The sequence below is a fragment of the Tursiops truncatus genome, chromosome 2 (genome assembly GCF_011762595.2).
Source record: "Tursiops truncatus isolate mTurTru1 chromosome 2, mTurTru1.mat.Y, whole genome shotgun sequence".
In the NCBI taxonomy this organism is placed as follows: Eukaryota; Metazoa; Chordata; class Mammalia; order Artiodactyla; family Delphinidae; genus Tursiops; species Tursiops truncatus.
In genome coordinates, this window is record NC_047035.1 from 93606416 (window position 1) to 93750594 (window position 144179).

The following is a 144179-nucleotide window of genomic DNA, read 5'->3' on the forward strand; positions in this document are numbered from 1 at the left end:
TTCCCTTGTGTGTTATTTGTTGTTTTTTCCCTTGCTGCTTTTAATATGTTTTCTTTGTATTTAATTTTTAACAGTTTGATTAATATGTGTCTTGGCGTATTTCTCGTTGGATTTATCCTGTATGGAACTCTCTGTGCTTCCTGGACTTTATTAACTATTTCCTTTCCCATATTAGGGAAGTTTTCAACTATAATCTCTTCAAATATTTTCTCAGTCCCCTTCTTTATCTCTTCTTCTTCTGGAACCCCTATAATTTGAATGTTGGTGCGTTTAATGTTGTCCCAGAGGTCTCTGAGACTGTCCTTAATTCTTTTCATTCTTTTTTCTTTATTCTGCTCTGCAGTAGTTATTTCCACTACTTTATCTTCCAGGTCACTTATCCATTCTTCTGCCTCAGTTATTCTGCTATTGATCCCATCTAGAGTACTTCTAATTTCATTTGTTGTGTTGTTCATCGTTGCTTGTTTCATCTTTAGTTCTTCTAGGTCCTTGTTAAATGTTTCTTGCATTTTGTCTATTTTATTTCCAAGATTTTGGATCATCTTTACTATCGTTATTCTGAATTCTTTTTCAGGTAGACTGCCTATTTCCTCTTCATTTGTTAGGTCTGGTGGGTTTTTATCTTGCTCCTTCATCTGCTGTGTGTTTTTCTGTCTCCTCATTTTGCTTATCTTACTGTGTTTGGGGTCTCCTTTTTGTAGGCTGCAGGTTCATAGTTCCCGTTGTTTTTGGTGTCTGTCCCCAGTGGCTAAAGTTGGCTCAGTGGGTTGTGTAGGCTTCCTGGTGGAGGGGACTAGTACCTGTGTTCTGGTGGATGAGGCTGGATCTTGTCTTTCTGGTGGGCAGGTCCACATCTGGTGGTGTGTTTTGGGGTGTCTGTGGACTTATTATGATTTTAGGCAGCCTCTCTGCTAATGGGTGGGGTTGTGTTCCTGTCTTGCTAGTTGTTTGCCATAGGGTGTCCAGCACTGTGGCTTGCTGGTTGTTGAGTGAAGCTGGGTGCTGATGTTGAGATGGAGATCTCTGGGAGATTTTCGCCATTTGATATTATGTGGAGGTGGGAGGTCTCTTGTGGACCAGTGTCCTGAAGTTGGCTCTCCCACCTCAGAGGCACAGCACTGACTCCTGGCTGTAGCACCAAGAACCTTTCATCCACATGGCTCAGAATAAAAGGGAGAAAAAGTAGAAAGAAAGAAAGAAAGAAAGAGAGAGAGAGGGAGGGAGGGCAGGAGGAAGCCAGGCAGGTGGGAAGGAAGGAAAGAAAGAAAGAACTAAAGAAGATAAAATAAAATAAAGTAAGATAAAATAAAATAAAGTTATTAAAATAAAAAATAATTATTAAGAAAAAAACATTTTTTTTAAAAAGAAAAAAAGGACGGATAGAACCCTAGGACAAATGGTGGAAGCAAAGCTATACAGACAAAATCTCACACAGAAGCATACACATACACACAAAAAGAGGATAAGGGGAAAAAATAATAAATCTTGCTCTCAAAGTCCACCTCCTCAATTTGGGATGATTCGTTGTCTATTCATATATTCCACAGATGCAGGGTACATCAAGTTGATTGTGGAGCTTTAATCCACTGCTTCTGAGGCTGCTGGGAGAGATTTCCCTTTCTCTTCTTTGTTCTCACAGCTCCCAGGGCTCAGCTTTGGATTTGGCCCGGCCTCTGCGTGTAGGTTGCCGGAGGGCGTCTGTTCTTCGCTCAGGCAGGACGGGGTTAAAGGAGCCACTGATTCAGGGCCTCCAGCTCACTCAGGCTGGGGGCAGGGAGGGGTACGGAGTGCGGGCGTGACATTGCACCAGCCTGAGGCGCACCGTGCATTCTCCCGGGGAAGTTGTCCTTGGATCCCGGGACCCTGGCAGTGGCGAGGTGCACAGGCTTCCTGGAAGGGGGGTGTGAATAGTGACCTGTGCTCGCACACGGGCTTCTTGGTGGCGGCAGCAGCAGCCTTAGCGTCTCATGCCCGTCTCTGGGGTCAGTGCTTTTAGCCGCGGTTCGCGCCCGTCTCTGGAGCTCCTTTAAGCAGCGCTCTTAATCTCCTCTCCTCGTGCACCAGGAAACAAAGCGGGAAGAAAAAGTCTCTTGCCTCTTCGGCAGGTCCAGACTTTTCCCCGGACTCCCTCCCGGCTAGCCGTGGTGCACTAACCCCCTGCAGGCTGTGTTCACGCCGCCAACCCCAGTCCTCTCCCTGCACTCCGACCGAAGCCGAGCCTCAGCTCCCAGCCCCACCCGCCCCGGCGGGTGAGCAGACAAGCCTCTCGGGCTGGTGAGTGCTGGTCGGCACCGATCCTCTGTGTGGGAATCTCCCCAATTTGACCTCTGCACCCCTGTTGCTGCGCTCTCCTGCGCGGCTCCGAAGCTTTCCCCCGCCACCACCCGCAGTCTCCACCCGCGAAGGGGCTTCCTAGTGTGTGGAAACCTTTCATCCTTCACAGCTCCCTCCCACTGGTGCAGGGCCCGTCCCTATTCTTTGTCTCTGTTTATTCTTTTTTCTTTTGCCCTACCCAGGTACGTGGGGACTTTCTTGCCTTTTGGGAGGTCTGAGGTCTTCTGCCAGTGTTCAGTAGGTGTTCTGTAGGAGTTGTTCCACGTGTAGATGTATTTCTGGTGTATCTGTGGGGAGGAAAGTGGTCGCCGCGTCTTACTCTTCCGCCATCTTCCTCTCGTCCTCTCAGTATTTTTATACATTATGAAATGGTCACCACTATGAGTCTAGTTACCGTCTATCACCGTACAAGTTATCACAATATTATTGGCTATGTTCCCTGTGCTGTACAGAACATCCCCATGACTTATTTTGTAACTGTAAGTTTGTACCTCTTAATCCTCTTTACCTATTTTGCCCATCCTCCCACTCCCCTCTCCTCTGGCAACCACTAGTTTGTTCTCTGTATCTGATCTGTTTCTGTTTTGTTATGTTTGTTCTTTTATTTTATTTTTTTTAGATTCCATGTATAAGTGATATTGTATGGTATTTGTCTTTCTCTGTCTGAATTATTTCACTTAGCATAATTTTGAAGAATGAATTTAAGTTGGGCAAATAGAGAAGGGAAGAAGGACAAAACAGGCTAGAGATGAGCGGTGCTATGGCAGGGAGCAGGGAAGGAGAAGGTACCTCCCGGAAGCTGGAAGAAGGAATATAAGGTACAGTGTGGAATGGTGAGAGACAGGCCAGAGGGAATAGGCAGGGGTCAGATCATGGGGGGCCCTGTATGAACCATGCCAGCAAGTTTGTTTTTCACTTTGAAGGCAATAGGAAGCAACCGAAATATTTTAAGCAAGGGAGTGACATGATCAGATTTGTATGATAAACATATCACTGGGACTGAAGAGTCAAATATAGGTGCATTAACTAGCAGACTGGGAACAGGAAGAGCATTAGGGAAAGTGCTGCAGTAGTCTGGTTGAGGCATGATGGGGACCCAAATTAAGGCACAGGGCAGAGAGGAAGGAAGGGGTATAAGGAATATCAAGTGGGGAAAGGATTCGTATACACACACACACACACACACACACACACACACACACATGCAATTGATTGATAAAATATTTTTTAAAACCTTGCCATCACTAATAAAGCAATAAAAAGTAAAATGGTATGCTGTTTCCTTCCATCAGCTTGATAAGGGTTTTTGTTTTGTTTGAGGGAATAAAGGAGCAGGAGACTTGGGGAATGTTTGGATGTGTTGAGTTTGAGGTCACTGTGGGCCTCCAGGTGGAGACCATTGGTAGTTGGCTCTGTGGGTCTAGAGCTCAAAAGAGAAGCCTAGGCTACAGACAGAGTTTGGGAGTCCTCCATGGTAGGTGGTGGTCAGAAGCTTTGGAAGTAGGTGAAGTCACCAAGAGAGAGTCTACAGAGAGTCTGTAAGGCAAAACCCAGGAGAATACTGGCCATCAAGGTGAACAGAGGTTGAAGAGCAGTTGAAGGAGGCTGAGAAGGAATGGTCAGAGAAATAAGAGGAAAACTAGAAGAAAGTAATGTCATGGAAGCCAAGGGAGGAAGGAGTGACAAGAAGGAGGGATTGATGAAGAGTGCCAAATGTTGCAGAGAGGTCAAACAAGACTGACCTTTAGGCTGAAAAGTATGTATTGTATTTAGCAAACAAGTCATCAGTGACTTCTTTTATTTCACTTAATGTTCATTATTTATTTCATCCCTCTCCCCCATTTCCTTTGTATTAATTAACTCAAGTTGCTGTTCAATTCTTTTATTTTCCTTGTTAGTTTGGGAGCTGTACTCTTCCATTCTACCAGCTGCCTCCTTTGTGTCACTCAGTCAGACCCATTATATGAAGATGTGTCCAACTATTTCCTCCAGATTCTCTATTCTCCTGCTGTTCTTCCTCCTCTGCAGGATGAAATCTTTAGAATGCATTCACTTCCCACTCTCACACAGCAACATGAGACCTGTGGAAAACTTTTACTTCCCCTCTTTCTTCTTCAGTACTTTTAGTTCCAGGTTTTTTCCCTTGAAATATGTCTCTTCTATTTTGAGCACTTCTCTTACACATTTCTAAATGGTCTTTTATTATCCATCCAAATATAACTAATTATATATTGTACAGATTCTTGCTCAACATTGTTTTCTTTTCCATCCTCCCTCTATCCTGAAGCCTTTAAGCTGATTCATTTATTGTTTGGTTAGATCGTTTCTTAACATCTTTTTCTCTGATAAAAGATGTGGGTGACATGTCCTTTGAATCCTTGCATATCCTCAAATATATTCCTATCCCTCTGACAGGGGGGTAAGACCTTGCTACAGTATTCTCAGTATACAGGTTTTTTTTTTCTGGTAATCTTTGCATGATTCACTCCAGTCTTCTCTGCCTCAAGTGTTATAGATAAGAAAGTTGATGCCCCCATGATACTTCTTCCTCTGTAAGTAACTTGTACTTTCTTTCTGGAAGAGTATAGGTTTTCTTTTTATTCTCAGACCAGTAATTTACCAAGCTATGACTCATTTGTCTTGCCCACAACTTACTGAAACCTTCCAACCAGCAGACTCAGTCCTTTAATTTAGCTTGGAAATTTTACTTCCTATTACTTAAGTACTACCTCTTTTCCATCTACTTAACTTGTCTGCAGATCTTATCTTCTGGTTTCAGAAAGTCTTTTTATGCTCTACTGCAATATTTACATCCTGATCTTATTTTTAAAGTTATCATTGTTCTCTACTATTGGTTTGGTTTCATGCAAGCCTCTTCTAAGTATTGCTCGTCCCTCTTATGGTAGTCTTTTCTTATGTCTGCTTTCTGGGCTCCGTTCCAGCCGCTAGGGTACCTTAAGAAGGAGCAGACCCACAAATGGTGGGTATTAGTCCCCTTATCAAGGCCACAGGAGGAAGACTCTCATTTCCCAGTTTTCTCACATCTCCTACTCTCAGGAACAAAGATAAACTCAGTGCACCTGTATGATTCCTCTCCCTCTCATCTAGCCAGGTCCCTTTGCCAGGATACCTACTGATGCCAGATACTGGTGCCTTCTTATGAACACAGAAGAAGGGGCAATTTAGAGATCAGGTGCTTACATGCCCAGCTTTAAGAAAGCAGGATGATTCCATTCAAGAAGTCATCTCAGAGTAATATCTGAGATGGATCCAGAGTAGGAAGACCTGGGCCCTCCTTCCCCCCACAAACACACCAATTCAGCAGCAATTCATGGACAGATTCTCTCAGTGAGAAATCCAGAAACCAACTGAAAGTCTCATGCACCCCAGGCAAACAGTAAGCCAGACTTGCTGAAGCTACTAGGGACACCCTTTTGCCAGAATTGCTACCCCCAGCACAGCTCTATATGATCAAGAAGAAAAACCTTAGCTCCCAGTTTCTCCTAGGAAGGAAAAGAGTTGTTTCACATGTCCAGTGCCCCAACTTTTCTGAGGGGGCTTCCCATATAACTGGCTTCCATCTTGCCAGTCTTGGAGCTCTGATGTATCCAGCACAGTCTAACCACACAGAGGAGAACAGAGACAGCTATGTGGACTGGTAGATACCATGGCTTCTCCCCTCTACTCAGCACAGAGTGAACAAACAAAAGCCATAGCTGCCTGATTCTCCTTGGCAAGGGAAAGATTTCTTCAGGCTTCTAATACCACAACTTTCTGGGGGTTTCCTACAGGACTGGCATCTGACTTGCTTGTCTTGGAATGTTGATGTGACCTGGCAAAATCTAGCCACCTGGGGGCTAGTGAGAACAGAGAGAGATTTGGGCTGGCAGTCACCATAGTATCCTTTCATGTTTCAGCATAGAGCAAGCAGGTTCTTTTAAAAAACCCAGTTCCCAGATTCTCCCTGTGGAGGGAAGAAGTTGGACAGAGTGTCCAATGACCCTAGACACCTGGAGACTGCAAAGAACAAAAGAAATGGACTAGGTTAGCATGAAAGACTGAGAGGCCCTCAGAATTGCTGGCCAGGCTGACTGGTGGGAGTCTCCTCCTGTACAAGGCCAGTCTGCTTTGTCTAGTGCACAGACACTAACACAGAAAGCCAAGGAAAAGGTGTGCCAAACAATGTAACAACATAAATCTCCAGAGAACTACCCTAATGAAATGGAATTATATGATCTATCTGACAGAGAATTAAAAATAACTGTCATAAAGGTACTCACTGGGGTCAAGAGAACAATGCATGAACAAAATTATAATTTTAACTAAGAGATAGAAAATGTTAAGAAAAGGACCAAACAGGAATCATGGAGCTGAAGAACACAATAACTGAACTGAGAAATTTACTAGAGGAGCTCAGCAACTCACTAGATTAAATAGAAAAAAGGATCAGTGAACTCAAAGACAAGTCATTGAAAATAATTCAGTCAGAAGAGCAAAAAGAAAAAGAGAATGAAAAAGAGTGTAGAAAGCTTTAGGGACTTATGGGACATTATTAAATAGACCAATAGATGCATTGTGAGAATCCCAGAAGGATCAAAGAGAGAATGGACTAGAAAGCTTATTCAAAGAAATAATGGCTGAATACTTCCCAAATATGGGGAAGGAAATAGACATCCAGATCCAAGAAACCCAAAACACATCAAATAAGGTGAACCAAAAAAAAAAAAAACCCACAAAACCCCACATTAGGCACATTATAATCAAATTGTCAAAAGTCAAAGACAAAGAATTTTAAAAGCAGCAAGAGGAAAGCAACTTGTCACATACAAGTGAGCCACCATAAAACAATCAGTGATTTCTCAGCAGAAACTTTGCAGGCCAAAAGGGAATGGTATGATATATTCATAGTGCTCAAAGGAAAAAACTGCCACCAAAAATACTACACCTGGCAAAAACTGCCCTTCAGAAATGAAGATAAGGGACTTCCCTGGCCGTTCAGTGGTTAAGACTCCACGCTTCTGCTGCAGGGGGGTGTGGGTTCGATCCCTGGTCGGGGAACTAAGATCCTGCGTGCTGTATAGTGCAGCAAATAAAGAAAGAAAGAAAGAATTTCCGGACAAACAAAAGCTGAGGGAGTTCATCACCACTAGACCTCCTAATAATAAATGCTAAAGGGAAGTTCTTCAAATTGAAATAAAAGGGTACTAAAAACAACACAATAGTATAAGAAAGCATGAAAATCTTGGTAAAGGTAAATATATACACAAATGCAGAGTTCTGTATTACTGTAATGGTGGTGGATAAATCATTTTTAATTCTCGTATATATGTTAAAAAACAAAAGTACTAAAAATAACTATAACTAAAAAATATGTTAAAAGAGATACAACATGAATACATGTAAATTGTGACAACAGTAACATAAGGAGGGTCAGGAGAAGTTAAAGGGTGGAGTCTTTGTATGTGATTGAATTTAAGTTATCAGCTTAAAATAGATTGTTATAACTATGAGATATTTTATGTAAGCCTCAAAGTAACCATAGACACAAAAATACCTAAAGTTACACAAAAGAAAAAGGAATCAAGGCCTATCAATACAAAAATAAAAATCAACAAAATACAAAGTAAGACAGCAAGAGAGGAAAAAGACAGGCAAAAGAATTACAAGATTAACAGAAAACAATTAACATAATGGTCATAGGAAATCCTTCCCTATAAATAATTACTTTAAATGTAAATGGATTAAACTCTTCAATCAAAAGACAAAGAGTGACTAGATGGATAAGAAAACAAGACCCAACTACATGCTGTCTGCAAGAAACTCAGTTTAGATTAAGGGCATACGTAGCTGAAAATGAAGAGATTGAAAAAGATATTCCATACAAATGGTAACCAAAAGAGAGTAAAAGTGGCTAAGCTTCTATCAGACAAAATAAACTTTAAGGCAAAAATTGTTACAAGAGACAAATAAGTATATAAGATAAAAGTGTCAATCTACCAGGAAGATATAACAATATATATACATATATACACACCCAACATCAGAGCACTTCAACATATAAGTAAACATCAACAGAACTGAAGGGGAAAATAGAAAGCAATAGAAAAATGGTAGAATATTTCAGTACCTCACTTTCAATAATGGATAGAACATTCAGACAGAAGATTGATAAGAAAACATGGGACTTGAACAACACTATAGACCAAATGACCCTAACAGATATACACAGAACATTCTGCCCAACAGCAGAACACACAATCTTCTCAAGTACACATTGAACTTTCTCCAGGGTAGATCACATGTTAGGTCACAAAACAAGTCTTAACAAATTTAAGATTATTATCTTTTCTGACCACAATGGAATTAAACTAGAAATCAATACCAGAAGGAAAACTGGAAAATTCACAAATGTCTGGAAATTAAACAACACACTCTTAAACAACAATTAACTCAAAGAAGAGATCAAAAAGAAAATTAGAAAACTACCTCAAGACAAACAGAAACAAAATACAATATACTGAAACATACGGGATGTAGCAAAAAAAATACTAAGAGGAAATTTTATTGAGATAAATGCCTACACTATAAATGAAGGAAGATACCAAATAAAAACCTAACTTTACACCTCAAGAAAAACAATGAACAAACTAAGGCCAGAGTTAGTCAAAGAATGGAAATAAAGATTAGAGCAGAAATAAATAGAGTATAGAAAATCAACAGGAAAAAACAACAAAACTAAGAACTGGTTCTTTGAAATGATAAACCCTAAGCTAGACTAAGAACAAAAGAGAGAAGACTCAAATAAATAAAATCAGCAATGAAAGAGGAGACATTACCACCCATGCCACAGAAATAAAAGGATCAAAAGAGACTACTATGAATAATCATACACCAACAAATTGGATGACCTAGAAGAAATTGGTAAGTTTCTAGAAACATACACTCATGTATGTTTCATGAGACTGAATCATGAAGACAAGAATCAAGACTGAATCATGAAGACATAGAAAATATGAATAGACCTGTAACTTGTAGAGCGATTGAATGAGTAATCAAAAACCTCCCAAAAAAGTAAAGCCTAGGACCAGATGGCTTCACTGGTGAATTCTACCAAACATTTAAAGTAGTATTAATGCCAATCCTTCTCAAAGTCTTCCAAAAGATTTAAAAGGAGGGAGCATTTCCACACTCATTTTATGAGGCCAACATTATCCTGATAACAAAGGCAGATGAAGACACCGCAAAAAAAAAAAAAAAAAACCTGCAGGTTAACCTCCATGATAAATATAGATGTAAAAATCCTCAACAAAATACTAGCAAATTGAATCCAACAGCACATTAAAAGAATCATAGACCATAACCAAATGGAATTTATCTCTGGGTTGCTAAAATCTTTCAGCAGATGGAAATTAATTAATGTGTGCCACCACATAACAGAATAAAGGAAAAAAATCTCATGATTGTTGCAATAGATACAGAATAATATTTGACAGATTCAACATTCTTTCATGATAACAACCCCTCAACAAACTAAGAACAGCATAAAAGTACCTCCATATAATAAAGGTCATATACGAGAAGCCCACAGCTAACATCATACTCAATAGTGAAGAACTAAAGCTTTTCCTCTAAGATCAGAAACAAGGTAAGTATGCCTACATTCACCACTTTTAGTCAACATAGTACTGGAAGTCCTACCAGAGCAAATAGGTAAGAAAAGAAACAAAAGACATCCAAACTGGAAGGAAAGAAATAAAGTTGACCTTGTTTGCAGAAAACACAATTTTATAAATAGAAAACCCTAAAGACTCCATTAGAAACCGTTGGAATAAACAAATTCAGTAAAGATACAAAAATCAGTTGTGTTTCTATACACGAAGAGCAAACTATCTGAAAAGGAAATTAAGAGAACAGTCCCTTTACAATAGCACAAGATAATAAAATACTTAGGAATAAATTTAACTAAGGAAGTAAAAGACTTACATACTGAAAACTATAAAACTGGTGAAAGAAATCAAAGAAAATATACACAAATGGAAAGACAGTTTGTGATCACGGATTAGAAGACTTAATGTTGTTAAAATGTCCATAGTACCCAAAGTTATCTACAGAGTCAATCCCTATCAAAATCCCAATGGCAGTTTTTTACAGAAATAGGATAAACAATTCTAAAATTCATATGGACCCACAAAAGACCATGAATAGCCAAATCAATCTTGAGAAAGAAGCACAAAGCTGGAGGCATCACACTTCCTGATTTCAACATATATTACAAAACTATAGTAGTCAAAACAGTATGGTACTGGCATGAAGACAGAAGTATAGACAATGAACCAGAATAGAGATCCCTGAAATAAATTCATGCATATACAATCAATTGATCTTTGAAAAGTGTGCTGAGAAATACACAAAGGGAAAATTATAGTCTCTTCAACAAATGGTGTTGTGAAAACTGGATATATATATATATAAAAGAATGAAATTGGACCCTTATATCATACACAAAAAGCAACTCAAAATTTATTAAAGACTTAAATGTAAGACCTGAAACTCTGTAACTTCTAGAAGAAAACATAGTGGAAATTCTTCATGATATTGGTCTTGGTAATGATTTCATGGATCTAACACAAAAAGCACAGGCAGCAGAAGCAAAATAGACAAGTGAGACTACATCCAACTAAAAAGCTTCTGCACAGCAAAAGAAACAATCAACAGAGTAAAAAGGCAACATATGGAATGGGAAAAAATATTTGCAAACCATATGTCTGATAAGGGGTTAATCTCCAAACTATATAAGGAACTCCTACAACTCCATAGCACAAAAACTAATAACCCGATTAAAGAAATGGGCTAACTACTTAAATAGACATTTCTCCAAATAATACAAACAGATGGCCAACAGGTACATGAAAAACTGCTCAGCATCACTAATCATCATGAAAATGCAAATCTAAACCATAATGAGATATCATTTCACACTGGCTATCATCAAAAAACCAAAAGTCAACAGTGTTGGTGAGAATGTAGAGAAACTGAAACCTTTGTACACTGTTGGTAGGATTGTAAAATGGTACAGCTGCTATGGTACAGTATGAAGTTTCCTCAAAAAGTTAAAAATAGGACTATCACATGATCCAGCAATCCCACTCTTGAGTATTCACCCAAAAGAATTGAAATCAGGATCTCAAGGAGATTTCTGCACTTCTGTGTTCATTGTAGCATTATTCACAATAGCCAAGATGTGGAAACAACCTAAATGTCCATCAACAGATGAATGGATAAAGAAAATGTGGTATATACATACAATGGAACATTATACAGCCTTTAAAAAAGAAAGAAATTCTGCAATATGAGACAACATGGATGAGCCTTGAGGACATTATGCTAAAAAGGCATTATGAAAAAAGTCATCATGAAAGACAAATACTACATGATTTCATTTATGTGAGGTATCTAAAATAGTCAAGTTCATAGAAACAAAGAGTGGAATGGTGGTTGCCAGAGACTGGGGATGAGCCAGGGAAGATGAAATAGAGAGTTACTAATCAAAGGATGTAATATTTTAGTTAAGCAAGATGAATACATCCTAGAGATCTGCTGTATAACATTGTACCTATAGTCAGCAATACTGTATCATATACTTAAAACTTTGTAAAGCAGGTAGAGCTCATGTTAAGTGTTTTTACCACGATAACATGTTTTGAAAGAAGGTAAAATGACACACAAGAATAATTCATTCCTAGTTGTTTTGTAAGATCGTGAAAAAAGAATGAGAGAGAGAGAGAAGGATGGGAGAGATAAAGCCCAGTATCACAGCTGTGCACATCTCTTAGAAAAAAAGAAAAAGAAGTCATCGCAGTCAGGCTCTGTAGTCTGATCTGCACTCCCCCTGGCTGGGGACAGTCCTCCAATGCCTGGCTTCAGTCCCCTGGCTCTGTAGATGTAGTGCCATCTTCTCCAGTCTTGATATTGGCAGGAATCCCTTTTGGTCCCTCCCACTTAGCGTCTGGAGAGATGAGGCATATATAATCTTGCTTGTCACTCTGGCTTCTGATCCCAGGAAGAAAAGGTCCTGGGCTCTCAGACTCCTACTTAACCTTTCTTTCAGGTTCACTTTTCATCTCTGAGATGCAGAGATGATGGTTCCACTACCTAGTCTCCAGGAAATCATATTCTGACATCATTGCTCTCTGTGAACCCTCCATAAAATGTTAGACTGGGGACTGGTTTCCTCTCCGTTGTGAAGCTCACACATTCTAGCATTCAGTGCTTACGCCGCCTTTGTTTTTAAGCCTTGGAGCCAAGTGCCACTCTAAGCCCTTTTCCATTTCATCAAATTGAATCCTTTCCCTGCCCTATTTTCCCCTACTTTCTGCCCATGATCTTGAGCATTCCTAACTGGCCAAAATTTGGGCCAAGAAGGTTCCCACTTTCAATGAAGAGGGCATGGATAAATGCTGGTGAGGTTACAACAGGATGATCTTGAGCAAGGCACTTAACCCCACCTGAGCCTTGCTTTTCCATCTGTGAAATGGTTGTAAGACTTACCCTGCTCACTTCACAGGCTTATTATGGGGTTCAAATGACATGAGAAAGTACTTTGGAAACTGAACTGCTCTACACATATAAAGCTTTGTTTTGTCCTTGCAAAAACAGCGGTTCAAGTTTCTTAAGTGGGGCTTTGCAGTATTATCTTACTTCCACGGATACAGCCATTTCAAAGCCAGTCTTGGAGCTCCTCTTCATATTTTTCCTTCAGCCTCTGAAAACAATCACTTTTTTTATTTACTGAAAGGCCATAACTCCAGATGAAAAAGAAGACTTTTCTCAACAGTCTGACAAGGTTACAATTAAGAGTCTACTAATGTTGGAATTTGGGGACCTGTCTGTCACTAATCAGGTGGAAATGTGGACATGGAGATGTGCCCATGTCCCCCTTCAAGGAAGGACTTGCTGCAGGGAGTGAGGTCAAGGTGTGCCTCAGCTTCAAGAGCCGCCTGGCCCAAGGCCACACCCTCCCCAGGGCAGCCCACATCTGCCCTGTGACCCAGAGAGAAGAGGGAGGAAGCCCAGTCATTCTGGCCTGACACAGGACACTGATGGGCAATGCTCAATCCAGAGCTTCCCAGTGGGCTGGCCAAGGCTTGGCAGAACTGCACTGAGTTGGACTTCTCCTTCTGCCCAATCCTACTTCCTCTTTCTTTCCTTCATAGGTGCTGATCCCTAATATATATCTTGCACCCCAAATTGTATCTCAGTATCTGCTTCAGGGAACCCAGTCTGTGACAATTGGCTACCGTGTGCTAAAAGGGCAGGATGGGATGGGGGGGTATGTTTACTGTAAACAAAGGAAACAAAGCACAGAAAGGGTAGAGGGGAAATTTGAGATAGCACTGCTGTACAACCTTGGATAGCTCCATGTCCAACAATAATTGGGCTGCTCAAAGGCCTAAGAAACTCTAACTATGATAGGTGGAAATCTGTTACCTGATCAACTTAGACCAAAATCTCATAAGGGAAGCAATATCATCTAGCCTTATTCCTAACCCTAGGCATAACCTGATTTGGTGGTCTCAGCCTGAAGCACCAAAGGCTGACTTCTCAGAAAATGCAAATATCTGCTGGGTATTATATAAAAACCCCAGCTAGTATCAAGATTAGCCAAATCATCTCAATGTTAGTTGCAGTTATATTTTTCAACTACCTTTAAATGTACAGTGAAAGAGAAAGTGGCACTTTCTAGAACTCAATGTTTTCTTATTTCATTTGGAAAAGTGGGTTTAAAGGCTGAGATTTAGCCTGGTGCGGGTCAGAGATCATACATAGTTTCTGTAGTGACAGGAGCCACTGCAAACCCTGCAAGAAAAGGTAATCTTTGAAAACGAAACACTGCCATCTGTCATCCACCAAACCAACCCCCCCCACACACACACATACACTTAAAACCCCTCACTGGCTTCCCACTCCTCTAACAGTAAAGACCCCAGCCCTACAAAGTCCCACCCACAGAGACTGGCCCCTAACTCTGTCTCCAGCCTCATTTCACTCCCTCCCCTCCTTGCTTCCAGTGCTCTCCTGGAGCCACATTGGCCTTCTTAATGGTTCCTCAAATAAGCCATGGTACCTCCTGTTATAGGGCCTCACACATGCTCTCCCCTCTGCCTGCAACTCTCCCACCCAAACTGTTACCTAGTTAATGACGACTCACCTTTAGTTTCCAACTCAAGCACCATCAGTTCCTCTGGGAAGCCTTCCCTGGCACCACACTCCACGTCTAGGACAGGTACCTCAGTGATATAATCTCACAGAATCACACTCCTTTATTTCAGGGCATCCATCTCATCATCTCATTTAGAATTATACCCTCTCATCTGTGAGTACTTGGTTTATCTGTCTCCCCTCTTAGACTGTAGGCTTCAGGAAGGCAGGAATGGTGTCTGGGTTTGCTCTCTATCTTATTCCTAGTTCCTGGCACAGTTCCTGGCAGATAGTAAGCACTCGATTTGTTGAATAAGTGGATAAATGAATCGTTAAATGAATGAACAAACAAGGAAAATGAGAGAATTTCTAACTTTGGTTGGGTGGCTTGAAGTTTCTTGGGGTTAAAATGTAGAAATGGGGAGTTAAAACCAGAGGTGGTTGGGCGGAAGATAGACGTACATGCTAGCAATTATTAGAGAGACTTTCTCCGTAACCGGTGGCAAAGAGGAAGGGTGGGGCTGGGGAGGCAGCAAAGCACCATCAGAAGTCACAACATAGCTGCCAACCTTTGGACCAAAATACCCAAGTGCCAGGCCTTAAAGTAAATGAAAATTATTCACTTCACAATCAGGAGAAAATGCCATGGAATTGAAGTTGGAGCATATTCTTGAATTGGATTTTATTCTCCAGGGCCCTAAAGTTAACCAGCTGGAATCATTTTCTAAGGACCATTCTATTTAACCTTTGGAAACGAAGCATCTGCCTTTTAATGGAAAAACTACTTCTCACCGTAAAGATAGCACATGATGTTCTTGGCTTCTTTGGTCTCCAGAAAAGGAAACTCAGATATCTCCCCATGTCCTTGCTGTATCTTGAACCCCCTATATCAACAAAACAGGCCAGATTAATAGCCAACTTTATTTTTTAATAATAGGTAGAATGTACCAGCTCATCCAGAGAATACTAGACAGGGCAGCCTACACAGACATATCAGCCTCTCAAAAAGTCTCAGGAGGCTTAGGAAGCCACAGATTGAAGCGCCCCACATAACCAATCTCAAAGTCACTGTATTCAGACAAAAGGCCAAGTTTACCACCCACTCAAAGTTCTGTTCCTTAAAAAGCATTGACAATCAATTAATCAAATATTACTACTTTGCACAAGTCCATGCTGTGATGGACACAGTGAAGAGAGGTCCCTTCCTTAAGCATACTATAACCCAACTAAAGAACTAAGATCTGGAAGAACTAAGAAGTTGGTCAACAGCACAGGCACAGTATATGGATATCAGCAAGTTCAGACAGCCCATAGCCAACCACACTAAAGTCCATTGAACATCTTCTACTGCCTGTGGGCTCTGAACCAGAAAGGGTGGGGATGTGTGTGTCAGGCTACTTTCACTCTCCTGACCATTAGACAGGCAGCCTTCCAAGGAAGGTGGGGCCTGTTCTGTGGCATAAGCAGGGTTTCATTCTTAAGCCCTACCACCACTACACACACATCATTTAACATAGCCTTGCCCTCACCATACAGCCTTTCATTCGTTTGTTAATTTGCTCATTTAACAGGTAATTATTGAATGGCCATTTTAAGCGAGGGACTGTGCTGGTTGTTGGGGGGAGACAGGGTTAAACAGGATGTGACCCCTAACCTCAGGAGCTGTGTACTCTGTTGTTAATGGTGGGCATTGGTGACAGATGGTCTGGCAATAGAAACTGTATGAATGTTAGGCTAAAGAGAAGCTCAGGAGGCTCCATGGGACTCCAACTGCTTACACTGAAAAAGCTGCTTGTCTTGTTCATTTCTGTACCTCCAACACCCATTACTGTGCCCAGCACACGGTAGGAGCTCAGTAAGTTTTTAGTGACATAATGAAAATCTTACTGGGGCCGACCAACCTCCAACTCTGTCTCTCCATGGCTTCTCCCCATTGGTCCTAAGCCTGACAGTTGGCATCCTATGCCTAGATGAAAAGAGATGAGGGCACATGGCAGTTCTTCCAATAGGTCATAATATGTTGGAGTTGGGAGGAACTGGACAACATTTTCTGTATCACCCCCATCCCCTCCCATACATCATGTCCCCATAGTTGAGGTCCTTCATGAACCACTTGGGCCTTCATGCTTTCCTGATTCCTCATCCTGGATGTTCTTTTAAGAATATGCAAGTTGGTCAATGTCCCAATTAAAACTCAGGAATCCAGACCTTGACACAGAACCTTGAAGCTCCAGCTGGCTCAGTGGCAGGGAGCCACCTCCTTCTCTGAGATAATGGGCTGTGGAAACCGCAATTTTGTCTTCTAGTTGTGGCTTCCCACACGACCAGGGCCTCCTGCAGGCCCTGGAGCCCCAGGGAGGCAGAGCCATTCTAGAGAAAGCTGAGAAAAATAGGGATGAAGAGGTCCTTGGAGGAGACTGAGAAGTGACCTCAGTCACTTGGGGGAGGGGGGGACAGTGGCCCTTGAGGCACAGCAAGCAAATGAGCTAACAGGAAATGGTGGGGGCTGTGAAGGGGTAGCCAGGAGGTATGAGGCAACTGCCCCCTCAAGTAAGACAGGCTAAGTAAGGTAAGGTCCAGCAGGGACCCAGAGTCCCAACCCTTCAGCCAGAAAGCACTTCAGAATCAGTCCAGAGTGGTCTTGGGACATGTCAAAGCCCCCCAGCTGGCTAGCAGCATGATAGGGTTTGAACCAGTTCTCCTGATTTCCACTCTGGAGTTTTTTTTCTCATCACCTTGCTACCTCCCAGATATGGGTCTCATGGGAGAGTTCTTGGCCTGTCACATCCTGAATAATCTCCCTTCACAGATGATTCCTGCTTGTCATGCAGGGCTGGGCTTTTCTGGATGGGTGGCTTTTTTAACCCTCCAATGCCAGCTGTTGCCCTGTCTCTAGCCATTCCCTTCCTAGGAAAGATCGAGTGGGGTCTTCAGTGGCCACATGAGGCCTTATGACCCTGGGGAGGAATGATAGGCAGCATGGGACCCAGCCCAGCAGCAGACCTCCCAGGGACAGTGGGCACATGCCTTGGCATCTGGGCATGCTGATCCTTTTCTCCAGAGAGGGCAGTGTGGGGGGAGGAGGGGGTGGAATCCAGCGACTTCTCAGGCCATAAGAATTCCTGCTCTCCCCCTCAGTCTGACCCTCGTTCTGCCCGTCTGGGCCACGGCAATGCCCACGCGCAGGGCAGCGGGGGAAAAGGAAGGAGAGACGGGTTTGCTGGTTTGCTTGGCCGGGCACCAGGAGCGTGAGCCCTGCCCCCCTCCGCGGACTGTCTCCACTCGCTCCTCTCCCCCTCTCCGCCTGCCTGTCCCTCCGGGCTGCTCGGGCGCCACCACTACTGTCCCCAACCCGCCCCGCCAGCCAGGCCAAAGGGCGGCGTGACTCACGGCGCTGCCACCAGCCCACAGCTTGCCCACAGCGTATAAAGGCTGCGGGGTTGAAAGGTGGCAGAGCCTTGCCCGACCTGGCCCGAGGCGCACAGAGTATGGCCGGAGGCGCGGAGCGAGGCCGCGGGGACGCGGGCTGGGGGCTGCGCGGCGCCCTGGCCGCCGTGGCCCTGCTCTCGGCGCTCAATGCTGTGGGCACGGTGTTCGCGCTGTGCCAGTGGCGCGGGCTGAGCGCGGCGCTGCGAGCGCTGGAGGCGCAGTGTGGCCGGGAGCAGCGCGAGGACAGCGCCCTGCGCGCCTTCCTAGCGGAGCTGAGTCACGCACCTCGCCGGGCGCCCGCGCCACCGCCAGATCCTGTGAGCGCCGCGCGCAACAAGCGCAGCCACGGCGGGGAGCCGGCGCAGCACATCCGCGCCGAGAGCCACGACATGCTGTTGATGATGACCTACTCCATGGTGCCGGTAGGCGGGGTCTCAGCTCCCCTTGACGCCCCCGCCGGGGTGAACGGCGTACAGTGTGGGGAGAGAGCCCTAGACGCCCTCTCCTCCCCCGGCCAGACGGCAAGGTGCCGTGGGGAGAGGTCCTGGGTGTGAGCCCTCTGGGGAAGTCACCTTGGCAAGCACCTTAACCCTCTGGGGTCAGTTTCTTCATTGTTAAATGGGGGAGGGAGTGAAGGGGTAAGTCTTCCACCTCTGACGTCGTTCAGTCTGCAGATAAATGAGCGGAGTAGGCAGTGTTTTTAAGAGCCTGCTTCCTAACTTTGGACATAAGTTTTCACCTTCTGGTGTGCCAGGAGCCACAGCAGCCCCGGGCTGTGCCTGTGCAATTCGTAGGGGCCCCCTGAGAGCACGGAGGTAGCATTTCTGAGAGAGCGCAGGCTTCTTCAATAAAGGGATTCTTTCCCTGGCATGATCTAGTGGTCTGGCGTTTCACCTGGCCTCGGCTCATCAGCACAAGACTGCCGACCTAATAGTCTCTGTTTAAGTGAAACAATCAGCCCTAGTTTTACCAACCCCGGGACCTTTCTACGGAGAAACTTAATCTTGTGTCTAAAGTGCTTAAAAATAGTGGAAATCAACATAGCGCAATTTTCTTAAAACGCAATGTCAAAGCTGAGGTTCATCATATGGGCTCTAAAAAGTCTATGGAACTTCAGAAAATGTCAGCGTGTGCTCTCGCAGGCGCGTGCATCTAGGGAGAGTCCATAGCTTTTCGTTAGATTTTCAAAGGGGCTCCATTGCACTACCCCCAGAAGGTTTAAGAAACACTGCTGTTAAAAAAAGTATTTAAAGCAAAGCCTCAGAAATCTGTTTTCTAGTGTTAACTTTCTTTGCTTTTGCTGATTTTAACTCAGTAATTATACATTTAGATCACATTGCAGTTCCCCATTTCATTTCATTATCCGTTACAACCACTATGGTCTTATTTCACTTTAAAATTACAAAGATTTCAGTTCTGTCACCTCAAGTCAAGTGTGAGCCATATTTTGGAATCCTAGGTATTTGAAGATAAATCCACTTAAACCTGTTATAGAAGTTTAAAAATATCTTACATGAGCTGAAGTGCTTTTAAAACTACATGGAGGACTTCCCTGGTGGCCCAGTGGTTGGGAGTCCGCCTGCCAATGCGAGGGGGGAGGGGGGGAGGGGAGGAGGAGGGTGGGGGAAGAGTTCGTGTCCTGATCCGGCAGGATCCCACATGCGGCATAGCGGCTGGGCCCCTGCACCACGGCTGCTGAGCCTGCGCTCTGGAGCCCCTGCGTAAGCCACAACTAGTGAGCCTGGGAGCCACAACTGCTGAGGCCCGCGCGCCTGGAGCCCATGCTCTGAGGCAGGAGGGGACCCTGCAATGAGGGGCCCGAGCACCGCGGCTGAGAGTGGCCCCGGCTCGCCGCGGCTGGAGAGGGCCCGTGGGCAGCGGCAGGGACCCAACGCACCCAAAAATCAATCAATCAATCAAGGAGTATTTTATATAAAAAAGATAAAGTAAAACTACATGGAAGTACTACACACTTCAAACACATCTTTTGAGAAAGATCACATTTTCCATTCCTGGATTCAGTTTTTACCCACGTTATCATTTAGAAATCTGGGCCCAAGCAAAAATTTCGAAAAAAAGAACTCTGTAAAACAAAGAGATCTCCTTAAGAGAATTCACTCTTTCTTGGCTCTCCACCACGCATTTTGAGGGGTTTTTGAAATCATCTGAGAAGGATGCATCTGAACATCAACATTTTATATTTTTAATCCTGCTTTTAAGGTAGAGGCTTATGTATCCAAATTGCATCCTGTTCGGTCGCTAACCCAAGAGAACGCAGAGACTCATTTCTGTGTCAGTATGAAAGCTGATTTAACTACCACCACCTGCTCTGTTGCAAGTCAGCAGAAACATTACATTTGTCAGGCTGAGAAGCACTTGTAGATTATCCCCAACTCATCTTCCACTTGCAATGGGTGTGCTTTGACCTTTTGGAGTCACTGAGGGACTTTCTATGCAGGCCAGGAGAAAGCCACTATCATATTCCTCTTGGGAGTAGTTCTCAAACAGTAGGCTTAGGGATCACTTGGGAACATATTAAAAATGCAGATTTCAGGGCCCCACCCTCAGATTTGTAGAATTATAATCTCCAGAATTGGCTTCCTTCCTGATCCCCATTTCCCCCACTTTCCCAACCCCTTGATGAGTTTCATACAGGTGGTCTAGGTGCCACACTTTGAGAAAAGCTCCTCTAGCCCATGGCTTCTTTAATGCGCATGTGAATATTTTGGGGATCTTGTTAAAATACAGATTCTGATTCAGAAGGTCTAAATTGGGGCCTGAGCTTCTGCGTTTGTAGCAAGTTCCCGCTGACATCAGTGCTGCTGGTCTAAGAAAAACACTTTGAATAACACCGTTCCAGAGCAGTGGTTGCACATTGAAATCATATGGGGAGTTTAAACATGACTGATACCTAGGCCCCACCTCCCAGAGATTCTGAATTAATTGATAGGGGTGGTGCCCACTCACCAACACAAAGGACCTTGGCATGCCTTCCTGATGACGGTCAGCTGTGTTAAGCATCGCACGCTCATCAGTTCTCCCTTGAGGCCTCTACTTTGGGCAGAGGAACCAACTTAATTGGTGAAAAGCCCTTTACATACTTTATTTTAGCAACACTCTCACCATTCACCTTTGCAGATTTTTTTCATTTTTACTCTCTGTTTTTCTCAGAACAGAGCATTATTCACATGAGGAAACAATTTTTAAGAACTTTCTCAGGGCACCTTGAGTAGAAAAGCTGCTAAGAGAACTATTTAGTGTACAGCATGGAGTTCAATGTGCTCACTTTTGAAGGTTGAAGTCTACACTTTCCCTTGCCCTTTTATATAGCACCAGTAGGTCTTGAATGAGGGTGAAATCAGAAGCCCCATGTCCTTAGAGATCTAGGAACAAAGAAGTAAGCTGTATGCAGACTAATTTCAGCATTTCAAAAAGTCTTCCAAAAAAGTCTTCTTAAGCCAACTGACACTTCTAAGTTCTGTGCTTTTGGCTGAAAGTACATCAACTCAGCGTGGTCATTCTGGTTAGCACAGTCTGACCGGAAACTGATTGGCAGCTGTAAATGACTTTGTTGAAAGGGCAACATAACTAATTATTACTTAAGCACAGTTAGTTTGGTACGGCCAAACACATTAAATCTTTAAAAGTAAGTGGCTACTTTGGAGAAAAGTAATAAAAGGGGCCCTGGGTACCAGTGAGTAATGGAACCCATCTGCCAGGAACTCCTGCAGGAGATGCTGCTTCTGTTTAGTCTCCACTCCCTCACCACCCCTCTTCTCCTTCTTCCTCTCATCAGTTGCTCTTTCTCACCCATTCTTCAGATCTCACTCTTATTGATGTTCTGGTAGCTTTATCATCCTCCCTGAAATCTTAGGTCGAGCACCCAAGAAAGTTTCACTTCTCACAATGTGCACCTTAACAAGCTTTAAATAGATCAAAGATTTACATTTAAAAAATGAAACTCTAAAATTGCTAGAAGAAAATATGAGTAAATTCATTTTTAATTTTGGAATGGGGAATACCTTTCTTTCAAACTATAACTCAAAAGCCTGAAGCAAACAATGAAATAAGTAAATTTAACCACATTTAAAAGGCACACACAACAACAAAACTGCATCACAAACAATAAAAACAGATGCATACACCATAAACAGAGGCAAAAGATAAATGACAAACTGGAAAGAAATATTTGCAGCTCATATCATAGGTACAGGGCTACTCTTCTGAATATATATAGCAGTTCTAGAAGTTGATTTAAAAAGATAAGAATTTAATAGGGAAATCTGCAACAGAAATAGGAATTCAGTAGGAGTATGGAACAGATAGTTCTCAGGAAAAGAAATACAAATTTCTCTTAAAAACACAGGAAAAGAACTCTTGATTCAAAAATGCAAATTACAACTGCTCTGAAATATAATTTTTACCTGTCAGAATGGCAACTGCAAAGGTTTGTCGACATATTCTGTTGGGGAAACTGAAGGGAAACAGACATGCTCTTGCATTGCTGTTTGGAGTGCAAAATGCTACAACCCATATGGAAGCCAATTTGGCAATACCTTTGGATTACAAACCCACTTACCCTCTGACCCAGTAATCTTGCTTGTGGGAATTTATCCTGCACAACAGACTTTATCACCTCTGAAATGACGTATGCACATGGTTATTCATTGCAGAATATTTGTAAAAAGAGAAGACTATTAACCTGTGTCCACTACAGGACTAGTTAAATAAACTGACCTATACATCCACTGGGATACGAGGTAGCTGTAAAACAAGAATAAGTAAATTCTCTGTGTTCTGCTATGGGAACCATCCCCAGGATATATTTTAAGTGACAAAAGTGTAAGGAAGAAGGGGGAAAAAATAAATGAAATTAACAAAAGTATTTACTTAGGGAGGGTGGGGATGAGGTGGGAATGAGCCTTTCACTGCATAGCTTTGTGCATCATTTTGACTTTTGAACCATGTGATTGTGTTACTCTTATCGTGAGTGAAAAGGCCATAAGCACAAGGTTGCATGGCAGCTGCCCCTGGGCTGGGGGCCATAGGGCATGGTAGGGACTGCTCCAGCCCACGGTTCATGTGCTGTGTCTATAGCGGAGGCTTTTGCTGTGGCTGCTGTATGAGAACGAGAGCCCAGTGTGCCTGATCTTTTAATTTTGTCAAGAAAAGTAAAAAATCTGACATTTTATGTGAAATCTCTTGGCTTTGAAGTATTGACAAAAATTCCCTCAAAATGTTTTTGAATTGACTGGCAGTGTGTTGGGCAAACAACACTCACATTGTTAGGGGCCATGTTAGGACTTCCAAGCTTAGTTTGCAGCAGGCTCACCTCATAATAATGAGTAGTTTTGAACAAAAATGGCTTTATTTAGTTCCAGCACAACCTCCACCCCCACCACTGATTTCCCAGCCTGGTTCTGAAAGGATAGTGGTATCTAGACCATTGTTATCATTATTGGTGGTTAAATGGAGATGGTTTTTTGCATTCAGTTTGGTTTGGTTTGTTTCATTTTGTTTTGTTTCTGGCTGTCTCTAAACATTAACTCCACCTTCAGAGGATGGAGATTTCCTGTCACTATGGCTTTTCACAAACATGTGTTCTGAAGGTCATTCTCAAGGAGGAGATTCCAGCTATGTTAAGCAGTAATGCATTATAGCAAACAGAACTTTTCATGATGATTGCTATGAGGTACACTTATATGGATCTATGCATTATCTTGTTTACAGGGGACAAAAATTACATTACCTGTAGTTACAACTTCTGCTTGTATGGATGCTATATTTCCTTGAAGGAAAGGAAGGTAACCCCTGCCTTTCCCACTCGAACTGGGTCACTTCCAGGGTGTAAAAGCTGAGGATTTAGACCAGGGGTTAACAAACTATGGCCTAAGGTCAAATCAAGGCTGCTACTTGTTTTTGTGCAGCCCATGACTTAAGAATGATTTTTAAATTTATAAATGGATAGGAAAAAAAAATAAAAAGAGGAATAATATTTCACGACACCTGAACATTATATGAAATTCAGGTTTCAGTAACCATAAATACAGTTTTACTGGAATACATCCATGCCCACTTGTTTATGTACTGTCTGGCTGCTTGACACATGACAACCGGAGAACTGAGTAGTTGTGCCAGAGACCATACGGCCCACGAAGCCTAATATATTTTCTGTCTTGTCCTTTGCAGAAAACTTTGCCAACCTCTCATTTAGACAGTGGTCCATGGGAACGGAGGGGTGCTAGGGATGGTTCCTTTGGAGAGCTAATTTAGTAAAATCAGGGTTCTTCCAGCATAGGGTTAACCCTGGAGTTTAAGACCTCCCACAAGGAAACAGAGCCCAGGACAGAGCTGCCCTGAGACTGTGGTTTCACTCTAGAGGGATGCTGTGGGGCTGAACCAGCCCTTAAGCCTTTGCTCCCCATAAGCTGACTTCCCAAGTCAAGAGCAGTCAGTGTTAGGACAGCTTTTAGCCACCCATTTAACCCCATATCTAGGCCTTGTTTCACACCCCATCTATTCTCTTCAGTTGAAGGGGAGAAACATATACCCCATTAGGTCCAGTCACATGAAGTGGACCCTAATGAGAGCTCAGAGGCCTGATAGAGCAGAACAAAAAAAGACTGGGCAGCCAAAGTAATAACCCACACGGAGAGACTGGGAGGTGGGTTTCTGTGGCCTTCCTCATAGCAACATGTGCACGTGGGCACTTGGGATGTCACACCTGACACTGTGGGGTTAATTTGCATGTTAGAAGCCATTTCCAGGTATCAAGGGTAAGAGAGAATTTGAAGCTACATCTCTGCTAAGACTGTGTCTGGTATTGGTACTGTGAACACACCCATAAACTTCACTCACGTATCAGGTCATGATGGTATGTGAGGAAGACAGGAGAGAGTTGGCCCCTTAGCTACATCCTTCAGACACTTTCTTCATTGACACATATTTTGCACACATGAAAATAAAGCATTCAGTGTAGATGTACAGTTGTCATGATTCTCTAAGGATTTATGTGAGAAACAAATGGGTCAAGACTGAGCATCTGGACCCGTAGGGACAGGGAAGTTGTGTTGACCACATGTAAGGCATTAAACCATTTGGACCTGCTCTCAGGTCCTGTGGCTATTCAAAAGTTCTTAGCTTCTTTCTAGCCAAAGCAGCAGAGGTGAGGGCAACAGGAACAAGCCTGCTGAGCCTTTACAGCCTGAGCAGGATGGACCTGCTTGGGCCTGGTGAATTGTCCACTCTCATCTTTTTCTGCTGTTTCCCTGCCTTTCCTTCAACCTTCACTGCCACTGTGCCAAGGATAAAATGAACTCAAAGTCATGGTCCCCCCCTGGAAAAGTGCCACTCCACTCTGGGGAGACAGCAGAATCCCTCAGACCTGCCTGTCATTTTGTACCACTGCCCACTAGATGACAGGCGAGATCCTTGGGCGGAGAGCCCTGTCTGGGTGAGTTGCAAAACAACTGCTCAGATCACGGGTCTTCCAATGCCAAGGGGCTGTTCATCCTCTGTAAAGCCCATGTCTCAGGATCCATCTTTGGCTGTTCCAAGCTCACCTCCACATGGTGCTACTGCCACCTTCAGCCATTGTGTTCCTGCCCTTAACTTGAGAGGCCTGGGATTCCTTCTTCACAGTCAGGTTTGCAGCCCAATTCTCTCTCCCTGATGCTTCCCTGAGGTATGTTGTGGCAGTCGTCTGACGCACGAGTCAGACGGATTCTCATCCCGGGCCCACAGCTTGGTAGCTGTGTGACCTTGGGCAAGTCTTTTAATTTCCCCAACCCTCAGTTTCCTCCTCTGTAAGATTAAGATAATAGTATGCACCTCATAGGGCTGTTAGGAGGTTTAAGGGAAATAATGTAGGTAAAGGACAGTGCCTGGTATAGTCAGATTTCCAGTAAGTGTTCATTGTTGCTGTTACTGAGATTAACCACTATGACTTTATCATGCAGCCCTCCTTGTCCAAAGCCCTCAGTATCTTGTTTCTGGGTTTACTCTTCATCTCCACTTTCTTCAGAATGCCAAGTTGTCTGATCATATGTGCTTTTATCAGCTGCTGTTTCGGGATCATATTTGGCCTTTTGAAGCCTAGGGTGGCATCACACCAACCTAAATCATCTTGTCATTGAAAACAAAACAGAATTAGCCTTGATATGGGAACAAGCCTTCTTCAACAGTTCAGGCTTTCCTGGGGCCTCACCCCTTCTTCATGGCCACTGATGACGAGGTTTGACACCCACTAGAAGAGAGTCACATTCACCCCATTTCTGACTGGCGTAGCTGTTGTTAACTCCTGCTGATTCCTGTTGGTGGCAGTCCTGAAAAAAGTTTTGGGTGCTTTCATTTGGAAAATTGACAAAATGTGAGTGGAAGGTAGAGCAAAAAACTTCTAAGAAAGGAGAACAATTTACTTCTTAGGGGTCTCATGTTCTCTAGGATATAGGTACCTATGTGAGAACTATCAAAATAGTCTTTATATCTGATAAAACATACTTATCTGGAAAAAAAGACATTTAAAAAAAAATCTACATTATTCAAACTCTCCTTCCCTCCCTCCCCCCGCACCAGAAAAAATCCTTCGCCAAATCTAGTTGACATTCAAGCTTCATTTACATGCATTTTATCTACAGACTAAAGGTCATGTTGTGTAAAACAAGAAGATGATTTTAGGTTGTAATTCTTCTACAAAGGGAGCATTTTTCAGCCCATCAGTTGCTTTTTTTTTTATGTAGCTCTTTGGGTTTTAATAGCTCTATATTTTAAGTAGATATAATTTACTTCTAGTCTGACTAAAGTTGAGACACAATTTTCTTTACTGAAAGGTAGAGTTAAAACAACAAGGCCAACTAAAGATCACTTAAAATGCAATTTGTTCTGAACACAATAGGTAGAAAAACCCCTTCATCTTGCCACTCAGAAAGTTTCTTGTGCTTATCAAAGTGCTGGGAACTTTGGAGATCCTGCATTGGCTGTATGTAAAAACTGAGAAGGACTTGGAAATGCATTTTGGATAACTGTACCCAAGCTAAAATGATGGGCTGGCAGCTGCAAAATAATTCCCCAGTTTTTCAGTAACTTAGTGTGATTGGGGTCTGGAATCCTTTCTCTCAAAGGTAGAAAAGGCCTTCTCCCTTTAGGCAGCATTTGAGGACCTTGGAATCAATCCCTGTGAACAGGAAGACCTTTAGAGAAAAATCCTTTACAGTAAGCATCAGGGCAGTGACAAAGAGAGAAAATCAATCCTCACTAAAGTGATGAAGGCAGGTTTCATGGAGGAGACAGAACTTGTAATGGGCAATGAAGCGTTGGTGAGATTTGAGCAGGCAAGGAGGGAAAATCATTCCAAGTTCAGGTAATAACTTGAGCCAAGGTCTAGGGACAGGAATGAATGTAGTACAAGGCTTGGAAGAGCAAGAAGCTTTCCTGCACTGGGGAGTTTGGGCTGTGGGAGAGGAATTAAGATGGCTACATGAGAGAGAGCCTTGAATTTCTACATTTGAAAAGTTGAGAATGAATCTGATGGGCAATTGGGAGCATTTTTCAAGGGGCAATCATGAAGAATGTGGTTTTATAGGACAGGTCTGGCTGTACAATGCAGGAAGGACTGCACAGGGGAGACAAGAGACAGGAAGAAAGTTAGGAAATTATTGTATTAGTCCAGGCAGGAAATGGTTCTGTCTGGCTAAGGTGATGGCATCAGAAATGGAGAAGATATAGATCCTAGAAATACCAAGAAATAAGGATGCATTGAAGTTGGGAACTAATTGGATATAAGAAAGAGAAAGGAGCCACCTGGTCCAGATCCATCCAAAGATGGTAGCATCATGGACAGAATTGAGGAACCTAAAGTGGGTTAGTTTAGAAGTGAGGATGCTAAATTTGTTTTGAGACTGAATATGAGAGGAAAAAGAGGGAAGGAAAACTGAAGGGTAAAAGAATATTCAAGGAAAGGAGAACCCATTTCTTCCAAGAAGAATTCTGTCTTCTCTATGAGAGAGGTCTTTACAAGTCTAAAAATTAAAAGACAGACCCGAAAGCCTTTATGTGTGTTTACTCCTAGCTCCCCTCTTAGCTATGTGACCTTTAACAGATCACTCAACCTCTCTGAATCTCAGTTTCCTCATTCTTAAGAAGGCAATGACAGTAGTATCTACCTTAGATGTTATCATAAGGATTCAATTCAATAATCTATGTGAAGTCCTTAGCATGGTGCCTAGAACTCAATATATGTTAGCTTGTTGTTACTGATATTTAGTATTTCTCAAATCCTTCCTTTTTGTGCTTCAGGGACTTTTGAAGCCTTGTAATTAAAACAATGGAGATTGAATCAATAGAACTTGCCAGAGAAAGGGCAGGTTCTAGAATAACTCCAAGGTCTGGCATCTCGGGTGCCATAAGGGAAACACACAGACTTCTAGAAAGAATGTTATTTCCCAGATAGTCATTTTTATGGTTCATGGGTTCAATATATATGCTTGGTATTGAATTTAGGGACGTTAATTATACTAAGGATAATTTGCAAATATTTTATTCATGTTCAAGGTGAACTCATGCATTTATCCTTTCATAGACCAAATCTTTTTGAACCCCATAGGAACAGCATGTTTGTCAAACCGACAGTTCCATCCAGCCAGTGTTCTGATGCTAACATCATCAACAATTATTTTGTGGGTGAGCATCTCAACCCAAGGACCTCCTCTAAATATTTTCTGGGCTAACCACTTGTAGCTATTCTCTGAGCGGAGGGAGGAGGAGACTGAGCAGGGAGTAGGTTGACAAAACATCTTCACAAATGTTTTTGCTATGTACAAAGAATGCCAAAGGGCAGAGTTTGGGATAATGGATTAATTCTTTGTCCATTCCCCCAACATTGGACAAGTTACTTAACTATGGTTTATGTATACTTTTCTGACTATAAGGTGAAGATAAGAATGCTTAGATAAAAATCAAAAATTAACTGAAGATGCTTGTTGAAGGAAACAATGTGAGCACAAAATATTGTTATTAACAGTTAGTGAGAGATTATTCCAGCAGTACTCCTGCTTCAGAAAACTCCATTAGAGACCTGGGGGAGACAAGTGATTCTTAGCTCACTTCAAAACACTCATCTCTTCCACCCCTAACCTCTTCTGCACTTATTGTCTGTATCACACAACTAAAACTTTGTTTGTGTACAGTTTTGGTCTCTAATTTGTCATCTTTGGTCACCTTGTCTCTTTAAATATATCTCCACTCTTCGCTAGACCTCTAGTGAGGTATTTGATGAATACCTCTTCACTCATAAAATGCATCCACAACTCAGCAAGGGCAAATATAGACTAAGGTATCTGACAGTCTCTGAACCTAGTTCCTTTTCATACTAAGAGTTTTGGAGGTGTGTGTTAGTTTCGGCATGTAGTTACTGAGCACCTACTATATCACAGGCACAACTGTGGGTGCACAAGAAACAGTATGAACAAACCATGCAAATCCCTGTCCTGTTGGGGCTTATGTTCAGTGGGGGAAGGGGGGAGGAGCCGACAAGAACCAAAGTAAGTAAATTATCTACAATATTAGAAAGTGATGAGTGCTGTGAAGAGCAATAAAGCAGCGTTGAGGACTAGGGAGCAGGAAGGGGAAGATGCAACTGGAAGTCTTCTGGGTGGGGAAGGCCTCACTAAGAAGGTGACATTTGAGCAAAAACTTGAAGGAGGTGAGGGAGTGGGCCATGTGGAAATCTAGGGGCGGGCTGTTTAGGCAGAGGGAACAGCAAGTGCAAAGACCCTGAGATAGGAGAGTGTCCCCAGAGCACAAGGAACAGCAAGAAGACTGGGAGCGGATAACTGGGGGAAGGAAAGACAAGAGGACCAGTTCAAGTAGGGCCTTGCAGGCTGTTGTAAAGCCTTTATGGGGAGTCTTTGGAGGATTTTAGGCAGAGGAGTGATATGATCTGACCTGCCTTTTCAAAGGATCACTATGATGGGACTAGACTCTCTGTGTGGGGAGGGTGGGCAGTGGTAGCAGGGAGGCCATTTATTTAGCTACTGTAGTAAAAAAAGACAGTGGCTGAGGCCAGGGTGGTAGCAGTAGAATGATAAATGGACAGTGTCTAGATATGTCTGATGTCCAGCTGATGGAATTTGCTGACAGCTTGAATATGAGGGGGGGAAAAAAGGAGTTCAGTGACTTCAGGGTTAGTGGCCAAGCAGTGGAAAGATAGAATTGCCATTAATGAGATAGAAGAATTGCAGATGGAATAATTTTGAGGGGAATATCAGGAGTTCAGTTTGGGGTATGTTGACATTGAGATTTCTGTTAGATGTTCAAGTGAAGATATTGAAGAGGCAGCTGAATACCAGAGTCTGGGAGGGAAGGAATTCCAGTTGGAGGTATACCCAGGAAATAGTGGAGATGCTGAGCATGATAATACTCATGACCTGGACACAGGGAGTTTCTAACCAAGAGTCTATCTACTTCTTATTAAACCCAGATTATTTTACTTAAAACTCTTGTATAAACAACAAATTATATTAATTAACTATATTGCAAGCTTTTTGTACCCAGAGATTGTCTTACCTTTATAAACATAGGGCCCAACTTATCAAGTATTTGTTAATGAATAAATAGGTACTTCTAAGTCGTCAGAAATACCTTGGAAAGAAGTTTAAAAGAAATCTTTCAGGGATTAGGTAATATGTAAGTCAGTATAACAGATGCTAAGTGCCTGTTCCAGGCAGTGTGGGTGCACACTGTGGTGATAGGAAAAACAAGAAAGGAGCCCTCAGGGAACTCATCAGCTAGTGGGAGGGGAAAATCCTCAAGCACATATGACAGAACAAAGGATAGTAAGACCCGAAGAGAAGTAAGAATAAAATCCAGTGGGCAATCAAAAAAGGTTTCAAGAAGAAGGTGGCATTTGAGCTGAAACTTGGGAGATGGGCATGGCTTCAGAAAGGGAAAAAGGCCCTTGAACGGCAGGTGGTTCGTTTTAGGTGGAGCATGATAGAGGGAGATGTAAGAAATGTCTGAAGTCCTGGCCTTCATTCTTGAAAATTATTTTGAGTATAGAATTGAGAATGTTTCCCTTTTAGTACTTGAAAGACATCACCCCACTATCTTCTCACTTGCCTGTTTGCAATGAGAAGCCTGCTGTTCTTGTCTTTGTTCCTCTCTGTGGGTTGTGTCTTTTCTTCCTCTGGCTGCTCCTAAGATTTACCTTTTACTGAATGTTTTAAGCAGTTTTATTATTATATGCCTTAGTGTCATTTTCTTCATGTTTCTTTTGCTTGTGTTTTGCTGAGCTTATTGGAAATGTAGGTTTATAGTTCTCATTAAAATTGGGAAATTTTCTGCCATTATTTCTTCAGATATTTTTCTGCCCACCCTGCCAGCCAGGGACTCTAATTACACATGTATTGGGCTACTTTAAGTTTTTCCACAGCTCACTGATGACCTGTTTGCTTTTTAAGTCTTTTTTCTCCATGTGTTCCATTTTGTCTAGTTTCTATTGTTATGTCTTCAAATTCATTAATCTTTCTTCTGCTCTTAGTCCCACTCAGTGTACTTTTCACTTCAGACATTCTAACTTTCATTTCTATAAATTGGAATTGGGTGTTTTTAAATATTTTTTAATTTGCTATTTAACATGTTCAGTCTTCCCTCTAGCTTCTTTTTTTGTGTGTGTGGTACGCAGTCCTCTCACTGTTGTGGCCTCTCCAGTTGCAGAGCACAGGCTCCGGATGCGCAGGCTCAGTGGCCATGGCTCACGGGCCCAGCCGCTCCGCGGCATGTGGGATCTTCCCGGACCGGGGCACGAACCCATGTCCCCTGCACTGGCAGGCGGACTCTCAACCACTGCGCCACCAGGGAAGCCCGCCTCTAGCTTCTTGAATGTTCTCTTTCCTGCTGAGGAATGAAGAATTCATTCATTCACAGCTTACTGTGTGGAAAGCTATTGGCTATGTGTTGAGGTTATAAAAATAAACAAGATATATACTTCCCCTCCCCGAAGTGCTTACAGTTAGTGGGGAACAAACAAGTAACCAGGCGATGACAAGAGTGCCCTGATGGGAGAAGTGAGGGATGCTGTGGGGGAGATAAGAACATCTCCAACCTGAGATGGGGAAGAAAGACTTTTGGGAAAGCGACATCAGAGCTACCGCTAGAATGATACACGAAGTGTGAGAATGACTAGGAGTTTTGCAACTTTTTTCTGATTGTTAATGTTTCCATATTATAGTAACTTGGAAAATACAGAAAGATATAAAAACTCTAATTTTAAAAGTGGTTTGCACATCAATAAGTTAACAAAGCATGGTGACTTATGGAGAAATTACCCTGTGATCCTTTCTGGTTTTTTTTTTTTTAATTGCTGAAGAATCATCAGGAGAAGAACAAAAAGAGCCCCACCTCGTTAGTCAGGACTCTGTTCTCAAGGTCTGAGTTCTTAGGGAGTTTTCTGGGAGAGGAAAACAGAGAGAGAGAGAGAGACTGCAGGAACTGAAAGACGCTGGAACAAGCCCTTGTTTTTGATGGTACAGGGTAGAACTTCTCAAAGTGTGGGTGGGGGTCATCTTCATCAAAGAGACCTGGGAGCATCTGTGTAAAAATGCTGATGTCTGGGCTACATTCTGGATCTGCTGAGTCAGAATCAGTGGAGGTTGAGTCTGGAAATCTGTATGTAGATTACACTCTAGGTGATTCTAATACATCCTAAATTGGAGAATCATTGGCCAGATCAGGTGGGAGAAGATATTAGAGGCTTGGTAGTTTGATGTTTAAAAGAGGAGGGCCCAGGAGAGGGTTCAAGGTGGCAGCATAGGAAGATCCTGAACTCACCTCCACCCACAGACACAATAAATCTACAACTACATATGGAATAATTCGCTCTAAAAAGGACATGAAAACTGGATGAACAGAGTCTCCAGAACAAAAGGTAAAAGGACAACATCAAGGCGAACAAGAGAAACAGAAATATGGTCATGCCAAGGAAAAAAACCACACCCTAGCCATGGAAATCCACAATCGGGAAGGATCACAAAGGCAGAGTTTTTTCTGAGGAGCAAGGGATTTGAGCTCCACATGAGGCACCCCAGCCCTTAGATCATGCACAGGAGAGATGAGCACCCAAAACACCTGGCTTTGAAAACCAACAGGAAATATGTCCAGGAAAATTATGGAACTCCAGAGAACAGAAAACCACAGCTTAAAGAGCTCATGCACAGACTCACTCAACCTGAAAATCAGTGCAAAAACACCAGATTGAAAGTGCCTGGACCATAGGTGAGGGGGACCCACTTACTAATCTTGAAGTATCTGCCAAAGAGGCAGGAACCAGTTGGGACACTACCCTGGGACTGAGACACTGACGAGAGCCATTTTTGTGATCTCAGGCTGCCTTGCTAATACTGGCACTGGAGGGCACCATTTTGGAAATCTCTATATAACCTGTTAGCATCAATGGGCATGCCCCACCAAGAGCCCTGCCTACCCCTGTGCCTTGGCCAGGCCTTACAGCCAGCTGTGCAATAACTCATCCACCAGTGCATGGAAGCCACCGTGGCAGCCACACAGCCATTTCAAGGACTAGCCCCACCCACGAGCATACAACAGCCACCACAACCAGGCTGCACAACCATTCATGGGGCCAGCTCCACCCACCAATGTACCGCAGGAGTAGCTACAACCTGGACACAACAGGAGGGCACATGCAGCCCACATAGGGGACACCCCTGATTACTGGCACTGGTGGCCAGGTGGGATTGCACTTCTGAGCCTCACAGGACATCTCCCACATAAGGCCACTTCTTCAAGACTGGGAAAGGTAGCTGATACATAGAAACAAACACAGAAAATTAGGCAAAATGAGGAGACAGAAGAATATGTTCCAATTAAAAGAACAAGGCAAAACCTCAAAATAGGAACTAAGTGAAATGGAGATAAGCAATATACCTGATTAAGTGTTCATAATAATGATCATAAAGATGCTCACTGAACTCAGGAGAAGAATGGACAAATGCAGTGAGAATTTCACAAAAAGATAGAATATATAAGAAAATACCAAACAGAAGTTGTAAATGAATTGAAAAAAATCCACTAGAGGGGTTCAACAGCAGATTGGATGAGGTAGAAGAAGAAATCAGTGAACTGGAAGACAAAGCAATGGAACTCACCCAAACAGAGCAGCAAAATGAAAAAAATAATTTAAAAAAATGAAGAATACCCTAAGAGAACTTTGGGACAACATCAAGTGGAATAACATTTGCATTATAGGGGTTCCAAAAGGAGAAGAGAGAGAGAAAAGGCCAGAATAATTATTTGAAGAAATTGTGGCTGAAAACTTTCCTAATCTGCAGAAGGAAACAGACATTCAAGACCAGGGAGCCTAGAGAGTTCCAAATAAGATGAACCCAAACAGACACACACTAAGATACATTATGATTAAAATGGTAAAAGTTAAGGATAAAGAGAGAATCTTAAAATCAGCAAGGGAAAAACAACTTGTTAAATACAAGAAGAACCCCATATGACTATCAGCAGATTTTTCAGCAGAAACCTTATGGGCCAGAAGGGAGTGGCATAACATATTCAGAGTGTTGAAAGGAAAAAGCTTCCAATCAAGAATTCTCTACCAAGCAAGGCAATCATTCAGAATTGAAGGAAAAATTGAGTTTTCCAGTTAAGCAAAAGCTAAAGACATTCACCACCACTAAACTGGCTCTATAAGAAATATTAAAGGGACTTCTTTAAGCTGAAAAAATGGCACTAATTAATTATATGAAAACGTATGAAAGTAAAAGATTTCACTGGAAAAAGTAAATATTATATGAAGCTGGTGGATAATCACCTATAAAGCAACCAGGAATGTTAAAAATACAAAAGTAGTAAAATTAACTACAATTAAAATAATTAGTTAAGGGATACATAAAATTAAAAGATTTAAAATGTCTCATCACAAGTATAAATGTGGAGGGGTGTAAAAATATAAAGTTTTGGAATGTGTTCACATTTAAGTTGCTACCAACTTGGAACAGACTGCTAACTTACATAGGATGTTGTATGTGAACCTCATGGTAACCACAGGGGAAAAACTTATAGTAAATACCCAAAAGAAAATGAGAAATGAATTGAAATATACCGCTAAAGAAAACCACCAAAACACAAGGATAGAAAGAGAAGAAGAAAGGAACAAATAGGAACCACAAAAACAGCCAGAAAACAATTAACAAAATGGCAATAAGTAAATACCTATCAATAATTACTTTAAATGTAGATGGAATAAATTTTCCAATCAAAAGACAAAGTAGCTGAATGGATTGAAAAAAACAAACAAACAAGACTCATCTATAAACTGCCTACAAGAGACTCACTTCAGAAGCAAGTACACACACACACTACTATATTTAAAAAGGATAATCAACAGGGACCTACTGTATAGCACAGGGAACTCTGCTTAATGTTATGTGGCAGCCTGGATGGGAGGGGAGTCTGGGGGAGAATGGATATGTGTATGTGTATGTCTGAGTTGCTTTGCTGTGCATCTGAAACTATCACAACATTATTAATTGGCTACACTCCAGCATAAAATAAAAAGTTAAAAAAAAGTGCAACAAAAAAATAAGAAGAAGAGGTAAGATTTTTGAAAAAAAAAAAAAAACAGAAGAAGAAGTAAGTATGCACACAGACCAAAGTTGAAGGATGGAAAAAATATTCTATGTAAATGGAAAAGAAAAGAAAGCTGGAGTAGATATATCAGACAAAATAGGCATTAAACAAAGACTGTAATAAAAGACAAAGAAGGGCATTAGATAATGATAAAGGGGTCAATCCAGTAAGAAGATGTAACATTTATAAATGTATATGCACCCAACAGAGGAGCGCCAAGATATATAAAGCAAATAGTAATGGACTTAAAGGGAGAAATTAAAAGCAATATAATAATAGTAGGGATACAAAATCAATATATAAAAATCTGTAGTGGGAATTCCCTGGCAGTCCAGTGGTTAGGATTCTGCACTTCCACTGCAGGAGGCCCAGGTTCGATCCCTGGTCAGGAAACTAAGATCCCTCAGAGCTGCTTGGTGTGGGCAAAAAAAAAAAAAAAAAAATCTGTGACATATCTATACACTAAGAACAAACTATCCGAAAGAGAAATTAAGAAAACAAACCCATTAGCAATGCAAACCCAAATCAAAAAGAATAAAATACCTAGGAATAAAATTAACCAAGGAGGGGCTTCCCTGGTGGTGCAGTGGTTTAGAATCTGCCTGCCAATGCAGGGGACACGGGTTGGAGCCCTGGTCCAGGAAGATCCCACATGCCATGGAGCAACTAAGCCCATGTACCACAACTACTGAGCCTGCACTCTAGAGCCCATGAGCCACAACTACTGAAGTCCGTGCACTTAGAGCCCGTGCTCCTCTGCAAGAGAAGCCACCACAATAAGAAGCCTGTGCACCACAACGAAGAGTAGCCCCCACTTGCCACAACTAGAGAAAGCCTGGGTGCAGCAACAAAGACCCAACACAACCAAAAATAAATATAAATAAAATAAATAAATTTATATTAAAAAATTAACCAAGGAGGTAAAAGACCTATATGTTGAAAACTACAAGACATTAATGAAAGAAATTGAAGGAGTCATAAATAAGTGGAAAGATATTCTGTGCTCATGGATTGCAATAATTAATATTGTTAAAGTGTCCAAACTACCCAAAGCAATCTACAGATTCAACGCAATCACTATCAAAATGTCAATGGCAAATTTCACAGAACTTAAACAAATAATTCTAAAATTTGTACAGAACTACAAAAGACCCTGAATAGCCAAAATAATCTTGATAAAGAAGAACAAAGCTGGGGAAGTATCACATTCCCTGATTTCAAACTATACTATACTATACTATACTATACTATACTATACTATACTATACTGATACTGGCACAAAAACTGACACATAGATCAGTGGAACAGAATTAAGAACTAAGAAATTAACCTACACATATATGGACAATTAATATATGACAAAGGAGCAGTAGAGAACATACAATGGAGAAAGACAGTCTCTTCAGTAAATATTGTTGTGAAAACTGGACAGCCATATGCCAAAAAAAAAAAAGGAAGAAAGAAATTAGACCACTATCTTACACCATACACAAAAATTAACTCAAAATAGATTAAAGACTTGAAAGAAAGACCTGAAACCATAACCATTACTAGAAGAAAACATAGGCAGTAACCTGATTGACGTCAGTCTTAGCTATGTTTTTGTGGATCTTACTCCAAAGGCAAGGGCAACAAAAGCAAAAATAAACAAATGGGACCAAATCAAACTAAAAAGCTTCTGCACAGCAAAGGGAACCATCAACAAAACGAAGAACAATCTACTGAATGGTAGAAGTTATTTGCAAATCATATATCCGATAAGGGGTTATTTTCCAAAATATATTTAAAAACTCCTACATCAACAACAACAAAAACCTGATTCAAGAAATGGACAGAGGATCTGAATAGACATTTTTCCAAAGAAGATATAGAGAAAGCCAACAGGCACATGAAAAAAATGTTCAACATCACTAGTTATCAGGGAAATACAAATCAAAACCACAATGAGATATCACCTCACACCTGTTAGAATGGCTATTATTGAAAATACAGGTAATAATAAATATTGGGGAGGATGTGGAGAAAAGGGAACCCTTATGCACTATTGGTGGGACTGTAAATTGGTGCAGCCACTATGGAAATTAGTATGGAGATTCATCAAAAAATTAAAAATATAACTACCATATGACCCAGCTATTCCGCTTCTGGGTATTTACCCGAAGAACACAAAAGCACTAATTTGAAAAGATATATGCACCCTTTTGTTCATTGCAGCATTATTTACAATAGCCAAGATATGGAAACAACCTAAGTGCCCATCGATGAATGAATGGATAAAGAAGATGGAATGGAATACTATTCAGCCATAAAACATAATGTAGTCATGCCATTTGTGATAACATAGATGGACCTTGAGAGTATTATACTAAGTGAAATTAGATGGAGAAAGACAGATACCATATGATTTCACTCAAGTGTGAAATCTTAAACAAAAAACCCAAGAAACAAAATAAAACAAACTCATAGATACAGAGAAGAGATTAGTGATTACCAGAGGCAAAGGAGGTTGGAGGGTTGGGTGAAAGTAGTCAACTGTGTGTTGATGGATGGTAACTAGACTTATGGTAGTCTACTCTACTGTATACAGATGTTGAACTATAATACTGTACACCTGAAACACAAGTTTTTGAAAGGAAGAATTAGTTGAATTGTAGGACACTAAGTAAATAAATAAATAAATAAGCGGGACCCAACCCTGGGACAGGTTGCATCCCTAACATCAGGGAGGGGGCTGCAGGTGTTTGATTACAGCGAGGATGAATTTTTTTTTCATATGTTTATTGGTGATTTGAAATCATTGTGGGAGATTTTTCATGTTTTAACTCATTTTTTAATTTGTTTTTAAAAATTTTTTCTTACTAACAAATACCTTTTATATAGAAAAGCTATTTGCTTTTAGTGTATTACACATGTTGCAATATTTTTCCCTTAGTAATGATTATAACATTTATTGAGAACCTAAAACTTGCCAGGCACTATGCTAAGAGCTTTACATATGTGTGTCAAAAAAGTCCTTATCCTAGTAACAACCTTATGAGGTAGTTGCTATTATTATCATTATTATGATTATTCCCATTTTACAGACAGGTCGCTGAGGCTTAGAGAGCATCCTGCTCAAGGACACAGAGCCAGTGAGTGAAGGAATTGGCACTCAGATCAGACTTAGCTGTATCTGACTCCCAAAACTCATGTTCTTTACACCACACCGTTCAGCCCTGGGTGTCATTTTTTAATTTTGTTTGCTGGGGGTTTTTTTGGTGGGGAGTATTTAAAATTTTCCATTTTCATGTAGTCAAATCTATAAAGTCCTTCATTTATGGGTTCTTCTTTTGCTTTTATGCTTAAAATGTTCTTTCCTACCTCAAGTCTCAAGATCAAATAGTTACCAATATTTTCTCATAGTTACATATAATTTCACTTGAAAGCTGTTCCATTACATTTGCATGTGTTTAAAATACACAGAGATAGAAAGAGCTTTTCCCCTCTAAGAAACAACTCGCCAGAATAAATTGTACAATTGCTGGGCTTGAAAATAGGCAATTCAATACAAAACAACTTCTTAAAGTTGGATTTGAACTTAGTAACTTGATTTTTAGCTGCTACTTTTTCTTATGACTGGGGGAGAACTGTGTCAGGATGAGATGCAGTATAAGTACATAAAACATCATGTTGTCTCCATGTTTGGGTCTATCTCCGACCTGGAGGAAGAAAGGTGTGAGCACAGGAGGTAGTGGGAGAAGGCGTTCTGAGCCTCCTCTGAGAGTGGCCCATCACTCCTGGTTCTGGAGCCGGGTCAGCATGTTAGCGTGAGGAGTCCAGGCTGTCAGCAGCTCCCAACTAAGCAGGCGACAGAAGGAAATGCAAAAGGACAGGCCATTCCTGAGAGGCAGCTGCTTGAACTGCAGACAGGACAAGGCTGAGAACTGGGGCTTGCTGGCACCTGAGGGGCTCCTGGTGGGAGAAGGGAATGGTTTAGGAAGAGAGTTATAATACCAATCGAGGCTTATATTTAATGGGTTAGGGCAATTATCAATTTATATCTGGCTATTTCTATAAATCCTACTCTGTTTTACATTTCGAAGCTAGTAATCAGGCTTTGATTAAAATAGTATGAATTGACGATTTTTTAAAAAGCAGAATCAGCTGATTTACATTCAAATCATGAGAAATCATGTTTATGTAACACTAGTACGAACACCAAAAAGCTGTTTTTATAAGGACTCCTTCATTTACTCCTCACAGCCACTCCTTGGGGTAAGTATTGCCATGAGTCCTGTTTTGTCAAGGGGCTGGGGAGCTAGTAGGGGATTCTGCTCAGCCAACAAGAAGCAAGTCACTCATCTCCCCCATCAGGTCAGACCTAAAGAAGGCCTCCAAGCACAGCCGGGGAAGGAATTACTCCTTCAGGGACTTCTGTCATGCATTTTTAGGTGTCCCCAGGGTTAATAAATGTCACAGGGCTGTTCCCCCAGGCCCTGATCTGAGCTGAAAGTAATCTTGCCGGAGACACTGGGTGAGGGCATTTGCTGGAACTGCCCCTTCCAACTGGGATTGCTGAGGAGGCCTGGGCCCAGCCTGAGCTGCTTCAACTTCTGTGACTCCCCAGCCTTTGTGTGCAAGAGGGCTGGCCAAGGCTGTGGGTGGACTCTAAAGCAATACATGTTAACTGTTTGTTCAGCATTTTATTAGAGAATCCAGGCAATTACTGAGGCAGGGTGAGAAAGAGGGCAATGGGAGGCCGCACCGTCACTAGCAATTCAGTTCAGCCCTTGTAAGCTACTCAGGAAAATAAATGCCTTAGGGACAAGTAGTCTGAGACCCCTGCTCCTTGGAGGGCAGGCTGGTCTTCAACTCCATTCTGATCTACTTAGCAAAGCAGGAAGAGCTGGGGAATACCATGTTTTCCCTATGGCATTGCATTTTCATTGATGTTTGAGACTCCTTTTCATTCAGCACCCCAGTCTCTACCTGGCCAACTCAGCCCTAACCAGGTATTTCTACTCAAGACAGCATGAAGTGTTTCTGTTATTTTCTGTTAGCCATGTATCAGGGACCCTATAGGATAACCCTAGCATCTCCAAGCTCCTATTTTCTAAGGATTAGTGGAGTGTTTGCCAAAAAGTTTATCTTAAGCAAACGGGCACAAAGAGAAACAGGTAACCACATGCTAGATGTTCGGTTCCCATATACTGCTGGTGAAAAAAGGAATAATATCTTTGGTTGAAGAGCACATTCCCCTCCCAATTGATTGAGTAGTCAATAATGAAGTATTTATTGAATATCTACTATGTGCTCAATGCCATTCTAATGCTGGCAAAGGGACCAGATGAGTGAATGCGGTGTACAGGAAGAGTACGTCTCTACCAATAGGAGCCTATCTGGTTGAGGAGCCCGAAAAACATGACAGAGCGTGCCAACAAGCAGCCATGTGGTGATGCTGCTGGGCTGTAAAGGGGGCAGTTAGTGGGAATGGGTGTCTTTGGGGAAGACTCGTTAGGATTTAGCTGGGCTCCGAGGATACCAGTTTCAACTGACAAGAGCACTCGGCCCCAGGCCATTAGTGTGGGATGGCCAGGGTTTGTTCACTTGCGACAAATGCCTAGACCTTTGGCTGATCTTCCTGTGAAGCTGCAGGAAGAAGGTCGTGACTCAGTATTTCACCCCGTACATAGCAAACCCCACCTTCCTGTTGGGGTTTGCAGATTGTCATCACCACGTCTTGGTCCCAGTGTGAATTCCTGCCTTTCAGAGGGATGAGTCCAGGGTAGCTCACCGCAGCTTCAGACCCCATGAGGACTTCCGCCAATACCTGTGGTCTAAACCTGCAGCAGCTGGGCCACCACATTCATAGCTCAATGTTTTCTAAAGGATCATTTGTGTACACAAAATAACAGCAATTTGCATAATTAAGGAGCACCATAAAGGGTATTCAGTTGTCTAAGAAAATGGAATTTAAGTTACAAAATAGGTCAGATCTGAAAGGTGACTTGGAATTTAAACATTGTTCCCCCCAGCAAACCAGAACCTGTACTTGGGGAACTTCAGAGGAGCCATGACAGGACACATTATTTTAGCAATACATAAACTGGTGATGACAGGCAGGTTTGCTCCCTTACTTTTTCGTGAATCAGTCCTGAGAGTAAAAGGTGAGAGGAAGGGAGTTCAAGAGGGAGGCCAGCCAACCACCTGAGGTTTTGTGTTCTGATGATCAGTGGCAGCACACGGCATTTAGCTCTATTCATCCTGATGAGAAACACTTTTGATTAAACCTTTCTCTTTTGCACAGAAGAGATTTCTTGAAGTTGATGCATAATCAACTGGTAAAAATCTAATATCTTATTCACATTCAAAGTAAACTAAAGCAAAAATTTGCATTTCCTGTTGAATTTCAGACAATTCCTTTTGCAAAGGCTAAATGGTATGAAAAAGTAGATGCGGAGGACTGTTCCAGGATGTTCCAGGACTCTATTCTGGAACCAGCTAGGGGAGGCTGGGCCAGCTACTTCACTTGCTTTCTTTGGACCTCAGCTTTCTTATCCCTCCTCCCCTGACTCTAGGTCTCCAGGTGTCCCTCCCCACTTCCTCCCCTGATTCCTCCTGGGAGCAGAGTTTGAAATCATCTATCTAGTCCAACCCTCTCATTTTACAGATAAGTTAACCCAGACTAGCTTCATTCTATTTGTTTTTTTATTTGGAGGGTTGGCAATTTATGTGGGAAAAAGAAAAATCTTATGACTAATGAACAATTTGAAACTCACTAGACAGCTGTTCTAGTTCATTCTATGTCCATTTGTCTAGAAGCAACAGAGATCTGTCCAGGTTATTCCAAGTGATGGGGGTTATTGTGAAGGCATGATATTTGGATTCCCGGGAAAGCTGGATCATTAGACCCATCTTTTGGCTTCATATAATGCTTGCATGCTCTCTTCTCTCTCTCTGAATTATTAAAAGCATAGCAAAGTAAAATTCACCCATAATCCCAACATATCTTTTAAAACAATACAAACTAAGAAATGAAAATCCCCCTTTTATCTCCTGGTCTCAGTCTCCAGGAGAAAAAAAATCTGTTAATGGTTTGGTTCATGAGCCTTCCAACTTTTCTCTGTGCTTATCCAGACATATCTAAATATTCTTTTTCAACCAAAAAGTTGTATTGTGTTATATGGCTTGGGCTGCACCTTGCTTTTATCACTTAACAGTATGCCAAGGCCATCTTTCCAGATTAGTACATATAGATCTACTTCATTCTTTCTCATCTGTTTAACAAGTGCCTTACTGGTGAACATTTAGATTTTTTGCATGCCTTTGCCATCACAATGTTGCAATAAGCATTCTTGCCCAGATATCCTTGTATAAGCTTCCTGCAAGTGAGATTCCCAGTTCATAGCATTTTCTTTCTCATAGAGGCTGCCAAATTAGTCCCATCTATTTTTAGTTTGAATTAGATCCAGCTCAAGCCATCTGATGCCAGATTAGCAAGAAGTCCATTACTTTTCTTCAGGGGCCCCTTCCTTGCCCATGAATTTCCTAAGATCCCATGAGTCCTACTGATCCAGTGAGACCAGTTCTGTATCCAGAGAGAAAACTGGAAGGTCTGGTCAGGCCACTAATGGGACCCATTTTGGCTGTCTTTTCTCCCATTGCTGCCATATGTTGTCAAAGCTGAAAACAAGTCCCCATGCCTTATAAGGCATGGCAAAGACCAGTGATGATGGCCAGTGTGATTGGAGCAGAGCAATGGGGGAGAGCAGGGGGAGATGGCCTCGACAAGGGGCAGGGCCACCTCCTGGATGGGTCCTGCCTGACACCCCCAGGACAATGAGCTCTAAGACCTCTTCCAGCTTCACCGTTCTCAAATCCTAAATCAAGATCTAGGAAGCCTTGTATACCAAATATGACTCCTTAATTTGACAAGCTAGATTTTGTGACTTTCAATTTTGACTTTTCTTATTTTCTTCCAAACTCTTAATCATTATTATCAGGAAAAAAAAAAAGTTTCTGATTTTCTTATGGCCATACCTTTTCATACCATGTTTTACCTTGGTACAATCTTATATAGACCATGTTTGTTAAAAGAATATTCCCGAGTGAAGATTAACACAATTTATCTAAATTAACTTTTAGCATATAAATGAAGCCAAAAGATCAGGGAATGAAAACTCCTTCTTCATCATTTTTTATAGAAGCTGTGCCAACTGCAGACCAGTGATGAGCATAAAAGAGAGAAAGGTTAATTTTCCCTATTGATGCTTCTGTTGTTTCTAACTACTCCTTCTGCTGTGATCCCCCAGGCAACAGATGAAGCATTGTGAAGCCTCTAATGGTCCTCTCAATGGACAATTATACATTTTTTAAGATGATAAATTTTGTAGTGCAGCTGATTGCATTAATTTATGAGTGTGACTAAACACAGTGAATCGAAATTTCTTCTGGTTACATTAAGATACTCATCAGAGCCATAATAGAAAGTGCAGTAAACCTGGAATCAGGAAACCTGGAGCTGAGCCTGTCTTTTCCAAGAGCAAGCTGTGTGACCGAATAAATGACCTCACCTCGCTAAGCCTCTCTGTTGCTATCTGTACAAAAGGGAGAGTTTCATGGCCCAATATACTTCAGCTCAGGGAGTGGTTGTGTCTGGGAGGGAAGGGTGTGTTTTCTGAGGGGCACCTGGGATGCTCTAAAGCCTTGCTTAGCTGAAGGTGGTGTATACATGTTTGTTTTATTATTCATCTTTAAACTGTTGGCACACCTTTCATATTTTTGTGACATGTATGATATATTTCACAATAAATTTCTAAAGCAGTTAGTAAGCACCTGCTGACACACTTCACAAAAAGTAAATACCGTACAAGTTTCCCTCTGGATCTCCTAGCAAACAAAATAAACCTAGGTAGAAGACAAAACAAATTTTCCCTTCAAACCAAAACATGTTCTTTTTACAAAGAGTTTAATTGAGAGAGAAATCAGCGAAAATTTTGAATAAAACAGAAGGGCCAATCATGCTTAGTATAGCTCCCTCTGACCCTGGCTCTCTACTGCTCCTTACTTGAGGAGGAGTTTTTAGGTTTCAGTTCTCCTTCTTAGGTTTCTCTCCAGAAATATTCTAGAAAGTCAAAGACAAAGAGAGAATCTGGAAAGCAGCAAGAGAGAAGCATAAAGTAGCATTTTCGTATGTACTACTTTTTTTATATAAATGAAAGGACACTATACATACTGTTCTGTACCTTGTATTTTTTCGTTTATCTTGGAGATCTTTCAATATCAGCTTTATGGATTTAAATTTACTCTTTTTCACAGTATTTCCTTATGTGAATATGCTACAATTTCTCTAACCAGACCTCACTGATAATTATTTAGGTTGTTTCTAGTTTTTGCTTTTGCCCACATTTTTGCAACAACCGTCTTTGTACTTACATCTTCTCATGCATATATGAGTGTATCTGTAGAATAAATCTCAAAGTGTAATTGATGAGTCAAAATGTAGATCCATTTAAATTTTAGTAGATATTGTCAAAATGCCATCCAAAGAGGCAGTATCCCTTTACATTTCCATCAACACAATATGAGAGTGCTACTTTCCTGACACCCTTGTGAGAAGTGCTCTGTTATTCTTATTAGCAAACCTAAGAAGTAAAAATAGTATTTCATTATTTGATGTTTTTCTTCAACTGTAAGTGAAGATAAGGCACTATTTTTTTTCTTTGAACTTTCTGCCTGGTTCCAATGCCCATTTTCCTTTGTTTTTGTTTTTTTCCCTTTACTTATTGCTTTGTAACAGCTCTTTATATACAAGCCCTTTGCAATTATTTTTCTAAGTTTGTGTTTCTCCTTTGTTATTGTTTGTAATATTTTACCTCTTGCAGAAATTTTTAATTATTAGACAGTTGAATTTATCACATTTTTCCTATATATAGCATGAGGGTTGTTTCTTTCTTAGAAAAGTCTTTCCTACTCTAATACCATTATAAATATTTTTCCCAAGGTTGCCTTCAGTATTTTCACTAGTTTGTTTTTAACTTTGAATTTTTTGATTAATGGGGCTCACTTAACTTGTTTAGTGTAAGGAGTGAAATAGGGATCCATCTTTTTAATTTTTCCCCACATTTCTATCCAGCTGTCTCAACTCCATTTCCCAACTAATAATGTTTCTTCCCACAGTTTTGAAATGCCACATTATTTGGGTCTAAAAATTGCTCTATGTATAAATTTTAAATTCTTGGATGGTAAATTGATAAATTAACTAAGTCATTCCAGGCATATCCAAGGAACCATCAAAAGAGTAGCATAAATAGAGTTTGCTTATCATATGCCGGGCCCTGTTGTAAGAGTATTGCATGTATTCACTCATTTATCCACATAACCATGCTTTAAGTAAGGTAGGTACTGTTAACTCCATTTACAGACAAGGACACTGCAGCACAGAGAGGTTAAGTAATTTTCCCAAGGTCACACTGCTTGTGAATGGCAAAGCCATGATTAGAACACAAACAGTTTGACTTCAGGATTCATGCCTCTATCTGCACTCTCTGCTGCCTCCACAAAACAGAAAACACTTTTGTGTGTGCTTCCTACATGCCAGGCACTGTTCTAAGAGCTTCACATATAACTTTACTAAAGCTTCACAACAATCCTAAGATGTAAGTACTACAAATATCCCATTTTACAGATGAGCAAACTGAGGCAGAGTGGAACTATAGAACAGAAAGGGAGGGGGGAATGGTGTGAGCTGAGGCCGGAGAAGGAGGAATTTTGCTGTATCTTCAGAGCAGCAAGGAGTCACAAAAGTGTTTGAAGCAGGACTGACCTGATCAGATTTGGGTTTTGTGAAGCTCATTAGCAGCAGCGTGGAAAATCCATGGGGGGAGGAGTGTAAAGTGGTGTGTGGGAACCAGGTGTCAGGATGGTACCACAATGCAGTGACCATGTATTCCAGGTGGCCATCCAGTGGCAAGTAGGCATTGTCCACATGGCATGAGAATCACTCCTCTAAGGGCAGTTTCCACATGCCAGACATGGAGCTGCCTAACCCTCAAGACAGCTACTCATATAATCTACAATTTCAGAGGAAACCAAAGTGTCAAGGAGTTAAGTACCTCACCCGTACTCACTCAGATAGTTAAGTGTTTGCTTCTGACTGCTAAGCTCACCAGCCCTCTTTATTCAGACCCACAGATTGAGCCCTTCAGACACTGTGGGGGCCAGCCTGGCTGTAGATTTGGCGATTCCTTCCCCATCCTCGGCCTTCTCAGAGTTTGGTAGAAATCAAGGAGATTCTGTTGACAATGTTGATAGATGAGCTGCAGATATAAAAAAAATCTTTAGATCTTTTAAGGGTTTCTTTTCAGTTTTAGGTTAACTTTTCCTCAGACTTCTACATATTCTCCTGAAGTTATTTTGTTAATTTTTATCATTGCTTTCTGCTTGTCTGAATAAAGGGCAAGTTCAGGGTCCACTGCCTACCATACCGCTATTAATGGTTCTCTCTTCCTGCAGATCCGAGTGATGGTGGACCTGTGCAACAGCACCAGGGGTATCTGCCTGACAGGTAGGCTGGCCGAGCACTGACCAAGAGCAGCTTATGCGGGAAACACATATGCTGGCCAAAGGGCTGGGGCAGAATGAACGCCTAGGAACTCCTTAGGTTATAAAAATATATGTTGATTTACTTGTATACCAGATGTTTTCAATGGGCTGAAAATCAATAGTAATATAATTTTGAAAAATAATAATATTTTTGGTATTGCCACAGAAATACAGCCATGGAAAATAACTAGGTCTTGGGTAATTAGAAATATGTGGTACCCTGAACTGAGGTCATTGATGTTTTCCTTATTTCCATTAGTTTTTTAAACGGGAAAAGAAAGGAAAAAGACCTCGCTAAATAGTAGAGAGCTCTTACCAGAAGTAATTATTTCCCTATATCATACATACAGCTTGAATGGGAAGCTCTAGATGCAAACCGCTAATTAGTTAAGAAAATACTTTTTATGAAGAGTGCTTTGTGTGGTGCCTACTATGTGCTGGGTGGGACTGGAGGTTGGTCATACTCTGTCCCCCTCCACGCAGTGAATCAAGGACAAGTAGAAAGGAGGGAGGGAATTAACCTCAAGGCACATCAAGCCTTAGGACCTGGAATGGCTGGTGGATGGGGCAGGGGAAGAGCACAGTGGTCTTTTTTCGTGTTTTCTTTTGGCTGCTCAAGGTCTTAGTTCCCTGACCAGAGATTGAACCCACACCCCCTGCAGTGGAAGCACAGTCTTAACCACTGGACCGCCAGGGAAGTCCCAGGGGAATGGTCTTGATGTGATTATTCCAGAGTCTGAGAGAGACCAGCCTCTTGTCTCAGGGCAGGGACGCCTGCCTCCTGCCCTTCAGAAGCTCATGTGGGGAGCACCTTTGCTGGCCAATGGGCCAGGGACAGAATGAATACCTAGGAACTCTTTAGGTTATGAAAATACATGTTGGTTTGCTTTTACCATATGTTTTTACTGGGCTAAAAACCAATTATAATGTAATTATGAAAAATAATAATATTTTCAATATGGCCATGGAAAATAACTTGATCTTGGGTAATTAGAAATGTGTGGTACCTTGTGCTGAGGCCAGTCACCCAATTCATCACCCTCTGCCCCAGCCAGGCACTAACCAGGCCCAAGGATGGGCCTACGGTGCCTAATTTCAGACACTGCATTTCCTGCCTCTGAGAAGGGGGTGTAGCATTCTGAGGAAACAGAGGGAAATTATTTTTGCATTAAATGTGTATTAGGGAGAGGTCCACATCCAGAGGGCAGAGTGGGAAGACCCTGAGCTCACTCCCTCCCAAAGACACACCGAAACTACAATTACTTATAGAACAACTATCTCTGAGAACCACCTGAAGACTAGCAGAACAGATTTTCTAAACTAAGAATAGAAAGCAAAGGACGCAGTGAGACAGGCAGGAGTGACAGAGACACAGTCTAGTCCAACCCACACCCCCAGTGCAGCAACCCACACACAGGAGGGATGTCACAGCCACAGAGATTCCCCCTGAGGAGCAAGGGCTACAAGCCCCACATCAGGCTCCCCAGCCTGGGAGATCTGTACTGGGAAGACAAGCCCCCATAATGCCTGGCTTTGCAAACCAGTAAGGTTTACGTTTAGGCGAGTGGAAGGGCTGTGGGAGACTGAGACTCTCCTGAGGGGCTTTCACACACATTCATTCACTCTGACTCCCAGCACAGAGGCAGCAGCTTGAAAGTGCTTGGGTCACATGAGAAGGAGACTCACTGATGAATTTTAAGGCGTGTGCTGGAGGGGCAGGGTTCTGGGGATGGAAGCACTGGCAGGCACCATTTCTGTCACTGTCCATCAACCTGACTAACACTGTGTGCCCCACCCTGACTTTCCCCTGAGGACCCACTCCAGCTGGTCCCTCCAAAACACTTTCTGCCCTGCCCCAACCGCTGGGCAGCCCTGGCTGGCACCAGCATCCCTCCAAAGTGGCTCCCACTCCAGGGGGCCAGCCCCGTACCACAGAGCACCCACAATAGTCCCAGACTGGCCTCGAAGTCAGTTGCACTGAGGCCAGTCCCGTGCATCAGCATGCCCACAGCAGTGCTCTGGTGACCAGGGGGGATTGCACCACTGAGCCCCACAGGACACCTTTCACATAAGGCCACTCTTGCAAGACTAGGAGATTTAGCCAACATCCCTAATACATAGAAACAAACACAGAGAGTTAGGCAAAATAAAGAGACAAAGGAATACCTTCCAAATGAAAAAACAAGACAAAACATCAGAAAAGGAACTAAATTAAACAGAGATAAGCAATTTATAAGATAAAGAGCTCAGAGTAATAGTCATAAAGATACCCACTGACTCCAGAGAACAATGGATGAACTCAGTGAGAATTTCAACAAAGAGAAAGAAAATATAAAAAAGAACCAATCAGAACTGAAGGATACAATAATTGAAATGAAAAATACACTAGAATGAATCAATAACAGATTAGAGGATGCAGAACAGATCAGCAATCTGGAAGACAGAATAGTGAAAATCACCTAATCAAAACAGTGAAAAGAAAAAGAATTTTAAACAATGAGATAATTTAAGGGACCTCTGGGTCAAGCAAACATTTGAATTACAGGGGTCCCATAGGAAGAAGAGAGAGAGAGAGAAAGGGACAGAAAGCCTACTTGAAGAAATAATATCTGAAAACTTCCCTAACTTGGCAAAGGAAATAGACATCCAAGTCCAGGAGGCACAGGGAATCCCCAGAAAGATGAACCCAAAGAGGCCCACACCAAGACACATTATAATTAAAATGTCAAAAGTTAAAGAATCTTATAAGCAGCAATAAAAAACTAGTTATGTACAGGGAACCCCCCATAAGACTATCAGCTGATTTTTCAGCAGAAACTTCATAGCCAGAAGGAACCCCTATGTTCATTGCAGCATTATTTACAATATCCAAAATATGAAAGCAACCTAAGTGCCCATTGATAGATGAATGGCTAAAGAAGATGTGATATATATATACAATGGAATACTACTCAGCCACTAAAAAAGAATGAGGGCTTCCCTGGTGGCTCAGTGGTTGAGAGTCCGCCTGCCGATGCAGGAGACACGGGTTCATGCCCCGGTCCGGGAAGATCCCACATGCCGCGGAGCGGCTGGGCCCGTGAGCCATGGCCGATGAGCCTGCGCGTCCTGAGCCTGTGCTCCGCAACAGGAGAGGCCACAACAGTGAGAGGCCAGCGTACCACAAAAAAAAAAAAAAAAAAAAGAATGAGATTTTTCCCATTTGCGGCAAAATGGATGGACCTAGAGGGTAATATGCTAAGTGAAATAAGTCTGACAGAGAAAGACAAATATTGTATGATTTCACTTATATGTGGAAACTAGAAAACAAAACAAATGAACAAACATAAAACAGAAACAGACTCACAGATATAGAGAACAAACAGGGAGGAAAGGGGGGTTAGGGGGTAAGTGAGGGAGATTAAGGGGTACAAACTTCCAGTTATAAAATAAATGAGTCATGGGGATGTAGTGTCCAGCATAGGGAATATAGTCAATATTATTGCAGTAACTTTGTACTGTGACAAATTACTAGACTTATGGTGATCAATTTATAATGTATATAAATGTTGAATCACTATGTAGTGTGTCTGAAACTAATATAATATTGTAGGTCAACTCTACTTCAATTTAAAAAAGAAAGAAAAAATCCTTTTATGGAGTAAATGCACAGCTCTCATGGACTTTAAAGATAACCACAAGACTTTGAAGCCATCTGAAGCTTGTGTTGGATCTCCTCAGTCTATGGCCCCAGGCTCTGGGGAGGTCCTGGTCACTTCACAGTGCACAGTGTGTGTGCAGTTATAAGAAACCTCTTCTGCAATATTCTCCCCAGTACCTCTCGTTACCTGCTGTGTGTTCGGAGCTCAACTCTGGTTGAGTCTGTTGAATGACTAAACCTGTGATTTATGTAAGTGATTAATAGGAGTGGTGGGCTGGTAAGAAAGATGCTTCTCTGAGGAACTCTGTGTCCAGGTCTGACTCTTGTTCGCTTAGTTTAGCCTCAGAGAGAAAAGCCATAATCCTGTGGCTTCTTAGAAAATGCTAATTGAGTTACTCAAGTCACATTTCAGCCCTCACAGAAAATTAAATATCTTCAGAACAGCTTGATCCTTTATTCTGAAACCCTTGTGGCTTAAGCACCTTTCTTCCATCTCCGGGAGTCCCTTTTCAGCGTCCCCGTGTGTGACAGTAATGAGCGCTAGAGAAATGCTCAAATGGATGGAATTACAGGCACAAAAGCCCTGTTGAGAGGCACAGGAAAAGCCTCTTTCTTTCTGAATTTTATAGTGATAGAATGAGAGCCAAGCTGTTCAGTGAATGTGGGCTGGAGCTATTGAGACCACTTAGGAGAGACTGGCGGGATCGCATCTATGCTGGAAATGGGTTGAGGAGGTTATTCTTTGGCACCTAAAAATGCTTTTCAAATGCCAGCCCCTTCATTTTTCATGATAGCTTGAAATTGGGCCTCCTTTTACACAGAAAGCCCTTCAATTAAAACTTAGGTGTGAAAAGTGCAAGTTGAAAGGCAAAGAGGTACCTAGGGATAGGCCAAGCTGCCTGGATTGGGGGCGGGGAGATGACAGGACCCAGGACTGAATTGGGGAACTTCGGGGAGAGGGGCAGAGAGCCTTGGTCCAGAACTCCCAGAAAATGCCTTCAGGAAGGATTGCCAGGGCAGACCCTGGGCTTGGGGCCTGAGAACAAGATGTAGCTCCACACTGGATTCATCTTTAAAAAAGCAGGTGCATGTGACTTGAGGCTAGTCCAGCTGTGACCATGAAACCCCATTCCTGTCCCTTTCCCAGGACTCAGGTGTGGTTGCTCTGGGGACAAAGACAGATGCCGTGTAGTTTTGTGCAGCTGGTGACATCTCAGGTGAATAGTGAGGGCACTTCACTAGCTAGAGTAGTCTGGGGTTTTTGCTAGTGCAGAGTTTGTCAAATGACATGTGGTTTTCTGGATGCATCTTACCCCTGAGCCCAGGTTTCCTTGGGACCCCAGAAGCATATCTTCTGGAAGAGCAGATATCTTGAAGAAGGCAAGTCTTGGGTAATTCTTCACCTCCAGTGGCCTCCACATAGGGGCTTGTTGGAAAATCTCTAAACCATAATATTGCTGAACTGCTTGTTGCAACAGAGTTGCTTGAAATCCACAGTGCCCATTCTCCTTGCAGCCACGAGACTCCAACCCAGTGCTAACACTTCTTATCCTATTTCCAGGCAGACATCAATAGTGGATCACAGTTGCTGCCAAGCATGGCCTTGGGTCTCAGGTCATTCTTTTCTGGTGTTGCAGAAAGTTGTACTAATTGATTAGAATTGGCACTTGAAATAAAAGCTATTTGCTGGAACTTCCCTCGTGGTCCAGTGGTAAAGAATCCGCCTTCCAATGCAGGGGACACGGGTTCGATTCCTGGTCAGGGAACTAAGATGCCACGGGGCAACTAAGTCCACGCACCACAACTACTGAGCTCACACGCCTCAACTAGAGAGCCCGCGTGCTGCAAACTACAGAGCCCACGCACTCTGGAACCCACCCGCCACGACTACAGAGCCCACACGCCCTGGAGCCTGCACGCCACAGCTAAAGAAGAGAAAACCCGCACGCCACAACTAGAGAGAAGCCCATGCACCGCAACAAAGAGCTCGCGTGCCGCAACTAAGACCCAACGTGGCAAAAAAAAATGAAATTAAAAACAAAAAAACGTATTTGCCATCCCTACTGTACTCATTTTTAAGGTTGCCATGGTCATAATCCAAAGTTGAAATGCACCAAATAAATGAGATTGGACCAAAGCTTCAGTTTAATGGGGGCATGTGAGGAAAGATACATACTTTCCCATGTCAGGTGCCCTGGGACTGGCAGAATAGCTGGCAGCAGGGGTGGTTGCAGAGGATGGACCAGCAACACAGAGGGTGGGAACTGAGGCCTCAAATCTGTAGACAGTTCAACCCTTGGTAAACAAATGGATAGGCCATTCTCAGAACAGCTAGTGTAGCTGATGATGTTCTCACTCAACTGGCCTCACTGAGCAAACTAGCAAGTTGTTTTAGTGTTGGTGGATTCGGGCTCCAAATGTGGATTCGGGCTTGGACCCTGTCAGGCCATCCCGTAAGGAAAGCCAAGCATGCCTGCCTCCCAAGGGAAAGAGGGGATCACCCCCACTCTGGCCAGAGCTCCTCTCTGGCACTGAAGCTGTGGCTCGCATGAATCCTGAGCCCCAGGGAGTCCTTGCTGGGAGCAGGAGTAGGAAAGAGTCAAGACTACAGACCTCGGAGGTGTTCCAGGCCTGGAAATATCAGGTTTATGAAGTTGCATCTTTCACTAGCTCTTCCTTTGGCAGCAGAACCAGGCCTTACTTTCTTTTCTTTTTTTTTTAACATCATTATTGGAGTATAATTGCTTTACAATGTTATGTTAGTTTCTGCTGTATAACAAAGTGCATCAGCTATACGTATACATATATCCCCATATATTCTCCCTGTTGCGTCTCCCTCCCACCCTCCCTATCCCACCCCTCTAGGTGGTCACAAAGCACCGAATTGATCTCCCTGTGCTTTGCAGCTGCTTCCAACTAGCTATCTATTTTACACTTGGTTGTGTATATATGTCAGTGCTACTCGGTCACTTCGTCCCAGCTTGGCCTTCCCCCTGTCCATGTCCTCAAGTCCATTCTCTACGTCTACAACTTTATTTCTGTCCTGCCCCTAGGTTCGTCAGAACCATTTTTTTTTACATTCCATATATATGTGTTAGCATACGGTTATTTGTTTTTCTTTCTGACTTAACTTCACTCTATATGGCAGACTCTAGGCACATCCACCTCACTACAAATAACTCAATTTCACTTCTTTTTGTGGCTGAGTAATATTCCATTGTATATATATGCCACATCTTCTTTACCCATTCATCTGTCAATGAACTCTTAGGTTGCTTCCATGTCCTGGTTATTGTAAATAGAGCTGCAATGAACACTGTGGTACATGTCTCCTTTTTCTTTTTTAATAATTTAACTTTTTTTAACATCTTTATTGGAGTATAATTGCTTTACAATGTTGTGTTAGTTTCTGCTGTATAACAAATCAGTTATATGTATACATATATCCCCATATCTCCTCCCTCTTGCGTTTCCCTCCCACCCTCCCTATCTCACCCTCCTAGGTGGTCACAAAGCACTGAGCTGATCTCCCTGTGCTATGCAGCTGCTTCCCACTAGCTAGCTATTTTACATTTGGTAGTGTATATATGTCCATGCCACTCTCTCACTTCATCCCAGCTTACCCTTCCCCCTCCCCTTGTCCTCAAGTCCATTCTCTACGTCTGCATCTTTATTCCTGTCCTGCCCCTAGGTTCTTCAGAACCTTTTTTTTTTTTTTTTTAGATTCCATATATGTGTGTTAGCATACAATATTTGTTTTTCTCTTTCTGACTTACTTCACTCTGTATGACAGACTGTAGGTCCTTCCACCTCACTACAAATAACTCAATTTCGTTTCTTTTTATGGCTGAGTAATATTCCATTGTATATATATGCCACATCTTTTTTATCCATTCATCTGTCAATTGGACACTTAGGTTGCTTCCATGTCCTGACTACTGTAAATAGTGCTGCAGTGAACATTGTGGTACATGACTCTTTTTGAATTTTGGTTTTCTCAGGGTATTGCTGGGTCTTATGGTAGTTCTATTTTTAGTTTTTTAAGGAACCTCCATACTGTTATCCATAGTGGCTGTATCAATTTACATTCCCACCAACAGTGTAAGAGGGTTCCCTTTTCTCCACACCCTCTCCAGCATTTATTGTTTGTAGATTTTTGGTGATGGCCATTCTGACTGGTGTGAGGTGACACCTCATTGTGGTTGTGATTTGCATTTCTTTAATGATTAATGATGTTGAGCATCTTTTCACATGTTTGTTGACAGACTGTATATCTTCTTTGGAGAAATGTCTGTTTAGGTCTTCCACCCATTTTTGGATTGGGTTGTTTGTTTTCTTGACATTGAGTTGCATGAGTTGCTTGTATATTTTGGAGATTAATCCTTTGTCAGTTGCTTCATCTGCAAATATTTTCTCCCATTCTAGGGTTGTCTTTTCATCTTGTTTATGTTTTCCTTCACTGTGAAAAAGCTTTTAAGTTTCATTAGGTCTCATTTGTTTTTGTTTTTATTTCCATTTCTCTAGGAGGTGAGTCAAAAAGGACCTTGCTATGATTTATGTCATAGCATGTTCTGCCTAAGTTTTCCTCTAAGAGTTTGATAGTGTCTGGCCTTACATTTAGGTCTCTAATCCATTTTGAGTTTATTTTTGTGTATGGTGTTAGGAAGTGTTCTAATTTAATTCTTTTACATGTAGCTGTCTAGTTTACCCAGCACTACTTATTGAAGAGGCTGTATTTTCTCCATTGTTTATTATTGCCTCCTTTATCAAAGATAAGGTGACCATATGTGCCTGGGTTTATCTCTGGGCTTTCTATCCTGTTCCATTGATCTATCTTTCTGTTTTTGTGCCAGTACCATATTGTCTTGATTACTGTAGCTTTGTAGTATAGTCTGAAGTCAGGGAGCCTGATTCCTCCAGCTCCGTTTTTCGTTCTCAAGATTGCTTTGGCTATTCAGAGTCTTTTGTGTTTCCATACAAACTGTGAAATTTCTTGTTCTAGTTCTGTGAAAAATGCCATTGGTAGTCTGATAGGGTTTGCATTGAATCTGTAGATTGCTTTGGGTAGTATAGTCATTTTCACAATGTTGATTCTTCAATCCAAGAACATGGTATATCTCTCCATCTGTTTGTATCATCTTTAATTTCTTTCATCAGTGTCTTATAGTTTCATGCATATAGGTCTTTTGTGCCCCTAGGTAGGTTTATGCCTATGTGTTTTATTCTTTTTGTTGCAATGATAAATCTATTTAGATTTTTTGGCTTCTTATTTTCCTCTACCAGCAAGGCTTTGGGAAATGTGTAGCCACTTCCTCTGTGGTCATTGATGTGCTAAGCAGGTCACTTGGGTCAGGCAACATCAGTTCTGACACCAATCCAGGGTGAAAAGGGAGGCTACTAAATGGAAATTAGAGATAAACATCTTCTCCTATGACTTGGAATGGCTGTGGTGGGAGGATCCAAGGAGTCAGGTTTTTCAGAAGCCTGTAGCGTTAGCCACTGGTCAGCTCCTGTCCTTGAAGACAGGAAGTGAGACTTACACTTCTTTATTGTTCACTTCCCATAACTCTGGTGCCTATATATCCTGTCTCGATTAAGATTCTACTGTTTGCTTGTAGCAGGGACCCATTAGAGCTTATCTGAGGAAAAGTGGGTGAGAGATTATAAATTATTAAAAAGATAGAGGGATGTATTTGTCAAGCTAGGTTTGGTCATGCTCTGGTAAAAATTAAACCTTAAAATCTCAGTGGCTTAACATAGCAAAGGCTTATTTCCCACTGCACAAAGTCCAGCGAAATTTGGGTGACTCTCCTAGGCAGTTCTGGGGACTCAGAGATCCAAGTGCTGCTGTCTTGTAGCTCCATCATCTGAGCACCAGGCACCAAGGTCACTCCCAAGGGAAGAGAGGAGAACAAAGGATGGCACCCATTGGGTGCTTTAAAAGGTCAGGCCTGGAGGTATTTCACTTCCCCACCCCCACCATGGAAGGAAGGCAGGGAAACGCAGTCTGTCTGTGGGTCCAGGAAGATGACAATGAAACCCAGTCTGGTGAAAACAAAGCTTGCCTCATGAGACAGAAGGGTATCTCACAGACAGACCAGGAGGGCAGTGGGAGCAGCCTGACCCAGGGAGCTGGAGCCAGGAACTGGAAAGCCACTGGGAACCCACACAGCTCCTCTCTCAGCCTTTCTGACTCTCTAGCAGACACCCAGTCCCTCATCTCTGCTTCTCTCTCCTTCATTTTCTTCTCTCTGCAGACTGACAGTTTTCACTGTGCGTGGCCGTCCACAGACCTCTACTTTACATAAGTAAGGACATTGTGGGTCAACTTTAGACTGCAAGGAGAAAAAAATCTAAGTGGTTCAGCTCCTACCATGCATCTACCCAATTCTAATCAACTCCAGCTAGGAGTGTTGGGTGGGGTAATCACCCAACCATTTGCAGGGCCCAGTGCAAAATGAAAATGCAGGGTCCCTTGTTCATGAAGCAGGAAAAAGGCTTTTTCCTGTCGTCCACAACCTCTCTTGACCTGCCATGGTGGGGCTTTTTATTTGCTACTTAATGTTGTACTCCTTGAGGCATGGGCTACTCACTGCATGAGTACAGACCCTCACAGGCATAGGGGCTCCCTGGGACAAAAGCATGCAGGGCACACACCCAACGCTAGCCTCCCCTGCACTCGAGCCTGGGCCCCCACTGGGGTGGCAGGTGGCAGCAGACACTGATGGGGCAGGGAGTGGGGAGGACACGTCAAGGGGCACAGGAGCAGGCAGTGGAAAATCTGTCCTAGGGAGGCAGGGAGGAGATAGGAGGCAGGGCCACATACCAACCAAGACTCAAAGCCCCTGGGCCGTGCTCCACTGTCCCATCAGACTTCACTTACAAAGCACAAATTCAAAGAAAAAATGGTTAAGAATGTCCAAACGGCAACTGCAGAGCATTTAAACCCAAGCAGGGAGCTCCCTTCTTAGCGTGGAGTCCTGTGTAGCTGCACTGCTGGCAGGCCCAGGAAACAGCCCTGCGTACAGTGTTAACATGAATGTGGCTGCCCACACGTGTTCCTAGAGGGTCTGTTATTCCAGAAGAGGAGAAGGGTCAGGAGCTAAAAAAAATTCTGAAAGATGGTTTGCTAAATAGCTAGTAGGCACACATTTGACATTTGACATTATTATAATGACTTATATTTGGGGCTTCTTCTGGGTGTAAGGGGCCGTGAGCAGCTCAGTTGGCGTCCCAGGATATTGGGACAGTCATCATCACTGTAGCACTCTGCTCCTGAGCTCTTTGGAACCGTTTGTCATCCTTTCTCTTCTGAAATTCTCTAGCTTCAAGGCATGAGACCTGCTGGCTTCCCTCCTCCATCTTCAGATCACTCTCTCTTTCCTGGTGCTTCTTCTATCACCTGCCTCCCTCCAGATGGGGTATGTCCCCCTCTCTACATCCCCAAATTTGGCTCAGACATTTCACTCTTACCTGAAGGCTAGTAGCTCCCAATATTTCTAAGGTCAGGAACCCCTTTAAGGAGAGTGACTGACTCTTTTCCCAGAAATTTTTCACATCAGGTCGAGGGGACCCAGGACCAACTGCATCCCATACACCTGTGGTGCTTGGTAAAAATGCCAGTTCCTGGGCCTTACTCTAAATCCAAACCAAATCAGAACCTCCAGATGGGGCCTAGGTATCTGCATTTTTACAAGCATTCTAGTTGATTTTGTGGCCTCAAATGTGTAAAAACTGTAGCCATAGGGTATCAAGGATCTCAGGTCAGTCAGTGTCAAGAAACCCTAATCTAAACACTTCATCATAGTGATACCCTTGGCCATAACTAATGTGTCCTAAGTATACAGCTCCAGCCAGGCCCTCTCTCCAATACTCCACTGCATGGAAATGGTTATTGGACTGTCCTCTTTTTTTTAAATTAATTTTTATTGGCGTATAGTTGATTTACAATGTTGTGTTAGTTTCTGCTGTACAGCAAAGTAAATCAGTTATGCATATACATATATCCACTCGTTTTTAGATTCTATTCCCATATAGATCATTACAGAGTATTGAGTAGAGTTCCCTGTGCTCTACAGCAGTTTCTTATTAGTTATCTATTTTATATATAGTAGTGTGTATATTGTCAGTCCCAATCTCCCAATTTATCCCTCCCTGAGAACTCTTGAAACCTACTATATACAGTTGATTCTTGCTTGTTTACCTTTTTCTACCAATCTGCACATCTGAATTTGGCTCCATCTGCAGTCGGGACTGACGATTGATTGATTTCTTCTGACAGCTCTCAAAGGGCCATATCACCTCCTTACCAGGGCATGTGTGTGCCATCTGGCGGTAAACTGACCACACTGACTACAGGCTACACTGACCCTAGAAAATGCTGTGCCGTTTTCAGCAAATCATTTTTGCCCAACATAGGACTGTATGTATTGAAAGCATACCTTCAAACACTTATTCTTCCAAAAGTTTTCATGTCTGTCAAATAGGCTCATCAGTATCCAGGCTCAGTCGTCTGAGAGGCCTCCTCAGCTGTCTCCTACCCAATCAGACATGGACATGTCCTGCCCATTCTTCTGCTGAAATACCTCTCGAATGTCTAGCTCCCTCTAGAACTCTACAGTCACCAACCGCATTTATCTACAACCTTGTCCCAAACTTTAACTACAAAGATCCTCTGGATATTTTCTCCCTGCCCCACCCCCTTCCTTCCCTTCTCATTCCCTAGTTCTATTCCACATCCATCTACGGAGAGGATATCAAACACACGCAGATATCAGTGTCATCCCCCGCTGCTTAAGAATCTACTGTAGCTCCGCACTGCCTTGCACATACCGTCTACACGCCTCCACTTGGTCTTTAAGTGCTGCTGCCCCACATCCCTCTGCCAAGTATACACTTCAGCCTCATCTCTACACACTCCAGCTGAGCCATTCTTCCTCCTTTCTCTCACCCTGAATCACGCAAGCTCCCACCCCTGTACCTTTTCTCCAGCTGGTCTCCTGCATGGGATGCCCAGCCCTCACCTCTGCAGCCATCTCAGGCCACTGTGTCTTCAGAGCCACAGCTCAAGGCTCACTCTCTCTGAGGGCCTTCTCTGACTGCCATGTGCCCAGACTTCCCCGGTACCTCTGTAGGGGTTTGCTTCTCTGTAGCTCCCTCATCTCATTGTGGTTTCAAAGTATTCACCTTCCTCAGATAGGTTGCAAACACAGCAGACACAAGGATCAAGATTTCTACTTATGGGAAGATTTTGGTGCACACAGAAGTGCTTAGTAAATGGTGGTTTTCTTTTATATATATATATATATATATATATATATATATTTATATATATATATTTATATATATATATATACACACATAGATATATATGTGTGTATATATATATATATTCTTATTGGAGTATAACTGCTATTCAATGTTGTGTGTGTTAGTTTCTGCTGTACAACAAAGTGAATCAGCTGTATGTATACATATACCCCCATATCTCCTCCCTCTTGCGTCTCCCTCCCTCCCACCCTCCCTATCCCACCCCTCTAGGTGGTCACAAAGTACCGAGCTGATCTTCCTGTGCTATGCAGCTGCTTCCCTCTAGCTATCTATTTTACATTTAGTAGTGTATATATGTCAGTGCTACTCTCTCACTTCGTCCCAGCTTACCCTTCCCCCATAGTGTCCTCAAGTCCATTCTCTACATCTGCATTTTTATTCCTGCCCTGCCACTAGGTTCATCAGTATAAATGGTGGTTTTCTGAAGAGTCACAGGCTTGGATCTTTAGAAAGACCTACCCACTCCAATATTGGTGATTGTTATATGTGTTCCGGAGAAACAAAAGACCCTCAACTGTTCATGTTGCGACCTCACTGGCTTGTCCGAGTGCTTAAATGGAATAATTGACACTAAGACTATTTGTGGAAGCAAAATTATTGTGTTAGATTATGTGTAAATTATTCACGTGAACCCCTTAGATCCTTGGGTAATTACACACTAAGAAAGGTATCTGTTACCTGATCTGGGCCCTCGAGTTTTCTCAGGCTATTTTATGCAACAAAATAGAGACCAAGCAAACCAGCTTCTGCTCTCAATTCCCCTTGGTGGCCTAGAAGAGACAGGCTGGCTGGATGAGCGTGTTTGGGGCTGCTCCTGGGACACCTGGATCTCAGCCATGCAAAAGCAGCACTTCCTGACACCTACCTGTGCCAGGGCTTCACTAGTGCCCACCCACATTGTCACCAAACCTCATTTAATTACATTGATTGCTTGAGAGATGACTGATTTATGAGTCTATAGTGAAGCCACTTAGAAATTATTCTTAGTCCATTGGAACTTCAGCAAAAGTGGTTTTGATTGGCAAACGGGTCTTTGTTGAATTGTTTTTAAGAATCTTTGGGCAAATATACTGGGTTCTAAATAAAAGGCATGAGGTGGTTCCTTAGGGCCCATAGATGATTAGTACGTTTTAAGAGGGGGAAGGTGCTCTTTGTTTTTTGGGTTGTGGTGTTGGCTTCACTTTCTTCCATCTGTGGTTTATCATCTAAATTTCTTTTTCTGTTGTAGGACCACCTGGCCCAGCAGGTAAGAGCCCATGGATTTTCCAAGTTCATGGGAAGGATATGGGTGGCTGGCCCCCCAGGATCACTCATAAGGGACTGAGGCAGGGAAGGAAGAAGAGTCTGAAGGCAGCCTTGACTATCACTGTGTCCCCCTCCTCTCTGCCCCAATCACCAGCTCTCCTGTTCCCTCCCACTTGAGAACTTGCTGTCACCATTCCCCACCTGTCACTGCTTCAGGCAGGGGCAGGGAAGGTAGAGAAGGAAAAGAAGAAGCAGGAGAAGATCTGGAAGAGGCGTCAATGCCTGGCCAGTTTCACTGTCTAAAGGAAGTCATGTTAACTTCTGTTAAGATTTTTTTAAATGTTCCCATTTCCTGTGTTTTGATGCAGGACCTCCAGGAATTGGTGGGTTACCAGGACACAACGGATCAGATGGACGGCCTGGTCCCCAGGGCCCAAAAGGCGAAAAAGGAGCAAATGGAAAAAGAGGAAAAATGGGTATTTTGTCACTCTTCTAATTCATTTCCTTGTTTTTTGTCTCCATTATTGCATGTTGGATGAACCAAAGTTGGCACAGTGGGGGAAAAGTGCTGCATCTCTGAATGCAAGGCTGGCTAATGCTTGCCTGGAAGCTGCTGTGTTCTGGGGCAGCAAGGGCCTTCTCTTTGGTCCAACCCTGATAAGATTTATATCCAGTCTGCCCGAGAGAAGCAGTATACCTGAGAGCTGATGTCCACTCCTCTGCTTGCTCTGATGCAGACAGACAGATGGAAGGGGCAAGAGTGAGCAGTCCTGGGGAGGGGCACTACACGGGCTGTGAAGGCTATCTGTGCTGGTACCCCAAGTTCTCTCAAGGGTCGTTCCCGCCCGACCCTCTCACTGCCTGCTCCTGCCCAGCAGATTTTTGTGTTTGACTGAAAATCAGTTGACTGATACTGACCTCTAGGTTTTCCTGGCTGGAGGAATCACCAGAATGATTTGAGTAGAAAGGCAGCATCCAGGCTGACACTCAGGTTGTGTGGTCCCAGCTGTCAGGGTCTCCTGTCCAGGGGTCACAGGACTATTAAGAAGATGTGGCTGGCATCTCTGAGAGACCTCCTGTGCCCTGCTGTGAGTGGTGGCATTGCCACCACTCAAGCAAAGACCTGGAAACACCAAGGTGTCAGATGTGTCAGGGAGCAGTGACCAGCAGGGGCTCAGGTAAGGCCTGGCAGGGTCTGGGGGCTGGGGCAGGGTGAGTTCTGAGGGGCTCTGAGCACCAGTCCTGGGAAGTCCATGGGGAAGGCCGGGGCAGAGTCACCTGAAGAGAGCTGGCACATGGCACAGTGGAGGCTTGAGGGCAGGGGTTAGAGACTCCTCAGGACGCTTCAAGGAAGGCGTGGTTCTTAGTCACAGCTGAGGGTGGAGGCTCCACTAACCCTCTTATCTATTTTCAATCTCTTGGTTACACTGCCCTAACTCACCTGGACAGGCCCCAGGCTAGAAGAACCACTAGAACAACTCTTCCAGACAACACAGGAACCCCTTCCAGCGTTTCTGCTCTTAAACAATTTGAGTGAGAGCCAGTGGAAAGGGAGAAAATTGTTGAGGGGCTCTGCCACTTGCCAAAAGCCTGCATACCTGTGCTCCCAGGGGCAGCCTCTGTGAAAATGGGCCCACGCAGCCCATGTCAACTCCGTCCCCAGAAGTCCAGCAGTTACAGCCAGAACTGCAGAGCAGAATGGACCCTTACATGTCAGATAATAACTATAATTATAAATGAATATCAGCATCAGTTAATGATGACCGTCAGTGTTCAGGTACTTGGTTTATCCCAGAAAGACCCCAGAAATGTGATCCAGTCCTGAGGATTCAGTAATGAGTATTATGAGAGCCAACAGTGAGGGAGAGGGACCACCATGCAGCACTGGATGTGGGTCAGGTGAGAAAGGGGTAGCTACAAAAAGGTCTGAGACAGATCTCTAGCTTTGAAGAGATATGCTTAGCATGCAGCCCACAACCCAGTGAGGGCAGAAAAGAAAAAGTCTATTTATTTCTGTAAGACATATTTATGTGGCAGGTATTATTCTAGATGCTGGAGATCCAGAAATGAAAAAGCTGACAACATCTCTGCCTTCATGAGGCTGACATCCTAGTCTGGGCAGACGGACAATCAACAAGAGAAATAAGTAGAATATATTGTCTGTTACGCGGTGCTAAGTGCTAAACAGAAAAATAGAGCAAGGGGAAGGGATAGGAAGTGTGTAGGGTGGGGCGTGACTGTAGGCTGGGAGGCCAGGTGAGCCCCCTGAGAAGGGACCTTTGAGCAGACACCTGGAGGAGAGGAGAGCGCAGGTGGCGGACTGTCTGGGGGAGAGGGTTCCAGTGGAGCCTGTAAGTCCAGTGTACCTGCAGACGCTGAGGAGTGGCAGTGAAGCCAGCGTAGCCGGACAGAAAGGATGAGAGGTGAGCATGGTCAAGTTGAAACCAGAGAGGTAACAAGACCAAATCAGGTTAGCCCTGAGCATTTTAAGAACTGGGGTTTGTACTCAGACACCTGCCCTGCACACCTCCCTGGCAGCCACACAAAGGAGCCTGCAGGAGGGAAAGGAGGAGGTTTTGAAAAGGCTACCTCTATGAATAGGTTGTTGGAAGCATTACTCAGCCCTCGGCCAGCTCAGACTCTAGCCTGGACCATCCGACGCCAGAGCAAGGGCTGTGCTGTCCCCGTCACCCTGCCAAAGCCACATAGCTATGCTTTCCCTCCCCTGATCCCTTCCTGAGCCCAGGATGGATTCCCATCCCACCCAGCAATCAACAGAATTGCAGGAAGTGGGAGGCAGGACGAGAGCTGGCAGGCCCACGGAGGGGAATTGGCTTTATTCCAGGAGCCATGAGAAGCCACGAAGGGGTTTCAGGTAGGAGAGTGACATGATCACATCTGCCTTTCTGTAATACCCCCGCCGCTGCTGGTGGGGGACACACTGGAGTGAGCGCACAGGCGCTGCTGTTAGGGAAACAGGGCAGAAGCTACTCAGCGTGAGGGCGGAAGGGATGCAGGTGGGGTGTGCAAAGGCCGATGAGCTGAGTGACATTTGGGGGTGAAATCAACAGGACTTGGGGGAAGGTAGATATGAGAAGGAAGGGGAAGGGGTCACCAAGACTGACTGTGAGATTTTCATCCTGCCTGACTGCTCTTCCCTGAGGTGAGGGGCCCCAGACCGGCTCAGGTCCAGGGAGACAGTCATGGCTCAGCATGGGATGTGCTGAGTTTGAAATGCCTTGAAACACCCAGGAGGAGGGGGGCCTTGAAGATGCAGGTCTGCAGTTGGAGAAGTCCCTGGGGCTAGAGGTATACATTAGGGTGTCACCCAAGGCAATGGGCTTGTGGGCCAGGGTGCAGTCCCTTAGGGAGGGAGCTACCAGCAGAGGAGAGCCTGGGTCAAGCCCTGAGAAGTAACAGCGTCTAGTGACCAAGTAGAAGGGGAGGAGCCAGCAAAGGAGGCCAAGGACAGACTGAGCAGCAGGAAGAACAGCAGGAGAGGATGGGAACATTCATCAGCAAATACTTATTGAGAGGGTTCCAAGTACTAGTGGGGAAACAAAATAGACGTAGCCCCTATTGTGGAACTTTCCATCTTTGGTGGGGAGGCAGACATAAATAGTCAACGCAAATACATCTGTAATCACAATGTGAGGTGCACATTTGAAGGAAAGATCAGGGTGTTATAAGCTACAGTGCAGAGAGGGCGGGTCGGGAGGTAACGTCTGAGGTCAGACCTGAAGGATGAGGGCGAGGCAGAGGGTTGCCCAGGTGGAGGGCACACACCTGCCAAAGCCCTGCTGGGGCAGCTGGGGGAGGGGGCGTGCAGCAAGGTGAGATGGGAGGCGGGGGCCAGGCCCTTCCAGAGCCTTCAGGTTAGTGGTCTGGGGTCTCTCTGTCAGCCACAGGGACTCATGCAGGATGTGACCTGCTGGGCCAGGATCATGGCTGTGGAGAACAAAGGACCGTCATTTCAGCTGAGAGTTCCAGGATCGTTAGTGGTTTGCCAGGCAAGGGGTGGGAGAGGGGAGGAGTGGGCGTGCGTTCCAGAAAGAGGGAACAACAAGTGCTATTACCAAAATCAGGAGAAAGAGACTGTGTTCCACAGAGATAGGACTGGGTTAGGCTGGACCATGCCCTCTAGCAGTGATCCTCTGGACAATAGTAAATAGCTGACATTTACTGTCAGGCACACTACCTAGTCCTCTCTACACTCACTTCATTTAGTCTTCACAACAACCCCAAGGAGATGGGTATTTTTACCAGCCATATTTTTCCCAGATGAAGAAACCTTATCTTTCTGTTTTCCAAACAGGTCAGGCCCACCCTTGTCCCAGGGCCTTTGCACTGCTGTGGCCCGGCCCTTCCTGAGGCCCGTCCTTCCCACAGAGCAGATCTCAGCTTATAAGTCACCTCCTCTTCAAGATCGTCCCTGACCTCTGTGTCTGGCCCCTGCCTCACCAACTCAGTCACATTCCCTGCTCTTTTCCAATAACATATCCCTCCCTGAAATTCTCTCCCAGTGTTGCCTGTTGATATGCTGATGGTCTGACTCCCTAGGGAGAACGTGAGGTCCGTGAGAACCAGGCCATGTCACTCTCGCTTAGACTCAACCTCCAGAGCCTGGAACAGCCAGCGAAAGAGGGCAATCAAGTCATGGTTGAACTGATGGACGTAATTTGTCCAATGTCCAAAAGCTAATAAGTGGAGGAGGTGGGATTTGAACCCAGGCCTCTCTGACTCCTGGACCCCTGCTCTTAAACACGACTGCACTAAACGTCTAGGCTTGAGGAGGTCGGGCCCAAGCTGTGAGAGCGGCGTTAGCCCGAGCCGAGGGAAGGAAGGCTGGGCCTTGGGAGCTAGTGCTGTTAATTGTCGAAGGATGATGCTGAGTCTGACCCTGAGTCTTCCCGGGAGGCTGGGAGAGCGCCAGCCCTTCAGAGAGGCCCGCAGGACGTGTGCAGGAACGCACAGTTCAATGAGTACTAACCTGTCAGGCAGAAAGAATGGTCCCTGCTCTCCTGGCAGAGGGGAGCCAGGAAAGGAGTTCCGGGAGCACCTGCCTCGAACCCCGACTGGCTCTGAGGCCTTGGGTAGGTCAGTCCCTCATCGGGCCTTGGTCTCCTCTGTACGCTAAGGAGGTTGTCTTCCAACAACTCTAGCATGGCTTCCGGTTTTTAAACAGCCTGCTCTAGTGTTTGCCTATGAAGGAGAGACTATTACTTGGCATAGCTCTCAGCCAACCCCAGCTGAGGCTCAGTAAATAATTAATGAGTGAAAAATGAAGGAATGCATGAATGAGAAGAATAGAACATAATTTCTGTCCATAAGAGCTTACAGTCCTGTTGAAAGAGAAGATATAGTGTATATACAGGATGAATTCAATAACTGGTTATTCTGATATGAAGATGCTTTATACTACACACCAGAGAATACTGCTGGAAGAAAAATCTGAACTTTGCTGTGCAGATAATGAACAAATAGGATCCAGTGTAGAGGACGGATTGTACAGTAGAGACAAGTGTAAAGGACAAGAGATAAGTGTGATCAACATCTTGGACACAAACAGAGGGGAGATGGGGAGGGAACTGCAGGGGGGAGAACAGAAAGGCCACGCTCGGAGGAACTTCTAAGGAGGCTGCCCCTGCGTATAAGAGGGGACCCAGGTGAGCCTGGGGTGGGGTCAGGGCCTTTAGCTCCATGTCTGCTGGAGGCCGCCGGGAGCCACTGCGGGCTCTTGAGAAGAAGACTAACCTGACGAAACCAGAGTTTAGAGCTTTAGACCAACAGTTGTTTCCAGGATATTGAAATATGAAGATAACCCTCAATGTCTGACCTTAGGGATGCTAAGAACAAGGGTGCAGTAGGCCAGAGCCAGAGCTTGAAGTCTTGGTTTGGGTCCCGGATCTTCCGCTTACTAGCTGTGTGCACTTGGGCAAGTTACTTAATCACTCTGTTTCCTTATCTGTAAAATGAGAACAGTCATAGTATCAGCCTCATAGTGTTGTAAGGAAGATTACATTAATTAATATATATATAAAGTGCTTAGAATAGGGCCTGACACATAGCAAGTGCTATGTTAGTGTTAGATATTACTGTTGTTGTTGTTTCCAAGGGTGAGGAAGGAAATCTGAGTGGAAATGCCTGTATTTATTTGAAAACACCGACTTAGATTTAGAGAGAAGAATTGGACTTACATGTTGTCAATTATGCAACTAGCGTCTTTTTCGAAGTTTGACGTGCTATGCCTCAAAACCAAGCATTTTCTTTCCCTCCATCTGCCTCTCACTTTCTCACTCAAGACTTAATGCCTCAGTGTCTTCTCTAAGAATCGAATCTCCACCAAAACAGAAATAAACGCCCTCCTCCTTATTCATCCCAGTCTTGGGTCTGGGTTTTTCCCAACACCCTTGGCTCCGTTTCCTTTGCCTCAGTCGGTCACAGATGGTCCTGCCAAAAATAAGATGTCCTCCCTCACCCCTTGCAGTGAAGATGATGGCGTTGACCCCAGCTGGTCACACAACCCCAAACTCTAAAGCTGGGAAAACAGCTTGTTTTGAGTGGGCGCCACCGGGGAAGGAAAAGAGCAGAAAGCCACACCCAGCGCCCGAGCAAAGCAAGAGGAATCTGGCCTTTCTTTCCTGGCAGAATGTGCTGACTCAAAGCCTGCCAGGAATCACGGGACAACAATGCCGAGGTCCAGGCCACACAATGTTTAACAGTGTCCCTGTGCACAGCTGAGTCAGGGGAAGGTAGAAAGTGCCACATTCAAGTCCTCTGATGAGGTGGCGGTATACTTCTGACACACCATGGCCAGTGCGTGGCCAAGACAAGGGAAAACTTTGTGGAGGCAGCAAAGACGGTACGTAGTCAAAACATCCCCTACCCTTTCTTAATGAAAGCTTAAAAATTATCATGCAGACATAGCTGAGAGTCAGAATACATCCATAAGCAAAGGTCCTTAATATCCTGAGCTTTAAACACCTGCCCCTGTGCAGGCTGCATTATAGCAGCTGCATTACAGTATGAACGTTTTTCTATTTCACGCCTTGCCTTTTTGAGAAAGGGGTAAAAATGCATAAGAGGAAGGAATAAAAGAAAAGAAGGGGAAATCAAACGATGATGCAGAGAGGCTCTTTGTGACTAGAATAAATGCCTGAAAAAGAAACCCCTTAAGTAACTAGAAGATACAATTTCCCTGAGCATTGCTGAATGTAGGTCATGTGACACCTTTAGAAGGTATCAGTTATACTTGGTGCATTGTGCTGGCTGGACACTATGGCAACGTTCTCTTTTGTGTCCTTCAGATAATGTGCTAAATTGCCTATTTAAAATACTGACAAAAGAACATGTGCTCATGCAGAGGTCCCTGATTAAGAGAGGTCCCTGCTCTTCTTCACATCCTCTTCCACTGTGTCCCCAGCAACTCCATCAGTGCAAGATGACACCCAAGATCACCCCTGGCAGAGGCAGGGAACCAGGGGCTTCTGACCCCCATCTACAGCTGAATTGCATGGTTTCCACTGAGTTGTTTTTTTTAGTAGTTGGCTGAAATCTAGTGAATGTTTCTTTGTTCACCACATTTTTTAACAGTGATCAACACTTTAAGTTTCTTTCATATACTGCTGACTTCCTTGGGATGGTCTGTGTAGGGTGCCTTGAGTCTGGAAGTCCTTATCATTCCCTCGGCATAAGGGAAAGCTGCTAAGAGCTCCAGATGTATGTTTTAGGGAATAATGGCCTCCAATGGCAGTGCAGAGTATTCCAGCGCGATCTGTGGTGTGATGTGATACAATAACCTCCCCATTGCTGCAAGGGCTTGAAAGGAGCCAGTCGGGTGGTGGAGAGGGGCTTTCAGGGTTGGATGGGAGATTAATCTAAGTGACCCCTAAGGTGCCTTCCGATCTGGAATTCTATGATTCTCTTTGGACAGCTGTATAAGAATCCTATGGGGCTGGTAGGAAGTTGGGGGTAGGGTTCAGAATTGGTCTTAAATCTAGGGGGAAGACAATTGCAATGGCACAGAATGACAATTGGAGAATGGGGATTGGCCGAGTTGATGGGGCACAGGAGAGGGGTGAATGGGCAGTCACTCAGCCAGAACCTATAAGAAGGGGCTTGGGACTGGCAAGGTAATTAGAAAAAACAATGAATGCTAAGCCCTCTTGGTTAAAGAGGTTGAGAGAAACTGAAGTTTTGCACTAAAACTTGCCTCTGGCTCTTCCCTATTGCCTGAAATCTCTGCCCCTTTGAAAAATATCTCTATTGAGCAGTATCTCCAGGAGGCTCTTGTCAAAATGAGCAAATGATCCCTGCAATAGGGTATCGTATTAACTGATCCATATCTGGCAATACCTTTGCACAATAGTAAGTAATCACTTTCCCTCTCAGTGTGCCTAGGTGCTCATGAGTTCTAGCAACCTTTTTGTAGATTTTCTACATAAATAATCATGTCGTCTGCATATAAAGACAATTTTAATTCATCCTTTCTAATCTGTTTGCCTTTATTTCTTTTTCTTTGCTTTATTGCACTGGCTAGAACCTCCAGTAGAGTGTGAAATAAAAGTGATGAGAATGGATACCATTGTCTTTTTCCTGATCTTAGGGGGAAATCATTTAGTCTTTCATCATGATGATGTTAGCTGTAGGTTTGTTCATAGATGCCCTTTTTCAGATTGAGGAAGTTTCCTTCTATTCCTCTTTTTTTTTCATAAATTTTTATTTATTCATTTGTTTTTGGCTGCTTGGCTGCTTTGGGTCTTCATTGCTGCGCACGGGCTTTCTCTAGTTGTGGCGAGTGGGGGCTACTGTTCGTTGTGGTGTGCAGGCTTCTCATTGCAGCGGCTTCTCTTGTTGCGGAGCACAGGCTCTAAGCACACGGGATTCAGTAGTTGCAGCACGTGGGCTCAGTTGTTGTGGCACGTGGGCTCGGTAGTTGTGGCTTGCAGGCTCTAGAGAGCAGGCTCAGTAGTTGTGGCGCACAGGCTTAGTTGCTCCGCGGCATGTGGGATCTTCCTGGACCAGGGCTCGAACCTGTGTCTCCTGCATTGGCAGGTGGATTCTTAACCACTGCACCACCAGGGGAGTCCCCTTCTATTCCTCATTTGATGAGAATTTTTATTAAGAATGGGTGTTGTATTTTATCAAATGTCTTTTCTGCCTCCACCAAGATGGTCATATAATTTTTTTCTTGCTTAAATTATTAATATGCTACATTACATTGACTAAATGATTAAACTACTTTCAGTAGTTTAAACTACAGTTTAGAGACATCTGGCTGGGTAGTTAAACTACTTTCTGCTCAGTTTAATCCTTTTGAAGCTTGTTTTTAAGCTTTGTTATGATAGATCCACGGCAGCCTTGACTCTTGGGCTAATTTAGCCTCACTACTAAGAGAAGACTTTCCAAGGACTCGACCTAACAGCGCACCATTCTCTTGAGATCTCTCTGCTTTGACTGGTGGGAATGAGAACCTTTCCCTGTGCAAGCTCTGAGAGTTGTGTAGTGAGTGGCTTTCTTTTCATTCTTTTCCCTACCTTGTAGATTTTCACCCTGCACAGACTATTACTCTGACACAGACTTGAGGAAACACCTCTGAAGTTCTCCAGAGCTCTTTCTACATGATTACCCACTCTCTCATATTCTGTCTCATGAATCCTAGCCACCTTTATCTCCCCAAACTCTACTTTTTGTCTCCTCACCTCAGTGAAATTGGTGGGCCTTGTTTAGGTTCCCCGTCCCTGAGCTGCTGTGTGGAAACTACTATGAGCCGAGGCAATCATATTATGCATGTTGTTTGCTTCCTTTCTCCCAGGCATCAGAATACTAACTATGCTGCTGTCGTACAATGCTGAGATGAGTCACTGCATAGATCTTGACTATTCCTAGCTGTGGGTGGTAGGACTGTAGTTCCTATAGTGATGCCTCCCTGTGAGCAGAGACAGAGATTTCCTCCATTATATTTTGTTCACACTATCACCATCCCTTGTAATGCTTGTCCTAAAGCAGCTTTACCTGTTTTGCTACTTTGATTAAAAGCATTTTGCATTGGAATGTCACAGAAAAGGGCATTGGAGTTGGAATCAAGATTTTTGCTTCTCACTTAGCATCAATTGTAACCCCTGAGGCCTTAGTTCCGACTTCTGTAAAATGAGAGTAAGGATAACTGACCAGCCTACCACTCCCATGTTGTGAGGAATATACCAGATAATGCAGAGGACAACATCCACCCTTATGGTGCCAAACAAACCCCTCTGAGTTCTCAGTCCTTCCTGCTGGGGTGAGGAGGGCGTGGGGTGGGGGAGGGCAGACTTCCAATTAGGCTTTACCTTCTTTCTGCTCTTGCTGTGACTGTCCTTCTAGGGGTTCACTCCTCTCCAACCTGTTGGCCCAGCCAAATGTCTCTGAAAAGAATTCAACAGAACCACCTGGAGATACTATTCGTTCATGAATTGAGAACATGCTGCTGTCCTAAAATGGTTATGAAGTGTTATGTATTTGGTTTCTGAAGCTACTTCACCTTAAAAATACAAAGTACGATATTACAAAGTAGTTAGTGTGCCAGAATTCCCTGCACAACAGGCTAATTAATCATTTTTTTCTCAGGGCCACCTGGAGCCACAGGAACTCCAGGGGAAAAGGGAGACCCTGGTGAGCTGGGCTTGACTGGAAACGAGGGCCCAGCAGGGCAGAAGGGTGACAAGGGAGACAAAGGGGACGTGTCTAATGATGTACTTCCTTCAGGTAAGGGGCTGGCGCTCAGGCTCTCTCCCAGGGTGAATGGGCCCAGAACTTGGCCTGGCTTCTAGCACCAAGGCTGCTCCGGGTCTTCTCTCCTTAGCTGCCTATGTGCCCATCTGTTTCTCAGCATGTTTTAGAGTTCTGTGCTTTCAACAAGGAGAGAACCATGCATGTAAGCCCAATGTTTGTTGGTGAGACCAAATCTGATATCTAAGCATGAGCAGTTGAGATAATGCAGGTCTAAGTGTCATGGCTGGATGGGTTTCAGATGAAGGAAGCTTCCTTTTTCCAAATAGCTATTAAATCCAGCACAATCCAGAACAAGACAAGTAAGCGAGCAATTTCAGATACCTCAGAGGACAACAGACAGAAAGCACAGCTTCAGAGTTGAGCTAGAGCCATCCTCAGGCCCTTATCCTAAGACTTTTGACATAGAATTGGGGGAGACAGCGTTGCTGATCTTCTTTTTCTGGTTTCCAGCCCAGGTTAAAAACAGATAATTGCTGTCTATGGGGGAGGAGGTGGAGGCACAGCAAGCCTCAGAAAGACAATTACATGGTGGAAAGAGTAGGCGACAGCTGATGGTCATGGCACAGAAAGAGGCAGAAGAATTTTAAAAGCACACTACTTTGGAGACCATTTATACCATAAAAACATAACTATCCTATTAATGTGGTCAATAAGCATTTTTTAATATCAGAGAACACCATTTATGAATTAGGGATTTTGCTAGTAGCTGGAAATAGGAATATGAAAATGAGTTAAGACATAATATCTGTCCTCAAGAAGCTAGGATGATAGATGTTCAGAACAATGACCCTGAATCAGTTGCGCATCCAGCCATTCAAAATTTATTGAGCATCTGCTATTTGCCAGGTACTGTGCTAAGACCAAAGCACCAAGGAAAGATCAAATTAGGTTTAGCATGCTTTGTTTAACAAACAGGGGAGTTGCCATGCAAAATACGTAAAATGTAATAAGTGTTTTGACAGGATCATATATATGTGAATATACTTTGAAAATATAAGGTCATGTTATACACACTTATACGGGAAATCTACACATCCAGAATACCACACTCCCCTATACTACCAGACAAGTGAGGGTGACCACAAACCATTCAGGAAAGCAACATCTCTGAGTGTACCCCAGTTCTAGAGAACAGGCCAGAGCTGAGTGTGTCCTCTTGGCCAGAGAGCAGAGAAGGAATAGGAGGGTTGGACTGTGTTTGCCCTGCCTGCAGATCTCTGCCCCTTCCACAGTGGGCTTAGACCCACTGTTAGCCTCTGTGACCCCTGCTTGCCCACTCCAAAGCAACTGAAAGTGCTTATTTGGTGGGGCTGGGAGGAGGCAGCTAAAGAGATCTTAGATCACCAGTCAGCCCAGGAAAGGAGGGTAGAACAAAAGGACTGAATATCCCAGCCTAGCGGCATCTTTATGAAAGTTCCATAACCAATGGCCCCTGCAAAGGGCTGTACCCACACTGGCCACCTGAAGCTGGAAGTGTGTAGGGATTCCACCTGCTGATGTGTAGAGAATCCAACTGTCCGAGCACTCACCCCGATGACTTCAGTGGATTCTCACAAGTCAGGACAGGGAGTATGAGACAATCTGGAAATGAAGAACCAGTCTCGGAGGGTTAAGCTGCCTGCCCAAGGTCACAGAGCAGGACAGGAGCCCCTGATTTCTTCTACCACATAGAGGCATGTTTCTCATACCTGACATCTTAGGAAGAAAACATCTTAGGCAGTTTTTAAAAATACAGATGACCAGCTTCCCCACCATTTTGATCTAATTGATCCGGGAGGGGGCCCAGGCATTAGAATTGTGTTTGAGCCCCTTGGGTGATTCTAATAAGTAGTCAGGGTTGAGCCTTCCCAACATCAGCCAATGAAAAAAGGTTGAGCTTAGGAGCAAGACACCCCTAAGGGTGAGTCCCAGCACTATTCCAGTTGTGACCTGGGGCAAAGCACTGAACTTCCCTGAGACTCGGGTCACTGCGGAACCGCTGATACTATCTCACAGAGTGGCTGAGAAGGACAAAGGGGAGGAGATTTATAAAATTCCTAGCACAATTTCTGGCACATAGTTGGAACTCAGCCCCTGCTATGGGTGCTCCCTCGACTCTGTGTGAACAAGTGCTGGAGGACATCTGTGTCTGGGAAGGGGGACTCAGCAAGCCTTCCTGGAGATGCTGGGTCCCCTTCTCCCTTGTTTGAAGCCCATCTCTGCCAATGGCTCTTTAATCAACCCCCATCCCTGCTTCTCTCTCTCTTTCTCCAGGTGCCAAAGGTGACCAAGGCCCACCCGGCCCACCTGGGCCCCCGGGCCCTCCGGGTCCCCCAGGGCCCCCCGGAAGCAGAAGATCCAAAGGCCCTCGTCAGCCAAACATGTTCAACGGCCAGTGCCCAGGTCACCCAGCCCTGCCCCAGGGAACCACCTCTTCAGTTAATGATCCCAAACTCTCAGGCTTCACCCAGGCTTTGTGACCAGATTTGTTTTAAACAGAGGGAAATTTTGCCCAAAGCGAGTGTCCCCACCTTGCGACATGTTCCTGGGAGGCCTGAGCAGTCTGCCTGGGGTGAGGACTGGCGGCAGGTTTAGAATTGGGCCTCCCACCCCCTGGCCTCATCCCTCTCCCTTCACTTATCACCAGACTCTTTGCTCCTCCCTGCCAGATCCGCCATCCCTGGAGCATGAAGGGCTTGACTGATGCTGGGGAGATGGAGATGATGGGGAGATTCAGATCGGCTAACTTCCCACAACACCCCAGTACTACCATGACCACCACTAATGTTGATGTTCCAGGCACAGGGCTAAGCGCTCAGTTCATTTAATTCTACAACAGTCCTATGATATAGGAGTCGTATTCTTACCAGTTTACAGAGACAAAGCTGAAACCCCAGGGAACTACATAGCCTGTCCACGGTCACTCAGTTAGTAAGTGACAGAGCTAGGATTCAAACCCAGATGTGCCTGCGTGTAAAGCCCCTGCTCAGAGCATCTTCCTTTCAGAGACGGAAGTCCACACTTTGAGAATAAGGCAGTCAAGGCCAAGGGACACCTGGTCTCTGGCAGGCCTGGACGGTTTGTTCTTCGGCCAGTTGTTACAGGGGTGGCCATGGGGTTGAAAGCTAAGGAGAAATCAAGGGCCCTATTAACGGGAAATCCTTCTAGGGTAGAGCTAGAACTTCTCCCCACAGTGGTGACCGGGGACTAATTCACCTAACTTAGGCCGTGAGAAAGCACAACTTGATGCCTTGCTTCCTGGCAGAGAGGAGGGTCCTGACTGGAGTTTCTTTGTCACTTGCTGTGGATTTCATTGCCACTTTCTTAAACCGTCTTTCATTCTGTCTGGTGCACTGTTCTTTCTGGAAGACATTTGGGGAGCACACACAGTCAGAGTGGGTGAATCTGAGCTTTCAAAGATGTTACCACCCCCAGTAAATGGAGCCTAATTACATCCTGCCCAGCAGTTATCTGCCTGTTAAATCACCACAGAGCTGCTTCCGCCCCGGGTCAGTGCCACCCCCTCCATTAGCATCACCCTTTGTTCAGCCTCCCTTGGACTGTGAGCTCAGTGGGAACCTTCCCCCGAGTGGAGGCGAGGTCTGACCTTGCTCTTTGGGAATTCTGATTTGCCAGAGGCTCTGTCAGCAGCGAGAGGGGTGCTGGAGAGGTGCTCTCCTCCACCCCGCCTGTCCACCAAGAGGCTGGTCTGCAGGGGATGGGCTCCAGGGTTGTGAAAACTGCTTTAAAAGAGAGCCCATTATCTTCCACTCTTCCTCCTGGAAATGAGTCCTCCTTGCACCCAGCATCTGAACTTGACCCTCTCTCCTGCTCCAACTCCCTTGCTTTAACCCCCATCCCACTCCCACAGCCTTAGAAGCTGGTGGGCGCTACATGACTTAATGAGGGCCTTTTCTTCAGACTAAGAATGGGAGGGTCTCTCTGTCCCCCTCTTGTGCAAAGCCCAAGCCCCTAAGAGGAAACTCCAGACGAAACCCAGGACAGCAGCATTGCGTGGTGGTGGGGGAGTCTAACAGATCCCGAGACTGCTCTCTTTGGGTGACAAAGGGCTTCAGAGAGACACAGGCTCATCCAGCTAAAGGAAGATTAGAGACCACAGAGGGTCCTGCCTCCTTATTTTGCCGATAAAGAAACCTCTCTAGTTTATTCTGGGAGTTTCCCTAGTGACAGTTGAGGTGCTCCTTTCTATCAAGCAACCACAGGGTGATTGGAAATCCTCAGAATTTGTCTAGGGAAGTGGGCCTGGCCTTTCTCAGAAAGCCTGATTTGCCCCAACCTGCCCCCAGGTAGGGGGTCCTTACCCCCAGGCAGTCCACTCCCTCTCATCTTCACAATGACCATATTCCTCCCTGCCTCCTGTCCTGCTTCTGCCACCCCGAGCCACCTCTCCACCAAAGGTCTGAATTAAGCCTGTTTGCTAAGGGGAACAATGACAAGCCAAGGAGGATGATTTTGAGCTCAGTTGTAGCCTCAAACCAACTATGGATCAGGTGCCCCTCAAGGACCTGGGTCCTACAGGCCTTCAAGCAGAAACAGGTGGGAAATGGGGTGGGAAGGGGCTCAAATCTCTCTGTGCTGGGCTGCCTCTAGGCTCCTTCTTCCTCTGTGATTCTACTCCCTGGCAGTTCAGGAAGACAGGGTAAAGTGGGTCATCCCATCATGAGACTGCTCCCTCATCCCCATCAGCTTCCCTGAAAGTGAAAATCCCTCCAGAAGAATGCAGACTGTGATAGATTCCCACTGGCCCAGAGGGACCAGGAACATATCAGTAAGCCTGTCTTTCTCCCAGGTTGCTCAGGGCTTGGATGGCTGACTCAGGTGACATTTTCCTGATTGTAGTATCTTAGCAACTATTGTCATGGAACGCTTGTTGGAAACTCCCCGGGGAGGGGAAAAAATTTGGAAGTGTATGACTTGGGGCTTAAAAGCAAGCAAGCAAAAACCTCGGTGAGCCTATTGTAAAGGATGCTTATGGAACTAGAGTCTGGATTGAGGTTATGTAACCAGTTATAAAGCTATATATATCTCACTGTGCCAACTAGTTTGCTCTGATTATCATTGTTGTTGTTTTAGGTGAGACGTGTGCTGTACCAAATGATGATACCTTGGTTGGAAAAGCTGATGAGAAAGTCAGTGAACACCATTCCCTGCAAGCAGGTACAGAAACAAAGCATCCTGTTTTAAAATTCAGAAATCAGATGGCTAAAAGTCATAATTGGTAGGTGGGTAACTTTCCTTTCTCTTCTTTTGGTAGAATCCATGATCACGTCCATTGGAAACCCAACACAAGTTTTGAAAGTTAAAGAGACGTTTGGGACTTGGATAAGAGAGTCTGCTAACAAGAGTGATGAACGGATCTGGGTTACTGAACATTTTTCAGGTGCTTTCACTTGGCGGATGATCCATATCTGTGTTGTAATTGTACCTTTCATCAGTTGCCCCCTTTCAGGCTTATCCTATTTCTGTGTCTGAAGTCCCTGCTAATTGGTGTAACAGACTTGCTCTTTATTTTAGAAAGCCCAAATGAGTAGGCAGAATACTTTTCTCAGTTGAGCACACTGGTGACAAGACTTGCAGTTCAGGTCACAGGGGCATGACCAGGGAACCCTCAGTGTAGCTTATTCCAATTTTCAGCAAAGTGTCCAGAAGGAAACAAATAGCATTATGACTTATGGGTTTATAAACCCCAAAAACCGTAATGTGGAAGAAATGTCGGAGACAAATTCTTCTGCATGGTCTATCTTTCTTTAAGGAGAGTACTTTTGGCCACTTTTCTAAGATATCCGTGGGCAGAGAGCCCAGGGGAGAGGGTGAAGTGTCATCTTGCAGGTCTGCTGCATCTGAGCATGACCCTGGTCACACTGCCTCAAAGGAATGTGGTCTGGAATTGCCAGTGGTAGTAGCAGTGGCCCCATGACAGAAGAGGCCTGGCCATACCTACTAGTCAGAGCAATAGCTGAGATACGCTGCTTCATTTCATCAAGGCTCACACGTCAGCTGGCAGTGACTGCCTGGATGACCAGCTGAGAAGGATTCTGTGGCTCAAAAGGAAAGAACAAGGTCATGAGTCAGCATGGCCACTGTGGAGTGCAAGAGGCAGACGGTGACTGCACGGTGCTCTTCCCGATACAGGCCTATGTCAGCCTGATAGAAAATGTTATAAAATCGTAGGGGAGAGGGTGATGCCATTTTCCTGGGAGGATCAAAGCCAACTCTGTGGTTACTATGTTGAAAAGATGGTTCAGAAAAAGAAACAAAACTGAGTTATTTGTAGTGAGGTGGCAGGAGCTAGAGTCTGTCATACAGAGTGAAGTAAGTCAGAAAGAGAAAAACGAATACCGTACGCTAACGCATATATATGGAATCTAAAAAAAAAATGGTTCTGAAGAACCTAGGGGCAGGACAGGAATAAAGACGCAGACGTAGAGAATGGACTTGAGGACACGGAGAGGGGGAAGGATAAGCTGGGATGAAGTGAGAGTGGCATTGACATATATACACTACCAAATGTAAAATAGCTAGCTAGTGGGAAGCAGCCGCATAGCACAGGGAGATCAGCTCGGTGCTTTGTGACCACCTAGAGGGGTGGGATAGGGAGGGTGGGAGGGAGACACAAGAGGAGGGGGATATGGGGATATACGTATGCATATAGCTGATTCACTTCGTTATACAGCAGAAACCAACACACCACTGTAAAGCAATTATACTCCAGTAAAGACGTTAAAAAAAAAAAACTAAAAAAAAACGATGGTTTGGGAATCCATAGAAGAGAATTGGCCTTTGAGTTTGAGAGCCTGAGACTCTTGAAAGTGGACAAGCACCCTTACAGGACATCTCACTCTCACCTTCCATCCTTTTAACTTCCTCCCCCGACTCACTGCCAAGCTGTGATTGCCTTTCGCTGGCTTCTCTCCTGCAGGCCTCAGGGTGAAGGAATTCCAGGACCAGCCCTCACTGCTGAACGGCAGTTACACGCTCATCCACCTCCCGCACTATTTCCATGGCTGTGGGCACACCGTTCACAACAACTCTCTCTACTACCACAAAGGAGGCTCCAACACCATAGTGAGGTGAGTCCCCTGGGACCCCTGGCACCCTCCTCTCTGCCCCACAGCCCATCCTTCAACGACTTAGGGGAAGGGACTGTGGTTCCATCATCTTTATGTCCCCAGGGGTGACACACAGCCAGAGATCAGTGAGGGTTTGCTGACCAAATGAACCACAGGACACGATGAGTGAGCCCCATATCTGCATTTATTGCTGGTCTGGACACCAAGAGTAAGGTCAGGGCCAGAGAGAAGGAGGCCTGGAGTGATAACAGCAGGAGCTTTCTCATCCTTTGGGAAAGGAAGCAGTGGAACCCTGAGCTCCCTCTAGCAGGAAGGTATCATACCCTGAAATCAGTTTTGCTCTGAAAAATGTTGGGTATGAAGAATTTCATGTCACGGCTGAGATCACCGAGGACTAGAGACTGCAAGGCAAAGTCAGGGTTCCCGCCTTCAGATCGCTCTGTCATCCTGACGGAGCCCTCGCCAGGCCACCTCCCCTGCTCCCTCCGCTTTCCCACGGGGAGGGGAGGTGGCCACACGGGTAGTCGGTGCCCAGGGCAGCAGCCCAAGCTTCCTGGCTTCACACAAGAATTGCTGAAAGTTGTCTGCATGGCTCCGGAAGAAATTGAGTTCTGGGCTTTAGAGGCAGAAGCGGGTCATCTTGGGCAAATCAAGAGAGCAGTGAACTCAAGTTCCAACTCTCCTGCCTACTTACTCGTGGCCTCAGGGGAGAGACTCCGCCTCCTATGATCTCCATGTCCTCATTAAAAATGCAAAGGCGGACCAGAGCCTCTGCAGCCCTCCACTCTGAAATGACAATTCCAGTGTTACGAAAGCCATGGTCCTCGTCATTCCAAACAAGAGACAAGGATCTTGAGGGAGGACTGGGTCCCTTCTCTCTCTCCCTCTGTGAGATCCAGCTTCAGCAACCTTGTTGGTGCTGCAGAGCTAGGCTAGGATCGGGGTAGGTCTCCTAGTACATCGTGCAGTTAAACCAGCCACATTAGACACACGTGTCAGCCGTGGCTGCAAGCATCCCCTCCTGTGCCTCTTACCCCCCTCTACTGGGCTTCTGCACTACCTCGTCATCTGGACAGCATCTTGCGCTAACAGAACAAGATAACTGACCCTCCTCCCGTTGAGAGGCCCTCTCTCCCCAGACACACTCCTTTCTGTGACATTTGTTTTCATTCAATCCTGTGGCTCCCGGGGACCGCTGTTACATGGGGTGGTAGGAGGGGAGCTCTGGGGTAAATGAGCCCAAAGGAGGACTGGCCACCCAAAGAAAGAGTCTTCTAATGACACTAAGTTTGCGTGAGGCACTGGTTAGGAGACCTATGCTGGGGCCCTGCTCCAGTGCCAGGCCACAGACTGGGAGGAGAAGGAGAGGCAGACTGGAATTAGACGCTTTTTTTGCTGGGAGAGGCAAGCCTCATCAAGGAATGCAGTTGTAGGTGCCAGTACTAGTCAGGAACCCAATGGCAGTCCTGAATCCCGGGCATTCAGAGGAAGGAGAACCCCGAGAGCTGAGATGGGCAAGCAGGGCCTTCTCAAGCCCTCACTCTTGTTTCTTTTCAAGCTTACTTCAGGGTTTCTTGATTGGTTTCAAGGTCCCTATGTTCCAGTGCATACCCGCAGCTTCACACCCTTCACAGTTCTTCTGCTGCTCAATGGCTCCCTCTAGTGTTTTTTCTTTTCCTTTATAAAGCCTAAAGTTCCTGAATTTTCATTCCTGCAGTTGAATCATAATCCACTTTTGATATGATCTAGATGTGGAGTCTGCCAAATCAGACGGTCTCTGGGAGCTGAGGGGCATGGGCTTTCATGCCGTCACTTCATTGATCCAGTCACTTACCAGACAAGAAAAATGACGTCACAGCCATGACTTTGCTGCTTTGCTTCTCAGTTGGTGACTTCCTTCGTTGAGCCTCCTGTGAAACTTTTGTCTTAAAACTCCAGCATGGAGTAGACGAAGAACCCCCAAACTTGGAGTCAAAAGCCTGAGTTTAAACTCTGGCTCTGATACTTACCTGTGTTCCTGGACCAGTCACTTCTCCTTTTCTCATTAGTAAAATGAAACGACTGGACTAGATTATCTTTTAAGGCCCCTTGCAACTTTGAGAGGGCATTTCAGGAGGTCAGCAAACACCTGAGGATTCAGGAGGTTAAGGAATTTTATCGGGGTCACATGGCTAGTAGGTGGACACTGAGATGTAGTCACCATCCTCTACATCCTTGCTGCTCACAGCACTGCAGATGGAACAGTAGAATGAGCACAACCTGGGAACTTACTAGAAATGCAGTATCTCAGGCCCCACCCCAGTTTAATGGAGGAGCCTAAAAAACCACTCTTGTCCACAAAAATGGTGGCTCATATCTACTTTTTTATACATTTCAGATTTGAATTTGGCAAAGAGACATCCCAAACTCTGAAGCTTGAAAATGCCTTGTATTTTGATCGAAAATACCTCTTTGCAAATTCCAAGACGTACTTCAATTTAGCTGTAGATGAAAAGGGCCTTTGGATTATCTATGCTTCCAGTGTGGATGGCTCGAGCATCCTTGTCGCACAGCTGGACGAGAGGACCTTCTCTGTGGTGCAGCACATCAACACCACGTACCCCAAATCCAAGGCTGGCAACGCCTTCATTGCCCGAGGGATCCTCTATGTCACGGACACCAAAGATATGAGGATAACATTTGCCTTTGATTTGTTAGGAGGGAAACAGATCAATGCAAACTTCGATTTAAGAACTTCCCCATCTGTTCTTGCCATGTTATCATACAATATGAGAGACCAGAATTTATATTCTTGGGAAGATGGCCATTTAATGCTTTATCCTGTACAGTTTTTGTCAGCTACATTAAACCAGTGATGGTATGCATTCTATTCCCCTCAGTAAATTTCAGCTGTTCTCTGGTACCATGCATATCCCAATAGAAAACTTGTCTTTAAGGGTGGTCAGGTACTTAGCTGTCATAATCACATGACATGGGTATTTATATGGTTGGTGACCCACTTTTAATTCAGATTCTGTAGGAGAAAATAACAGATTGGAACTCAAAAATGGCTGATATTTGGTGATTCCTTTACAAACTAGCTGGGCAAGTTACCTCTCCCTCTTTAGGTTTTGTTTTCCCCACTGGTAATTTGAAAGGGCTGGCTAAGATGATAGGTAAGATTTCCTCAAGTTGTAGGGAATTCTGTGATTCTTAGTTGTTTCCGCTCTCACAACTTTTACATATTTGGTTTTGTTTTTTTGGTTTTTAGCTACATGCTGAGCAATTTTACCTCTGAGTTGATCAGCCTGATTGCTTGAGCAACAAATTCCTTAGTGATGACTTGGTGCCTTGGAAGCTGCACTGACCCCTTAAGGCTGCTGAGGTACCTTATTACCCCTAATGTATTACCTTTCTCTGCATCTGCACCTGCTGCCAGAGCACCAGAGTGGCCATTATCCTCAGCTCCTGATTACCACTCCAAGATTAGCAAAAGCCAGGAACAGCTACCTGCTCATGTTTCCTAATGAAACAGAAACAGGCCCTTCCAGGTTCCTATCAATTTTTGATCATGCTGATACGCAGGTTGGGTCATAAACATTGAATCCTCAGGTCTTGCAGGGTTCTTCTGCCACAGATATGGATCTGCTATCAGAGTAAATTCTGTGCTAGTGGGCATTACTCTGGCGAGAACCTTGGGAAGCACTTTGCAGTTTTCAGAAGAGAGGCACCATTCGTGGTTATTATCTAGAAGAGGGATGAGCAAACTATGACCCTCAGGCCAAAGCCAGCCCATCGTCTGTTTTTGTAAACAAAGTTTTATTCCACACGGTCACAGGCATTTGGTTATGTATTATAGTATATGACTACTTTTCCTCGACACTGGCAGAGCTGAATCACTGCAAGAAAGTTGAGTAACAGCCCAAAAAACCTAAAACATTTACTCTCTGGCCCTTTACAGCAGAAGTTTGCCAACCCCTGATCTAGAATATAAAGTGAGCCTGATTCTTGAAAGGGCTTATTCACCTGAGCCTGTTTGTTATATTTTGTTTTGTTCCAGATGAAAAAGTGGTCATTTATATGGCTTGAGTTTTTGGTAAAGAAGAAGGGTGAGAACAGCATAAAATTAAGTGGCCCTCCCAAAAAGTAGTTAATGAACTGTTCTTAACCTAATATAATTTTAAAGAATGTGATCTGGTTCCTTCGGATGCAAGGAGAAAATATAATTTAACCTGCTCCTAAATGCCCTTAGATACGCATATTTTCTGCCAATTCAGTTCTTCGAACATCCTTCAGCCCAGCACTGAGGCCCAGGCAGCGCCACTGAGAGTCGAAAGGAATCTGGAAAGTTTCTGCGGTCCTGCAGCCAGGAAAGAGACCTAGGGAAATACTTATGTAAAGATTTTTCAGCAACTTGCCCTCACTGAGTACATGAATGTATTGGGGGGAGAGCTTCTGAAACTTTTTCACTGGAGCCAAATCGATTCTCAGTGGCCCTGAGTCCTGGTTTTATACCTTATTAATAGAAGCATTTTAAAACTTAGGGAATGTACAGATTTAAATATTTAAATCTCCCCACACCCTGCATAAACCTAGGCAGCTATTAGGGAATTTATTATTGTTGTGTTCTCAAAATAATGGGTATTTGAAACTTTTTTCCTCACTTTTTAATTAGATTGGTTGTGCCATGTCATCACAGCTTTTAAAAAATACTCTCTTCAGATTCATGTTTTATAACAAAGTAAAATAGAGTTTCATGTTCAGGATCAATGTGTTTAATATATACTAGTCTTCTTTTAAACTATTTAAAAATATGCATTGCTGTTTCTGGACATAGGGGACCTGAATATGTATATAATTTCATAGTGATAGTTGTAATAGTAATATATACAATACTAATTGTATATACAGTAGCAGCCAAAAGAGGTTACTTATTGAGTTAGCACATATTTCTTTTAGAAAAAAAGTTTTAGAAACCCTAGTCTTTATATTTGAACTATCTTAGCACCCTTAATTTTTGGTAAGGAATCATATACTCACTCACTCACATATACTCACATATAGCGAAGTTTATACTGGGATTTCTCTCTCTCTCTCTCTCTCTCTTTTTTTTTGCTACGGCAGAGTAATATAAGGACAACTGAGTTTGACCAACAAACAAAAATGAGTAATTTCATAATAAGGGTGACAAGTTTGTCTTTACAGAGTGAAAAGAATTCAGATTTTACTAATTCTTTCCTGCAAACAGTGTTTGATTTAAAAAAAATAAAAGAGAGAAAGGTTTGAGCTCACTGCTAAAATAGAATGTACCACCTAATGTTTTTAAGTCAAGATATCATTTTAGCAGTTTACATTGTCACTTATAACCAAAGTTACTTTTAAAGCACTTTCCAAATGTTTGCACTTCTGATGTCAGAATCAAACCAGATAATTCTCTAATTCTTCTTTAATCTAAAGCAGATAGCTTCCCACCAGGAAGTAAATAAAACCACCCCTCCCAACCTCAAATGTGGGTGAACCTTATTTCAAAGCGTTTTCTTGCAAACTGATAATGTGTCCTATTGAAGCCATGTGGTGGTTATGGGCTCAACGTATCACTAAGCACAGGTGTTACGACAAAGAGTCCTGGGGGAAAAGTTTTAAAATGAGGAATTCTGATCTTAGGTACCTTCACAGTCTCTTACCTTCCAAGTTTGCAAGATAAAAAAGTCAAACGAGACACCAAAATGCTTGAAGAACCAGGTGTCATTTTATAGCTGCGCAGACTACACTTTGGCTGTGACTGGCTGTTCACAAACCAGATGAAGGAGAAGTTCGTGATCAGGCTTTTCAGTCTTTATGAAGCTGCTGTGACCTGGTGTACCACACTGCATTCAAAGCCATAATATCCAGTCTGTAACGACAGATTCTGAACTATTCTGAACAACAAATGAATCATGGTGAATGTCTCGTTTTTGGTTGGAATTTATTTAACTTTAATCTAATTAGTCAATAAAAATAATCATTGCTGAACACAATCACGTGTTGAAACAAGTGTAGTGTTATCTTTACCTCTTATTAATTTACATGTAACATTTAAAAGAAATAACAACCAAAAACCAATATTGTGGTAGAGTTATATTTGTTGCTCCTCTGTTCAAACTCTCACAGTTTGCTAGCTCTTTTGAATATTGAAAAAAATCATTGATATGGACTATGTTTTCTCTATAGGAAAACATGAAAAAGGTACAACTAGTTACTAAAACTAGATACTTACAGACATAAATGCAATGAGTATTTGCTAACTTATTGGCTTAGGTGAGGCAACTACAAAGGACATGACTTTTTAGGCTAAAAATAAAGAAGAAGAAATTTTTTAAATTGGATTTGTGTGAATTTGGGCAAGTCTCTCAATCCCTCAGAGCCTCTGTTTCATATGTAAAATGTGGATAATAGTACTATGTACCTCCTTTGATTTTTCTATGTGAAATGAGAAACGCTCTAAAAATTATATGATTCTTAATAAATTATAAATGCAACTTTTATAGTTCATCCCTACAGGGAACCAGGGTGACCCTGTTATTCTTACAGCCTTATTCAAGGGCTGCAGAGATGAGTGAGGGGCACAGCATCAACAGTTTCTATCTATTGGTCTGTTTGGTGAGGTAGTTAACACTTCATGTCACCAAAAAATGGTCCCTTAGTCACACACAAATTTACAATAAAACTGCCCTCAAATAATGAAAAAACAATTCAAGGACCTGCTGCCTTGATCTACACAGCTTCTTTATAACCTTCCCTAGAAGTGTCTCTGTTACTGGGAGGCCCAGGCATGCGCTAATGATGACTTTTGTCTTTAAAATAATACAAAGCAAAAAAGAAATAAAAGTCCATGAAGAACATAGCCTTGCCCCTTTAATTGAACCATTCAGACCTTGCATGGGATGTTAACATATCCAATCTTATAGCTGTTCACTCTGAGATTTAAAATAAGAAAGAAATTAACTTGTCTTCCTACCTTTCCCTCCAAGCAATTTGCCATGATCAGTCTCAAAAACTGAGCTACTTGAAAAGTGGTGGTTAAACTACTTTCTAAAATCTAAAAAATTAATTTTAAAATTGTTGAAGTCTTGTGTCTAGCAATCTGGCATGGTCAGTGTCCCAAACTCATTTGCCAAGAGGCCACATACACAATCACAGGATTACAAATGGTCAACACTAGATAGAACCTTCACAGAATACCCACTCCAACCCCCTCTCATTTAAAAGCCTAGAAAAGTGAGGCCAGAGAAGATTCACCCAACATCACAGCTTAAGTGCCAAGGTAAACATGAGACACTGTTTGCTGACTTTATGATCAAGTTTTCCACCTAACTCTGCCACTTTCAAAGGAAAGATCTGGTCTCTGTAACAGGAAAGAGAAAATAATTAACTTTGAAGATTGTTTCAAAAGGCATTCCTTTTTGAAAAGCTCTATCTAGAGGAAAATGCCAAATCAAGCCTAGTCAGGCAGAGAACACTCCCCACCAAAGAATTTCTCAACAGTCATCACCTTCTGACTGTTGGTAGATAAGCATGCTGAAGCAGCACCACCTGTTACTCTAAAAACTGCACCACCACTGGACAATCCTTCCCGCCCAAAGTTTTAGAGACATCAATACAACTACTGCCTGTTGTTTACCAGCTATGGGCCATGGTCTCTTCTAGGCAATCTGAACACATTATTTCACTTAATCATAGATGCTCAAGTGGAAAAGTCCTTACATATCATCTGTTCTCTCTGCTCAATGTTTTAATCCTCTCTCCAAGCGTAGTAGACACTGTGATGCACTCACCGCATGGATTCCACTTCAGGAAAGACTTTCTGCCCCTGGTGCTGGGAGTGCTGTTGGCATTATAGCCTTCAGCCGTCAGTCCCTTCAGGAATTGCCTCGTCTGCAGAGATCCCCTCCATCCAGAAAGCACTCCCTCATCCAATGACGGATCAGTGTGAGTATAAGGGCCTGGACAGCTCAGCCCAACTTGGAACTACTCTAAAGGGCCATTCTAGTGCCAGAGATCCCCAGGGCTCAGCCAAATCTGTCACTGGACCTGCATCACAGACTGACATTTCCTTCTGCCCTCTTGCTTCCTTCTCCTCCAATCCTTCCAAAGGTACTGATAAAAAGGGCACTCTTTAATGACATCCTACTAGCTAAACTCCATCTCAGAGTTTGCTTCCTGAGGAACGCAACCTGTTGTAGAGTTACTAGGTGAAATACAGGATGCCCAGCTAAATTTTAATTTCAGGTAAAGAACAACAATTTTTTTAGTATATAAATATGTCCCGGATAAGGCATGGGATATACGTACACTAAAAATTTTTGTTTTTCCGAAATTCTTACTTAACTGAGAGTCCTGTATTTACATTTACCAAGTCTGGGAACCCTAACCATATGTGGTCCCAGAATGAAGCCACTGATGGGGCTTTGGAGCTGAGTGCTTCACCACCCTGTTTGCAATAAGGACCTCATGGCTGAGAGTAGATTGAGCACAGATAGCCACTGGAACAATGTGGTGGTCCAGTCATTAGAACTTTCATTGGTGGGAAGCTGGACTTGGTATAGCAGTGGAAAGAAATACATCAGCTAATGTTTTATATCAGGTGTTTGAGATCATGGAGAAATAGGGACTAAAAGGATAATGAAATCAGGTGGCTATTGCTAAGCTTGATTGACCCTCTAAAAGGAAAAAGATAATAAAAAGCCGAGAGCAATTAATTGCCAACTGAAAGCTATGTGGGAAAGCTCAGGGCCTCCTTAGCAGCGCACAAAAAGGCTCTTGTCTCCTGAAGTAGAAGGGCAGAAAAAGCTGAGGACCAGACCCCAGTCTTGAAGATCAGCTCCAAAGAAGCTTTTTGCCACGCTCCAAAGAAGATTAACCTCCCAACAGAAGAAAGTCGCTATACCCAGGTGAGGACCTGGCCAGAGGAAGATTGGGACTCTGCCATTTGGGATGGAGATAATCTGGGTCGGCAGTTTCCAAGTTGCAGTTTGTGTAGTGTTTGTGGTCATTTAGAAACAAGGGGGAAGTTCAAGGATGCATTAAATCAAGCTTGTTGGCAAATTTTTTTCTGTGAAAGGTCTGATAATAAATATATTAGGCTTTGTGGGGCACGCGGTCTCTGAACTGTTGCAACTCCTGAACTCTGCTGTTGTGGCTGAAAACACTCAGACAGTACGCCAATGAGTGAGCATAGCTGATTCCAATACAACTTATGGACACTGAAATTTGAATGTTATCATTTTCATGTGTCACAAAATGGTTTTAACTATTTAAAAACATAAAAAGCATTCTTAGCTTGCAGACTGCACAAAAAAGGTGTGGGCCAGATTTCACCTACACCTGGTTTCAAGTTGCTGAAACCTGGTGTGATCTTGTGATTTATAATAAGAAATATATATTGGTCTTTGTCTCCTTTCTGGCACGGAGCTCCTAGACCTCAGAATTTCTTGTGATGAGAGCCATAAAGGTGTCTTTTGTTGTTAATGAAGTGACTTTTGGAAAGCCCCTAGGTAACGTAGCATAGGGGCAGGTTGCCATTATCGCCAACCATGATTAGAGGGTTGGAACTTTCAGTCCCACACCAACCCCTGGGGAGGGGAGAGGGGCTGGAGGTTGAATCAATCACCAATGATTTAATTATGTAGGCATAATTTAATCAATCATGCCTGTATAATGAAGTCTCCATAAGAAAACAAAAAAGACAAGGTTTGGAGAACTTCTGGGTTGGTGAACGTGTGGAGATTTGGGGGCAGTGGTGCCCTCAGGGCATGAAAGCTCCAAGTCCTTTTTCCATACCTTGCCCTATGCTTCTCCTCCAACTGGCTATTCCTGAGTTTTATCATTTTATAATAAACTGGTGATCTAGTAAGGAAAATGTTTCTCTGAATTCTGTGAGATGCTGTAGCAAATTAATCAAAACCAAAGAGGAAGTCATTGGAACTTCTGATCTATAGCCGGTTAGTCAGAAGCACAGGTAACAATGTGGACTTGCAATTGGCATCTGAAGCAGGGGCAACCTTGTAGCACTGAGCCTTTATCCTGTGGGCTCTCATGCTATCTCCAGGTAGATAATGTCAGAATTGAGTTGAATTTTAAGACACCAACCAGTATCCAAGAATTTCATAGTGGGAGAAAACTCCCACACATCTGGTGTCAGAAGTATTGTGTGTTGTAGGAGTGTGAGAGTAAAGGGGAAATGTGGAAAACTGAGTTTTTCCTTATTCACCTGGGTTAAGTCATGCCACCCCAAATGGTACTTTTTTTTTACATATACATATATCCACTCTTTTTTAGGTTCTTTTCCCATAGAGTTCATTCCAGAGTATTGAGTAGAGTTCTCTGTACTATATGGTAGGTCCTTATTAGTTATCTATTTTCCAAATGGTACTTATATTTAAGAACATTTTACTCCTACAGGATGGGGGTCATTGTGTCAACTTAAAGATTGTTGCACAAACAGGATACAATGCTTCATTTTCTCCAAAGGAATACCACAGTAGTTGGCAACATCAGTGTCATCATCATAGTTCACATTTATTAAGTACTGACTATGTGCCAGGTGCTGTACTAAATGCTTCACATGTATTAACTCATGTAATTCTCATGGGAAGCCCATAAGGTACAAATCTTATCCCCATTTTCCAGATTAAAAGAGATAAACTCAACTCACTCTCACTCGGTTTGTAAATGGTAAAATTAAGATTCAAATTCAGGCAGTCTGACACAAGAGCCCACACCGTTAGTAACTATTCTTTACTGCCTCTCAGAAAGAAGCTTAGTATTCCTCCCTTCTTTCCAGCTCCTTTGACCCTTCTAGTACAGTAGCAAGGGCTAAAGGCACACCCACATGAAGGAGGTTCGACGAGTCCTTTTCTGTCTTACTTGGTTGGCCCCATTCCTAGGAGTCTGGCATTGAAATACGTATTGGCAACCTGATCCATTGGGCAGAAGATGTAGCCATCTTTCTGCTTGCTAACTCTCTTTGCACTGTATCCCTCTTTTTGCTCTCCAGGTGTACTCTGGCTAATATTAACATAGGCCCTCCAGCTTTCTTTTGATTCATATTAACATGGTATATCTTTTTCCATCCTTTTACTTTTAATCGGTAGGTATCATGTTAAAATATTTTTTTGTAGGCAGCATATATTTAGGTCTTGCTTTTTTCCCCAATCTATTTCTGTCTTTGAATTGAGGTAAACAAGGGGCTAGTAAACTATGGCCTGCTGTGCTGCCTGTTTTTGTAAATGTTTTATTGGAACACAGCCACATCCATTTCTCTATGTATTGACTGTGGCTGCTTTTGTGCTACAACAGCAGAGTTAGGTAGTGACAACAGAGACTTTATAACTTGCAAAGGTAAAATATGTACTATATGGCCTTTAAGAAAATGTTTGCTGATCTGTGGTTTACAACATTTACGTATGATGTAATTGTTGATATGATTGGTTTAAATCTACCATCTTGCTATGGTCTCATCTGTCCTTTGTTCCTTTTTTTCTCTCCTTCTGCTACCTTGTGGACTAATGAAAACTTTTTTATAATTTCACTTTACTTCCTTTCTTCACTTATTAGTTACATTATTTTGTGTTATTTTACTTTAGTTTATACTGTTTATCACAGTCTATCTTCAAGCAATACACCATTTTACACATAGTGTAAGAACTTTTTGACAATATACTTTCATTCTTCTCTCCTAGTCTTTGTGATATTTTTGTCATGTATTTCACCAGTACATAGGTTATAAAACCAGAAGTATATTTTTATTATTTTTGCTTCAAGCAATCAATTGTCTTTTTTTTATTGGAGTATAGCTGTTTTACAATGTGTTAGTTTCTGCTGTACAGCAGTGAATCGGCCACACGTATACGTATATCCCCTCTTCCTTGGATTTCCTTCCCATTTAGGTCACCACATAGCATTGAGCAGAGTTCCCTGTGCTATACAGTCGGTTTTCATTTGTTATCTATTTTATACATAGTAGTGTATATATTCAGTTGTCTTTTAAAGAGATATAAATAGTGAGGTAAAAGTCTTTATATAATTTATCTATATAGTTACCGCTACTGGTGCTCTTCACTCTTTTGTGTAGATCCAAACATCCATCTGGTATCATTTTCTTTTGGTTTCAAAGACTGACTGCCTTTACATTCCTTTTACATTTCTTATTGTACAGATCTGCTGGTGACATTGACCTTTAGCACATTTAAGTCTTTATTTCACATTTGGGGGGAACAGGCAATCATTGGTTTGGTTGGTTTTTTTCCCTCCAGTTTTATTGAGATATAATTGACATATAGCATTAGTTTTAGGTGTACAACATAATGATTTGATAAATGTATGTATATGTATATATAATGCAAAATGATTATCACAGTAAGTTTAGTTAACATCCATCACCTCACATAGTTAAAACTTTTTTTTCCTTGTGAGAAGTTTTAAGATCTACTGTCTTAGCAGCTTAAAAAAATGTAATACAGTATTATTAACTATACTCAGCATGTTGTACATTACATCCTCAGGACTTATTATATAAATGGAAGTTTGTATCTTTTCAACACCTTCTTCTATTCCCCCACCACCACAACACCCTCCTCTGGCAACCACCAGTCAGTTCTCTGTATCTATTAGTTTGGGATTTATATTTTCCACTTTTAAGAAATCATATGGTACTTGTATTTCTGTCTGACTTATTTCACTTAGCATAATGCTGGTGAGGTCCATCCATGTTGTCAAAATTGGCAAGATTTCATTCTTTTCATGGCTAAATAATATTCCATTGTATGTATATCACATTTTCCTTATCCATTCGTCTAACAGTAGACACTTAGGTGGCTTCCATATCTTGGCTGTTGTAAATAAGGCTGTAATGAATATAGGGGTGTATATATCTTTTTGAGTTAGTGTTTTCATTTTCTCAGCTAAATACCCAGAAGTAGAATTGCTGGATCATATGGTAGTTCTATTTTTAATTTTTTGAGGAACCCTCATACTGTTTTCCATAGTGGCTGCACAAATTTACATTCCCACCAACAGTGCAAGAGGGTTCCTGCTCCACATCCTCACTAACACTTGTTACCGCTTGTCTTTTTGAAAATAGCCATTCTGAGAAGTGTGAGGTAATATCTCATCATGGTTTTAATTTGCATTTATCTGATGATTAGTGATGTTCAACATATTTTCCTGTACCTATTGGCCATCTGTATATCTTCTTTGAAAAAATATCTACTCAGATCTTCTGCCAATTTTTAATCAGTTTTGTGTTTTTTTGCTATTGAGTTTGTTCTTTATTTATTTTGGATATTAATCCCTTATCAGATGTATGATTTGAAATATTTTCTCCCATTCAGTAGGTTGCCTGTTCATTTTGTTAATGGTTTCTTTTGCTGTATAGAAGTTTTTCAGTTTGATGAAAAACTTGTTTTTCATTCCTGTTTGTTTTTGCTTTTGTTGCCTTTGCTTTTAGTGTCAAATCCAAGAAAATCATTGCCAAGACCTATACCAAGGAACTTACCACCTATGTTTTCTTCTAGGAGTTTTATGATTTCAGGTCTTATATTCAAGTCTTTAATCCATTTTGAGTTGATTTTTGTGTATAGTATAAGATAGTAGTCTAGTTTCATTCTTTTGCATGTTGCTGTCCAGTTTTTCCAAAACCATTTATTGCAGAGACTGCCTTTTTTCCACTGCCTATTCTTGGCTCCTCTGTCATAAATTAGTTAATCATATGTGGTTGGGTTTATTTCTGGGCTCTCCATTCTGTTAACTTATTAACTTATCTCTCCATTAACCTACGTGTCCGTTTTTATTCCAATACCATACTGTTTTTATTACTATAGCTCTGTAATATAGTTTGACATCAGGAAGTGTGATGCCTCCAGTGTTGTTCCTCTTTCTCAGGATTGCTTTGACTATTAGGGGTCTTCAGTGGTTCCATATAAATTTTAGGATTATTTGTTCTATTTCTGTGAAAAGATGTCCTTGGAATTTTTATAGGAATTTCAATGAATCAGTAGGTTGCTTTGTGTAGAGCAGACATTTTAACAATATTGATTCTTCTAATCCATGAGCACAGAATTTATTTGTACCTTCAATTTCTTTTTTTTAATTTTTATTTTATATTGGAGCATAGTTGATTAACAGTGTTGTTAAACTAACAGTGTTAGTTTCAGGTGTACAGCAAAGTGATTCAGTTATACATATACATGTATCTATTCTTTTTCAAATTATTTTCCCATTTAGGTTATAACAGGATACTGAACAGAGTTCCCTGTGCTATACAGTAGGTCCTTGTTGGTTTTCTATTTTAAATATAGTACTGTGTGTGCATGTCAATCCCAAACTCCCAATCTATCCCTCCCCCCAACAATTGCCCCCGATAAGCATAAGTTCATTCTCTAAGTCTTTGAGTCTGTTTCTGTTTTGTAAATAGGTTCATTTGTATCATTTTTTAAATTACACATATAAACGATATCATATGATATTTGTCTTTCTCTGACTTACTTAACTTAGTGTGATAATCTCCAGCTCCATCCATGTTACTGTAAATAGCATTATTTCATTTTTTATGCCTGAGTAATATTCCATTGTATATATGTACCACACTTTTATACATATATCTGTTGACGGACATTTAGGTTGCTTCTGTGTCTTGGCTATTGTAAACAGCGCTGCAATGAATATTGGAGTGGATGTATCCTTTCGAACCATGTTTTTCTCCAGATATATGCCCAGGAGTGGGATTGCTGGATCATAGAGTAGCTCTATTTTTAGTTTCCTAAGGAACATCCATACTGTTCTTCATAGTGGCTATACCAGTTTACATTCCCACCAACAATATAAGAGGTTCCCTTTTCTCCACACCCTCTCCAGCATTTATTGTGTGTAGACCTTTTGATGATGGCCATTCTGACCAGTGAGAGGTTGAATCTCATTGTAGTTTTGATCTACATTTCTGTAATAATTAGTAATGTTGAGCATTTTTCATGTACCTCTTGGTCATCTGTATGTCTTTGGAGAAATATTTATTTAGGTCTTTTGCCCATTTTTCAATTGGTTGTTTTTTTGATATTGAGCTGCATGAGCTGTGTGGAAATTTTGGAAATTAATCTAGGTCTCATTGTTTGCAAATATTTTCCTTCATTCTGTGGGTTGTCTTTTCATTTTGTGTATGGTTTCTTTTCCTCTGCAAAAGCTTTTGAGTTTAATTAGGTCCCTTTTGTTTATTTTTGTTTTTATTTCCACTACTCTAGAAGACAGATCAAAAAAGATATTGCTGAGATTTACGTTGAAGTGTGTTCAGCCTATAATACTCTAAGAGTTTTACAATATCCGGTCTTACATTTAGGTATTTAATCCATTTTGAGTTTATTTTTGTGTATGGTGTTAGGGAGTGTTCTAACTTCATTCTTTTACATGTAGCTGTCCAGTTTTCCCAGCACCACTTATTGAAGAGGCTGTCTTTTCTCCATTTTATATTCTTGCCTCCTTTTCAAAAATAAGGTAACCATATGTGCGTGGGTTTATCTCTGGGCTTTCTATCCTGTTCCATTGATCTACATTTCTGTTTTTGTGCCAGTACCATACTGTCTTTATTACTGTAACTTTGTAGTATAGTTGGAAGTCAGGGAGACTGATTCGTCTAGCTCTGTTTTTCTTTCTCATGATTGCTTTGGCTCTTCAGGGTCTTTCGTGTTTCCATACAAATTTAAAAAAATTTTGTTCTAGTTCTGTGAACAATGTCATTGGTAATTTGATAGGGATTGCATTGAATCTGTACATTGCCTTGGGTGATGTAGTCATTTTGACAATATTGATTCTTCCAGTCCAAGAACATAGTATATCTTTCCATCTGTTTGTGTCATCTTTGATTTCTTTCATCAATGTCTTATAGTTTTTGGAGTACAGGTTTTTGCCTCCTCAGGTAGGTTTATTCCTAGGTATTTTATTATTTTTGATACAATGGTAAATGGCATTGTTCCTTTAATTTCTCTTTCTGATCTTTCATTGTTAGTGTATAGAAATGCAACAGATCTCTGTATTTATTTTGTATCCTGCAACTTTGCCAAATGCATTGATGAGCTCTAGCAGTTTTCTGGTAGCATCTTTAGGATTTTCTCTGTATAGTATCATGTCATCTGCAAACAGCGACAGTTTTCCTTCTTCTTTTCCAATTTGGATTCCTTTTATTTCTATTTCTTATCTGATTGCTGAGGATACAATTTCCAAAAATATGTTGCATAACAGTGGAAAGAGTGCACATCTATGTCTTGTTCCTGATCTTAGAGGAAATGCTTTCAGTTTTTGAGAATGATGTGAGCTGTGGGTTTGTCATACATGACCTTTATTATGCTGAGGTAGGTTCCTTCTATGCCCACTTTCAGGAGAGTTTTTATCATAAATCAGTGTTGAATTTTGTCAAAATTTTTTTCTGCATCTATTGAGATGATCACATGGTTTTTATTCTTCAAGTTGTTGATGTGGTGAATCATGCTGAGTGATTTGCAGATATTGAAAAATATTTGCATCCCTGGGATAAATCTCCACTTAAATCATACACCACTTGATCATGGTGTATGATCCTTTAAATGTATTATTGGATTCAGTTTCCTACTGTTTTGTTGTGGATTTTTGTATCTATATTCATCAGTGATATTGGCTGGTAATTTTCTTTTTTTTTTTTGAGGAATCTTTGTCTGGTTTTGGTATCAGGGTGTTGGTGGCCTCATAGAATGAGTTTGGGAGTGTTCCTTCCTCTGCAAGTTTTTGGAATAGTTTCAGACGGACGGGTGTTAGCTCTTCTCTAAATATTTTTTTTTAATTTTTAAATTTTATTTATTTTTTATACAGTAGTTCCTTATTAGTCATCAGTTTTATACACATCAGTGTATACATGTCAATCCCAATTGCCCAATTCATCCCACCCCCACACCACTTTCCTCCCTTGGTGTCCATACATTTGTTCCCTACATCTGTGTCTCAATTTCTGCCCTGCAAACCAGTTCATCCGTACCATTTTTCTAGGTTCCACATACATGCATTAATATACAATATTTGTTTTTCTGTTTCTGACTTACTGCACTCTGTATGACAGTCTCTAGATCCATCCATGTCTCTACAAATGACCCAATTTCGTTCCTTTTTATGGCTGAGTAATATTCCATTGTACATATGTACCACATCTTCTTTATCCCCTCATCTGCCAATGGGCGTTTAGGTTGCTTCCGTGACCTGGCTGTTGTAAATAGTGCTGCAATGAACATTGGGGTGCATGTGTCTTTTTGAATTATGGTTTTCTCTGGATATATGCCCAGTAGTGGGATTGCTGGATCATATGGTTATTCAATTTTTCGTTTTTTAAGGAACCTCCATACTGTTATCCATAGTGGCTGTATCAATGTACATTCCCACCAACTCCCTTTTCTCCACACTCTCTCCAGCATTTGTCATTTATACATTTTCTGATGATGCCCATTCTAACTGGTGTGATTTGCATTTCTCTAATAATTAGTGATGTTGAGCAGCTTTTCATGTGCTTCTTGGCCATCTGTATGTCTTCTTTGGAGAAATGTCTAGTTAGGTCTCCTGCCCTTTTTTGGATTGGGTTGTTTGTTTTTCTAATATTGAGCTGCATGAGCTGTTTATATATTTTGGAGATTAATCCTTTGTCCGTTGATTCGTTTGCAAATATTTTCTCCCATTCTGAGGGTTGTCATTTCGTCTTGTTTATGGTTTCCTTTGCTGGACAAAAGCTTTGAAGTTTCATTAGGTCCCATTTGTTTATTTTTGTTTTTATTTCCATTACTCTAGGAGGTGGATCAAAAAAGATCTAGCTGTGATTTATGTCAAAGAGTGTTCTTCCTATGTTTTCCTCTAAGAGTTTTATAGTGTCCGGTCTTACATTTAGGTCTCGAATCCATTTTGAGTTTATTTTTGTGTATGGTGTTAGGGAGTATTCTAATTTCATTCTTTTACATGTAGCTGTCCAGTTTTCCCAGCACCACTTATTGAAGAGACTGTCTTTTCTCCATTGTAGATCCTCGCCTCCTTTGTCATAGATTAGTTGACCATAGGTGCGTGGGTTTATCTCTGGGCTTTCTATCTTGTTCCATTGATCTATGTTTCTGTTTTTGTGCCAGTACCTTATTGTCTTGATTACTGTAGTTTTGTAGTATAGTCTGAAGTCAGGGAGCCTGATTCCTCTAGCTCCGTTTCTTTCCCTCAAGACTGCTTTGGCTATTCGGGGTCTTTTGTGTCTCCATACAATTATTAAGATTTTTTATTCTAGTTCCATAAAAAATGCCATTGGTAATTTCATAGGGATTGCATTGAATAGATTGCTTTGGGTAGTATAGTCATTTTCACAATATTGATTCTTCCAATCCAAGAACACGGTATATCTCTCCATCTGTTGGTATCATCTTTAACTTCTTTCATCAGTGTCTTATAGTTTTCTGCATACAGGTCTTTTGTCTCCCTCGGTAGGTTTATTCCTAAGTATTTTACTCTTTTTGTTGCAGTGGTAAATGGGAGTGTTTCCTTAATTTCTCTTTCAGATTTTTCATCATTAGTGTATAGGAATGCAAGAGATTGATGTGCATTAATTTTCTGTCCTGCAACTTTACCAAGTTCATTGATTAGCTATTGTAGTTTTCTGGTGGCATCGTTAGGATTCTCTACGTAGACTATCATGTCATCTGCAAACAATGACAGTTTTACTTCTTCTTTTCCAATTTGTATTCCTTTTATTTCTTTTTCTTCTCTGATTGCCATGGCTAGGACTTCCAAAACTATGTTGAATAATAGTGGTGAGAGTGGGCATCCTTGTCTTGTTCCTGATCTGAGAGGAAATGCTTTCAGTTTTTCAACATTGAGAATGATGTTTGCTGTGGGTTTGTCATATATGGCCTTTATTATGTTGAGGTAGGTGCCCTCTATGCCCACTTTCTGGAGAGTTTTTATCATAAATGGCTGTTGAATTTTATCCAAAGCTTTTTCTGCATCTATTGAGATGATCATATGGTTTTTATTCTTCAGTTTGTCAATATGGCTTATCACATTGATTGATTTACGTATATTGAAGAATCCTTGCATCCCTGTCATAAATCCCACTTGATCATGGTGCATGACCCTTTTAATGTGTTTTTGGATTCTGTTTGCTAGTATTTTGTTGAGGATTTTTGAATCTATATTTGTCAGTAATATTGGTCTGTAATTTTCTTTTTTTGTACCATCTTTGTCTGGTTTTGGTATCAGGGTGATGGTGGCCTTATAGAATGAGTTTGGGAGTGTTCCTTCCTGTGCAATTTTTTGGAAGAGTTTGAGAAGGATGGGTGTTAGCTCTTCTCTAAATGTTTGGTAGATTTCACCTGTGAAGGCATCTGGTCCTGGACTTTTTTTGTTGGAAGATTTTTAATCACAGTTTCAATTTCATTACTTGTGATTGGTCTGTTCGTATTTTCTATTTCTTCCTGGTTCAGTCTTGGAAGGTTATACTTTTCTAAGAATTTGTCCATTTCTTCTAGGTTGTCCATTTTATTGGCATAGAGTTGCTTGTAGTAGTCTCTTAGGATGCTTTGTATTTCTGTGTGTCTGTGGTAATTTCTCCTTTTTCATTTCTAATTTTATTGATTTGAGTCCCCTCTCTCTTTTTCTTGATGAGTCTGGCTAATGGTTTATCAATTTTATTTATCTTCTCAAAGAACCAGGTTTTTGTTTTATTGATCCTTGTTATTGTTTCCTTTGTTTCTATTTCATTTATTTCTGCTCTGATCTGTATGATTTCTTTCCTTCTGCTAACTTTGGGTTTTGTTTGTTCTTCTTTCTCTAGTTCCTTTAGGTGTAAGGTTAGATATTTTACTTGAGATGTTTCTTGTTTCTTGACGTAGGCTTGTATAGCTATAAACTTCCCTCTTAGAACTGCTTTTGCTGCATGCCATAGGTTTTGGATCATCTGTCTTCATTGTCATTTTTCTCTAGGTATATTTTGATTTCCTCTTTGATTTCTTCAGTGATCTCTTGGTTATTTAGTAACTTATTGTTTAGCCTCCATTTTTTTGTGTGTTTTTTATGTTTTTTTCCCTGTATCTCATTTCTAATCTCATAGCGTTGTGGTCAGAAAAGATGCTTGATATGATTTCAATTTTCTTAAATTTCCTGTGGCTTGATTTGTGTCCCAAGATGTGGTCTATCCTGGAGAATGTTCCATGCTCAGTTGAGGAGAAAGTGTAATCTGCTGTTTCTGGATGGAATGTCCTATAAATCTCAATTAAACCTATCTGGTCTATTGTGTCAATTAAAGCTTCTGTTTCCTTATTTATTTTCACTTTGGACAATCTGTCCATTGGTGTAAGTGAGGTGTTAAAGTCCCCCACTCTTATTGTGTTACTGTCAGTTTCCTCTTTTAGAGCTGTTAGCAGTTGCCTTATGTATTGAGGTGCTCCTATGTTGGGTGCATATATATTTATAATTGTTATATCTTGGATTGATCCCTTGATCATTATGTGGTGTCCTTCCTTTTCTCTGGTAAGATTTAAAGTCTATTTTATCTGATATGAGTATTGCTACTCCAGTTTTCTTTTGATTTCCATTTGCATGGAATATCTTTTTCCATCCCCTCAATTTCAGTCCGTGTGTCCCTAGGTCTGAAGTGGGTCTCTTGTAGACAGCATATAGATGGGTCTTGTTTTTGTGTCCATTCAGCAAGCCTGTGTCTTTTGGTTGGAGCACTTAATCCATTCACATTTAAGGTAATTATCAATATGTATGTTCCTATGACCATTTTCTTAATTGTTTTGCATTTGTTTTTGTAGGTGTTTTTCTTTTCTTGTGTTTCCCACTTAGAGAAGTTCCTTTAGCATTTGTTGTAGAGCTGGTTTGGTGGTTCTGAATTCTCTTAACTTATGCTTGTCTGGAAAGCTTTTGATTTCTCCATCGAATCTGAATGAGATCCTTGCCAGGTAGAGTAATCTTGGCTGTAGGTTCTTCCCTTTCAACACTTTAAGTATCATGCCACTCCCTTCTGGCTTGTAGAGTTTCTGCTGAGAAATCAGCTCTTAACCTTATGGGAGTTCCCTTGTATGTTATTTGTTATTTTTCCCTTGCTGCTGTCAATAATTTTTCTTTGTCTTCAATTTTCACCAGTTTGATTACTATGTGTCTTGGCATGTTTCTCCTTGGGTTTATCCTGTATGGGACTCACTGCACTTCCTGGACTTGGGTGGCTATTTCCTTTCCCATGTTAGGGAAGTTTCCGACTTTAATCTCTTCAAATATTTTCTAGAGTCCTTCCTCTCTCTCTTCTCCTTCTGGGACCACTATAATGTGAATGTTACTGTGTTTAATGTTGTCCCAGAGGTCTCTTAGACTGTCTTCATTTCCTTTCATTCCTTTTTCTTTATTCTGTTCCACAGCAGTGAATTCCACCATTCTGTCTTCCAGGTCACTTATCCATTCTTCTGCCTCAGTTATTCTGCTATTGATTCCTTCTAGTGCAGTTTTCATTTCAGTTACTGTATTGTTCATCTCTGTTTGTTTGTTCTTTAATTCTTCTAGGTGTTTGTTAAAAATTTCTTCCATCTTCTTGATCTTTGCCTCCATTCTTTTCCTGAGGTCCTGGATCATATTCACTATCATTACTCTGATTTCTTTTTCTGGAAGGTTGCCTATCTCCACTTCATTTAGTTGTTTTTCTGGGGCTTTATCTTGTTCCTTCATCTGCTACATAGCCCTCTGCCTTTTCATCTTGTCTATCTTTCTGTGAATGTGGTTTTTGTTTCACAGGCTGCAGGATTGTAGTTTTTCTTGCTTCTGCTGTCTGGTGGATCTTCTCTAAGTGTTTGCTAGAATTTGCCTGTGAAGCAATCTGGTCCTGGACTTTTGTATGTTGGCAGTTTTATTTATTTTTAAAACATCTTTATTGGAGTATAATTGCTTTACAATGGTGTGTTAGTTTGTGCTGTATAACACAGTGAATCACTGCACATACACATATATCCCCATATCTTCCCCTTCTTGTGTATCTATCACTACCCTTCTAGGTGGTCACAAAGCACTGAGCTGTTCTCCCTGTGCTGTGTGGCTGCTTCCCACTAGCTCTCTATTTTACACTTGGTAGTGTATATATGTCCATGCTACTCTCTCACTTCGTCCCAGCTTACCCCCAAAAGCCCTTATGGGGGTTATGCTGCAGACAAAAAACCCATAAGTTTATGTCTCAGTACATCCATTCCCACATCTGGTTACTAGGGCAAAAGAGCCTGCCTGGGTGTAATGTTCCAACTTGTAAATTAGAATGGAATGTGCCAAGAAAAAAACCCATATATTTATGTCTCATTATTTCTTGTTGATTTCTTAATTTAATTTTTGTTATCACAGAAAATTTGATTACAATGTTTTGTTTGTTCTAGGTGTTCAAGATATAGTTATTTTACACATATATATGTATCTCTTCATCTTCGGATCCATTTCCCATGTGGGTTATGACACAATGTTGAGTAGCCTCCTCTTGGTATTCCGCAGGTCTCTGGTGCTTATATACTTCACATGTGTTGATATATCTCTATTTACCAATATCCTAATTTATCCAATCCTCACACCTTTGCATTTGGTTCACCATACATTTGTTGATTGAATCTTTGATTTCCTCTTTCTCTGTGGAAAAATCTTCATTGGTGTCCATTTTTAGGTAACACAAATAAGTGATATCATAGGATATGTGTCCTTTGCTTTCTGACTTACTTCAAGTTGTGATTACCTCTAGACTCGTCTATGGTGCTGCAAACGGCATTGTTCCATTTTTTTCCTCGGCTAATATTCCACCTGTACATGTACCAGTTCTTCTTTTCCATTCATCTGTTGATGGACTTTTTGGTAGCTTCCCTCTCTTGGCTATTGTAAAAGTGCTGCAGTGCATTTTTGCCTGCCTGTGTCTTTCTAATTCTGTCTTCTTAGGTCATAGTCCCAGGAGCGGGCCTGCTGAATCACATGGTAGCTCAATGTGTGCCTTTTAAAAGCACCTCCATTCTGTATTCATTAGTGGCTCTTACCAGTTTAGTCCCACTTAGAGCTGAGGGTACACATTTCTCCACAGCCCCTTCAGCATTTATTGTCTGCAGAAGTTTTGCTGATGGTCATTCTCACCGGTGTGAGCTGATACGTGTTTGGAGACTGAATTTGCATGTCTTTAATAATTCCTAATGATGAACATTTTTCCACGCCTTTTTGTCATTGTTAAAAAGTTCAAGTAAAATATACCTGTTGAAACTGTCTTCTTAAGACCTTGCCCCCTTTTGCATTGTTTGGTCGATTTTCGACCCCAAGGTTTTTTTTGAGGGCGCCTGTTACTTACAGGCTTGCAATTGTTGTTAATATTTAGTGACCGTTAGCACTTGGTTGAAAGCTGCTGCTGTGGGAAACGGCCACACCGCGGCAGCGTTTCTCCATTCCCAATTCTGGTTACTAGGGCAGCAGAGCTTTCCTGATAGTCATGTTCCTAGGTTGTCAATTAGAATGGAATGTGCCAGGAAAACCCCCATCAGTTTATATCTGAGTACATCTTCTTCGTTGTGTGAATTTAATTATTTTAATCAGGGTAATGATTAGAATACTATTTGTTCTAGGTGTACACAATCTCTCATTTGTACATTATATGTATCTATTCATGTACACATCCTCTTCTCATGTAAATTAATACAGAGTGTTCTGTAGACCTCCCTTGGTATACGGTCGGTCTTTTTGTTATATGTATTTAATATATATTGGTATACGTGTGGTAAGCCTAATCTTAATTTATCCATTTCTCCCACCTTTCCCTTTAGATAACCATAGTTTGTTTTCTAAGTCTGTGAGTGTCTTTCTCCGTGGAAATAAGTTGATTTGTGTCAGTTGTTAGATAACACCTATAAGTGATATCATAAAATATTTGTCTTTTGCTTTCCGACTAAACTTATGTTCTGTGATTATCTCTAGGATCATCTATGGTGCTGCAAAGAGCAGTGTTTCATTGTTTTCCATGGCTAATATTCCATTGTGTGCATGGACCACTTCTTCATTTTCCATTCATCTGTTGATGGACATTTTGGTTGCTTCCATGTCTTGGCTTTTGTGGATATTGCTGCAGTGCACCTTTGCCAGCCTGTGTCTTCTCGACTCTGGTCTTCTCAGGTGAAAGGCCCAGTGGTGGGCCTGCTGGATTGAATGGTATCTCAGTTTTTACTCTGAAACGCAGTTCCTTTCTGTTCTCATTATTGGCTCTTACCACTTTACATCTCACCAGCAGCTAGAGGGTACACAGTTCTCTAAGACCTCTTCAGCATTTATTGTTTTTAGACTTTTTGCTGATGGCCATTCGACTGGTGTGTGTTGAAACCGTTTTGTAGATTAGATTTGCATGAGTCTAATAATTCCTCATGTTGACCTTTTATCCATTTTCCATTTTTTTTAAAGAGTGTGTAAAACTTACCTCTCATACGAAATTCTTGAAAAATTTGCTCTCATTTGAGTTTTTTTGGCCACTCCTTACCTCAGAACCTATTTTTGAGGGCAGGTGTCCTTTACAGCCCTGAGTCCTTGTGGATATTAAGTGACCGTTAGCCGTGATTTAAAGCCGCTCTTGCGGGAAACTGTCAGAAGGCGGCAAAATTTCTACATTTACAACTCAGGGTACTTGGGCAACAGAGCCTTCCTGGAAATCGTGTTAGTAGGCTGTAAATTAGAGTGGAATGTGCCAAGGCAAAGCCCCAACAGCTTATATCTCCTTACTTCTTCTTTGTTTTTAAATTTAATTTTTATTTTTTATCAGCAAATTTGATAAAAATGTTGTGTATCTTCTAGTTTTATAGAATCTGGCTCATTATATCTATGTATCTATCCATCTTTGGATCATTTCCCATATACATTATTACAGAGTGTTGAATAGACCTCTCTTGGTATTCCATAGGTCTTGGGTGATTATATGTTTCATATGTATTAGTATAGGTCTGTCACCCCCATATCCTAATTTATCCATTCCTCACACCTTTCCGTTTGGTTAAACGTAATTTTGGATTCGTAATCCATGAGTGGCCTTTACTTGGAAATAATCCATGGGTATCATTTTTTAGGTAACACCTATAAGTGATACCATAGGATATCTTTCTTTCAGTTTCTTTCTTACTTTAAGTTGTGTGATTATATCTAGGTCCTTCTGTGGTGGTGTAAACAGCACTGTTTCATGGTCTTCCATGGCTAATATTCCATTGTGTAGATGGACCAGTTCTTGGTGCATTCCTCGGTTGATGGACATTTCGGTGGCTTCCAAGTCCTGGCTGAGGTAAATATTACTGCAGTGTAGGATTGCCAGCCTGTGTCTTTTTGATTCTGGTGTTCTCAGGCGATAGGCCCAAAGGTGGGCCTACCAGATCATATGGTAGCTCAATTTTTACCTTGAAACGCACTTTCATTCTGTTCTCACCACTGGCTGTTACCAATTTACATCCCACCAGCAGCTAGAGGGTCCACAGTTCTCTAAAACCCCTTCAGCATGTACTGTTTGTGGACTGTTTTGCCAATGATCATTCTGACTGTTGTGAGATGAATGTTTTTATACATTGGATTTGCATGTCTTTATTAATTTCTGATGTTGAGCATTTTTCCATGCCCTTTTTTTAAGTTAAAGAAAAAGAAAAAAAGAAAAGAGAAAATGTGTGTAAAATATGCCTCTTGAAATTTTCTTCTTGAAAGATTGCCCTGCTTTGAAGTTTTTGGTTGCTTTTCGACCCCAGAAATTTTTTGAGGGCCGGTGTCATTTACAAGCCTGCAATTGAGGTGAATTTTAACTGGCCATTAGCACTGGGTTTAAAAGTGCTGTTGCAGGAAGGCCAAAATGCTACAGGATTTCTCCATTCTCAAATCTGGATACTAGGTCAACAGAGCCTTCCTGGAAGCTGTGTTCCAAGCTTGTAAGATAGAATGGAATGAGCCAGGAAGAACCCCCATAATTTTATGCCTCATTACTTCTTGTTCGTTTCTTTAATTTTTTATCACAGGAAATTTGATTATAATTTGTTTTTGTTCTAGATGTGCAAGATGCATTTGTTTTACACCTATACATATATCTATTCATCTTGGGATCCATTTGCCATGTAGGTTATGACACAGTGTTGAGTAGTCTTCTCTTGGAATTCCGTAGGTCTTCGGTGACCATATATTTCACATGTGTTTGTATGTCTCTCTTAACCCCAATATCATAATATATCTTAGGATCTTCACAACTTTCAAATTGGTTAACCATAAGTTTGTTTAATAAATATGTGATTGCCTTTCTCTGTGGAAATATCTTCATTCGTATCAATTTTTAAATAGCACCTAAAATTGATATTATAGCATATGTGCCTTCTGACTTACTTCAAGTTGTGTGATTACCTCCAGACTCATCTATAGTTCTGCAAACTGCATTGTTTCTTTTTTTCCCTGTGGCTAATATTCCATGTGTACCCGTGCCAGTTATTCTGTCCATTCATCCCTTGATGGACTTTTTAGTTTTTTCTATATCTTGGTTATTGTAATACTGCTGCAGTGCAGTGGTGCCTGCCTGTGTCTTTATGTTTCTGTCTTGTTATGTTATTGGCCAGGGAGTGGGCCTGTGGGATCATACAGTATCCCAGTGTTTACCTTGTAAAGGCAGCTCCATTCTGTTTTCATTAGTGGCACTTACCATTTTACAAGCCACTTAAATTTGAGGGTATGCATTTCTCCACAACCCATTCAGGATTTATTGTTTGTATTTTATTGCTGAAGGTCATTCTGACCGCTGTGATCTGATACATTTTGTGGTTGGATCTGCGTAAGTCTAATAATTTGTTATATTGAGCTTATAGACATGTCCCTTTTTTTTTTAAGAGTGAGTATAGCTTACGTATTCAAATGGCTTCTTGAAGTACGTGCCATATTTTGAAATTTTTTGACCATTATCTCCCTCAACCCATTTTGTTGACAGGTGTCATTTATAGCCCTGCAGTCCTTGTGAATATGAAGTGACCTGTAGCAAAGGTTTTAAAGCCTCTGTTGTGGCAAAAGGCCACCAGGCGGCAGCATTTCTACATTCCCCACTCTGTTTACTGGGGACACAGTACCTCCCAGGAAGTAGTGTTCCTTGGTTGTAAAATAGAGTGGATTGTGCCCAGATACACCCTGAAAGCTTATGTCTCCTTATTTATGGTTGTTTTTTATATTTAATTTACATTTTTTAAAGGAGTAATATTTCTTTGTGTACATGGACCACTTCTTCTTTGTGGATTCATCTCTTAATGGACATTTTGGTGGTTCCAAGACTTGGCTAGGGTAAATAGTGCTGCAGTGTAGGATTGTCAGCCTGTGTCTTTTTGACTCTGGTCTGCTCAGGTGATAGGGCCAGTAGTGGGCCTACCAGATCATATGGTAGCTCAATTTTACCTTTAAACGCACTTCCTCCCTGTTCTCACTACTGGCTGTTACCAGTTGACATCCCACCAGAAGCTAGAGGGTACACCGTTCTCTAAAACCCCTTGAGCACTTATTGGTTAGAGATTTTTGCTTATGATCATTCTGACTGTTGTCAGGTAAAAGTTTTTGTAGATTGGATTTGCATGTCTTTATTAATTCCTGATGTTGAGCTTTTTCCATGGCCTTTATTGTTAAACCAAAAAAAAAGAAAGAAAAGAAAAAATGTAAGTTAAATATGTCTCTTGAAATTGTCTTCTTGAAAGGTTGCCCTCTTTTGAACTTTTTCGTCGATATTCGAAACCAGGGTTGTTTTTGAGGGCAGGTGTCATTTACAATGCTGCAATTCTTGTGAATATTAAGTGAGCCTTAGCAGTGTGTTTAAAGCTGCTTTTTCAGGAAACGGTCACAAGGCTGTGGCATTTATCCATTCCCACATCTGGTTACTATGGCAAAAGAGTCTTCCTGGGTGTAATGTTCCAACTTGTAAATTAGAATGGAATGTGCCACAAAAACCGCCGTATGTTTTAGTCTCATTACTTCTTGTTGGTTTTCTTAATTTAATTATTGTTATCACAGCAAATTTGATTACAATGTTTTGCCTGTTCTAGGTGTGCAAGATGTGGTTCTTTTACACATATACATATATCGATTCATCTTCGGATCCATTTCCCATGTGGGTTATGACACAATGTTGAGTAGTCTTCTCTTGGTATTCCGTAGGTCTTTGGTTCTTATATATTTCACATGTGTTGGTATATTTCTGTTTACTCCAATATCCTAATTTATCCAATCATCACACCTTTGCATTTGGTTAACCATACGTTTGTTGATTGAATCTTTGATTGCCTTTCTCTGTGGAAGAATCTTCATTGGTATCCATTTTTAGGTAACACCAATAAGTGATATCATAGGATATATGTCCTTTGCTCTCTGACTTACTTCAAGTTGTGATTACCTCTAGACTCGTCTATGGTGCTGCAAACAGCATTGTTCCATTTTTTTCCTCGTGAATATTCCACCTGTACATGTACCAGTTCTTCTTTTCCATTCATCTGTTGATGGACTTTTTGGTAGCTTCCCTCTCTTGGCTATTGTAAAAGTGCTGCAGTGCAGTTTTGCCTGCCTTTGCCTTTCTGATTCTGTCCTCTTAGGTCATAGTCCCAGGAGCGGACCTGCTGAATCGCATGGTAGCTCAATGTGTACCTTTTAAAAGCACCTCCATTCTGTATTCATTAGTGGCTCTTACCAGTTTAGTCCCACTTAGAGCTGAGGGTACACATTTCTCCACAGCCCTTTCAGCATTTATTGTTTGCAGAAGTTTTGCTGATGGTCATTCTCACCGGTGTGAGCTGATATGTGTTTGGAGATTGGATTTGCATGTCTTTAATAATTCCTAATGATGAGCATTTTCCCTTTTTGTTGTTGTTAAAAAAAAAGTGCGAGTAAAATATAGCTGTTGAAATTGTCTTCTTAAAACCTTGCCCTCTTTTGAATTGTTTGGTCGATTTTCGACCCCAGGATTTTTTTTGAGGGCGCCTGTTTTTTACAGGCTTGCAATTGTTGTTAATATTTAGTGACCTGTAGCACTGGGTTGAAAACTGCTGTTGTGGGAAACGGCCCATGGTGGCAGCGTTTCTTCATTCCCAAATCTGCTTACTAGGGCAGCAGTGCTTTCCTGGAAGTCGTGTTTCTAGGTTGTCAATTAGAATGGAATGTGCAAGGAAAAAAACCCATAAATTTATGTCCCAGTACATCTTCTTTGTTGTTTTAATTTAATTTTTTAAATCAGGGTAATGTTTAGAATATTATTTATCTAGGTGTACACAATATGGTTTATTTGAACATTATATATATCTTTATGTACAGATCCTCTTCCCATATAAATTAAAACAGAGTGTTCAGAACCTTCCTGGAAGTAGGTTTCCTAAGTTGTAAAGAAGAATGGAATGTGCCAGGGAAAACCCCATAAGTTTATGTCTTTTTACTTCTTGTTCATTTTTTTAATTTGATTTTTATTTTTTAAAATAACAAATCTGTTTACAATGTTTCATTTGTTGTAGTTGTGAAAGCTGTGGTTCTTTGATACATATACATATATCTATTCATCTTCGGATCCATTTCCTCTGTGGGTCATGGCACAATGTTGAGTAGTCTTCACTTGGAATTCCACAGGTCTTTGGCAATTATATATTTCACATGTGTTCGTATATCTCTGTTAATCCCAATATTCTAGTGTATACAATCCTCACACCTTTCCATTCAGTTAACCATGTTTCTTTAATGAATCTGTGGTTGCCTATCTTTGTGGAAATATCTTCACGGATATCGGTTTTCAGGTAACACCTATAAGTGATACCATAGGATATGTATCTTTTGCCTTCTGAGTTACTTCAAGTTGTGTGATTACCTGTAGACTCATCTATGGTGCTGCAACCAACGTTGTTTCAGTTTTTTCCTTGGCTAATATTACATCTGTACATGTACCAGTTCTTCTTTGGCCATTCATCTTTTGAAGGACTTTTTGGTTGTTTTCATTTCTTGTCTATTGTAATACTGCTACAGTGCATGATTGCCTGCCAGTGTCATTCAATTCTGTCTTCCTAGATCATAGGCCTAGGATGGGCCCACTGAATCATATGGTAGCTCAAAGTTTACCTTTTAAATGCACCTTTTTCTGTTTCATTAGTGGCTGTTTCCAGTTTACGTCCCACTTAAATTTGAGAGTATGCATTTCTCCACAACCACTTCGGCATTTATTGTTTGTAGATTTTTGCTGATGGTCATTCTCACTGGAGTGAGCTGATACCTTTTTGTCGTTGAATTTGCATGTGTCTAATAATTCCTTATATTGAGATATTAGCCATATGCTTTTTTTTAAAGAGTGAGCAAAACTTACATATTCAAATTGTTTTCGTGTAGTATGCGCCACATTTTGAATATTTTTCGTTATTACCTCCCTCAAGATATTTAGATGGCAGGTTTCATTTACCACCCTGCAGTGATTGTGAATATGAAGTGAGCATTAGCACAGCTTTTAAAGCTGCTATTGTGGGTAACAGCCACAGGGTGGTAGCATTTCTACATTACACACTCTGGTACTAGGGAAACAGAATCTTCCTGAAAGTTGTGTTCCTTGATTTTACATTAGAGTGGAATGTGCCCGGATAAACCTCCAAAGCTTATGTCTCCTTCCTTATGTTTGTTTTTTAAATTTAATTTATATTTTTTCTCGGAGTAATATTCCATTGTGTATATGGACCACTTCTTTGTGCACTCATCTGTTGATGGACATTTTGGTTGCTTCCAAGTCTTAGCTGTGGTAAATATTGCTGCAATGCGGGATTGCCAGCCTGTGTCTTTTTGATTCTCGTCTTCTCAGGTGATAGGCCCAGCAGTGAGCCTGCTGGATTGAATTGTAGCTCAATTTTTACCTTGTAAAGGCTCCTCCATTCTGTTTTCATTAATGGCTCTTACGAGTTTACATCCCATTTAGAGCTGAGGGTATGCAATTCTCCACAACCCCTTCGGCATTTATTGTTTGCAGAATTTTTGCTGATGGTCATTCGGATACGTTTTTGTAGACTGGATTTGCATGTCTTTAATAATTCCTAATGTTGAGCACTTTGCCACGCCTTTTTTGTTGTTGTTTAAAAAAAAGAAAAAAAGTGGAGGAAAATACACCTTTTGAAATTATTGTGTTGAAATGTCCTGTTTTCAATTTCTTGGTCAATTTTCGATCCCAGGATTTTTTTTTGATGGCTGGTGTCATTTACAGGACTGCAATTATTGTGAATATTAAGTAACCATTATCCCTGAGTTTACAGCTGCTGTTGCAGGATATGGTCACAAGGCTGCAGCATTTCTCCATGCTCAAATCTGGTTACTAGGGCAACAGAGCCTTCCTGGAAGTCCTGTTCCTAGGTTGTAAATTAGAATGGAATGTGCCAGGAAAACCCCCATAAGTTTGTCTCATTACGTCTTGTCCGTTTTTTTAAATTAAATTTTTATTTTTTATCACAGCAAATTTTATTACAATGTTTTGTTTGTTCTAGGTGTGCAAGATGTGGTTATTTTACACATATACATATATCTATTTATCTTCGGATCCCTACCCAATGTAGGTTATGACACTGTTGAGTAGTCTTCTCTTGGTATTCCGTAGGTCTTTGGTGATTATATATGTCACATGTGTTTGTATATTTCTGTTAATCCCAATATCCTTATTTTTCCAATCCTCACACACCTTTCCATTTGGTTATCCTTGAGATTGTTGAGTGAATCTGTGATTGTCTTTCTCTGTGCAAATATCTTCAGTGGTATAAGTTTTTAGGTAATACCTGTAAGTGATTTCATACGATATGTGTCTTTCGTTTTCTGAGTTATTTCAAGTTGTGTGAATACCTCTAAATTCATCTATGGTGCTGCAAATGGCATTGTTTCATTTTTTTCCTTGGCAAATATATCATCTCTACATGTACCAGTTTTTCTTTGTCCATTCATCTGTTGATGGACATTTTGGTTGCTTCCATGTCTTGGCTATTGTGAGTGTTGCTGCAGTGCACCTTTGCCGGCCTGCGTCTTCTTGATTCTGGTCTTCTCAGGTGAAAGGCCCAGCCGTGGGCCTGCTGGATCGAATTGTAGCTCAATTTTTACTTTTCAATGTAGCTTCTTTGTGTTCTCATTATTGGCTGTTACCACTTTACATCTCACCCACAGCTAGAGAGTACAGAGTTCTCTAAAACCCCTTCAGCATTTAGTGTTTGTAGACTTATTGCTGATGGGCATTCAACTGCTTTGTGTTGAAACCTCTTTGTAGATTAGATTTGCATGAGTGTAATAATTCCTGATGTTGAGCTTTTATCAGAATGATCATCAGCAAGAAAGTCTACAAACAATAAATGCTGAAGGGGTTTTAGAGAACTGCGTACCCTCTAGCTGCTGGGGCGATGTAAACTGGTAATGGCTGAAGGTGAAAACAGAATGGAGGTGCATTTAAAGGTAAAAACTCAGCTACCATATGATCTGGTAGGCCCAAGGCTTGGCCTGTCACCAGAGAAGACCAGAATCCAAAAGACAAGGGCTGGTAATCCTGCACTGCAGCAATATTTACAGTAGCCAAGACTTGGAAAAAATGAAAATACCCATCAACAGATGAATGTACAAAGAAGAGGAAGTCCACGTACACAGTGGAATATTAGCCTTTGAAAACAATGAAACACTGCTCTTTGTAGCACCATAGATGAGCCTTGAAGTAATCAGAGAATGTGAGGTAAGTTGGAAAGCAAAAGACAAATATCCTATGATATCACCTATAAGTGTTATGTAACAACTGACACAATTGAACTTATTTCCACAGAGAAAGACACTCACAGACTTAGAAAACAAACTATGGCTATCTAAAAGGAATGGTGGGAGGAATGGAAAAATTAAGATTAGGGTTACCATACGTATACAAATACCTATCAAATACATATATCAAAAAGACTGACCATATACCAAGGGAGGTCTACTGAACACTTTGTAATAATTTATATGGGAAGAGGATCTGTACATGAATATATAGATATAATGTACAAATAAACCAGATTTTGTACACCTACAACAAACAGTATTCTAATCATTACCCCGATTTAAAGAATTAAAACATCGAACAAGAAGTAATGGACATAAACTTACGGGGGGTTTTCCTGGCACATTCCATTCTAATTTACAATCTAGGAACACGACTTCCAGGAAGGCTCTGCTGTCCTAGTAACCGTATCTGGGAATGGAGAAATGCTGCCGCCTTGTGGCCATTTCCCACAGCAGCAGCTTTAAACCCAGAGCTAATGGTCACTTAATATTCACAATAATTTCAGGGCTGTAAATGACATTTGCCCTGAAAAAGCATCCTGCGGTAGGGAATGGCCAAAAATTCAAAACACGCAAACGTTTTCAAGAAAACAATTGAAAGAGGTAAGTTTTATTCACTCTTTTATTTAGGGGAATAAAAGGACAGGGATAAAAGCTCAATATCAGGAGTTATTGGTCGCATGCAAATCCAAACTACAAAAAGTTATTACCACCCAACGTTCAAAGTGCCATCAGTAAAAAGTCTACAAACAATGACTGCTGAAGGGGTTGTGGAGAAATACATACCCACTATGCTGTTGGTTGCATGTAAACTGGTAACAGCTAATAATGAGAACAGAATAGAGCTGTGTTTAAAATGTAAAAATTGAGCTACCATATGATCCGGCTGATCCAGTAATGGGCCTATAACCTAAAAAGACCAGAATCGGAAAGACACAGGCAGGCAAACATGCACTGCAACAATATTTACAATAGCCAAGGCATGCAAGCAAACAAAATGTCCATCAACAGATAAATGGACCAAGCAGCAATGGTACATGTATCTAATGGATTATTAACCTCGGAAAAAATGAAACAGTGCCGTTTTCATGGCCACACATGAGCCTAGAAATAATCATATTATGTGAAATAAGTCGAAAGGGAAAAATAAATACCGTATTATATCATTTATACATGTTATCCTAATATTGTTACCAATGAACATATTTCCACAGAAAAAGACACTCACAGACTTATAAAACCAACTAATGGTTAACCAAAATGAAAGGTGGGAGGAATGGATTAATTAAGATTATGGGCTTAACATACATATACTCATGTATGTTATATGTATATAAACATATAAAATATAAAAATTATATAATCACTAATACATATAAAATATATAATCACCAAACACCTACCAATTACCAAGGGAGGTCTACTCAACACTCTGTAATAACCTACATGGGAACAGGATCAGAAGATGAACAGATATATATATATGAATAATTGACCAGATTCTATACACCCAGATAATCATACCACTCTAATTAAATAAACTCTGATAATCTTTGGGGGTTTGTCCGGGCACATTCCACTCTAATTTACAACCAAGGAACAAGACTTCCAGGAGGGTTCTGTATCCCTAGTGACCAGAGTGGGGAATGTAGAAATGCTGCTGCCCTGTGGCCGTTACCCGCAACAGCAGCTTTAAAACCTGTGCTAATGATCAGTTCATATTCACAAGGAATGCAGGGCTGCAAATGACACCTGCCCTCAAAATGTCTTGAGGGAGGTAATGGCCTAAAATATTCAAAATATGACACATACTTCCAGAAAACTATTTGAATAGGTAAGATGTACTCACTCTTTAAAAAAAAAAAGACATGGCTAATATCTCAATATAAGGAATTATTAGATGCATGGAAATCCAACTACATAAAGGTATCAGCTCACACCAGTCAGAATGACCATCAGCAAAAAAACCTGCAAACAATTAAATGCCGAAAGGGCTGTGGAGAAATGCATACCCTCAACCTAAATTGGGACGTAAAGTGGTAAGAGCCACTAATGAAAACAGAATGGAGGTGTCTTTAAAGGTAACACTGAGCTACGATATGATCCAGCAGGCCCACTCCTGGGCCTATAACTTAAGAAGACAGAATTGGAAAGACACAAAACTGACTGCAGCAGTATTCCAATAGCCAAGACATGGAAGCAACCAAAAAGTCCATCAACAGATTAGTGGACAAAGAAGAACTGGTACATGTACAGATGGAATATTAGCCAAGGAAAAATATGAAACAATGCCATTTGAAGCACCGTAGATGAGTCTAGAGATAATCACACACAACTTGAAGTAAGACAGAGAGCCAAAGACATATCCTGTGATATCACTTATATCTGTTACCTAAAAATTGATACCAATGAAGATATTTCCACAGTGAAAGGCAATCAGAGATTCATTAAACAAACTTATGGTTAACCAAATTGAAAGGTGTGAGGATTGGATAAATTAGGATATTGTGGTTAACAGAGATATACAAACACATGATAAATATATAATCAGCAAAGACCTAGGGAATACCAAGAGAAGACTACTCAACATTGTGTCATCACCTACATGAGAAATGGATCCTAAGATGAATAGATATATGTATATGTGTAAAAGAACCACATCTTGGACACCTAGAACAAACAAAATATTGTAATCAAATTTGCTGTGATAAAAAATAGAAATTAAATTTAGAAAAACGAACAAGTAATGACAAATCAACTTATGGGGGTTTTTCCTGGCACATTCCATTCTAATTTACAACCTAGGAACACGACTTCCAGAAAGGCTCTGCTGCCTTAGTAACCAGATTTGGGAATGGAGAAATGCTGCAGCCTTGTCTCCATTTCCTGCAACAACAGCTTTAAATCCAGTGCTAATGGTCACTTAATATTCACAATTGTTGCAGGCCTGCAAATGACACCTGCCCCGAAAAAATTAATCCTGGGGTCGAAAATCGACCACAAAATTCAAAAGAAGGCAACCTTTGTAAAAGACAATTACAAGAGGCATATTTTACTCACATTTTTTCTTTTCTTTTTTTTTTAACGATAAAAGGGCATGGAAAAATGCTCAACATCAGCAATTAATAAAACCATGCAAATTCAGCCTACAAAAACGTTCACCTCACAATAGTCAGAATGATCATCAGCAAGAGTCCACAAACAATACATGCTGAAGCGGTTTTAGAGAACTGTGGACACTCTAGCAGCTGGTGGGATGTAAACTGGTAAAAGCCAGTAGTGAGAACAGAAAGGAGATGATTTAAAGGTAAAAGTTAAGCTACCATATGATCTGGTAGGACCACTGATGGGCCTATCACCTGAGTAGACCAGAATCCAAAAGACACAGGCTGGGGGAACGGGGACTGTTGAGGGTCCAGGTTAGGGTACGACAGAGGTTTAGGGTTAGAGTACGTGTTAGGGGACGTGTTAGGATTGGGGACGGGTTAGTGTAAGGCTTCGGGTAAGGGTTAGGCTTAGGAACGGGGACTGTTGAGGGTCCAGGTTAGGGTTCGACAGAGGTTTAGGGTTAGAGTACGTGTTAGGGGACGGGATAGTATTGGGGACGGGTTAGTGTAAGGCTTCGGGTAAGGGTTAGGCTTAGGAATGGGGACTGTTGAGAGTCCAGGTTAGGGTACGACAGAGGTTTAGGGTTAGAGTACGTGTTAGGGGACGGGTTAGGATTGGGGACGGGTTAGGCTTAGGAACGAGGACTGTTGAGGGTCCACGTTAGGATACGACAGAGGTTTAGGGTTAGAGTACGTGTTAGGGGACGGGTTAGGATGGGGACGGGTTAGTGTAAAACTCCGGGTAAGGGTTAGGCTTATGAATGGGGACTGCTGAGGGTCCAGTTTAGGGTACGACAGAGGTTTAGGGTTACAGTACGTGTTAGGGGACGGGTTAGGCTTAGGAACGGGGACTGTTGAGGGTCCAGGGTAGGGTACGACAGAGGTTTAGGGTTAGAGTACGTGTTAGGGGACGGGTTAGGATTGCGGACGGGTTAGGCTTAGGAACGGGGACTGTGGAGGGTCCACGTTACGGTACGACAGAGGTTTAGGGTTAGAGTACGAGTAAGGGGACGGGTTAGGATTGGGGACGGGTTAATGTAAGGCTGCGGTTAAGGGTTCGGCTTAGGAACGGGGACTGTTGAGGGTCCAGGTAAGGGTACGACAGAGGTTTAGGGTTAGAGTATGTGTTAGGGGACGGGTTAGGATTGGAGACGTGATAGTGCAAGGCTTCATGTAAGGGTTAGGCTTAGGAAAGGACACTATTTAGGGTCCATGTTAGGGTACGAGTGAGGTTTAGCATTAGAGTACTTGTTAGGGGATGGGTTAGGATTGGGGATGGGATAGGCTTAGGAACGGGGACTGCTGAGTGTCCAGGTTAGGGTACGACGGAAGTTTAGGGTTAGAGTACATGTTAGGGGACGGGTTAGGATAGGGGACCGGTTAGTGTAAGGCTTCGAGTAAGGGATAGGCTTAGGACGGGGACTGTTGAGGGTCCTGATTAGGGTACTACAGAGGTTTAGGGTTAGATAACGTGTTAGGGGATGGGATAGGCTCAGGAAAGCACTGTTGAGGGTCCAGGTTAGGGTACGACAGAGGTTTAGTATTAAGCTACGTGTTAGGGGATGGGTTAGGATAGGGGATGGGTTAGGCTTAGGAATGGGGACTGCTGAGGGTCCAGGTTAGGGTACAACAGCGCTTTAGGGTTAGAGTACGTGTTAGGGGACGGGTTAGGATTGGGGACGAGTTAGGCGTAGGAAAGGGGACTGTTGAGTCTCCAGGTTAGGGTATGACTCAGGTTTAGGGTTAGAGTACGTGTTAGGGGACGGGTTAGGATTGGGGATGGGTCAGGCTTAGGAACAGGGACTGCTGAGGGTGCAGGTTAGGGTAGGACAGATGTTTAGGGTTAGAGTACATGTTAGAGGACGGGTTAGGATTGTGGACGGGTTAGTGTAAGGCTTTGGGTAAGGGTTTGGCTTAGGAACGTGGATTGTTGAGGGTCCAGGTTAGGGAACGACAGACGTTTAGTGTTAGAGTACGTGTTAGGGGACGGGTTAGGATTGGGGATGGGTTAGGCTTAGGAACGGGGACTGTTGAGGGTCTAGGTTAGGGTACGACAAAGGTTTAGGGTTAGAGTACGTGTTAGGCGATGGGTTAGGATTGGGGACGGGTTAGGCTTAGGAACGGGGAATGTTGAGGGTCCAGGTTAGGGTACGACAAAGGTTTAGGGTTAGAGTATGTGTTAGGGGATGGGTTAGGATTGGGGACGGGTTAGTGTAAGGCTTCAGGTAAGGGTTAGGCTTAGGAACGGGGACTGTTGAGGGTCCAGGTTAGGGTAAGAGAGAGGTTTAGCATTAGAGTACTTGTTAGGGGAAGGGTTAGGATTGGGGACGGGTTAGGCTTAGGAACGGGGACTGTTGAGTGTCCAGGATAGTGTATGACAGAGGTTTAGGGTTAGACTACGTGTTAGGGGACCGGTTAGGATTGGGGACGGGTTAGTGTAAGGCTTCGGGTAAGGGTTAGGCTTAGGAACATGGACTGTTGAGGGTCCAGGTTAGGGTACGACAGAGGTTTAGGGTTAGAGTTCGTTTTCGGGGACGGGTTAGGATAGGGGATGGATTACACTTCGGATTAGGGACTTTGAGTGTCCAGGTTAGGGTACGACTGAGGTTTAGGGTTAGAGTACGTGTTAGGGTATGTGTAAGGATTGAGGATGGGTCAGGATTGGGAACGGGGACTGTTGAGGGTCCAGGTTAGGGTACGACAGAGATTTAGGGTTAGAGTACGTGTTAGGGGACGGGTTAGGATTGGTGACGGATTAGTGTAAGGCTTCGGGTAAGGGTTAGGCTTAGGAATGGAAACTGTTGAGGGTCCAGGTTAGGGTATGACAGAGGTTTAGTGTTAGAGTACGTGTTAGGGGAAGGGTTAGGATTGGGGATGGGTTAGGCTTAGGAACGGGGACTGTTGAGGGTCCAGGTAGGGTACGACAGAGGTTTAGGGTTAGAGTACGTGTTAGTGGATGGGTTAGGATTGGGAACGGGTTAGTGTATGGCATCGGGTAAGGGTTACGCTTAGGATCGGTGACTGTTGAGGGTCCGGGTTAGGGTACGACTGAGGTTTAGGGTTAGAGTACGTGTTAGGGGACGGTTTAGGATTGGGGACGGGTTCCACTTAGGAACGGGGACTGTTGAGTGTCCAGGTGAGGGTACGACAGAAGTTTAGGGTTAGAGTACGTGTTAGGGGACGGGTTAGGATTGGGGACGGATTAGGCTTAGGAACGGAGACTGTTTCGGGTCCAGGTTAGGATATGACAGATGTTTAGGGTTAGAGTACGTGTTAAGGGATGGGTTAACATTGGGGACGTGTTAGTGTAAAGCTTCGGGTAAGGGTTAGGCTTAGGAACGGGGACTGTTGCGGGTACTGGTTAGGGTACAACAGAGGTTTAGGGTTAGAATATGTGTTTCGGGATGGGTTAGGATTGGGGACGTGTTAGTGTAAGGCTTCGCGTAAGGGTTAGGCTTAGGAACGGGAACTGTTGAGGGTCCAGGATTGGGTATGACATTGATTTAGGCTTAAAGTACGTGGTAGGGGACGGGTTAGTATTGGGGACAGGTTAGGCTTAGGAACGGGGACTGTTGAGTGTCCAAGTTAGGGTACAACAGAGGTTTAGGTTTAGAGTACGTGTTAGGGGATGGGTTAGGATTGGGGACGGGTTAGGCTTCAGAACGGGGACTGTTGAGTGTCCAGGTTAGGGTACGTAAGAGGTTTAGTGTTAGAGTACGTGTTAGGGAACGGGTTAGAAGTGGGGACGGGTTAGTGTAAGGTTTCAGGTAAGGGTTAGGCTTAGGAACGCGGACTGTTGAGGATCTAGGTTAGGGTACGACAGAGGTTTAGGGTTAGAGTACGTGTTAGGGGACGGAATAGGATTGGGGACGGGTTAGTGTAAGGCTTTGGTAAGGGTTAGGCTTAGGAACGGGGACTGTTGCGGGTCCTGGTTAGGGTACGACTGAGGTTTAGGGTTAGAATATGTGTTTCGGGATGGGTTAGGATTGGGGACGTGTTAGTGTAAGGCTTCGCGTAAGGGTTAGGCTTAGGAACGGGAACTGTTGAGGGTCCAGGATTGGGTATGACATTGATTTAGGCTTAAAGTACGTGGTAGGGGACGGGTTAGTATTGGGGACAGGTTAGGCTTAGGAACGGGGACTGTTGAGTGTCCAAGTTAGGGTACAACAGAGGTTTAGGTTTAGAGTACGTGTTAGGGGATGGGTTAGGATTGGGGACGGGTTAGGCTTCAGAACGGGGACTGTTGAGTGTCCAGGTTAGGGTACGTAAGAGGTTTAGTGTTAGAGTACGTGTTAGGGAACGGGTTAGAAGTGGGGACGGGTTAGTGTAAGGTTTCAGGTAAGGGTTAGGCTTAGGAACGCGGACTGTTGAGGATCTAGGTTAGGGTACGACAGAGGTTTAGGGTTAGAGTACGTGTTAGGGGACGGAATAGGATTGGGGACGGGTTAGTGTAAGGCTTTGGTAAGGGTTAGGCTTAGGAACGGGGACTGTTGCGGGTCCTGGTTAGGGTACGACTGAGGTTTAGGGTTAGAATATGTGTTTCGGGATGGGTTAGGATTGGGGACGGGTTAGTTTAAGGATTCGGGTAAGGGTTAGGCTAGGAACGGGGACTGTTGAGGGTCCAGGTTTGGGTATGACATTTGTTTAGGCTTAAAGAACGTGTTAGGGGACAGGTTAGGATTGGGGATGGGTTAGGCTTATGAACGGGGACTTTGAGTGTCCAGGTTAGGGTACGACAGAGGTTTAGGGTTAGAGTACGGGTTAGGGGACGGGTTAGGATTGGGGACGGATTAGGCTTAGTAACTGGGACTGTTGTGGGTCCAGGTTAGGATACAACAGAGGTTTAGGGTTAGAGTACGTGTTAGGGGATGTGTTAGCATTGGGGACGGGTTAGTGTAAGGCTTCGGGAAAGGGTTAGGCTTAGGAATGGGGACTGTTTCGGGTACTGGTTAGGGTATGAAGGAGGTTTAGGGTTAGAGTACGTGTTTCAGGATGGGTTAGGATTGGGGATGTGTTAGTGAAAGGCTTCGCGTAAGGGTTATGCATAGGAACGGGGACTGTTGAGGGTTCAGGTTTGGGTATGACATTGGTTTAGGCTTAAAGTACTTGTTAGGGGACGGGTTAGGATTGGGGACGGGTTAGGCTTAGGAACGGGGACTATTGAGTGTCCAGGATAGGGTACGAAAGAGGTTTAGGTTTAGAGTACGTGTTAGGGGATGGGTAGGGTTGGGGACGGGTTAGGCTTCGGAACGGGGACTGTTGAGTGTCCAGGTTAGTGTACGACAGAGGTTTAGTGTTAGAGTACGTCTTAAGAGACGGGTTAGGAGTGGGGACGGGTTAGTGTAAGGCTTCGGGTAATGGTTAGGCTTAGGAACGGGGACTGTTGAGGGTCTAGGTTAGGGTACGACAGAGGTTTAAGGTTCGAGTACATGTTATGGGATGGGTTAGAATTGGGGATGGGTTGGCTTAGGATCGGGGACTGTTGACGGTCCAGGTTAGTGTATGACAGAGGTTTAGTGTTAGAGTACGTGTTACGGAATGCGTTAGGATTGGGGAAGGTTTAGTGTAAGGCTTCAGGTAAAGGTTAGGCTTAGGAATGGGGACTGTTAAGGGTCTAGGATAGGATCCGACACAGGTTTAGTGTTAGAGTACGTGTTACGGGACGGGTTATGCTTAGGAAATGGGACTGTTGAGGGTCCAGGTTAGGGTACGACAGAAGTTTAGGGTTAGAGTACATGCTGGGGGATGGGTTAGGATTGGGGACGGGTTAGTGTAAAGCTTTGGGTAATGGTTATGCTTAGGAACGGGGATTGTTGAAGGTCCAGGTTATGGTACGACTTAAGTTTAGGGTTACACTATGTTTCAGGGGATGGGTTAGGATTGCGGGGAGGTTAGTGTAAGCTTCGGGTAATGGTTAGGATTACGAACGGGTACTGTCGAGGGTCCAGTTTAAGGTACGACAGAGGTTTAGGGTTAGAGTACGTGTTAGGGGAGGGTTAGGATTGGGGATGTGTTAGGCTTAGGAACGGGGACTGTTGAGGGTCCAGGTTAGGGTCCGACAGAGGTTTAGGGACAGAGTATGTGTTAGGGGATGGGATAGGATTGGGGACGGGTTAGTGTAAGGCTTCGGGTAAGGGTTAGGTTTAGGAACGGGGACTGTTGAGGGTCCAGGTTAGGGTACGACAGAGGTTTAGGGTTAGAGTACGTGTTAGGGGATGGGTTAGGAATGGGGACGGGTTAGTGCAAGGCTTCGTGTAAGGGTTAGGCTTAGGAACGGGGACTGTTGAGGGTCCAGGTTAGGGTACGACAGAGGTTCAGGGTTAGAGTAAGTGTTAGGGGTCGGGTTAGGATTGGGGATGGGCTAGGCTTATGAATGGGGACTGTTGAGGGTCCAGGATAGTGTAGGACAGTGGTTTAAGGTTAGAGTATGTGTTAGGGGACGGGTTATGATTCGGGATGGGTTAGTGTAAGGCTTCGGGTAAGGGTTAGGCTTAGGAACGGGGATTGTTGAGGATCCAGGTTAGGGTACGACAGAGGTTTAGGGTTCGAGTACATGTTAGGGGATGGGTTAGAATTGGGGATGGGTTGGCTTAGGAACGGGGACTGTTGACGGTCCAGGTTAGGGTACGACAGAGGTTTAGTGGTAGAGTACATGTTACGGGACAGCTTACGCTTAAGAACGGGGACTGTTGAGTGTCCAGGTTAGGGTACGACAGAGGGTTAGGGTTAGAGTACGTGTTAGGGGGCGGGTTAGGATTGGGGACGTTTTAGGCTTAGGAACAGGGTCTGTTGAGTGTCCAGGTTAGGGTACGACAGAGGTTCAGGGTTAGAGTATATGTTAATCGATGGGTTGGGATTGGGGCGGCTTAGTGCAAGGCTTCGTGTAAGGGTTAGGCTTAGGAGCGGACACTGTTGAGGGTCCAGGTTAGGGTACGAGAGAGATTTAGGTCTAGAGTCCTTGTTAGGGGATGGGTTAGGACTGGGGACATGTTAGGCTTAGGAATGGGGACTGTTGAGTGTCCAGGTTAGGGTACGACAGAGGGTCAGTGTTAGAGTACGTGTTAGGTGACAAGTTAGGATTGGGGATAGGTTAGGCTTAGGAACAGGGACTGTTGAGAGTCCAGGTTAGGGTACGACAGAGGGTTAGGGTTAGAGTACGTGTTAGGGGATGGGTTACGATGGGGACGGGTTAGTGTAAGGCTTCGGGTAAGGGTTAGACTTATTATCGGTGACTGTTGAGGGTCCAGGTTAGGGTACGACAGAGGTTTAGGGTTAGAGTACGTGTTAGGAGACGGGTTAGGATTGGGGACGGAGTAGGCTTATGAACGGAGACTGTTGCGGGTCCAGGTTAGGATATGACAGATATTTAGGGTTAGAGTACGTGTTAAGGGATGGGTTAGCATTGGGTACGGGTTAGTGTAAAGCTTTGGGTAAGGGTTATGCTTAGGAACGGGGACTGTTGAAGGTCCAGGTTAGGGTACGACAGAGGTTTAGGGTTAGAGTACGTGTTAGGGTCCAGGATAGGCTCAGGAATGTGGACTGTTGAGGGTCTAGGTTACAGTACGACAGAGGTTTAGGGTTAGAGTACGTGTTAGGGGACGGGTTAGGATTGGGGATGGGTTCGGCTTAGGAACTGGGACTGTTGAGTGTCCAGGTTAGGGCACGACAGAGGTTTAGGTTTAGAGTACGTGTTAGGGGATGGGTTAGGATTGGGGACAGGTTAGGCTTCAGAACGGGTTCTGTTGAGTGTCCAGGTTAGGGTACGTAAGAGGTTTAGTGTTAGAGTACGTGTTTGGGAACGGGTTAGGAGTGGGGACGGGTTAGTGTAAGGCTTCAGGTAAGGGTTAGGCTTAGGAACGCGGACTGTTGAGGGTCTAGGTTAGGGTACAACAGAGGTTTAGGGTTAGAGTACGTGTTAGGGGACGGAATAGGATTGGGGACGGGTTAGTGTAAGGCTTTGGTAAGGGTTAGGCTTAGGAACGGGGACTGTTGCGGGTCCTGGTTAGGGTACGACTGAGGTTTAGGGTTAGAATATGTGTTTCGGGATGGGTTAGGATTGGGGACGGGTTAGTTTAAGGATTCGGGTAAGGGTTAGGCTAGGAACGGGGACTGTTGAGGGTCCAGGTTTGGGTATGACATTTGTTTAGGCTTAAAGAACGTGTTAGGGGACAGGTTAGGATTGGGGACGGGTTAGGCTTATGAACGGGGACTTTGAGTGTCCAGGTTAGGGTACGACAGAGGTTTAGGGTTAGAGTACGTGTTAGGGGACGGGTTAGGATTGGGACGGTTTAGGCTTCGGAACGGGGACTGTTGAGGTCCAGGATAGGGTACGACAGAGGTTTAGGGTTAGAGTACGTGTTAGGGGACGGGTTAGGATTGGGGACGGGTTAGTGTAAGGCTTTGGGTAAGGGTTAGACTTAGGATCGGTGACTGTTGAGGGTCCGGGTTATGGCACGACAGAGGTTTAGGGTTAGACTACGTGTTAGGGGCCGGGATCGGCTCAGGAATCGGGACTGTTGAGGGTCTAGGTTACAGTACAACAGAGGTTTAGGGTTAGAGTACGGGTTAGGGGATGGGTTAGGATTGGGGACGGATTAGGTTTAGTAACTGGGACTGTTGTGGGTCCAGGTTAGGATACAACAGAGGTTTAGGGTTAGATTACGTGTTAGCGGATGTGTTAGCATTGGGGACGGGTTAGTGTAAGGCTTCGGGAAAGGGTTAGGCTTAGGAATGGGGACTGTTTCGGGTACTGGTTAGGGTATGAAGGAGGTTTAGGGTTAGAGTACGTGTTTCAGGATGGGTTAGGATTGGGGATGTGTTAGTGAAAGGCTTCGCGTAAGGGTTATGCTTAGGAACGGGGACTGTTGAGGGTCCAGGTTTGGGTATGACATTGGTTTAGGCTTAAAGTACTTGTTAGGGGACGGGTTAGGATTGGGGACGGGTTAGGCTTAGGAACGGGGACTGTTGAGTGTCCAGGTTAGGGTACGAAAGAGGTTTAGGTTTAGAGTACGTGTTAGGTGATGGGTTAGGATTGGGGACGGGTTAGGCTTCGGAACGGGGACTGTTGAGTGTCCAGGTTAGTGTACGACAGAGGTTTAGTGTTAGAGTACGTCTTAAGAGACGGGTTAGGAGTGGGGACGGGTTAGTGTAAGGCTTCGGGTAATGGTTAGGCTTAGGAACGGGGACTGTTGAGGGTCTAGGTTAGGGTACGACAGAGGTTTAAGGTTCGAGTACATGTTAGGGGATGGGTTAGAATTGGGGATGGGTTGGCTTAGGATCGGGGACGGTTGACGGTCCAGGTTAGTGTATGACAGAGGTTTAGTGTTAGAGTACGTGTTACGGAATGCGTTAGGATTGGGGAAGGTTTAGTGTAAGGCTTCAGGTAAAGGTTAGGCTTAGGAATGGGGACTGTTGAGGGTCTAGGATAGGATCCGACACAGGTTTAGTGTTAGAGTACGTGTTAGGGACGGGTTATGCTTAGGAAATGGGACTGTTGAGGGTCCAGGTTAGGGTACGACAGAAGTTTAGGGTTAGAGTACATGTTAGGGGATGGGTTAGGATTGGGGACGGGTTAGTGTAAAGCTTTGGGTAATGGTTATGCTTAGGAACGGGGATTGTTGAAGGTCCAGGTTATGGTACGACTTAAGTTTAGGGTTACACTATGTTTCAGGGGATGGGTTAGGATTGCGGGGAGGTTAGTGTAAGCTTCGGGTAATGGTTAGGATTACGAACGGGTGCTGTCGAGGGTCCAGTTTAAGGTACGACAGAGGCTTAGGGTTAGAGTACGTGTTAGGGGAGGGTTAGGATTGGGGATGGGTTAGGCTTAGGAACGGGGACTGTTGAGGGTCCAGGTTAGGGTCCGACAGAGGTTTAGGGATAGAGTATGTGTTAGGGGATGGGATAGGATTGGGGACGCGTTAGTGTAAGGCTTCGGGTAAGGGTTAGGTTTAGGAACGGGGACTGTTGAGGGTCCAGGTTAGGGTACGACAGAGGTTTAGGGTTAGAGTACGTGTTAGGGGACGGTGAGGCTTAGGAATGGGGACTGTTGAGAGTTCAGGTTAGGGTACGACAGAGGTGTAGGGTTAGAGTACGTGTTAGGGGATGGGTTAGGAATGGGGACGGGTTAGTGCAAGGCTTTGTGTAATGGTTAGGCTTAGGAACGGGGACTGTTGAGGGTCCAGGTTAGGGTACGACAGAGGTTCAGGGTTAGAGTAAGTGTTAGGGGTTGGGTTAGGATTGGGGATGGGCTAGGCTTATGAATGGGGACTGTTGAGGGTCCAGGTTAGGGTACGACAGAGGTTTAGTGTTAGAGTACATGTTACGGGACAGCTTACGCTTAAGAACGGGGACTGTTGAGTGTCCAGGTTAGGGTACGACAGAGGTTCAGGGTTAGAGTATATGTTAGGCGATGGGTTAGGATTGGGGCGGCTTAGTGCAAGGCTTCGTGTAAGGGTTACGCTTAGGAGCGGACACTGCTGAGGGTCCAGGTTAGGGTACGACAGAGATTTAGGTGTAGAGTCCTTGTTAGGGGATGGGTTAGGACTGGGGACATGTTAGGCTTAGGAATGGGGACTGTTGAGTGTCCAGGTTAGGGTACGACAGAGGGTCAGTGTTAGAGTACGTGTTAGGTGACAAGTTAGGATTGGGGATAGGTTAGGCTTAGGAACGGGGACTGTTGAGAGTCCAGGTTAGGGTACGACAGAGGGTTAGGGTTAGAGTACGTGTTAGGGGATGGGTTAGGATGGGGACGGATTAGTGTAAAGCTTCGGGTAAGGGTTAGACTTATTATCGGTAACTGTTGAGGGTCCGGGTTAGGGTACGACAGAGGTTTAGGGTTAGAGTACGTGTTAGGAGACGGGTTAGGATTGGGGACGGAGTAGGCTTATGAAAGGAGACTGTTGCGGGTCCAGGTTAGGATATGACAGATATTTAGGGTTAGAGTACGTGTTAAGGGATGGGTTAGCATTGGGTACGGGTTAGTGTAAAGCTTTGGGTAAGGGTTATGCTTAGGAACGGGGACTGTTGAAGGTCCAGGTTAGGGTACGACAGAGGTTTAGGGTTAGAGTACGTGTTAGGGTCCAGGATAGGCTCAGGAATGCGGACTGTTGAGGGTCTAGGTTACAGTACAACAGAGGTTTAGGGTTAGATACGTGTTAGGGGACGCGTTAGGATTGGGGACGGGTTCGGCTTAGGAACTGGGATTGTTGAGTGTCCAGGTTAGGGCACGACAGAGGTTTAGGGTTAGAGTACGTGTTAGGGGACGGGTTAGGATTGGAGATGGGTTCGGCTTAGGAACTGCGACTGTTGAGTGTCCAGGTTAGGGCACGACAGAGGTTTAGGGTTAGAGTACGTGTTAGGGGATGTGTTAGGATTGGGGATGGAGTAGGCTTAGGAATGGAGACTGTTGCGGGTCCAGGTTAGGATATTACAGATATTTAGGGTTAGAGTACGTGTTAAGGGATGGGTTAGCATTGGGTACGGGTTAGTGTAAGACTTTGGGTAAGGGTTAGGCTTAGGAACGGGGACTCTTCTGGGTCCTGTTTACGGTACGACAGAAGTTTAGGGTTAGAGTACGTGTTAGGGGACAGGTTAGGTTTGGGGACGGATTAGTGTAAGGCTTCGGGTAAGGGTTAGGTTTAGGAATGGAAACTGTTGGGGGTCCAGGTTAAGGTACGACAGAGGTTTAGGGTTAGAGTACGTGTAGGGGCCGGGATAGGATTGGGGACGGGTTAGTGTAAGGCTTTGGTAAGGGTTAGGCTTAGGAACGGGGACTGTTGAGGGTCCAGGTTAGGGTACGACAGAGGTTTAGGGTTAGAGTACGTGTTAGGGGACGGGTTAGGATTGGGGACTCGTTAGTGTAAGGCTTCAGGTACAGGTTAGGCTTAGGAATGGGGAGTGTTGAGGGTCCAGGTTAGGGTACGACAGAGGTTTATGGTTAGAGTTCGTGTTAGAGGATGGGTTAGGATTGGAGACAGGTTAGGCTTAGGAACGGGGATTTTAGAGGGTCATGTTTAGGGTACGACAGAGGTTTAGGTTTAGAGTACGTGTTAGGGGATGGGTTATGCTTAGGAACTGGGACTCTTGAGGGTCCAGGTTAGGGTACGACAGAGGTTTATGGTTAGAGTACGTGTTAGGGGACAGGTTAGGATTGGGGACGGGTTAGGATTAGGATCGGGGACTGTTGAGGGCCTAGCTTAGAGTAAGAGGTTTAGGGGTAGAGTATGTGTTAGGGGACGTTTTAGGATTGCGGACGGGTTAGGCTTAGGAACGGGGACTGTTGAGGTTCCAGGTTAGGGTACGACAGAGGTTTAGGGTTAGAGTACGTGTTAGGGGAAGGGTTAGGATTGGGGTTGGGTTAGGCTTAGGAACGGAGACTGTTGAGGGTCCAGTTAGGGTACGACAGAGGTTTAGGGTTAGAGTACGTGTTAGGGGAAGGGTTAGGATTGGGGTGGGTTAGTGCAAGGCTTCGTGTAAGGGTTAGGGTTAGGAACGGACACTGTTGAGGGTCCAGGTTTGGGTACGAGAGAGATTTAGCGTTAGAGTAGTTGTTAGGGGACGGGTTAGGATTGGGGACGTGTTAGGCTTAGGAACGGGGACTGTTGAGGGTCCAGATAGGGTACGACAGAGGTTTAGGGTTAGAGTACGTGTTAGTGGATGGGTTAGAATTGGGAACGGGTTAGTGTATGGCATCGGGTAAGGGTTACGCTTAGGATCGGTGACTGTTGAGGGTCCCGGTTAGGGTACGACTGAAGTTTAGGGTTAGAGTACGTGTTAGGGGACGGTTTAGGATTGGGGATAGGTTCTGCTTAGGAACGGGGACTGTTGAGTGTCCAGGTGAGGGTACGACAGAAGTTTAGGGTTAGAGTACGTGTTAGGGGACAGGTTAGGATTGGGGACGGATTAGGCTTAGGAACGGAGACTGTTTCGGGTCCAGGTTAGGATATGACAGATGTTTAGGGTTAGAGTACGTGTTAAGGGATGGGTTAACATTGGGGACGTGTTAGTGTAAAGCTTCGGGTAAGGGTTAGGCTTAGGAACGGGGACTGTTGAGGGTCCTGGTTAGGGTACAACAGAGGTTTAGGGTTAGAATATGTGTTTCGGGATGGGTTAGGATTGGGGACGGGTTAGTGTAAGGATTCGGGTAAGGGTTAGGCTTAGGAACGGGGACTGTTGAGGGTCCAGATTAGGGTAAGACAGAGGTTTAGGTTTAGAGTACGTGTTAGGGGACAGGTTAAAATTGAAGATGGGTTAGGCTTAGGAACGGGGACTGTTGAGTGTCCAGGTTAGGTTATGACAGAGGTTTAGGGTTAGAGTACATGTTAGGGGACGGGTTAGGATCGGGGACGGGTTAGTGTAAGGCTTCGGGTAAGGGTTAGGCTTAGGAACGGAGACTGTTGCGGGTACTGGTTAGGGTACGACAGAGGTTTAGGGTTAGAGTATGTGTTTCGGGATGGGTTAGGATTGGGGACGTGTTAGTGTAAGGCTTCACGTAAGGGTTAGGCTTAGGAACGGGAACTGTTGAGGGTCCAGGATTGGGTATGACATTGGTTTAGGCTTAAAGTACGTGGTAGGGGACGGGTTAGAATTGGGGACAGGTTAGGCTTAGGAACGGGGACTGTTGAGTGTCCAGGCTAGGGTACAACAGAGGTTTAGGTTTAGAGTACGTGTTAGGGGATGGGTTAGGATTGGGGACGGGTTAGGCTTCAGAACGGGGACTGTTGAGTGTCCAGGTTAGGGTACGTAAGAGGTTTAGTGTTAGAGTACGTGTTTGGGAACGGGTTAGGAGTGGGGACGGGTTAGTGTAAGGCTTCAGGTAAGGGTTAGGCTTAGGAACGCGGACTGTTGAGGGTCTAGGTTAGGGTACAACAGAGGTTTAGGGTTAGAGTACGTGTTAGGGGACGTGTAAGGATTGGGGATGGGTTAGTGGAAGGCTTTGGGTAAGGGTTAGGCTTAGGAACGGGAACTGTTGAGGGTCCAGGTTAGAGTATGACAGAGGTTCAGGGTTAGAGTACGTGTTAGGGGACGGGTTAGGATTGGGGACGTTAGGCTTAGGAACGGGGAAGGTTGATGGTCCAGTTTAGGATACGACAGTGGTTTAGGGTTAGAGTACGTGTTAGGGGATGGGTTAGGATTGGAGATGAGTTAGTGTAAGGCTTCGGGAAAGGGTTAGGCTTAGGAATGGGGACTGTTTCGGGTACTGGTTAGGGTATGAAGGAGGTTTAGGGTTAGAGTACATGTTTCAGGATGGGTTAGGATTGGGGATGTGTTAGTGAAAGGCTTTGCGTAAGGGTTAGGCTTAGGAACGGGGACTGTTGAGGGTCCAGTTTTGGGTATGACATTGGTTTAGGCTTAAAGTACTTGTTAGGGGACGTGTTAGGATTGGGGACGGGTTCGTGTAAGGCTTTGGGTAAGGGTTAGGCTTAGGCACGGGGATTGTTGAGGATCCAGGTTAGGGTACGACAGAGGTTTAGGGTTCGAGTACATGTTAGGTGATGGGTTAGAATTGGGGATGTGTTGGCTTAGGAACGGGGACTTTGGATGGTCGTGGTTAGGGTACGACAGAGGTTTAGTGTTAGAGTACATGTTAGGGGACAGCTTACGCTTAGGAACGGGGACTGTTGAGGGTCCAGGTTTGGGTATGACATTGGTTTAGGCTTAAAGTACTTGTTAGGGGACGGGTTAGGATTGGGGACAGGTTAGGCTTAGGAACGGGGACTGTTGAGTGTCCAGGTTAGGGTACGAAAGAGGTTTAGGTTTAGAGTACGTGTTAGGGGATGGGTTAGGATTGGGGACGGGTTAGGCTTCGGAACGGGGACTGTTGAGTGTCCAGGTTAGTGTACGACAGAGGTTTAGTGTTAGAGTACGTCTTAAGAGACGGGTTAGGAGTGGGGACGGGTTAGTGTAAGGCTTCGGGTAATGGTTAGGCTTAGGAACGGGGACTGTTGAGGGTCTAGGTTAGGGTACGACAGAGGTTTAAGGTTCGAGTACATGTTAGGGGATGGGTTAGAATTGGGGATGGGTTGGCTTAGGATCGGGGACGGTTGACGGTCCAGGTTAGTGTATGACAGAGGTTTAGTGTTAGAGTACGTGTTACGGAATGCGTTAGGATTGGGGAAGTTTTAGTGTAAGGCTTCAGGTAAAGGTTAGGCTTAGGAATGGGGACTGTTGAGGGTCTAGGAAAGGATCCGACACAGGTTTAGTGTTAGAGTACGTGTTACGGGACGGGTTATGCTTAGGAAATGGGACTGTTGAGGGTCCAGGTTAGGGTACGACAGAAGTTTAGGGTTAGAGTACATGTTAGGGGATGGGTTAGCATTGGGGACGGGTTAGTGTAAAGCTTTGGGTAATGGTTGTGCTTAGGAACGGGGATTGTTGAAGGTCCAGGTTATGTTACGACTTAAGTTTAGGGTTACACTATGTTTCAGGGGATGGGTTAGGATTGCAGGGAGGTTAGTGTAAGCTTCGGGTAATGGTTAGGATTACGAACAGGTACTGTCAAGGGTCCAGTTTAAGCTACGACAGAGGTTTAGGGCTAGAGTACATGTTAGGGGAGGGTTAGGTTTGGGGATGGGTTAGGCTTAGGAACGGGGACTGTTGAGGGTCCAGGTTAGGGTCCGACAGAGGTTTAGGGATAGAGTATGTGTTAGGGGATGGGATAGGATTGGGGACGGGTTAGTGTAAGGCTTCGGGTAAGGGTTAGGTTTAGGAACGGGGACTGTTGAGGGTCCAGGTTAGGGCACGACAGAGGTTCAGGTTTAGAGTAAGTGTTAGGGGTCGGGTTAGGATTGGGGATGGGCTAGGCTTATGAATGGGGACTGTTGAGGGTCCAGGATAGTGTACGACAGTGGTTTAAGGTTAGAGTACGTGTTAGGGGACGGGTTATGATTCGGGATGGGTTAGTGTAAGGCTTCGGGTAAGGGTTAGGCTTAGGAACGGGGATTGTTGAGGATCCAGGTTAGGGTACGACAGAGGTTTAGGGTTCGAGTACATGTTAGGGGATGGGTTAGAATTGGGGATGGGTTGGCTTAGGAACGGGGACTGTTGACGGTCCAGGTTAGGGTACGACAGAGGTTTAGTGTTAGAGTACATGTTACGGGACAGCTTACGCTTAAGAATGGTGACTGTTGAGTGTCCAGGTTAGGGTACGACAGAGGGTTAGGGTTAGAGTACGTGTTAGGGAGCGGGTTAGGATTGGGGACGTTTTAGGCTTAGGAGCTGGGTCTGTTGAGCGTCCAGATTAGGGTACGACAGAGGTTCAGGGTTAGAGTATATGTTAGGCGATGGGTTAGGATTGGGGCGGCTTAGTGCAAGGCTTCGTGTAAGGGTTAGGCTTAGGAGCGGACACTGTTGAGGGTCCAGGTTAGGGTACGAGAGAGATTTAAGTCTAGAGTACTTGTTAGGGGATGGGTTAGGACTGGGGACATGTTAGGCTTAGGAATGGGGACTGTTGAGTGTCCAGGTTAGGGTACGACAGAGGGTCAGTGTTAGAGTACGTGTTAGGTGACAAGTTAGGATTGGGGAAAGGTTAGGCTTAGGAACGGGGACTGTTGAGAGTCCAGGTTAGGGTACGACAGAGGGTTAGGGTTAGAGTACGTGTTAGGGGATGGGTTAGGATCGGGACGGGTTAGTGTAAGGCTTCGGGTAAGGGTTAGACTTATTATCGGTGACTGTTGAGGGTCCGGGTTAGGGTACGACAGAGGTTTAGAGTTAGAGTACGTGTTAGGAGATGGGTTAGGATTGGGGACGGAGTAGGCTTATGAACGGAGACTGTTGCGGGTCCAGGTTAGGATATGACAGATATTTAGGGTTAGAGTACGTGTTAAGGGATGGGTTAGCATTGGGTACGGGTTAGTGTAAAGCTTTGGGTAAGGGTTATGCTTAGGAACGGGGACTGTTGAAGGTCCAGGTTAGGGTACGACAGAGGTTTAGGGTTAGAGTACGTGTTAGGGTCCAGGATAGGCTCAGGAATGCGGACTGTTGAGGGTCTAGGTTACAGTACGACAGAGGTTTAGGGTTAGAGTACGTGTTAGGGGACGGGTTAGGATTGGGGACGGGGTCGGCTTAGGAACTGGGACTGTTGAGTGTCCAGGTTAGGGCACGACAGAGGTTTAGGGTTAGAGTACGTGTTAGGGGACGGGTTAGGATTGGAGACGGGTTCGGCTTAGGAACTGGGACTGTTGAGTGTCCAGGTTAGGGTACGACTGAGGTTTAGGGTTAGAGTACGTGTTAGGGGATGGGTTAGGATTGGGGATGGAGTAGGCTTAGGAATGGAGACTGTTGCGGGTCCAGGTTAGGATATTACAGATATTTAGGGTTAGAGTACGTGTTAAGGGATGGGTTAGCATTGGGTACGGGTTAGTGTAAGACTTTGGTAAGGGTTAGGCTTAGGAACGGGGACTGTTGAGGGTCCAGGTTAGGGTACGACAGAGGTTTAGGGTTAGAGTACGTGTTAGGGGACGGGTTAGGATTGGGGACTGGTTAGTGTAAGGCTTCAGGTAAGGGTTAGGCTTAGGAATGGGGAGTGTTGAGGGTCCAGGTTAGGGTACGACAAAGGTTTATGGTTAGAGTTCGTGTTAGGGGATGGGTTAGGATTGGAGACAGGTTAGGCTTAGGAACGGGGATTTTAGAGGGTCATGTTTAGGGTACGACAGAGGTTTAGGTTTAGAGTACGTGTTAGGGGATGGGTTATGCTTAGGAACTGGGACTCTTGAGGGTCCAGGTTAGGGTACGACAGAGGTGTATGGTTAGAGTACGTGTTAGGGGACAGGTTAGGATTGGGGACGGGTTAGGATTAAGATCGGGGACTGTTGAGGGCCTAGCTTAGAGTAAGAGGTTTAGGGGTAGAGTATGTGTTAGGGGACGGTTTAGGATTGCGGACGGGTTAGTCTTAGGAACGGGGACTGTTGAGGTTCCAGGTTAGGGTACGACAGAGGTTTAGGTTTAGAGTACGTGTTAGGGGAAGGGTTAGGATTGGGGATGGGTTAGGCTTAGGAACGGAGACTGTTGAGGGTCCAGTTAGGGTACGACAGAGGTTTAGGGTTAGAGTACGTGTTAGGGGAAGGGTTAGGATTGGGGTGAGTTAGTGCAAGGCTTCGTGTAAGGGTTAGGCTTAGGAACGGACACTGTTGAGGGTCCAGGTTTGGGTACGAGAGAGATTTAGGGTTAGAGTAGTTGTTAGGGGACGGGTTAGGATTGGGGACGGGTTAGGCTTAGGAACGGGGACTGTTGAGGGTCCAGGTAGGGTACGACAGAGGTTTAGGGTTATAGTACGTGTTAGTGGATGGGTTAGGATTGGGAACGGGTTAGTGTATGGCATCGGGTAAGGGTTAAGCTTAGGATCGGTGACTGTTGAGGGTCCGGGTTAGGGTACGACTGAGGTTTAGGGTTAGACTACGTGTTAGGGGCCGGGATCGGCTCAGGAATCGGGACTGTGGAAGGTCTAGGTTACAGTACAACAGAGGTTTAGGGTTAGAGTACGTGTTAGGGGATGGGTTAGGATTGGGGATGGGTTCGGCTTAGGAACGTGGACCGTTGAGTGTCCAGGTTAGTGTATGACAGAGGTTTAGGGTTAGAGTACGGGTTAGGGGACGGGTTAGGATTGGGGATGGATTAGGCTTAGTAACTGGGACTGTTGTGGGTCCAGGTTAGGATACAACAGAGGTTTAGGGTTAGAGTACGTGTTAGGGGATGTGTTAGCATTGGGGACGGGTTAGTGTAAGGCTTTGGGAAAGGGTTAGGCTTAGGAATGGGGACTGTTTCGGGTACTGGTTAGGGTACAACAGAGGTTTAGGGTTAGAATATGTGTTTCGGGATGGGTTAGGATTGGGGACGGGTTAGTGTAAGGATTCAGGTAAGGGTTAGGCTTAGGAACGGGGACTGTTGAGGGTCCAGATTAGGGTAAGACAGAGGTTTAGGTTTAGAGTACGTGTTAGGGGACGGGTTAAAATTGAAGATGGGTTAGGCTTAGGAACGGGGACTGTTGAGTGTCCAGGTTAGGTTACGACAGAGGTTTAGGGTTAGAGTACATGTTAGGGGACGGGTTAGGATTTGTGACGGGTTAGTGTAAGGCTTCGGGTAAGGGTTAGGCTTAGGAACGGGGACTGTTGCGGGTACTGGTTAGGGTACGACAGAGGTTTAGGGTTAGAGTATGTGTTTCGGGATGGGTTAGGATTGGGGACGTGTTAGTGTAAGGCTTCGCGTAAGGGTTAAGCTTAGGAACGGGAACTGTTGAGGGTCCAGGATTGGGTATGACATTGGTTTAGGCTTAAAGTACGTGGTAGGGGACGGGTTAGGATTGGGGACAGGTTAGGCTTAGGAACGGGGACTGTTGAGTGTCCAGGTTAGGGTACAACAGAGGTTTAGGTTTAGAGTACGTGTTAGGGGATGGGTTAGGATTGGGGACGGGTTAGGCTTCAGAACGGGGACTGTTGAGTGTCCAGGTTAGGGTACGTAAGAGGTTTAGTGTTAGAGTACGTGTTACGGAACGGGTTAGGAGTGGGGAAGGGTTAGTGTAAGGCTTCAGGTAAGGGTTAGGCGTAGGAACGCGGACTGTTGAGGGTCTAGGTTAGGGTACGACAGAGGTTTAGGGTTAGAGTACGTGTTAGGGGACGGAATAGGATTGGGGACGGGTTAGTGTAGGCTTTGGTAAGGGTTAGGCTTAGGAACGGGGACTGTTGCGGGTCCTGGTTAGGGTATGACTGAGGTTTAGGGTTAGAATATATGTTTCGGGATGGGTTAGGATTGGGGACGGGTAGTTTAAGGATTCGGGTAAGGGTTAGGCAAGGAACGGGGACTGTTGAGGGTCCAGGTTTGGGTATGACATTTGTTTAGGCTTAAAGAACGTGTTAGGGGACAGGTTAGGATTGGGGACGGGTTAGGCTTATGAACGGGGACTGTTGAGTGTCCAGGTTAGGGTACGACAGAGGTTTAGGGTTAGAGTACGTGTTAGGGTACGGGTTAGGATTGGGGACGGGTTAGTGTAAGGCTTCGGGTAAGTGTTAGGCTTAGGAACGGGGACTGTTGAGGGTCCAGGTTAGGGTACGACTGAGGTTTAGGGTTAGAATACATGTTAGGGGATGGGTTAAGATTGGGGACGGGTCAGGCTTGGGAACGGGGCCAGTTGAGTGTCCAGTTTAGGGTACGACAGAGTTTTGGTGTTAGAGTACGTGTTAGGGGACAGGTTAGGATTGGGGATGGATTAGTGTAAGGTTTCGGGTAAGGGTTAGGCTTAGGAATGGAAACTCTTGGGGGTCCAGGTTAGGATGTGACAGAGATTTAGGGTTAGAGTACGTGTTAGGTGACGGGTTACAAGTGGGGATGGGTTAGTGTAAGGCTTCGGGTAAGGGTTAGGCTTAGGAACGGGGACTGTTGAGGGTCCAGATTAGGGTAAGACAGAGGTTTAGGTTTAGAGTACGTGTTAGGGGACAGGTTAGGATTGGGGACGGTATAGGCGTAGGAACGGGGATTGTTGAGCGTCTACCTTAGAGTAAGACAGAGGTTTAGGGGTAGAGTATGTGTTAGGGGACGGGTTAGGATTGGGGACGGGTTAGGCTTCGGAACTGGACTGTTGAATGTCCAGGTTAGGGTACGACAGAGGGTTAGGGTTAGAGTACGTGTTAGGGGACGGGTTAGATTGAGGATGGGTTAGGCTTAGGAACGGGGACTGTTGAGGGTCCAGGTTAGGGTATGACAGAGGTTCAGGGTTAGAGTACGTATTAGGCGATGGGTTAGGATTGGGGCGGGTTAGTGCAAGGCTTCGAGTAAGGGTTAGGCTTAGGAACGGACACTGTTGAGCATCCAGGTTAGGGTACAAGAGAGATTTAAGTCTAGAGTACTTGTTAGGGGATGGGTTAGGATTGAGGACGTGTTAGTGTAAGGCTTCGCGTAAGGGTTAGGCTTAGGAACGGGAACTGTTGAGGGTCCAGGATTGGGTATGACATTGGTTTAGGCTTAAAGTACGTGGTAGGGGAAGGGTTTGGATTGAGGACGGGTTAGGCTTAGGAACAGGAACTGTTGAGTGTCCAGGTTAGGGTACGACAGACGTTTAGGTTTAGAGTACGTGTTAGGGGATGGGTTAGGTTGGGGACGGGTTAGGCTTCAGAACGGGGACTGTTGTTGTCCAGGTTAGGGTACGTAAGAGGTTTAGTGTTAGAGTACGTGTTAGGGAACGGGTTAGGAGTGGGGACGGATTACTGTATGGCTTTGGGTAAGGGTTAGGCTTAGGAACGCGGACTGTTGAGGGTCTAGGTTAGGGTATGACAGAGGTTTAGGTTTCGAGTACATGTTAGGGGATGAGTTAGAATTGGGGACTGGTTGGCTTAGGATCGGGACTGTTGACGGTCCAGGTTAGTGTATGACAGAGGTTTAGTGTTAGAGTACGTGTTACGGGACAGGTTAGGATTAGGAACGGTTTAGTGTAAGGCTTCAGGTAAGGGTTAGGCTTAGGAACGGGGATTGTTGAGGGTCTAGGTTAGGATCCGACACAGGTTTAGTTTTAGAGTTCGTGTTTCGGGACAGGTTACTCTTTGCAATGGGTACTGTTGAGGGTCCAGGTTAGGGTACGGCAGAAGTTTAGGGTTAGAGTACGTGTTAGGGGATGGGTTAGGATTGGGGATGGGTTAATGTAAAGCTTTGGGTAAGGGTTATGCTTAGGAACGCGGACTGTTGAAGGTCCAGGTTAGGGTACGACAGAGGTTTAGGGTTAGAGTACGTGTTAGGGTCCTGGATAGGCTCAGGAATGCGGACTGTTGAGGGCCTAGGTTACAGTACGACAGAGGTTTAGGGTTAGAGTACGTGTTAGGGGACCTGTTAGGATTGGGGACGGGTTCGGCTTAGGAACCCGGACTGTTGAGTGTCCAGGTTAGGGCACGACAGAGGTTTAGGATTAGAGTACGTGTTAGGGGACGGGTTAGGATTGGCGATGGAGTAGGCTTAGGAACGGAGACTGTTGCGGGTCCAGGTTAGGATATGACAGATGTTTAGGGTTAGAGTACGTGTTAAGGGATGGGTTAACATTGGGGATGGGTTAGTGTAAAGCTTCGGATAAGGGTTACGCTTAGGAACGGGGACTGTTGCGGGTCCTGGTTAGGGTACGACAGAGGTTTAGGGTTAGAGTATGTGTTTCGGGATGGATTAGGATTGGGGACGGGTTAGTGTAAGGATTCGGGTAAGGGTTAGGCTTAGGAACGGGGACTGTTGAGGGTCCAGGTTTGGCTATGACATTGGTTTAGGCTTAAAATACGTGTTAGGGGACGGGTTAGGATTGGGGATGGGTTAGGCTTAGGAGCGGGGACTGTTGAGTGTCCAGATTAGGGTACGACAGAGATTTATGGTTAAAGTACGTGTTAGGGTACGGGTTAGGATTGGGAACGGGTTACTGTAAGGCTTCGGGTAAGTGTTAGGCTTAGGAACGCGGACTGTTGAGGGTCTAGGTTAGGGTACGACTGAGGTTTATGGTTAGAATACGTGTTAGGGGACAGGTTAGGATTGGGGACGGGTCAGGCTTGGGAACGGGGCCAGTTAAGGGTCCAGGTTACGGTACGACAGAGTTTTAGTGTTAGAGTACGTGTTAGGGGTCGGGTTAGGATTGGGGACGTATTAGTGTAAGTCTTCGGGTAAGGGTTAGGCTTAGGAATGGAAACTGTTGTGTGTCCAGGTTAGGGTACGACAGAGGTTTAGGGTTAGAGTACACGTTTGGGGATGGGATAGGATTGGGGACGCATTAATGTAAGGCTTTGGTAAGGGTTAGGCTTAGGAACGGGGACTGTTGAGAGTCCAGGTTAGGGTACGACAGAGGTTTAGGTTTAGAGTACGTGTTAGGGGACCAGTTAGCATTGGGGACTGGTTAGTTTCAGGCTTCAGGTAAGGATTAGGCTTAGGAAGGGGGACTGTTGAGGGTCCAGGTTAGGGTACGACAGAGGTTTATGGTTACAGTACGTGTTAGAGGACGGGATAGGATTGGGGACGGGTTAGTGTAAGGCTTCGGGTAAGGGTTAGGCTTAGGAATGGGGACTGTTGAGGGTCTAGCTTAGAGTATGACAGAGGTTTAAGGGTAGAGTATTTATTAGGGGATGGGTTAGGATTGGGGATGGGTTAGTGTAAGGCTTCGGGTAAGGGTTAGTCTTAGGAACGGGGACTGTTGTGGGTACTGGTTAGGGTACGACAGAGGTTTAGGGTTAGAGTAAGTGTTCAGGATGGGTTAGGATTGGGGACGTGTTAGTGTACGGCTTCGCGTAAGGGTTAGGCTTAGGAACGGGGACTGCTGATTGTCCAGGTTTGGGTATGACATTGGTTTCAGCTTAAATTACTTGTTAGGGGACGGGTTAGGATTGGGGACGGGTTAGGCTTAGGAACAGGGACTGTTGAGGATCCAGGTTAGGGTATGACAGAGGTTTATGGTTCGAGTACATGTTAGTGGATGGGTTAGAATTGGGATTGGGGCAGGTTAGGCTTAGGAATGGGGACTGTTGAGGGTCCAGGTTAGGGTACGACAGAGGTTTAGGATTAGAGTACGTGTTAAGGGATGGGTTAGGATTGGGGACGGGTTAGGCTTCGGAACGGGGACTGTTGAGTGTCCAGGTTAGTTTACGACAGAGGTTTAGTGTTAGAGTACATCTTAGGAGACGGGTTAGGAGTGGGGACGGGTTAGTGTAAGGCTTCAGGTAATGGTTAGGCTTAGGAATGGGGACTGTTGATGGTCTAGGTTAGGGTACGACAGAGGTTTAGGATTCGAGTACATGTTATGGGATGGGTTAAATTGGGGATGGGTTGGCTTAGGATCGGGGACTGTTGACGGTCCAGGTTAGTGTATGACAGAGGTTTAGTGTTAGAGTACATGTTAGGGGACAGCTTTCGCTTAAGAACGGGGACTGTTGACTGTCCAGGTTAGGGTACGACAGAGGTTTATTGTTAGAGTACGTCTTAGCGACGGGTTAGGAGTGGGGTCGGGTTAGCATAAGGCTTTGGGTAAGGGTTAGGCTTAGGAACGGGGACTTTTGAGGGTCTAGGTTAGGGTACGACAGAGGTTTAGGGTTCGAGTACATGTTAGGGGATGGGTTAGAATTGGGGACGGGTTGGTTTAGGATCGGGCACTGTTGACGGTCCAGGTTAGTTTACAACAGAGGTTTAGTGTTAGAGTACGTGTTACGGACCTGGTTAGGATTGGGGACGGTTTAGGGTAAGGCTTCAGGTAAGGATTAGGCTTAGGAACGGGGACTGTTGAGGGTCTAGGTTAGGATCCGACACAAGTTTAGTGTTAGAGTACGTGTTACGGGACGGGTTATGCTTAGGAACGGGGACTGTTGAGGGTCCAGGTTAGGGTACGACAGAAGTTTAAGGTTAGAGTACGTGTTAGGTGATGGGTTAGGATTGGGGACGGGTTAATGTAAAGCTTTGGGTAATGGTTATGGTTAGGAACGGAACTGTTGAAGGTCCAGGTTAGGGTACGACAGAGGTTTAGGGTTATAGTACGTGTTAGGGGACAGGTTAGGCTTAGGAATGGGGACTGTTGAGTGTCCAGGTTAGGATACGACAGAGGTTTAGGGTTAGAGTACGTGTTAGGGAACGGGTTAGGATTGGGGACGGGTTAATGTAAGGCTTCGGGTAAGGGTTAGGCTTCGGAACGGGGACTGTTGAGGGTCCAGGTTAGGGTACAACAGAGGTTTAGGGTTAGAGTAAGTGTTAGGGTTCGGGTTAGGATTGGGGACGGGCAGGGCTTATGAACGGGGACTGTTGAGGGTCCAGGATAGTGTACGACAGTTGTTTAAGGTTAGAGTACGTGTTAGGGAATGGGTTATGATTAGGGACGGGTTAGTGTAAGGCTTCGGGTAAGGGTTAGGCTTAGGAACGGGGATTGTTGAGGATCCAGGTTAGGGTACGACAGAGGTTTATGGTTCGAGTACATGTTAGGGGACAGCTTACGCTTAGGAAAGGGGACTGTTGAGGGTCCAGGTTAGGGTACGACAGAAGTTTAGGGTTAGAGTATGTGTTAAGGAATGGGTTAGGATTGGGGACCGGTTAGGTTTAGGAACGGGGACTGTTGAGGATCCAGGTTAGGGTACGACAGAGTTTTAGGGTTAGAGTATGTGTTAGGGGACGGGTTATGATTGGGGACGGGTTAGTGTAAGGTTTCGGGTAAGGGTTAGCTTAGGAACTGGGATTGTTGAGGATCCAGGTTAGGGTATGACAGAGGTTTAGGGTTCGAGTACATGTTAGGGGATGGGTTAGAATTGGGATTGGGGCAGGTTAGGCTTAGGAACGGGGACTGTTGAGGTTCAAGTTTAGTGTACGACAGAGGTTGAGTGTTAGAGTACGTGTTAGAGGATGGCGTAGTATTGGGGACGTGTTAGGCTTAGGAACAGGGACTGCTGAGTGTCCAGTTTACGGTATGGCAGAGGTTTAAGGTTAGAGTACGTGTTAGGGGACGGGTTAGGACTTGGGACGGGTTAGTGTAAGGCTTCGGGTAAGGGTTAGGCTTTGGAACGGGGACTGTTGAGGGTCCAGGTTAGGGTATGACAGAGGTTTAGGCTTAGAGTACATGTTAGGGGATGGGTTAGGCTTAGGAAGAGGGACTGTTAAGGGTCCAGGTTAGGGTACGACAGAGGTTTAGGGTTAGAGTACGTGTTAGGGGATGGGTTAGGATTGGGGAAGGGATAGTGCAAGGCTTCGTGTAAGGATTAGGCTTAGGAACGGACACTGTTCAGGGTCCAGGTTAGGGTACGAGCGAGGGTTAGCGTAGAGTACTTGTTAGGGGACAGGTTAGGATTGGGGACGAGTTAGGCTTAGGTACGGGGACTGTTGAGTGTCCAGGGTAGGGTACGACAGAGGTTTAGGGTTAGAATACATGTTAGGGGACGGGATAGGCTCAGGAACGGGGACTGTTGAGGGTCCAGGTTTGGGTACGAGAGGTTTAGGGTTAGAGTACTTGTTAGCGGATGGGTTAGGATAGGGGACGGGTAGGGCTTAGGAAAGGGGACTGTTGAGTGTCCAGGTTAGGGTAAGACTGAGGTTTAGGGTTAGGGTTCGTGTTAGGGGAAGGGTTTAGGTTAGGAACGGGGACTGTTGAGGGTCCTGTTCAGGGTACAACAGTGGTTTAGGGTTAGAGTACGTGTTAGGGGATGTTTTAGGATTGGGGACGGGTTCATCTATGGCTGAGGGTAAGGGTTAGGCTTAGGAACGGGGACTGTTGAGGGTCCAGTTTACGGTAAGACAGAGGTTTAGGGTTAGAGTACGTGTTAAGGGATGGGTTAGGATTGGGGACGGGTTAGTGCAAGGCTTCGTGTAAGGGTTAGGCTTAGGAACGGGTACTGTTGAGGTTCCAGGTTAGGGTACGACAGAGATTTAGGGTTAGAGTTAGTGTTAGGGGTCGGGTTAGGATTGGAGACAGGCTAAGCTTAGGAACGGGGACTGTTGAGGGTCCAGGATACTGTACGACAGAGGTTTAGAGTTAGAGTACGTGTTAGGGGACAGGTTAGGATTGGGGACGGTTTAGTGTAAGGCTTCGGGTAAGGGATAGGCTTCGGAACGGGGACTGTTGAGGATCCAGTTTCGGGTACGACAGAGATTTAGGGTTAGAGTACGTGTTAGGGGACGGGGTAGGCTTAGGAATGGAGACTGTTGAGGGTCCAGGTTAGGGTACGACAGAGGTTTAAGTTTAGTGTTCTTGCTAGGGGACTGGTTAGGATTGGGGACGGGTTAGGCTTCGGAACGGGGACTGTTGAGGGTCCAGGTTAGGGTACGACAGAGGTTTAGGGTTAGAGTATGTGTTGGGGACGGGTTAACATTGGTGTCTTTTTAGTGTCAGGCTTCGGGTAAGGGTTAGGCTTGGGAAAGGGGACTGTTTACGGTCTAGGTTAGGGTACGACAGAGATTTAGGGTTAGAGTACATGTTAGGGGACGGGTTTGCCTTGGGAATGGGGACTGTTGAGAGTCCAGGTTAGGGTAAGACAGAGGATTAGTGTTAGAGTACGTTTTAGGGGAAAACTTAGGACTGCGGGTGTGTTACGCTTAGGAACAGGGACTTTTGAGGGTCCAGGTTAGGGTACGACTGAGGTTTAGGATTAGAGTACATGGTAGGGGACGGGTTAGGATTGGGGACGGGTTTGTGTAAAGCTTCGGGTAAAGGTTAAGCTTAGGAACGAGGACTGTTGACGGTCCAGGTTAGGGTACGACAGAGGTTTAGGGTTAGAGTACGTGTTAGGGGACAGGTTAGGATTGGGAAGGGGTTAGTGTAAGGCTCCGGGTAAGGGTTAGGCTTAGGAACGGGGACTGTTGAGGGTCCAGATTAGGGTACGACAGAGGTTTATGGTTAGAGTACGTGTTTGGGGACGGGTTAGGATTGTAGACGTGTCAGGCTTAGGAACGGGGACTGTTGAGGGTCCAGGATAGGGTACGACAGATGTGTAGGGTTAGAGTATGTGGTAGGGGACGGGTTAGAATTTGGGACGGGTTAGGCTTAGGAACGGGGACTGTTGAGGTCCAGGTTAGGGTACGACAGAGGTTTAGGGTTAGAGTACATGTTAGGGGACGGGTTAGGATTGGGGACTGGTTAGTGTAAAGCTTTGGGTAAGGGGTAGGCTTAAGAACGGGGACTGTTGAAGGTCTGGATTAGGGTATGACAGAGGTTTAGGGTTAGAGTACATGTTAGGGGCTGGGATAGAGTCAGGAACGGGGACTGTTGAGAGTCCAGGTTACAGTATGACAGAGGTTTAGGGTTAGAGTACATGTTAGGGGAAGGGTTAGGCTTGGGATGGGGACTGTTCAGGGTCCAGGTTAGGGTACGACAGAGGATTATGGTTAGAGTACATGTTAGGGGACAGCTTAGGATGGAGGACGGGTTAGGCTTAGGAACAGGGACTCTTGAGGGTCCTGGTAATGGTACGACAGAGGCTTAGAGTCAGAGTACCTGTTAGGCGACGGGTTAGGATGGGGTACGGGGACTGTTGAGGGTCCACGTTAGGGTACGACAGAAGTTTAGGTTTAGAGTACCTGTTAGGGGATGGGTTAGGATTGGGGATGTGTTCGTGTAAGGCTGCGGGTAGGGTTAGTCTTAGGAACGGGGACTGTTGAGGGTCCAGGTTAGGGTATGACAGAGGTTTATGGTTAGAGTTCGTGTTAGGGGTCGGGTTAGGATTGGGAACGGTCTAGGCTTAGGAACGGGGACTGTTGAGGGTCCAGGTTAGGGTACGACAGAGGTATAGGTTTAGAGTACGTGTTAGGGGATGGGTTAGGATTGGGGACGTGTTAGGCTTAGGAACCGGGACTGTTGAGTGTCCAGTTTAGGGTACAACAGAAGTTTAGTGTTAGAGTACGTGTTAGGGGATGGGTTAGGCTTAGGAACGGGGACTGTTGAGGGTCCAGGTTAGGGTACGACAGAGGTTTATGGTTAGAGTACGTGTTAGGGGACGTGTAAGGATTGGGGATGGGTTAGTGTAAGGCTTCGGGTAAGGGTTAGGCTTAGGAACGGGGACTGTTGAGGGTCCAGGTTAGGGTACGACAGAGGTTCAGGGTTAGAGTACGTGTTAGGGGACGGGTTAGGATTGGGGACGTTAGGCTTAGGAACAGGGACGGTTGATGGTCCAGTTTAGGATACGACAGTGGTTTAGGGTTAGAGTACGTGTTAGGGGATGGGTTAGGATTGGAGATGAGTTAGTGTAAGGCTTCGGGTAAGGGTTATGCTTAGGAATGGGGACTGTTGAAGGTCCAGGTTAGGGTACGACAGTGGTTTAGGGTTAAAGTACGTTTCATGGAATGGGTTAATATTGGGGACGGGTTAGTGTAAGCTTCGGGTAATGGTTAGGCTTAGGAATGGGGACTGTTGACGGTCCAGTTTAGGGTATGACAGATTTTTAGGGTTAGAGTACGTGTTAGGAGACGGCTTAGGATAGGGGATGGGTTAGGCTTAGGAACGGGGACCGTTGAGTGTCCAGGTTAGGGTACAACAGAGGTTTAGGGTTAGAGTACGTGTTAGGGAATGGGTTATGATTGGGGACGGGTTAGTGTAAGGGTTCGGGTAA

The 144179-nt window shown here is 43.7% G+C and overlaps 1 protein-coding gene across 6 annotated transcripts; it reads left to right on the top strand.

Moving 5' to 3' along the window:
- The first annotated feature begins 17783 nt into the window (after positions 1–17783).
- GLDN (gliomedin) lies at positions 17784–85245 on the top strand. 6 transcript variants are annotated; one of them, XR_012330106.1, is made up of 12 exons: positions 17796–18422; positions 47105–47156; positions 61393–61410; positions 61778–61885; positions 72015–72152; positions 74433–74561; positions 77253–77336; positions 77434–77559; positions 79099–79249; positions 81627–82106; positions 82500–82613; positions 84893–85245. XR_012330106.1 is itself a non-coding variant. In XM_073800999.1 (11 exons), exons 1-10 carry the CDS (start codon positions 18021–18023, stop codon positions 82102–82104), a joined length of 1686 nt encoding a protein of 561 aa, XP_073657100.1. In that variant the 5' UTR covers positions 17796–18020; the 3' UTR covers positions 82105–82106; positions 82500–85245. The 6 variants fall into 6 exon arrangements, 5 of the variants coding, with proteins under 5 accessions (XP_073657102.1, XP_073657100.1, XP_073657101.1 ...); XM_073800999.1 differs by having other exon boundaries at positions 82500–85245; XM_073801001.1 differs by lacking the exons at positions 81627–82106; positions 82500–82613; positions 84893–85245 and adding an exon at positions 80999–81602 and having other exon boundaries at positions 17784–18422.
- The last annotated feature ends 58934 nt before the right edge of the window (positions 85246–144179 follow it).

Coding starts and splice junctions, on each gene's coding strand:
- GLDN (XM_073800999.1), top strand. CDS start 18,021: ATGGCCGGAGGCGCGGAGCGAGGCCGCGGGGACGCGGGCTGGGGGCTG. Junction 77,337..77,433: donor ACACCATTCCCTGCAAGCAG/GTACAGAAACAA, acceptor TTCTTTTGGTAG/AATCCATGATCACGTCCATT. Junction 79,250..81,626: donor GGCTCCAACACCATAGTGAG/GTGAGTCCCCTG, acceptor TATACATTTCAG/ATTTGAATTTGGCAAAGAGA.